We start from the raw sequence: 142,803 nt of genomic DNA on the forward strand, positions 1-142,803 counted from the left end.
TGCATTTAGTTAATCTGCACATTAAATACATGTGAAGACATTTAAAAACAGAAACAAAAATCCTCAACATAACTACAGAGTATACGAAATTTTTAGCAGATGTGTTTACCATTCATGATACACTCTTGCTCTTCTGTCAAGTCTCAGTGCACCCATGGATATCCCATAGTTATAACTACAAAAAAAAAAAAAGGGAAAACTCAGTAATTCTCAACTTGTAGTCTATACTGCCTTCCCTGGCTAAGGAAAGAAAAAGAGGGAAGGAAAAAAAAAAGAGCCCGAAGTGATGGCATTGAAATTATTAACTGTTATTACACGTGAGAATTCTGGTTTTCTCATGCTGCTCAGTTCTTTATTTTGGCTTGTTAGCAGTGAAATCTTTTAATCTAACTGTAATTGCATGTATGTTAGCATGGTACTTCAGCTGTGTAAGGAAACATACTGCCTACCTCAAGCTTCTGATGGTTTGAATTGTGGTGTGACCCATTTATTAAGGTTATGGTAGGATAGGAGAGGTGGCAGATGGCATTGAATGGGCGGTGTTTGTTAGAGGGCCGGGACAAAGAAAGCTGAATGGGGCCTCAGAACGGCAGTCTGTCTGATGTTTATAAAAATCAGGGTGTGATTCAGGGCCTTTGGAAGTAGAGGGAAGAAGGAAGATATAAAATAGCAGATGGGGGAATGGTATAGAGAAGGGGGCTAGGGGCTGAAAACTTTGTTACAAAATGGAATGTAGAAGTAGAACAGGGAAGCGGGGTGGTTAGTGTAATTGAGTGATACATAGATAATTGAAGCTTCAAACTGCAGAGAGAAATGTGACCTGTTAAAGTATTAATAGTTGAGGAGAGAGGGGACATTTTATTTGACTCTCTTTAGGGGTAGGTAGCAACAGAACGTAACTTTTTAGGGGTGTTTTTGGTCATGAAAGAGGAAGAAACAAGTCACTCCTGTCTCACGTACATGTTTATGAGCTTTCTCCCAGTAGCAGTGCATGTTATCTGAATTTACCATATTCATGTTTTTTTTTCTGTGTGTAATTGATAAACTTAAGATGGGTTTTAGTTCCACTGCTTTTAATGAAATGACGTCTGGTTTGCCCAACAGGTTCCTGGGTGGAGTTACAGATGAATGGCAATGGCAATAGCAACGATAACGGCAATGGGAAAAACGGAGGTCTGGAACACGTCCCTTCATCATCCTCCATCCACAACGGAGACATGGAAAAAATTCTCCTGGATGCCCAGCATGAATCAGGACAGAGCAGTTCAAGAGGTAGTTCCCACTGTGACAGGTAAAGAAATGTTTGATGTCCTGCATGTAGTTTATTGCAGTTTTTATCCTGTAGATGTTAATGGAGGGGTAAAGCTTTTTCTCAGGCTTAAGTTTGTCGTGCTCCAGTATTTGGAGTACTTGATGGCTCATGATAATGGGCTATCAAATAAGACATCTGACATGAAAAACACATTGTTGTTACAGAAAGCTAAGGAATCCAGGAGTGGGAAAGTCACATCAACACCACAGTGATATTTCATGTTGTTATAAATCATGTATGGTCTAAAGAATATCTCATTTTACTGGCTTATTACTAATAATGTTACGTACCTGTGCTTGATATTTAATAAAGCATAATAAAAGGTATCACTGGACTTAACAGAAAAAAGTTTCTGAGAATTTGTACTACTTGCTTTCAATAGTCTACTTTTTCCTTGTGAAAGCAAAATATTTCTTACCTAACAATATAATCCTTCAAGGCACTTGTGAGCATTATGATATTCTTACGTGTTCATTACACCTTTTTTCTAGAAAGTTTTGGGGCAGTTTTGGAAATCCTTGAGCAGTCTCATGATATAATTTTAGCTGTCTTTCTGCTCCTGCCTCCTTTGGTTTTGCTGGATGAATGCTAACTCTCATGTCTACTGTGTAGTTTATATGAAGTGGGTGATCAGATATAAAAGCTATTTAAAATTAGTTAGGTCTGATTTAATTACTGAATGTAGTAGACTGTTTTGAAAATAATCCATATGAGTATTTCAAGTAGAATTGTAACATTTATAGAAATTAAAGTTTGTTATGTCTGTGTTCATAAGAAACTAGCTGTAAGTAGTTTAGTGATTCCCAGTCCAACCAGGAATGTTTGCTAGGTGATGGTTGTATAGCTTCTTTTACTAGCATAGGATTTTTTCAGTATTTTCTGTATTTTAAGTGAATGAAGAAAGATTTCTTCTTTTCTTCAAACTTCATTTTCCACTTGTTAACTTTTTGGTAATTCTTTTTCCCTTTTGACAGTTGAAGTAACATACAAGAAAGGGGAGGTACTTTGACATTTAGCATTCTTTTCTAAAAGTTCTAAACAGTAAGTTGCTCTTTAAGTGTGGTGTTTTGGATTCTTTTTGGATATTTCCAAATACACCTTTTCCATGAAAGCTTAAGTTGGGTTAAAAAGATGCCCTTAGTGTTTTAATGAGAGACCTGCATTGGTGCATCAAACAGTATTTTTTATTGTTCCTGACTTAAATTCTCTAGCATTTCCTTGGTTGAGGTGTGATAGGTGACATTTATTGCTCGAGTAGATTACCAAATTATTAATATTCAAAGTGAGGCTAACGAGGGGAATACGTATTCTCACCAAGCATTAAAAAATGTTTTGACGTGTGATGTTTCTGCATGTAATGGTACAAAAAGAGGTATAATTCACAATACTGGCAGTGTTGTTTAAAAGAAGGAAGGGATCTACGTCTTTTGTGCAGCAGGTAAAGCATTGCCCAAAACTTCCTTTGCTTCAGTGGAGGGACAGTCGACCTTGTTGTGAAAGGTAGGTTTATAAATGGGGAAAAAAAGAAAGAAAAGGAGTGGTTTTGGAAGACTTTCTAAATCTGATGTATGTGATCTGAAGGTTAATGTAGTCTGTAACTCACCTAAATAGTGTGCAGAAGTGCATGTGGAAATGATTCAATTGAGATGCTATTTACACTAATGATTCTTTAGGTGACTGACTGTAGTATGACAAAATGACATAATGAAATCAATTTCTCTTTAGCCCTTCACCTCAAGAAGACGGACAGATAACTTTTGATGTGGAAATGCACACAAGTAAAGACAGTAGTTCTCAGGTATTTCCTTCATTAACTTTTAAAATGCGTTACCTTTTAAAAAAGGTTTTAAAGTTGTGGATATTGTGTATAGATCGTATATTTATATAGATCGGTATTGGAAGTACTTGGGGGGCAGGGCAAGCTCTGTGTCATGTCAAAAGGTCTAAAATGTTCGTGTTTTATGTGTCAATAAAAAAGCACATTAAACTACTGCTTTTCAGGAATTTTTTCTTTCATTCTGAGACCCTAAACTTGGCTGTTATCTGCAGTACAAGCAAATGAATTACAGAAACCTTATTTATTAAAAATTTGGGTAAGGCTGTTTCCTTGTCTCGACCTGTGTTCTTGCAGGTTTTTACTCTTCTTTTTTTTTGTACTGGAACTTCATATAGTACTTTCCTGTAAGTAGGTATAGTAAATACTTTTTGTGCACTCAAGCTTATGTCAGTTTAACTAAATTATCTTTTCTTTTAAGCGTTCGTTTTCAGAATAAAGTTTTATCAAGTTAAAACACATTCCAGAACATTATTTTAACAATGAGGCAGGGTTAGTAAAGTTTATTAGGCTTGCGTTCTGTATTAATTGAAATTTGGCTTGTAGAGTTTAATAGCTTTGGAGCGAGGGGAAGAATGAGGCGCCATCTCTAAAGCTGAGAAGTGCCCTGTTTAGTAGCAGTCATATTGTTTAACACTCTGCTTAAACTGTGTATGTCAAACCTGTTTTGTTTTTGAAATGTTTATATTTCTGCACAAGATTGCAGGGGCTTCAGTTTATTGCTCTACAGATAGTCAGCTCACATGATAGTGAGTAATCTCCATAACGCAAACTGAGAGGAGACTAATGCTGAACTCTTAGTTTGATCATTTAATGGAATTTGCTGTCTTCAGCAGTATAAATAAAAAGCATTCCTGGAAGAGTGAAACCTTGCATTTAATTTTGTCAAAGACCTGGCGGAACAGTAGGACTGTTGCACTTCTGCCCTATACAGCCCGAATGATCCAAATGAGTTTGTTGGTTAGGGCTGCCATCTTACTTCTGAGACTGTTGTATTTGGTTATTTCTGCTTTTGGTATGGTTCCCACTTCAGTGTTGTAAGTGCTTTATCTTATTTTACTAAGTGTCGCTCAGGAAATGGTTTTAATACTAAGGAGGAGTTTGTACCAAAGTCAGTGGTGTTCTCTAGTCTTTCTAATCTATATTTTTCCTATATGGTAACATTTGAATCTAATGATGTAATGTTAAGTGTTTGGATTAAGACAGTTGTATTGAGTGCTTGCCTTTCCTTACTGCATCTGAGCCGCACCCAGTAGGAGCTGCTAGTTTCAAGTAATATAATTTTTAAATGACTAATAGCACCTTAAAAAAAGTCACAATACTGTTTTTGAAATGTGGGTTTTTTTTTTTTTTTGGCAGTTTTTCTGTGCTTTATCTGTGTTCTGTACACTTTAAATCAAATGCCATCAACTTAAAGTTTTTGCCATTTTTTGTTTAATATTTTTTGCATAATATTTTTTGCATAATGCTGGTTTACTATACTTAGGATTAAAATAATCCTTTTTATTTAGTTTAAAAAAAAATCCAAAAAACAACTTGCAATGATGTTGAAGTCCTGGATATAGTAATAAAATTTGTGCTGTACTGACTTCTGCAGGTCTTCCTGTTAGCATAATAAAATCTCTTCTAAATAATCAGTAGTCCAAGAGCACTTGCTCATTTATCGGGTGCCACCATTTGGTGCTTATCATTTTACCACTGTTGTTGCTGCTTTCAATCTAACACCATAAGGAGGAGCTAATTGAGTGTTACAAGGCTTGTCCCCTGTCTATTTTCAGTCTGAAGAAGAAGCAGTAGAAGGAGAGAAGGAGTTGGAAGTTTTGAAGAAAAGTGCTGACTGGGTGTCAGACTGGTCGAGTAGGCCTGAAAACATTCCTCCCAAGTGAGTTAAACTCTTTTTTTAATGGCTATTCTTTTATATGAAGTAGAAAAGAATCATAGGTCACAATTGCGTGGAATTACTCTGGCTCTCCAAAGAAAATCATCTTAGAAAAAGATAGATTTCTCTTTGGGGAGGCTACAAAAAGTCAAAACAATGAAGTATGAAAATCCTAACAGCAACAGAATTATATTTTTATTGAAAGTTTACAAGGTTTCTTGACAAAATTAAAATGATTGGGAGAGCTGGGTACTTGGAGCTGGGATTCATGGGATTTAGTTTTGGCTTATTGAATGGAATAGTGTTGAGCAAGTCTCCTAAATTCTCTGTACTTTTTTTTCTTTCTATGTAAAATATGTAATGTTCATCCACGGAAGGGGAAACGTTGAGATCCTTGAATGCAAAGCATTTCTATTAAAATAGAGGATGCTGTCTAAATCTGGCAGACTTCTGTATCTCTGATTGGAACAAAAAATGAGGCTCTTGCTAAAAAATCACATCCTGAAATTCCCTCTCTCGGACCTACCTCTCTCTTCAGCTACTGCTCCCTTTGTCTCTATACTGTCTGTGTAAGTGGTCTCTCCACAATACCTCCTATTATTCTCTTTGATTCCTTACTCTCTGTAAGGGATCTCTTGCTTTGATCTCTAGCTCTTTTCTTTTTAAAAAAATGTTCCTACAGAGATCTGTGCATTTGTGTGAGGGAAAAAAAAAAAAAAAGAAAAAGAAAAAAAGGAAAGAAACAAAAAAATCTTGTTGAATTTTTCCTCCCTCCCCCTCTTCTTTCAGGGAATTTCATTTCAGACATCCTAAACGTTCAGTGTCTTTAAGTATGAGAAAAAGTGGAGCAATGAAAAAAGGTGGCATTTTCTCTGCAGAATTTCTTAAGGTTTTCATTCCATCTCTGTTCATATCTCATGTTTTGGCTTTGGGACTAGGGTAAGTATTAACCTAATTCTCACTTCAACTTTTGCATCTGGCTTTGCTTTTCCACTTTACTTGTATGTCAGGTGCCTGCTGAAAAGGCCTTTATCTAGAATAACTAGAGTATTGTTGCACCTTGCTCAAGATAGATTTGGTGCATTTTTTTTGAAATATGGGAAAATTTTGCTGCAATTAAAACTTTGCAGCCATTAATATGTTTCATTTCTAGAATAGGTCAAGTTTCTTATATTGAAAATGCATGGATTATCATGAATTTCACAACTAACCTCTATAATCATAACATGTGCCATTTGATTATCCACTCCTACTTAAATGATTCAGGTTACAATGTAAGAATAGAATAGGTGGAAAACTGCTGTAACTTTCACTAACCGTTACAAGACCACAGTGTACAAGTTATGATGCTGAAGTTCTGTGTATGGCACATAATCTGTAATTTTCAACGTCTAATGCTGCTGTTGTGTGATATTACTGAAAGTCGAGGTTTGAATACTTAAATAGACATGAAATACTGGATGTGTCCTGCAAGATCAGCTGTGACTCTGCTCAGCAATGCTTTCATTGCCTGCGTAATCCAACATAATCTCTGAGCTTCCTTAAATCCTTACGTTATGTTTATCCATCTTATGTTCTTTGTGATGGGGGCAAAGACATGTACTCAAAATATGTTTTTATTTAGCGTCATATTTATTTCTGGGGGTGTAGCTCAAGTGTCTCTTTAAATTTTTGTAAACTACCAAATAAATTAGGAGGATGGAATATATGGGAATATATTGTATGATATTTGTGACAGAAAAATTGTATATTTCTGCGACGAATTCTTATTTGTTAGAGGTCAGTGTTTGCGTAAATCCTCACTGCTCAGTGTTTTAAACCTCACCCCCTCCCTTTATAGGCAGTACTTTATTTGTTTTACCATAATAATCTGGGAGTGTGTCTCAGCTGTTCAGGAGCCCCTGTGTCAGATACTCTACAAACAACACAAAAGCCTTTGGACTGGGGTTTTCAAATGAGCTTGACACTGGAAGAAACCGACTTTTACTGAACATTGGTAGCATCGGTCCTTCTAGGCTTGTCTGAAAATCTCGCTCTTTATTTTTATGAGAGAGAAGTGAAGTCCTTGGAAGAATCTCATCAGGCTTAATTGAAAGACAAATTAGTATAGCTGAGTGCGTGAGGGCTGTTTGGAAAACAGGGAGTACTTCTGTGAAATACGATATGCCTTATACTTTTTATTTCAGCATCTACATTGGAAAACGACTGACCACACCTTCAGCCAGCACTTATTGAAAGATGGAGTGCAAAACCTGGAAATCCACGTGACCTGTGAAGGTGTTAATGTCTCATTTAGTACATTTGACTTGAGACCATTTTAAGCATGACCCTGACTTCACCCTTTCCTTACATATCCAGGTTTTTGCTAACTCTGGAATTCAGTATTGTGTTGGAACTCTGTTGAGGTGTTTCGCTATCCACATTCTTTCCCTCTCTCCTCCCATTCCCCTGCCTCTTGGCCTGCAAGACACGTCAGAGTTGCTGAACGGAGTTTACAACTGTCTATATGTTGCAAGGGCTTCTCTCAATGCAAAATGCCACCAGCAAGTTTTAATTTTATCAGTGATGCTGTTGCCTCCTTAGTGCAACCTGACTAAAATTGCAGTTGTGCATGGTATAAATGTTAACTCTATTACGGTGATAAAATTAACAGTCTCTTTGGAAGAAAATTATTGATTGGAGTGAAAATGAATTTTTCTTCTTAAAAACAAGCTTGTTGTTAAATAAACTAAGAAATCACTGGCAATAAAAACCAGTTTAAATCAGCTTTTGGGGGAATTTACATGGCCCCTTGTATTGGCTAACACCATTTGATTTGCAGGAGGCAAAGACTGCATAAATTTTAAAGCAGGATAACTAAATCCATCAGCATATTTTAATATTAGGTAATTGTTGTAATCTTGTCTTTTCTATGAAGTCAGCTCCTTATTCCTTGTAGGAAAACCTGTCTGATGCCTAGAAAATATTAGAAAAATTGCATTGTTTGCATGTGAAGAAGCTTTTCTTTTCCTTACCTGTTTTCTTAAGGGAAAATTTTAAATGTGAAATTTTCCTTTTAAAAGTAGTTTTAAATTAAGGAAAAACCCAACAGCTGTAGGTGCAGTTAGACTCTGTATAAAAGAATATGATTCTGTTTGTTGTGGAACTATTTACAAATATGACAATATGGCAGTTTCAGAAGGTAAAGCGTTTGACCTATCTTTAAAGGGGACAATCTTGCAGGTGCGTAGAGATTCAGAAGTTGTGAAGCTCTGAAATGTCTTCTGCAAATGAGTTTTTAATATTCCTATCTCACTGTTTACTGTACAATCTCCTTTGGGGATACATGGAATCTGAAAGTCACTTGTGATGTCTCATGTTAGATAGACTTCTCACTAATGTTGTTGAACTTTTATCTTAGGGAACATTAAGCCTTGTCCTCCTTTGGTGACACTTCTTTTCAAAATGTGAAGCTTTAGTACCAAATTGTTACAAAGCATTGGGACAGTCGTGTCCTTAAATAGATTTTATTGGATTTCAGAACATGTAGCATGACTCTGAAGGATAGAATACTCTTTTTTTATATATATATATATGAATATATAAAAAAATATGATATAGACTTTAATACTAAGTATTTAGGGAACCAATGCTAATTTTAAGACTAGCAAAAATCTCATTTAAATAAAAACTTTAGTAGGCTGACTTGTAGAAAATGGTAAGAAAATATTGTCAGCCAGTTTGGAGAGAACAGCTACCTATAATTGTTTGCTTGCATCAGACTTTATAAAGGTGATTATTTGATATAGCAGTGATTGCTTGAAACAGTTGATGCATAGAAGCTGAATCCCAATTGAAGTTTGATTTAAAAGAACTTAGCTCCCAGGAAGTAAAAAAAGTTAGGTATAAATCCACTGCTAAACTGTATTTATTTTTATTCTCTACTTCTGGATGCTGTTAGAGAATGCTTTCAGGGTGAAGGGGCAATCTAACAAAAAATTCTGAAGATGTCTGCTTTGTTTTCTTTTAGTTGTGAATACTGGTGGCACTTGAGTTGCCTACAACTGCGTATTTGTTTTGAGCGTGGATATTGGGTTTCACCCAAAGATGGGGGAGGGAATGGGGAAGTGGTGAAGGGTGCTTTAGATAGTATCAAGTACATCATTTTACAGTCCTAAAAACTGAGGGCACAGGGGAAAGGCTGAAACACTTTAAGTTCTAATTACAGCACCTTGTTTTGTATGGAAATTGGAATAGTGGAAAAATAGATTTTTCCTAAGTAGGGAGTACTTTTTTTTCCAAGAAGAAATTACCGCTTTCTAAATTAAAAGTTAATTATTCTTCAGAATATCTGATAAATAATACTCTAGCCACAAGCTTGCAACATCAACACAGCTTAAAATATCTGAAGGAGCCGTGAAGTAAAAATTAGATGAGGAATGGATAACGTGATCACTGTACCACCTGCTATGATACAATGCAGTATTTATTGATACCCTGCTATAAGCTTTGGATGAAAGTCTACAACTTCTTGTTTTACGATGAACAGAAGCAGATTGTTGTATAATTTGAAAAGGGGTTTCAGCTATTGATAGTTGAAGTTTTGTTAAGATAAATGTTGTTTAAAAAGCTTTATACCTGTTTACAGTTTTGGAAAAAAAAACGCAGGCTTCTTTTTTCTTACATTCAGTGAAAACTGGCCTAGAATATTTGTAAATAGGATCAAGAAAAAAAAAATGCATAAACTCGCACATTAAAAATGCAGCAGGCTAACGTAACTGCAGCAAATGCATATTTACTTACTGTTTTAAAAGTGAAATCTGAAGATTTAGAAATTCAAATTTTTTAATTGACATTTGTTGAAATATTGGAGTTAACTGAGCCAAAGTGATTATGCATTATTCATAAATTAGTTAGCACTTTGTAACATTATATACAGTTTACAGTACATGTATAAGTTGTAGCTTATAAACATTTTGTGCCATTAAAGCTCTCACAAAACTGGTTGTCTGAAATTACTTCATGATGCGCCTTTAATCTTTCTTTTTTCTTTATTTTTACAGGACTGTTTTGTATAATGTTTTATGAAACTATTGTGTTCTGGGTTACATGAACATTGAAGCTGCTGTTTATAGACTGGAATAATTTTTTGAAAGATTGCATGGGTTGTTTTGTGTTTTTGTTTTTGGTTTTGGGTTTTTTTTTAAGTGACTTGGGATCATCTGCTTCTTTTCCTGAAGCACTTAATAAACATACTTCCATTGCCAGCAATGTATACCTGTGCCAAGTCCTCCAGCACCTTGTTAAGGAAAACTTTTAAAGCAAAATAATATAGCGGCATATGAAATGTAAAGTAGAATTGATGAGTTTTTGTATAATTGGTCAACTCTATTGTACTCCTTGTATTTCTCTTCTGTTTCCTAATTCTGTTAAATTTGCAGATTAAAGAATAAGGGATATAGACCCTAGTTGTTAATCTGCCTCCATATTCTTGGTTCAAGAGCACTGGTGGTTTCTAGGAGTATCATGTGAAGTTACTCATTCTAAATGTGAAATGTCATTGTTCTGATACTGCTACTGCCCATTTTAGTTACCTAGTGATTCTTTTACATGTTTTTAATGTAAAAAACCCCAGAACTTTGGGATTTATTTGTTTTTTGTCTGAGGAATAAGATAGATAAAACTATAAAACCTGCTTTCAGAAAGTTTAGGTGTCTGGGACTTACAGTGAAACTTGGGCTTGAAGTTTTGAATTACTACTACTTTGAAACCGCTTTGGAGACCAGAGCTGTGGGGGTTTTGAGCAGATTGTTTCTCTACAGCCAACTGAGATAAACACATTGATTTAGTAGGTGTTGCAGGGAAAACAATTTCATTGTGTGCTTCAAAACCTTTTTAGTTGTAATGCAATGTTTTGCAAAGGAATAAAACCAAGATAATATTGCAAAAAGCAGCAGTATCTTTGAAGTGAGATTATTCTGGTATAAATCAAATTTTGATGGAGTTTGAGGACTGTCTTCTTTTAATTCTTATACAAGAGTGTTAAAGTAAAAACTGAAGAGAAGGGATTTATTTGCATACTTAATTTAGAGCAGCACAGCAACATTACTTACCTGTTCAACTGAATGCAGTGTAGCTGGACAAATGAGCTGCATAGTGTCTTGCTTTCCTCTGTAATCAGCACAAAGTGTGTTTCATATTACGTTCTGGGAAAGTTACCTTCTACCTTTACTTAATGAATCTAGAGATTTAGATAGGTTAGCTAGTCATGTGAGACCAACAGGGGATGTTAAGTCCTACTCAGACTGTTTTCAAAGTTAACTGTATACATATGAAAATATGAGATCTTACTCTGAATTCTGTTTTATGAAGAACTATATAAAAATGTTATTTATACATTTGTGTGTGTGTGTGCACATACATTTAAAAATTCTATCTAATAATGAAATGCTGATTCTGTGCAAGTGTCTGTAGGATCTTTGCCCAGTAATTAGTTATATTGGGAGAGGACTCCTTTGTGTTTTGGGTCTTGAAAACCAAGTAAAATGCTAGGACTCTGGAACTATGCGGTATAGTTCAATCATCACTTTAAAATCAGAACTAAAACCTTAAGATACTTCTGAAAAACTCTTGTGCTGCATACAGCATCCACGTGAAAAAGAAAAAGCTAAATTAATTTCTGTTTCATTAAATCACTCTTTGTGTCCTGCACTGTATTGTCAGCTTGGTGGAGCGCGGCTGACTCAGCCAAACTTGTGCTTGCAGTACTTAAAGCATGATTAGTCTTGACAGGGGAAGAGCGAGTGGTGGGTTTCCATTAAGGAAAGTAAACATGACTTAACTTTTTGAGCTGCTGCCAGAAAATTGAGAGGATGGAAACTAGCGTTTTCTATTTTGAACTGTTTCCTAACACTTTTCTGATAAGATTGTGGTGTTTGTTTAGAGAAACTTTTTTTTTTCCACCCATTGGTACATTTTGTTTAACTTAGCTTGTTGTTTAAAGACAAATTAATGAATTTTAAGTGTTTATTCTGGTGTATATAATGAAAGGGAGGAATAGTGAGTCCTACCACTGTTTATGAGTTGTTACGGTTAAGGTGTATAATTTAGGTCACAGAAGGACACATATCCTTGCAAAGATTTCGGTGTATGGAGTTGTGTTGGACCTCCCACTTGATTCAGCTGTTACAGCCTTTAACGTACGTCTTTCTTTGGACCGAAGTTAAAATTTCAGCCACTGGATCCCGGAACGCCTTTCTGTGGTAGCTGAAGGAGCCTTTGACTCTCAGATGCATACTCCCTATAGACTGTGTCTCCCAAAGAAATGTTTTAATGAAAATCTCTATTTTAAACAAATCTTCTCTGGGAACTTTCACAACCTTTTATTACTGATGCGTAATGTATCTAAATATGTGGTGGGAGACAGTTGTTTATCTGTAATCAATAGAAAAATTATGTGTGTAACATCTTCAGTGAAAGATGCTTCTTACCCTTCCTTTCCTAAAAAAAAAGAAAATATAATAATAGTCCTCATTTACTTCAAAAATGTTACATGAGCTTTTGACCAAACAAAATATAGAAGGTGCGTGTGAGGCATTTCAAATGGAAACTACACACGTTGTTCTTCCAGACTGTTTTGTGACCAGGGGCAAGCAATTTGATTGTCCTTCAGGTAATGTAGAGCACTTTTGCGGGTCCATTCTGACAGATGTGCAGCTGGAACAATGTGCCTCCTCTGCAGCGTTCTATGGATTGAAAACCTCTTGCTTTTGCTTTTCCATTATGCACCGTAAAGTTCGTTGTTTGGATGCGTCTGTTCTCATCTTGCTTCATTGCACTCCTCTTTCCTGTGGTTTGCCTAGTCTTCTCCATTGAGTGCTCCTTCTGGTTCCTTCATTTGCTTGTATTTTCATTCTGCTGCTTGTTTCTGCTCAAATAACATGAGCAAGCGAAGCCTCTCTGAGGACCCACCTATTTGATGAAGATTTTCAGTTATTGAGACAAAATATTGCCTAGTTTTGTTGTGTATTTCCTGGTTCCATGAGATCTGCACTTTCTTCAGGTGGGTATGCGGTCACTTACACAGCTTCAGATCTCGCACTTGTTAGTCTGGGGTTGGTCTGTCTAATTGGATCTGGTAAAGCCCAGGAGGGTGTGTGTTCAAGAGGCACTGTTTTGCTTCCACCTCAAAGGAAGTAGGTTATAAAGTAGTCTGTCATGTTTCTAGGTAAGAGGGTGATGCAGGTTTAATAAGTAAGCTAAGTTGGGATTTGGCTAGAAACTTGAAATCACCTTCTGGACTTCTCTGTCTGAGAAGTCTTCCTGAAAGTGTGGAGGATGCTCTGTGATCAGTGTTCACTTCCAGTGGTGCTGGATAAAACATAATTGCTTACAGCTTTGAATTTCATACAGAAGGGAACTTGCAGAAATTAGTTGCTATTTCTGCCAGTTTTGCTTGAGATGAAGAAGAAGCTATAGCTGCCAATATTTGAGTTTCAGAAAGACTAGTTAGGTGCTGGTGAGAGGGTAGTGAATCAGGCAGGCACTGAAAAAAGTCCTGATGGTCTGCCCAGTGCTCTGCAGTCTGGCTCAGATGGGCAGAGGTCCGTAATAATGCCTACCCACACCTAGCAGCGTAGCGGCACAGCCGAGGTCTGCAGGCACTGGGGAAGCTGGCCTGGGAGAGCGGGGCAGGTTTGGGGTGGCTGTGCTGCCCCAGCGCTGGGAAAGAACAGAGCGCTCCTTTTCCTGGCGTTATCTAGTCAGCTCTAGTTGCAGGATTCTGCTTTTTAAAAATACAGATATTTTTTCAAGTACTTATAAGGTAGGAACAAACATTCATAACAGCCAGTAAGAGCAAGATGGATACTGGAGTTGGGTTTTTCAGCCTGATCTTTGCAAACCCGGGAGTAAAGCATTGTAGTGTGTGTGACTGTGCTAGTGGGAATTGGAGTGGCGCTCAAATAATTTTGCGATGAGTGTGACATAAAAATCTATTTGTATTCATAGTCTTTTTAGGTGCCGCTGAGTTAGTTGGGTTTAAAGCTGTGTGCCTAGAGTACAACCTATGGTCTCCCTTTGAATTCTCAGAGAGGGCCTGGGTTTTTTCCCCTCGCATCAGTAGGCTGTACCAGTACCAGAAGACTATACAGACTTGCTTGCTTGATGTACCAGTTGTCACTTAATTTCAGAGTGAGAAGCAATTGACAATTACAGATGCTTCTTTAAGAGCACTGTCTGACAGACAGAAGAGATCTCTGGTGTTACTACCAATTATTTTAATAGCTTGCTTCATCCTGTGACGTTATTATGTGCCCGTTTCTATTTCTCCTCCTAGATGGCAGTTGCCGTGAAGTATCTGGGGTAAACGCAGCGTGCGCTTGCAAGCCTCAGTTTGCAGCACTGCAGCTTACCCTGATCTGATGTTGGGCTTTGCTTCTGTGTGCGAAGAATTAGGTCGTGCCTAGTTGAAATTAACAGATATCTGGGGAAAGTCAGAACAGAGTCCTAGCTTTAAATTCTCTGTTGTCTTTTCACAGGGTTACAGGCATGGTTGGGTGATGAATTCCTTTAAGTATATTTGGGATAGAAATACAAAGACTGTTAGCTGCACAGTGTCATAACAGTGAGTGAAAATGATCAGTGACAGAGGAAGCTTCTTCCTCCCACTGAAATTGCTGAACAAAAATATCAATCTCCAGACCTGGCAGGAAGTTCTTATGTGGATCACTGCCAAAAGCTTAATACTCAGAAATGGATTTTTGCTATGCATGGTGGTTTTGTTTCTCGGCTGTGTTCTCTGTGTGTGTGTAAGTGCATGTGTGTGCGTATGCATGTTGGAGTGGGAAAGGAGAAAGAGAGGAGGAGTGGCAAGATAAGCATCAACAGTAAAAGAGTAAGTCCTTCCCCAGCGCTGTAACATTTTCCTATAGGCTTCCCTGCTAGGTGAGAAATAACGGCTGCCTGAGAAACCTCCCCAATTGGCTGGTAGCACAGTGGTATGATAAGTGATGTCACCCCGGCAGGCCTATTCACAAGACTGTGTTCTGGCACTTCTCAGGCTTGGGCTTTTATTTCTCAGCAGAAATGTGTATGTGAGAGAGAGAGAGAGAATGGTGCTGGAAGGTGCTGTGTTCCATTTCCTTCTGCAAAAGTGAGAGTTGCTTCTAAATCATTACTCTTCCACTTAGGAGTGCAGTCAGAGCAACGTTAATATAAAATTAGTTGGGGGGGAGATTAGATTTCAGTACTTCTGCACAAGAGTTATGGGTTTCCAAAGAGTAGGCAAAGAGCTGCCGGAAATACTTAATGCTGATGAACACATGAGGAAGACACTTTCAGTGCCACTGCATTTATTAACGTTAGTCGTGAGCATTTATGAATAGGTAATTGGATGAGTGTAACAAAAAAGAAGGATAAAAGGCACAATGGAAGAGATTTTCTTCCCGCCTGTGTGTCTCTCAGCCCTCTCACTCAGGTTTTGTGATACTGAATTCTACAACCATGGTAAAATGTCTTTTTTGCCCCAAAGCGCTTGTTTGTTGCTTGATGTACACACCTAGTGGAGCAGGCAAATTTGCATGCATAATTGACACGCCCACTGAAAGCCAAACCACCACAAGCTATACAACTTCACTGTTTACACCTTTTTCTTACCATTTTATTCTATTATTTACTCCTTCTGGTGAATTTGACCATTTTTTTTAATATGTGGTTTACTTTGAATTTGTTCTCCAAGAGTTAAGGACTTTTTTTTTCTTTTGGGGGCTAGAAATATGAATTGTTTTGTTTTCCAGGATGAGTACTTGAAGGAGCAGCCTTCTTTATGCCGCTGACTTAATATTGGCTTTAGGAAAGTCCCTGGGAGTTGGTCCTCATCTGTAAAATGGAAAGATTAACCTACCGTAGAAAGGTGTTAATGACGTCATTTAAAAGCAAAGGATTTCTATAATCCTTCTGTGTAACGATCTCAAACACCAATGATGTTTTTTCCAGATTCTCAGCTAGTGTAGATAATTTTAGTGTCAGCAAATTGTATGCTGATGTGTGCTCTTCTGATCTGTTCTGGTTTGATTCGTTTTTGAAGTTGATTATATGATATGTCTGTCTTTGCTTATAAGGCCAGATTTGGTGACCCATGAAGCAATTACTAAATTTATATTCCTATAGAAGAATATTCCTATGAGACTCAAATTTGTGTGGAATTAGATGATTTTTGGTGAACAGTTTTTGTGCACCACATCTTAGTCAAATAATGAGATGATGGTCTTTAAATTACTGAACTGGACTCGCCTGTTAGCATGCTGAGTCAGTAACAGTGTTTTTAATCTCTATTTTTGATAGATAAAGTGTAATGTGAATATTTCACCTTCATGTACAGTACAACACTGTATTTGTTCAGCGTGATCAGGCAATGTGATTTCTGTATGAACTGTACCGTGAGGGTCAGGATCTGAAAATCTATTGCCTTGTTTCTGCAATTAATACATGTGGAGCCTCACTGGAGAGCAGTGGGTCTGTGTTCGGTGTCTGTGGTTATCAATTTATTTGTCTGAACCAAACTCTGGGATTATGGCAAATTCTGTCATGCACCATAGCTGAAGCTTATAGACGTACTTGTGCGTAAGAATGTAGATGATACAAAGTGGGATGACTGATGCTGTCATGTTAAGATCCTTTCTATTTCAGTGCATGCACAGAGCCTGCTCTATAATCTATTCCCTACCGTTTCTATCAGCAAGGAAATCTGCATTGTTCTCGAGACAGAATCCAGCGGCCTTCCCAGACCTCCTATGGAGAGTGATGAAAACCTCATTGGTAAGCCTGAAATGCTTTTTATCACATGCAGTGGGGCAGTGAGCCAGAAACCTAATGATGATCTCTAGAGGTTAGGCAGAGCGATTAGAGTATTGGTTGGACAGAATAATTTAAACCTCCTGAAGGCGTTTTTTTCCAATGCACCACTAAATACCTTCTTTTGACTTTCAGAGAGACGAGGCTTGATTAATGTTCAAATGTACTATGCTGGCACCACTGGTTTTTTCCCTAGAACTGTGATTGTATTCAACTATCAGCTGTTTTTTTCCTTTTCCTGAAGTAAGTTTCTATCTCTTTTTGGTCAAGCTTCTAAAAGCTGGCTAAATATATTTGATTTTATCATTTCTGCCTGAATTTGCTAGCAACCTGGAATAACAGCTGTCGAATGGATGAACTGTCCCATGCAGGATTGTGTTGGCTGTAAGACCTTCTCTCTGGAGTCTGAGACATTGTCGTGCTGTCAGAGGGCTTTGCAGGACAGATAGTGTGCTAGAGCTGCTGGGGGAAACGCTGTGGCAGAGAGGGTCAGGGTGGGGAATGCCCCCACAAGGGTCCTGGAGGAGATGCTATCCAGTGTCCTCGCATCTGTGTCAAAAGAGGACTGGTCAGAAGTATCGGGAGGAGATGCCGAAACTTCTTGTCAAGCTGGGCGCTGGATTAGAGTTACAGTAACCTGAGTTTGTGCTATGCCTCATCCTTCACTGGGAGTTGTAGATTTCAGCAGGGTCAAGCAAAAGAATGACTGTATGAAATGCAAGCAGCTCTAATTCATCAACTGTACTGATAAGAGATGTGGGTCAAGTTCCCCATGTACAGGCCTTCTTTTGTGGGATATAAGTGCTGCCTAGGCCTTATGCCAGATCTCTGCTCAGAAGTGAACCTCACTCGGACCTCTTGTGAAGCAAATGCAAAGCTCTCTTCCAGTGTTGTGACCTCCCAAGCGATTCTGGGTTGCCACGGCCACGCAGCATATTAGCGGCAGAGAGCCTGATTCAAAACCAGGGTGAGTCTTCCCACTGGCCTCTGCAGGCTTCAGAGTGAGGGACAGAGCATAGGAGTCTCAACTGACAGCTATTCCTTCCACCTCTTGTTAGGGATCTGCATTGCCCAGCCCGAAGCAGAGATTTAGTAGTGGTCTGGCTCTTGGGAGCCAGCGTGCTAACACGCTTCTTCCCGTGAGCTCTTACGCTGCGTTGAGTTCAGTTCTGTCTCCAGATGCTCCCCGCACAGCCCTCGAACATGCTGTGCTGCAATTAGTCTAGCAGGTGCCCAGCACTACAGTTTATTATTAGCCATCCCTAATACTGTGCTGCAGATGCACATGGTGCTTTACAGAGAGGGGGATGGAGATTCCTTGCCCCAAGCGCCCATTTGCCTTTTGTTCCCGAAACCTCTATCCCTAGCAACTCACGGCCTCACAATGATTTCTTCCCCACCCCATTTGTATTCTGAGAGATAATTAACCTTTCAGCAGCTAGATTAACCAAGAACTACTGCAACCTACCCTTCCTGGTAACGCAACAACTTCCCTACAAAACCACGCTTTTCTCTCATCCCAGCTTGATTTTTAAAAAAATAAATAATTAAATCAATGGACACTGACACTTTGTCATGTGCTTTTTGTGTGTGTTGGTCCTGTTTAAAGTATGATGGAAACCCAACTTCGAGCTTTTGACTTGAAGTTGGTTGTTTTTTTTTTTTAAAAATTACCTATAGCCTAGGTAAAACTGACACTGTATTTTCTCACAACTGTAGAGATATTTTACTCTCGCTATTTTGAATGTTTAAAAGGAAGTCTGCAGTCTTTTGGTTTTTTCCTCTTGAGTGGGGGGGTATACTTCTTTGAGACAAGAGAAAAAGTTTCACTCAATGCATAGATAACATTGTGTTTAGTTTGAGAATAAGTACAAGGAGATTTGGCCCAAGATGAAGGGTAATCAAATGAGTAAAATCTGTATCTGTTTGTATGGTTGTATGAGCAAAGAAGGTGGTGTGATACACATCTGCAGTATTGAGATCAGCCAGGGAAATAAGGAATGAATAGGATTTAGCCTAAAGATGCTTCTGTAAAGTGTTTAATCACAGCAGCCTGGATAGCTTTATGCTTTACTCGTTAGGTTGAATTTTTTGTTATCTGTGCATATTTATCCTCTCTAAACATATCAGTGGCATAACACACATTTTTATAAGGCCCTTTATACATAAGTTGAGTATAAAGCTTGTTAACAGCTCTCTGCTGAGCTGTAGTCTCTGGCAGAGTACTGGTAGAGATGCATAATTTTGGATTAATCTGATGAGAAAAATCAATGGCCGGCCTAATTGCAGGCAAAAGGGACGGTGGACTTTCTTTAGACGTCTAGATTGTCAGATGAATGGGATCCAAGGAGGTTCACAAAGCAGTCTGCAGAGGGAGGGCTAGCTGGCAGCTAGAAAGCGGCTGGTGTCTTGGTGCAGGCAATGGCTGGTAAAACCACAGCACAAATGCAGCCGAGTTTCCGTCCTGCTTGTCAGTCTACTGGGCAGCCTTTGTTTCCTTCCCTTCAGCCAGTTTCTTGGTAACCACTTAAATACGGTGACATGTATTGCCACTGCCCTCCCTTTATTTTTGCTTGGCCAGGTAGCGATCAAGCAATGTGTTTGTATTGCAAAAGAAATCACTGTTGTCTTCCCTGAGTTGCAGCTGTATTTATCTGCACGCCTCCATCACTCCAAGCACCTGCATTGTTCTGTCCCTTCCACCAGGGACGTGGAGCTCCCTAGATTTCAGCAATAAGCAGCTTTTCGTTTATGTGCTTTTACAGATGCTTGCAAACATCTCCAGCCTGAAAGCATCTCATAACTCTTCTGTGTCAATGAACGCCCTGATCTTGCTGTAGGCTGTTCTTTCACTCTCTGGTGGACTCCTAAAATATCTCTGATTCAGAGAGGTAATTTTCCAAGAACTTTGTAGGAAAAATTCATGGATAGGTTCCGATAGATTAGAACCTGTTATGCCCTAGCTAGTAATTGGAGCTCACACTGGGATTACTGAAGAAGCTAAACTCTTGCAGAGGACTGTGCAAAACTAGGCCATGCACATTGCTACCACACATGCTTCTCTCTGCTTGCTGTAATAGCAAGGCGATACAGACGCTCACCACCATTTAAGGTTGTCTCCAGGGCTTTAAAGCTCCCTGCAGCTGAGACCCCTGTTTAGTGGCCTCCTCCTACCTCTTTTCAGGGTCTCTGTCTGACAAATGTAGGGAATGGGGAAATAAATAAATATGAAAAAGCAGTACATTCTTCTCTCCCTGGTTCTCATCTCTGTTTCCTTGCCATGGAACAGAGAGGTGAGAACATTGCTCTGTTCCCGTGTGCTGGGAAATGGGATGCACAGTTTGCTGGAGGTAGGCACACTAATAGTCTAGGCCTCTCTAAGATGTCTCCAGTTGGGAATCTTAATTGCTAAGCACTTTTGAAATCCTTGCTGTAAACACTTTAGGGTTTTTCCTGTCAGGATGGGCGTCTGGCCAGTGTTTTTTCTGTTCTGCACCCTCCCTTTAACATCAAGATCTCAGAAGAGCTATTCATGACAGTGGTGTTGAGTGTTGGGCTGCTCCCAGCTGTTATTTCTAGATCAGCTGCCTGACTTTCCTGGTTCAGAAATCATAAGAAAAACAAACACCATGGGAGGAAGTTGCTGCCCTCCAGCGCTGCAGCCTGGCTGTCAGACCCGATATTTCCAAAGTGTCACAGTAGATCCACCCATTCTGGTATGTGGGTCTGTTTGCACTAGCTTGCTCATTGTGCTGTGCACTCCTTGATCAGACTTGGGTCTAGTGCTCTGTCTGGTACTGCGCTCTTGTTGACTTTATTTGCGTTTACGTGTTAATTCAGGGGTGAGGGATTTTGTTGTTGTTGTTCAGCTCTACACCGAACCCCGTGGAATTATTAAGAACTGCAGGTTTCAGTGCCTCCCCGTCTCATGTGACGGGGATGAGCTGACAGAAGGACTTGTCTAGCTCAGAGCCTCTCCTTTGCCTGTGTCTGAATGAGCAAAGGGAAGGAGGGCATTACAGAATGAGTCACAGACTGGATGAATTGTTCTGGCAGGGCCTAACCCTGGTGGATTCAGATGTATCCAGGCGTAGCTGAATGAAATGAAATGTAATGGTCTGAAGTTCTGTGATGATATTTGCCTAAATTAGGGTGGGTTTTTTTCAGTGGAAGTCTGATATTTAAGGCCTACTGCCCTCCCGCCCCCTGAGCTTTAAGGTTAGATGGCCATGCAGGTGCTGTCTTGTCCTCCTGCAAAAAAAAAAAAAGGCAGCCTGAATGTTTGCAAGTCTTACCACTCTTCTTACATCTTCCTGCTTACATTCAGAAAGGTGCCAGGCAAATCAGATGTACCCCGGAGCTCTTCACTGGGGAGTTCAGTAAAGGAGAGCAACTCCCAGAGTGTTTTGGAAATACATTGAAGGAGTGTAAAGGCCTCAGGTGGTTTCAAAGGGTTGCTTAGGATTTCTTCTTCTTCACAACCCCCCCTGCCCTGTAGTGAAATGTTTGTCACTACAGTGGAAGAAATCCTTTTTTTCCCCTCTCACAGACAGCTTCCTGCAGGAGCACTAGTTCATTTTGTTAGTTCTAAGGTAAAGGAAGACACTTCTTTTTCTCAGTTCTGGGGAGTAAATAGCAAAGTGTGGCCATTTATGGTAGTTCCTCTTTCAGGATGACTTCTAAATGTTTTACTGATGTGATGCCATGGGGGCAACTTGAGTTAAAAGAGGGAATGTGCAAGAAGGTTGAAAGCTTCAATAGGATAAAGTAGGAGAGACTTGGCATCCATCAAGGTCAGCACAGCAGTAGGAGATAGTCTGAAGAAAGAGCCAAGAAGAATCAGCAAAAACCATCTGGAGCTCTGTCAGCAGCAACAATTTTATGTATTGAAGCAAATGATAGTTTTAGGTGATGAGGAGTTTGGAGCAGGCTTGGTCTTACATTAGGGACTGTCTAGCACCCAGTGCAATAGGTTTGCGCTTCAGAACTGGAATACAAACAGTTGCAATGGAAACCTTAATATCAAACTGGTAGTAGCACCGACAGCTCAGCAGAGTTCAGTTTTGGTAAAGAAGATGTAGCCTTGATCACAGAGTGTAGATGTATAACTGCTTTCTCCAGCATGGTCATGGCTGGGGCTTCTGAGCAGCAGTGGTTGCTTGAGAGCAGTGTGGCAAGGCAGAACTGGCAGCATGGTCAAGTGTTTGTCCACACGACAGGAACAAAATGTGGCCAGCAGCCATGTTCTACCACCCGGCCTGCAACTATCTGCGTAAGAGAGGTCCCTCGTTGTGTCTGGGGGCCGCTCATCAAAAGGGTGATTTGTGATGCTGAGGAGAGCGGGAGAAAGGACTCTGGCTAGTGTGATAGCTGCGTAAGAATGATCATAAGCTGGGCCCTTTAGGATAGTTGATTAATTACTGTCATTTTATTAAGCAATGTATTAAGTAGGGTTCAGTGCACTAAAAACTAATTAACTAGGGCAATCAGGGACAAGCACAACGAGTACATGCAATTTGATTTTCACAAGGGTTGCAAAACACCCTCACGTATCCACAAAACCCCTTTGAAGTCCCAGGTCATCACATCCTGCACCCTGGAAGAGCAGCACGGCTAAACTGCTCCACCTAGTACTGCCTGTCTCGCAGAAGGCCTTTGCTGTCGGGACCCTGTCTTTGGAAGTTAGTGGGTCTTTTGCTTTGCCATCTCTGTGGTCAAAACTAAAAGCTTCTTTTAAACTGCTTTAAAACTGCAGTGAAAGGAAGGTGTCTCTGTACGTGAGGAGAGCTGTGGGAAGAGTTCAGAGGTGTCTTAGCAGCTGAGCAATTTAGCCTGCATCCTCCATGTGAAGGAGCAGGTTGGTTGTTGGGGTGAGTGTCGCAAACGGGCATGAGTCTGTAGTCCCTGCCCGGCTTGATATAGTGCTGCGGGACTGAATCAGGCTTGGAGGTTCTGACTGGGTCAGGGTAATGGGTAACACCAGAGTCAAATGACTCCTTAAGAAAGCAACCCCAACACATATCCTCCCAGCAATTTTAGTGTACAGCGGAGCACTGCCTGATGCACCCGCAAGCCGAAATGGGAGCTGGATCTTAAGTCCTCCTGGCAAATCTTTGGCTGTATTGTCAGTAACTGGGTTGGCAGTCTGTTTTCAACCTTGAATATTTTGTGGAGATTGGGACCACTTTTGTTATCATAATGGAACTCATAATGAAAATGTAGTTCGCTTTAGTGTGCGGTATGGCTCAGTGGACCATTTACCATGGCCTCGTAGACATTAGTGCATTGTAGTTGGAGAACCATTGACTTAATGCAGTGCTGAAAGGTAATTTTGCTGTTACGGTGATGGATACAGCACAGTAACAAGGGTAGAAAATAATGTCTATTTATAGGCCTCTCATCGGGATATATGAACTGTAGAATGAAACATTTTCTCAGCGACAATCTGAAGAATTGTGTGAGAACTGCTGACAGCTTAGACTACGGCCTGTGGTGGTGAGGCACAGAGAAGCAGAAAAGATGGATACAGCAATTACGATGAAGGCAAAGTCAGCTGACAAATTGGCCATTTCCTTTTTTCCATTCAGTTGGGAGTGACAAATGATTTAATTTATATTGCTTCCTTACATTAAACTACAGCATGGCCAACTGCCTGGAGATTAATACATTCTATGGATCTTGCAGATCACATTTATTTTAATGTGTTTTCTTTTTAAAGGTTCATAATGAATTTTGCTTTTGGTTCTAGTCTGTTAGGTTCCTGAAATGTAATGTTTGCAGGAAACCTAGCTGAAAGGATTACGGTGCAATTAAAATTCCTTGTCCTTTTTCTTTCTCCTTTCTGGCACTCCTGTGTGTAGAGTGGATTGTTTCTGTCTGGAAGATCTAATTAAGCTTACAACACAGAGACGGTGAAGAGTTAGAGGTGGCCTTTTTGATTCAATATAGGTGGGGCATGAGAGTGGCATGATATCTTATTTATTTCATGTTCTCATATAATTAGCACTTGACGTGACAGTTTGAAATACCATAAATGTCGATGGGATAATTATTTAATGGAGCCACATTGATTTACAGTGCTGAGAATGTGGCCCATACTTTCCAAAAATGGGATTAACCGGATCTAACTTGCTCTCTATGCAGAAGAATGCAGAGACCTTTCTCAGTATGTATTAACATTTTAGTGGGCTCTGAATCAATTCTTGCAGCCGGTGCTAAAAAATAAAATCTGATGTTATTTTTAACTGTGTAATAGTGGATATGGAAAATAGCTAGCTTCCAGGAACAGGAGAATAGTTAACAGAAACAATAAGCATTGTTTTCATTGAATTTGGCTTCATTTTCTTCTTGAGATTTATCCACTGACACATCAAAGTTTTTCTCAATGTATTTGTTTATCAAAAGCTGCCACTGATTAATCTCTCTGTGTAAACGGGTTGATGGGTGTTCAGCACTCTTAATCCAAGCTGGTTTGAGTACATATACCAAATACACCCACCCACCCCTCGCCTATGACCTGTGTGTAGCCTTCCGATCTGATTTATGTGGTTTTTTGAGTAGGTTGAAATAACGCATAGGCCTAAAGTTGTCTCCTCTTGACAGAACAGAAATCACATGTCAGCAGTTCCCTGTTGAGGAAGCGGAGGCTCCTCACCAGGGGGAGGTTGATCTTGTGGATCTGGTGCTGGGTGAGGACTGCGCAGATGTGGTTTCCAGACGGGCTCAGGCTCAGGGTACGGGCTGTGTGAAGTGACCGAGCCTGTGTCCTTGCTGAGGATCTCGAAGTGGTGGCTGTAGCCTTTTCACTTCCCACCTTGGTCCTTTGCTTTGCAGACCCATCTGCTGCGCTCTTTGGAAAGACGTGACTCTGAGCTTCCATCCTTCCTCTGTAAAATGGGTATAATGGGATTTCTTTCCTCCCTTGCCCTTGTTGCGCTATGAAGGTCTGGGCTTTGTGCATCAGGGACTGCTGGGGACTTGAGGCACATGCGGCACCAGTGATGCCCCAGTTTCAGTTCTGTCTCCGCTGCTGTTAAGTGGCAGCAGAGCAAGTGACAGCTCCTCGGGGTGTAGGCTGAGCGTATTTTGCTGTGAAACCCACTTGTATAGTCTTTATGGCTAAACTAATCCAGCAGTGTGTCTTCTGCTGCTGTTTCTGTTGTTTCTTACTGAACTTGTGATTTATACAAGACCTCATGAGTGATGTACATCCAAGGCCATTTCCCTCAGGTTTTTTATTTATTTAGTTTATTCATTTAAGTCCAGCTTTCTGCTGTGCTGAGAGTAGAAATCTCTCCGTAGTATGAAAAACAGGACAAAACCAAGGCGAAGGTAGACCTCGACAGAGCTTGATGATTGGTAACCAAGGCAACGAGGCCTCTTTTGAAATAAGTGCTTGCTGCAGACCCCCATTTTGTGCAGAGAACTGGTCAGCATTAAAAATTAGAGAAGACAAGGTAAGATCTATTAGGCAAACAAAGCCGTCAGACAGGCAATCAGAAGTGCGTGCCATCTCGCTGACTAAATTAAAGCAGGCACCACGTGGGGACGAATGTTCGCTGCTGGTTTGATTGTTGCCTTGTGAATGGTTAAAGAGGCTGTTACTGCTAATCAAGAAATGAAAATATAGGTGGCAAGGAAAAGTTGTATGTAAAAGTGGCCACAGTCTGCTCGTTTCTTACACTGTAAATCTGTGGCAGAACTCAGACTGCGACTGTTGTAATAGAGGGTGCAAATGTAGCCCAAAGCCTTCACGAATGGGAAAATTCCTACAGGTCTGATTTTAATTGCTCGATTTGACATGGGGATAAACGGGAAGGAGACACAAGTGACTGTTTTAAGCCACTTTTGTGCTCCCATCATCTGTTAAAAGACCGGGGGGTTAACAGGTGGTATGGCTGCTTTAATTTACATTTGTAATGTAGTGTTCTTCGGCTGACAGTCTCTTTCTTTTTGCCTAATAAACCTCCAACATGCCCTGTATCCTGGTCAATATATAAGTTGTGATTTTAATCTTTTAGAAGATGATCTGTGGTGTAGGGAGAGGATGTTGTATGGATGCATCTGAACCAGACCTCTGTTGTGGGGTTGCTTGCGATTGCAGGGGGCTGCGCTCTGTCCCGGTCAGTCCTTCTGCTCTGGTGTTCCCCAGGGCTTTTCCATGTTTGTGAATGGACAATTGGATCTGCTAAGAGATGAGCTTAGTTTTGCCTCAGCACATATGGAAACTTTGATCCCTAGAGCCGGACCAACAATATTGTATTCATTTCAGATGAGCCACATCCAGGACTCGTGTGCTGCTTAAGCCTTAGTTGCGTCGAATCCCCTTGTAGGGGTTAAGTCAGTTGCTGAGTCCAGCTCTGCAGGTGATCTTATGGCAAGGTGTGAATCTGACCCTGAGCATCTGTGCTGCAGAATCCTTCGCAGTGCACTTGTCACGGTGCTGGCCAGGGTGATCACATCCATCCACCAGCAAAACTTTAACGTATTGGAAGTGGACAAATGTGTTCCAAAGCTAGATGTGCGATAAACTGTCTGAACAAAGGCGTTAGTGGAGGGGTCTGTATCCACAGATGTTTTTACTGCCCAGTGCTTTTCATCATATAAAGTGAGCCTGCCTTTTTATTGTGCAGCCATGGGTTACTTTTTGGCTGCTTCAGCACCTGGAGAGTAAGGGTGTGGATGGTTGTCTTTTGTCTTCAGCCGGGCCTCATTTCAGTGTTGTTTAAGCTGTTGAAGCTAAAATTCAGTGATCTACAATAAGCATTATATAGAGAGGGGGGTGTCTTGGCGAACTGGAGTTGATCTGTGTTTGGCAGCCCCAAAGGATGAAGAGAAACAGACCCCTGCCTTTCTCTGAGAGCTCTTCCTGCCCTCTGAAGAGCACCCATTCTGCATTCTGCTGCCATTGCTATAGTAACTTTCTGCCTCCTGATTTTGTTATGAATGGCAATGGGAAAAGCCTCCATGCAGGCTCCAGCTGATACCCTGCTGTTTCAAACATCCTCAAGGCTTGCTTTCATTTTTAACCCATGAAAGGATGGTGCTTTTTAGCTGGGGGTTCCTTTGTGAGCCCGTGTTTTCTTCCTTTTGTCTCTGTGCGTTCAACAACACACCATATGTCCGTTGTACACAAAGAGGAGAAATCTGGAGTGGGAAGCTTTATACAGGCAGAAGTCTGGATCTTTGGAGGAGGGAGTGCTAGGCGTTTTGGGGAGGTGGCAGTTCATAGTGGTGTTTTTGTGAGACGAAGGAGAGGCAGTGGGGTTCGGCGGCTACCAGTGCTGGGCTCTGAAGGCTGACTTTGTCTTCCTTTATCACAATCCAGGCATCCCCTCTCCAGACACAATGCAGCTCTTTTCCTCCTGCCAGCATGCTTTCCCTCTGGGACTTGCTGCTACCATGGAAAACAGCATAAAGCACGGGTGAATCTGTTCTTTAACCAGTTGTGAGCAGCAGGTCAATATTATTGCTGCCATGTAACAAATGTGTAGATGGATCCCACAGAAGGGAAGTGGCTTGCTCAAGTCAAAAGAATGAACATCAGAACGGGGGAATGAGCACAGGAATTTGGCACATTAACAATTTTTGTGTAGAAGAATACTGAAATGACGTGACCTTGAGAATGACCTAGTGCTTCAGGCTATACATATACAGGTAGCTACCAAAAAAAAAGGATGGCGGAGGAGACAGTCGCAGGCGAGAGAGAGGCTGAACTGCCAATTCTCCTCCAATGAGGAGACAAGTTTCCAGAGGTGGAGTTGTTCATACAGGAATCAAACCCAGCTTTCCAACTTAATTATTGTTCTTGGAGATAGTGGTAACTGTTTCCTCCCAGCACCCTGTAATTTGTCCTGTTAGAGCATCTTTTCTGCATGACCAAAAAATTTATCCCCCTGATGGTGCCCAAGGTGCTGTTGAAACGTTTTTCAAGAATTGCTTTAACTTGAATTTTGCTGCTGCTGCTTGTTAAAGTTCTAGGGCGTGAATGTATTTTAGGCTTGCAGAATCTGTGCTACCCTGAATTGAAAGAAAGAGATCCTTTGAAAAATGATGTGCTTTAAAATCCTGCTCCTCCAAACTGACTGGACTTTCGTGGATTTTCAGATGATGGGTACACTGTTTGTGCTAAATCCTGCATACGTTCTTATTAGAAAATAACTGCTTACCTTAACACTAACATTTCTCAAACTTGATTTTTGAGATGCTGTTAATTAGTCTATGATGCAGGAGATCCCTTAAGTAATTTCATTTTGTTACTGTGTTTTTTTGTTCTTTATTCCCCACATCTGAAATAATTTTCTACTCAGTGAAGAGTTCATGAATTTATCATCTTTGCAGATAATTAGTATTATTGCCACTTAATAGGCACAGGTGGATGCAGTGACATGCCGAAGGTCACAGAGTGAGTCAGTTGCAGAGCCAGGCAGGGAGCCTGGGCTTTAGTTCCCCCTCCGGTATAGCAGACAGCTGACAACGCTGCTTCTCTTGACAGGTTTTGGTATGCAGTGTAGAACAGAGAAGTAAGCGTGTTAACGTAGGTTGGTTTGCTTGTAAAGACTCACTCAACTATGTGTATTTATTTCACTGCATACCTAGCCAAAGAAGCTTTGCAGATTAGAGTCCTCTGCCTAACTTACATTTGCACACATTAGCAAAGCAAACAGGAAATTGTGGAGCAGCCAGTGCATATTTCCCACTGTAATGCTAATATGTTGGCTTCCGGTTGGGAAAGAAAATGGTGAGTAATTTGAGGGAGATTTGTTGTTTTTCCTCTGTAAGACTGGAAAAACTGATCCAGATTGAAAACTAATTGGGCACTATTGGACCTGGGGAGAATTCTGCCGTATTCTGGGGCTCAGACTTCAGAGCGCGGAGCACTGAATTGTGCAAAACACCTGGATCGTAGCTCAAATCTCAATGCAAGAATTGCTCAACCAATACTGCTGAGGCCATTGCATGTTTTCGAATCTGGGCTAGCTGTTTGCAAAGAAATGTGCTGATCAGCCAGGAGATGCAGCTGCGATCCATTTTCTTTTGCATATCAGTATCGGTATTGAAGCTGCTGAAGAGGAACGTGTGTCTTCTTGGAGCGCTGTTGTCAGAGTTAGATATCGAAGCCATGCTCGTTGTTTGGAAACGTTCTTACACTTGCAGTGGGGCAGTGTTGGCAGTGCTAGGATCCCTGGGGCATTCCCTGACTCTGTCTGTCTTCCAGATGTCAGCTTAGCTAAACTGGCCTGGGCTTGGGCATTGTCCCTGCCAGAGATTTGTAGTGGTTACAATGTGAGGCCTTTGTCAATATTCTTTAGATAAATATGTGAAGTGAATATCAAATCTGTCTATTGAGCCATGTTAAAATGGATTTGAACACTTCATCAAATTGTTTGAGAGAATGTCTTTCCTGTTTTTTTTTCTCTTTAAAGGGTTAAAATACTCATGCTGCTTCTTGAAAAACCGCAGTTCTTCATTTTGAAGTCGGGATATCTTTCTACGCAAACATTTCCTTTGATCCTACAAAAAATAAAACTCAACTTAAAAAAAACCAACCAACCAAACAAACCCCACTGTTTAGCCCCCAAATGAGATGTTTCATATCAGATGGAAGGCAGGTCCGTCTGAAATTTTACATTTTGATTCACTGAAGTTTGTTTAACAAATTGTTTCATGTTGACCTCAGATCATAACAAAATCCCAGCACGTAAGGGGGAGGAAAGGCTGTTTTGCACAGAACGTAACACAGAGCCTGACCTCTTGGTACTGCTTTTCTGGAAGGGTTAGTCAGAACCTGCATTTTCAGTGAATTACAGCAGGCTCTTTGGGTGATTTTAAACAAATATTTCCACCCATATTGGAGGGTATGGAACTTGTAGTCTTTTTGAAACACCAGTACCAAATTTATGTGGATGTTAGAGCAGCATCTTAGATTCTGCCATCCTCCCTTACTGTTTAAAAGAGAGCATGCATTTCACCAGTGGGGGAAACAATCGCTGTGTGTCACTCCTCGTCCTGCCTGGGGAAGGTGGGGTGTGACACTGGCATATGTCTCTGGCTGCGCAGGGACACCCTAGCAGAGGAAGATGAGGGGTCTCCTTGTGCTGGTGACACATTACTGTTCCTTTCAAAAGCGGCAGCTGGCAGCCCTCTGATTAGCATGCTACAGATGGCAGCAAGATGCAAAGGGCCTCTCCCACCCCCTCACCGGAGCACCCTCTGTGCTGACACCTCCCTCCCTAATTCAAGGGAAGCCATTGCTGCTTGCTGGGGTTTCCCATCCTGACAGTCGCAGGTGCAAAGCAACGAGCTGCATGGAGGGCTTTGGCCTGTAATGCACGCACAGCGCACCGAGCCTGCTCTGGTCCTCGCGAGCCATGCAATCGTCAGGAATGATGGTTTTGTCAGGAGTGCCTTCTGCAAGCCAAGGGGAGGAAAGGCATAGTCCACTCAGGAGTTAATTCTCTGGGTGATCTGGGAGGCACACAAATTTATTAAATAAAAGCTTGTAATGCAGTTTAATAAGATTAGATTTATTTAATAAGTGCAACATGAGGACGTTGGTTCGTGTTAGCAGCAACTGCGACGCCCCCAGACTTAATGGGTTCTGCAGAGCAGCACAAAGAGGTCTGGTTTTTGCATTGCTGTTGCTGGTTTTAGTCCTCTTTCTTACTGCTGTTATTCCTGGCTTTTGCCTGCTTCTGCCCCTGCCTAGAAAGTAGGACTGAAAACTATGGAGCAGCGTGAACAGAGCAGTGGTGGTGGCTAGGAGGATCCCCAGACAGGACTGACTGCAGGCAAACAAGAGCCTGAACCAGTCTCTTGCTATTGCTCCATCAGACAGACTGCTTCTGTGGTTTTAGGTGGGTCATTTGAATTTCTATGCCTCGTTTCCCATGTGTACAGTGAGGCTAATAATGCTGCCTTTGTCTGTCCTGTCTATTTAAAATGTAATGAGATGAGATTTTCAAAAATGATAAATGATTTTCGGTGCCTCATATGAGTGCTTAGCTGAAGGCGCCTGCAGAAGTGAGTGAACTCTCTCCTGCTGGGCAGTATGGCCTGGTGAGGTTTTCAAGCTGTGTCAGCAAAATGAAGAAACTGAGCAGTACAGAGACAGCCCAGTGCAGGTTTCTGCTTGAAGCTTTTTCTTCTTAGCTTAACTTTTAAATTCAGCAACACCAATGCATCTTAGCATGAGTTCTCACAGACATCACACTTGGAGAGAAGAGAAATCTTTATAAAAACAAGGAAGAAAAGTGAAGGTTTTCTTTTTCTTGCTTTCCAAATTGTGGGGTTTGACTTGACTTGATTTTTGCTTTGAAATTTCCAGCATGAAATTTTTGTTTAACTCTTTGTACTTCACATTCTTCTTTGTGCCGTTGAATCAAATCCCAGTTCAGAGTGTCCCTTGAAACACTGGTCATCAAGAAAGTCTTTGCTTGATACCTTTGGAAAAGATTGCTTCTTTTGTATATGTTTATAATATTATATAGCACATGACATGGTGTAATAGTAATATGGAGCATATTGGGAAGCTTTAGTTCTATCTGTTTCACTTGAAAGTAGAAATCTGTTTGCTTTAGTAGGGTTATTCCCTGTTTTTGCAGCTGGAAAAGGTATCATCCTGGCACGATGGCCCACCTTAGCCATAATGTTCATTAGCTTTCCAGTGTAGTGATTCTCTCTTCCGTATTATTGTCTCTAGTTGGCATTTTTATTGCAGAATAAAGCATGACAGTCTCTTTATCATTATCAATGGACTCAAGATACTTTCCCTTTCTCTCTCCTTGGGTTCACCAAGTAAGTCGTTGCGTGTGCGTAAACATGATTAGCAGTGTATTCAGAGCTGTTTTCTGAATGCATACCTGTGCAGACTGGTGCAACGTGTTTAAAATAGGCTCTAAAGCCACCACCAAACACAGCGCATGAGGTGAAGCTGCTTAATGCAGCTTAAGGGTAAGATGCTTTTGTGCTATGAGCCGGCAGAGCTTTCCTCCAGTGAAGTTGATAAATAGAACCATCAGCATAAGCAACATCATCTTCTGAACTCACCTGGGCGTTGTCATAATTTTAACTTCTGTAGCTCGGATCTCTGCAGTGAAAAGTCTTGAGTCTCTGATAAGGGATAGGAGAAACATTTCTGTGCTCGTGGGATGTGCGTGTGTGCAGGCACGAGTGACGAATATTCTAAGCACAGTTCTGATCCAAGTTATGAGTATGTCACTGCCTTTGAGTGCAGAAAACTTGTTTCAGTGCCCAAGGAAGTCTTCTGTGAGACCATCATCTTATGTTATGGTCCATCATCCTGTGTTACGAGTGCAACATAGAATATGCTGGGACATCATCTGCTGTAGAGTTAATTATTTCCATTCCAATAAGTGGGGAGGCAGTTCCACTTCTTGGGAAGTGCTGCAGGAATTGCCATGGAATAGCAGGGACAGAAGAGAGCAATTCTAGAACTGTTGAAAGGGGAGGTGAAGCCGGGCTGTGTCTTCGATACGATATCAGTATGTTAAGCCAAGTAGTATTTGTTTATCGTGAGAATGAGATACTTGTCATGTTGAGTTTACTGCTGACTCTTAATTTTAGTGCTATTTTGTCCTGTCTTGAAGGAAACCAGAGAGCCGTGACACTCAAAGTCAAATGAGTGAATCATTCATAGAGCATGATATGCTTTATGACCCTTACTATTGTTGTTGTCACCATTATTTATTAACATAATGCTTAGAAGGTGTGTGAAGCCATGTGGATCACAGCCCTGGCATGCTTGCAATGGAAAGATCTTATCTGCGGAGATAGAGAGCAGTCAAGAGATCCCAGTGACAGGACATAAACAGTAATATTCAGCCATCCTTCTCCTTTGTTTTTTGACGGGAGCTCCCTGACTTGGAAGGTATCTATTTTAAGCCATCTTGCAATAGCAAAGATTGTCATTGTCCACTTTGGGTCCTTTTGGGCAAATGTTGGCAAAATTTTTAATAATTTCCAGTCCACAAATCAATAGCTGTTTCCTGTTGAATCCCAGTTCCATACAGATTTTAATGGTGGTAAGCCAGTAGCCATCATATTTATAGAGAGGTGTTCAGAGGAAATGTTAATAATTAACGATGCCTTTTTGTGGTTAGGCGGGTGAGTTCTCTTAATGACACTGTCTGGAAGAAGCATGTCTCAGTCCTCGGCCATAATCAATCCACACAGCCTATTGCAAGGCTTCAGAATGTCGCAGAACATTTATGGACCTTAATGAAATGAGCAGTTTTGCTGGAACTTTTGTCTTAAACACTGAACATTTCAGAGAGATTCCTATTGCTTCTATCCATGATTATCATCCTAGGAACAGCTGAAAATTGTCAGATTTCAGAGCAAGCTGGTACCTTTCACATGCATTTATTTTATAAAGGCTGAATTAGTAAGGAGGGATTTTGAAGGCAGTGAGGCTCTCCACTCCCTCTGGAAGTCAATGGGAGTTGTGTGCCTAATTTCCATTTGTGCCTTTGGAAAATCCCCTTCTAATTGACTAAATATTTGTACTATTGGCTGTGGGCACAATGTGGCTTTCAAACCATCTGTTTTCATGGACTAAAACCCACTGGCAACAAACCTTGATTGGCAGAAATTCGCCAGGGCTGGTTTACATTAGTTGAGGTTGCTGAGGACAAAACCATAAAGGAAAAGAGAGGCATAGGATAAGCAGAAATAAAAAGGACCATGGAAATAAATGAGCTTTGTTTCAGTATTTGAATGGACTTTACTCATTTATCAAAAGACTTTCTTCTGGTCTTTAATGTTTCTGAAATAATGTGTCTCATCTTTGAGTGCTCAACGCCAAGAAAAGCTGTCAACCACTCCAGCAATTATCATATCCCGAAGGGAAGTTGGTTAATGATTTCTCTGTAGACAACTTGGTCTTTCAGTTTTTGTGCTATGCCAGAACAATTCCAACCCAATGAAGCATTTTAGGATTTGGTTTGATTCTTAATGTTCAAGGAATATTCTGGAAATGCAGTTATTCCCTGCCACCTCTTGATACTGAGCCTGCACCTTAGAAAATGAAAATTACAGGGTCAGATGTAGGGCTCACCCGTAGGTAAGGCAGCAACCAGAGAGAGGAAAAGTGGCTTTTCCAGCTTGCGGTCAGGCAGGGAAATTCACAGGCTGTTGCACTGGCACACACAACAAGTTGGTGTTTTTAAGGGCTGCATAATTTTATAAGCAATGATGGTTGCAGAGGTCAGCAAAGGCTATCCCCAAGCCCTTGAAATTTGGTTGTGGATTTATATTCAAGCTTTGTTCAGCTTCTCTTTGAAAGTCACTTGCTAGTGTATATGAGAGTGGTCACTGGATCTCTGCTCTTAGCCCCATGCTAAGACAGGCATCATGAAGATTTTCCTCTACATACAGTAAAAGGAATTAGCCAACTTCACTATGGAGTCTCCTCTCAGTGGACCCAGCTGAGAACAGAGTGTCAATTTGATTTAATTCTGAGGACAAAACTGTATTCTTAAATTGTGACCCAACGAAACTTAATGGAAGGATTGTCCTTGACTTAGAAATGCCTAGTAGTATTTCACTTGAATTTGCTCCTGAGTGTGAATGTCATTGTAAGCCCATGTTTTGGCACATCCACCTAGTTCATTTGCATGGATAGCTGCAGCTTTCTCTGGTAAGGTTTTGACCTGCGTTCCTTAGGGCTGCTGTCCAGATGTTGGAGGCATTGAGCACGGTACCTCTGCAGCCAGGGTCAGGTACATCTTCCCTGTGCAAAGGGGCCTGTTATGTCCATGATTATCTGCCAGAAATCTGTACGAATATCTGGTGGCCATGAAGACCCCAGCCCTGGTAAGATCTTAGGGGCCCTGTCCTCTGGGGGGATCCAGGCTAGAGTTCTTTAAGCCATGCCTGAAGATGGCATGGTGGCTCATACCAGTCTCTCTTTTTGCTCATTTTCACTGGAGAATGCAGGTTTTGTGGAGTTCTGCTTTTGCAAATATCCAGATTTCAATGGGATCCTGTCTTGCATGATAAATTTTGCACCCACTGGAAGTATTAACAATTAATTATTTGCAATAGGAAGAGCCCCGGATCTGGAAGTAGTTGCTGTCATTTATTTTAATAATGGTATTTTAATGGCAGAATATACGGCTATAATTTCTCACTGGGTTCATAATCTTTAAATAATGAAGAAAATTCTGGATTTTCAGCAATTGTCTCACCTAAGGATGCCAGGCGAATAAAGTAATGTAGAGCTTATGGTGCATTGTTTCTAATTCAAATCGAGTTTGTTCAGCCTTACCCTGCATGTGTAAGTAACTATGGCAATGAAATGTAATAAAGCATCATTTGTCATTTTATGCACGAGAGGTAAGTTGGCATGTCTTGGCCGGACAGAATAGGAGATCAGAAACCACTAGAGCCATTAGTGGAGGAGTCCTATGGTCCTCAGTTTTTCTAGGCAGGCTGCAGGTGCCAGAGCACTGTAGCACGGAGGGAGTATTAGTATGTAAGTGAAGAGACCTAATTTTCCACTTGTTTGACGAGGAGCCTGCCTACTCCATATCTTTGTGCTCACATTTCCCCCTCTGTATCAATGTAATACTTTTTTGCCAAAGGATCCTTGTGAAATCCTCGTGCTCTTCATGCGGTCCTTTCTCTTGTCTGTGCCAGGGCAAATCCCCAGGCAGGGATTGTCTTTTGTCATGTGGTACCGCAGTGCTTAGGGTAGGGAGTACTTATGTCACTTTGGACTTTTGTGCACTAGCATAAAAGAATCTTAAATTAAGCCAGTTCTGCCACCCCTTTCCTCTGCAGTTTCAGGCAGGCTGTGCAAGCTCTCTATTCATCACTTCCCTGGTTTTCAATGTTGAGATAATGCTACTAGAAGTCACTTGCCCAGAAGTGTCCAGAGTGTTTTGATGTTAAGAAAACCCGATACTGTGATTCCCCTCAGTTTCCCTCTTTCATTCCTTTTATTATGTGGTGTGTGGATATCATTAACTGATAAAACTAACTAATTTTTCATGTGTTGCTGAATAGTTAATCTGCAAATGTGTTCAAGTTAGTTATTCTGCTCTGCATACCTGTATCACTGTGATATTTCAAGGACCAGTTAGTACTCATTACAGGATTGGAATATGAAATCTGCTGCATGGAGACTGAGGGCTACCAGTGGGACTCCAACTGGCCGGATTCGTTTCTCGGGTCATGTTTATGTAATTCAGTGTTTCTCCACCTTTGTGGTCAATAGGGCTAAGTATGATCTGTTATCTGAGGAACCTTGCTTATTGATGCTGGATTTATGAAATTCAGATGAGGGTCAGGGTCATTTTCAAAGTAATTTATGTGGTTCACAGTAAAAATGGATGCCCAATGGGACTATTAAGCACACACGGATTATCAGCGTCTGGTGATTTTTCAGCAAAATTTGGTTATTTCCATGCCTAGAGCATGAGCATATCCAGTTGCTGGTTTAATATATTACCACTCAGGAGGTGTGCTGTGCTAATTAGCTGTAAACAGACTCAAACTGACATGGTAGTTGCATCAGCCTATACTCTTTTTATGATAACAAAGTTGGTAAGGAATCTCATACTTGGCTGAGAATTCTGGGATCAACAGGACCTGTGTGTCCGACATTATAGAGGCTCAACTAGACTCATGTAGACAATAAGTTTCTATGGCTGGTCCCAAAGTCAGAGTGATTTGGGGGGTTTAGTTGCCAGTGCACTCGCTGGTTGAGCTTTATTCATGATAGAACTTAACCCGTAGGACAAAGAATATCCTAGGAATAAAGCTGTGGAGTCATGGCTGTGTATCAAAATGTTTTGGTTCGCATATAACAAAAAGAATGAGTAGAATTTGCTGCAGCTGGGCATTTCTCAAGAACCCGAGTCTCGCAGGTGGGAATAAAAACTTTTGAAATTACCCTTTTTTTTTTTTTTTTTCAGTGTCCATAAAAGGACCATAAATACATAGAGTACTATGCAAACACTGCAAATTATCCAAAAAGGAAAATACAGTCAAAGGAGGAGGGTTCCTTTTTAGGAGTTCAGTAATTCTTTTGAAGTACCTGAGTTTCCACATGGGTGGTGGAAATCATCTTTGTGAGGCCAAGCAGAGACAGAGCAGATCAGCCTGGTAGGTGGTTTTGATTGACTTCCCATGAGCACAGCTGGAAATACAAACACAGAATAACTGAAGACACTGCTGAGCATGTCTGCAGGTGTGTGTGGAAAGGGGAAATACTTGGAAATGGCTGTTTAATATGAGATCGATCGTTGTCCATGTTTTGAGGGTTTATTGGAAAAGAGAGTCAGATCTGTATGGTAGGAAACCTCATCTTTTGGGAGTGACCTTTATCAGGTCTGAAACATTTGGAAGATGCAGTCTTGTCTGCAGGATTTCATTCTCGTCTCAATCACTTCACAGCCGCTAGGTGAGCTTACTGGCAGATCCTTCTCTTCCCATCCCTGTGTCTGTAGCCATCTGAGCATCTTCCAAGGATGTGCCAAGTGCTGAATGAGCTTTATTTATGGCTATCCCTGAAAGCCACTGCATACGTTTCAGCAAGCTGCAGAACGTGTCAACACAATCGCTTCAAGGCTTTCAGCTTGCTGGAGCCTCTGTCAGCACTCTCTGCAGCTTCTGTGGACTGCCTGATCAGCAATGCTATGACCATTAATATTTATAAACCTTAAATAATACAGGACTTCAGTGTACCTGAGAGACCATATGTTGGCCTCCAATCCCCAGCAAAGCACCTAAGATCAGTGTGGCTACAACTCTGGCTGATCCACTGTTACGGTCCCAGAAGGGGAAGGAGGTGGAGCTTTTCCTCTGGAGGGCCTCTCTCTTTGGATTTCTCCTTCCTTCATTAGTTACCAGAGCACATAGTCTTCGTCCTTCAGGGCCAAGCTGCAGGCTTATTCCTTTCCTTTTAGTCTGGAGTCTTTTATCACTGTGCCATGCATTTATTACAGGACTTCACTTGGTTGTGACCTTGGGTTTGGGTTTTTTCCACCTTTTAGTAAAAATACATTGATTTGGGTGTGGTTTGCAGTCAGAGAGGGCTCTGAGATTTTTAGCATTACTTATTTAATTTCTGCTTTTGGTGGGTTTTTTTTGGCCTGAATCTTATGAAGGTGCTTGGTACCCATTTGGACACAGATGCCTCTAAATTAACATTTAATGTATGCATGTGCAAAGATGCATATCGATGAATAATGCATATTAATAAACAGCTTGGTGATTGGGTTTGGTTTGCAGTGATATTGCATCTGGATTAGCCTTAAGGACCCAGATCAGCGGTGTTAATGACATGTTATCAGGTGGAGACAGCTAAGCTAAACCTATTGTGTGCTGCACCACTTACCTTTGTGATAAAAATGTCTCTCCTCCCACGTACGCAGCCTCAGCTGGACTTGCAGAGCCATTCCCTGTGCTCTGCTGAAACCAGCCCTTCGGGAATGACTAAGGCAACCCTCCCTCTGCATCGGCAGCTGCTGGAGCCGTTTATTTAGGTACAAACCCGAAAGAATAAGTTAAAAAAAAGAAAGAAAAAAAAAAAAAAAAAAAGAAAAAGGAAGGATCCCTGACACATCCCGTTGTACCAGCCACGGGGAGCAGGAGGGTGTGTTAGAGCCCAGCAGCTCAAGCAAGGCGGAAAGGGGGGCTAGGGGTCGGGTGCGAGTGCCTGAACGTGGCTCTGAGCCTCCCCCTTCAGCGGTTGGAGCTGGCCCTGAGTCCCCCGGACTGGCCCTGAGTCCCTCGTGGCGGCCGCCGGGGCCGGGCGGAAGACGGGTGGTGCTGAAGGGACAGCGCCCGCGGCCCGGCCCGGGGGGGGGGTGGGGGGACGGACAGACTCGTCCGGCCGCGGCCCCCCGGCCCCTCGCTGTCTCGTTCTCTGACGCTGTCCCCCGGCGCAGGGACGCTGTCAGCATGGGCAAGAGCGGGGAGGCGAGGGGCTGCTGCTCTGTCTCCTCCTCTAGAAACCCGCTTTCAGCCGGAGCCGCCTTTGGCTGCTTCCCCTGATCCCCCGCAGGGAGGGACTGGGGGCTTCTGGCATTGCAGAGGCTTAATTGACTAGCAAGGTCACTAATTTCGGCTCCTGGAGGTAAGTCCTGGTTGACGGCTCATTTTCCTCTCTCCCTCGGTTCTCACACCCCTCTCCCATCTGTCTCCCTCTCTCATTCTCTCTTCGGTGCCATCAATCAACCCTTTCCCCCCCCCCCCCCCCCGAAGAGGGTCTACCCGAGTCACGGCACCAGCGATGCCCCAAACCCCAGAAAGATGAGTCAGCACGTTGCCCCCCACTAACCCACCCGCAATCTCATCTGCTCCCCGCCCTCCGGCTCCGCTGCTTTGAGAAAAGTGAGGAACAATAGGATTCCCGGAGCACTCCCCGACTCCACCATTGCGGGGCCAGGGGAGGAAGGGGAGAGGGTGGTGGGAGGAAGGAGGGAAGGGATCCTTTCTCCCCTGCCTTGGGAACACGCCTCCCGAGCAGCCGGGGGCAAGGGGGATGCTCGGTCCCCATCAGTGCCATGTAGCAGCAGCAGCGTTATAGCTGGGAAGGGGTGGGGGCAGAGGGTGTGTGTGGGGGGGCTGTTACTCCAACCTGATCGAGTCCATTTGCCAATTCACCAGTCGCATCACTTCCGGATCGGTCCTCAGTTTCTGCTGCAGAGTGAGGATTTTTTTAATTATTTTTTTTTTCTCCCTTTTCCCTCCCTCCCCATCTGGATTCTGGGAACTTGAAACCTCCTCCCTCGATTGCAGCAGGATCTGCCCCAACCTTCCTTCAACTTTGCACTGCATCAAAGAAAAAGAGCGAGCCACAGGCTATAGTGTACTGATGGGGGCAGGGGATCTGCCAGGCACAGCCCTTTGCAGTTGATGTTGCCGTATCTCTAGGACCCAGAGCGATCTCGCTCTTCTTTTTTTTTTTTTTTTTTTTTTTTTTTTTTCCTCTCTTCTTTTCGTGTGTGTGCGTGTGTGTGAGTGTGTGAAGGATCCTCCTGGTTACCGTTGTTACTATTTTCCCTTAGCAGGGAGACCACACAAGCCATGGCTGAGAGGAAGCAGTCTGGCCGGCAGGGCGAGGAAGAAGAAGTGCCAGCCTTCTTCAAAAACCTGGGCTCAGGCAGTCCCAAGCCCCGGCAGAAATTCTGTGGCATGTTCTGCCCAGTGGAAGGCTCCCTGGAGAACAAGACCATCGACTTTGACTCCCTCTCGGTGGGCCGCGGATCTAACAAAGTCGTGGCAAAGCAGAAGGATGTTGCCCACCTGGGTCCGGATGCTCCGTCCGTCTATTCCAGGCAGAGTGGGAAGGGAGGGGAACCATCTGTTGATTTCGGGAGAAAGGTGGAGATCAGGAGTGCCACTGGGAAGGAGGCGCTGCAGAACCTGAATGACAAGGTGGGTGCATATATATATGTGTGTGTGTGAGAGACAACTCGAACACGCGATAGGCTGCAGAAGGGATGTATCCTTTCCACTCTGCAGCTCCTTGCTTTTATGTCACTTGCATGTATGTGGCAGTTGGTGTCTTCCTCTAAGCAGCATCTGTACTAGACCCTTTTTGCCAGAACTCTAATGTTATCTGTGTGCTCTCTGCAGGTGTGTGTGTATGTGCACGGGGAGGAGGGCGGAAGAAGAAAGGAGCCCCCCGCACCCACAAACACCCTGCCTTTCCCCACCCTGCCTTCCTGTTTGGTGATATTTGGTCCTATTTTTGTTTCTTAGGCGATTCCTCCCAGCACAACGGTAGCAAAATGCCCCACCCAGCTAGTGAATGCAGCTCACGGGAGCAGAAATGCAATTGTTAGCAAAAGAGCATCAATGAGCCTCCACCTACAGGGATCAAATCCCTGCAGGCTTCTTCCAGGGGAAACTCCTACTCCCTCCTCCCAGGGGAGGACAGACCCCAGTGACCCCTGGGAGCTGTATTTCAATAGCAATTTTGATGAAGGCCTCTGGCTACAGTGGGAATTTTTGCCTCAGAAAGATCTGGGACTTTCACAGGAATGTGGTGTTCTCTTAGAAACCCACTGAACTCCTCCCAGTCTTTTAAGACTCCTGAAGCTATTTTCTCGCTCTCTGTATGTGTTGTGGTGTAATACAGCCTATCCTCTTCCTCAGGCAAAACCCATTCAACCCATAGGTATAGCTGACCATGCACATTTGCTTTCCTCAGTAAATAGATTTAAGTAAGCTCTGTTCAGATCTGAGACATGAAATACTCTGTGCATTCCTCTGACAATGCTGGCTCCTGTGCATAGGCTGGAAGAGCAGAAGTGAAAAAGGAAGCACCAACCAGCACTGATAAACTTCTAGCATACTGGGAAAGAGCTTCTGTGAGTTTGTCCTCCAGCGAGTTTACAGAGCAGTTTCTAGGATGTACCTCTAGATTTTTACTAGTGGTATGGAGTCCATATATAGGGCAGAAGTCTGCCTGGAATTTGTAATATGGGCTTGTTCACCACTGTCTCCAACTTTTCAGTGTTATTGGGGGCTCATCCTCCCCAAATCGGACCCTACTCTGCTTCTTCCTACCACAGTAACCTAAGGGCTTCATCCAGCCATATTTACCTGCATGAACAACTGCTGTTTACAGTGAGATCGCAAAGGCAGGCCCCGCTATTCACAAGTACTGTGCACCAACCTTTAATTAGGAGTGAGATGTGCTCCGTGCTGCTTCTAACCTGATTTGCCAAACCCAAACAAAAGTTTGCCACTACAAATGCCTATGGTTTGATTTGACCACGTTGAAGTGCCTACTAATTGAGTAAGTTTCCATGATCAATTAGTCTTGTTGGACTAACTAAAGTGCATCCCAGGAGTAAAGGTATATACCTCTTCAGCTTTGTGAGTCAAAGGTTTTGCAATTCGGGACACTTTCAGAACTAATTTCGGACAATTTGATGTGGTGATGTCCTGCAGGACATAAGTATAAACAGGTGATATATTAATTCTGAAGATTAATTAATTTGTGATGGAAGGGTACTGGTATAATAAAAAACTTTAAGTACAGTATGGTAAAAAATCAGAAGCCCCCCCAAAATATTAATCACATTTTTTTAAAAGTATGTCTTTTGGTTCTATTTTTAAAGATTGTCGTATCGATGTTAACTGAGGGTATGAAATAATGGGATAGTGCGAAACGTTTGAGTTCTTTCTCATTAGCTTTACATAACACTGATGCCAATGGATTGTGTTGTGAGGGGTTGTGAGCATTTGGGTAAGTGCAGTCTTTTATTAGAGATGTCTTGCTATGGATTGGCACTTTATTGCAGGAGTGTTTTAGCTTTGGTTTTCTAGCGGACTGCATCTATAGCTTGAATCGATGGTTAGATCCTCAGCAGGTAAAACTGGCTTTACTTCAGTGTCGCTAATAGAAATGTGTTTATGATGACAATCAAAGCTCAATGTATTAAAAAAAGGTGAAGAAAAATAATGTTGCAGGAAGTGGCAATAAAGGAAACAGTGCATTGAAATAATTTGAGATAGGAGTTAAAAGGCTTCTGAAGTTTTGCAACTGAATTTGGCCTGTTATTTTCAAACCTCTGTCTTCATAACACATCTGAAGTAGGTTCTCCCTGGATAGACTGTACAGTGTTTCCATGTGATAGGAATTTAAATTATAGTGGCAAGGAAAAATATGCTAATTTATAGGATATTGAATTTATAACTTGCATATATTAGTTCATAATAGGCTAGAAATCTTACTGCTTTTTTTTCTTTAGCTTAAGGCTGACAATAGTTGCCATTTTTATCAAGTCATGTAACAATCGATATACGGGATTGTCCATGCTCTGTTTCAGCAACCGAAGGACCATATCGTGAGCTGATGGGAATGGGTGCCCATCCGCTGGAGGCAATGGAGATAGGTGGAAGTGTCTTAGCCAGTGACTGATCCAAAGTGGGTTTAAAACACAGTCATCTTTTCTGTCACTGTATAGAAAGATCTTGTATTAGTGTCTACTGAAATAATTAACAAAGCAAGATGTACAAGCTATTTTTAATTTTTCTGAGGTCTTAAGCATCCAGAGGATAAAAAATGGAAATGTAATTATTCTACATTAAATTGCAATATATTGTTCTGGAGGCAAAGATAAGGGTAATCAAATCTCTTTGTGTCTGTCCTGTCTAGGGTATTCTATAGGCATCTATCACGGCCTCGCTTTATTGCCTCTGGGCCATGCTGCCTCATAATTCAGGGTTAAGATCATCTCCAGAGGCACCAGGAAGGCTCTCTGTCTTAGTTTAAGCAGCTCTGTGTGGTGAGGCCTCTGGAGGCACTGTGACCTATTCAACAGGTCCGCAACTCAGCAGATCTGAGGCAAGCTCTGCTGCTTCCCAGCTGTCAGGCCGTGCAGAATTAACTGTGCTTCTATTTCCCATCTTAAACTTTGTCGTCTTCCCTGTTTAGACTGCTAATGCCTGGTCCTGCAGCTGCTTGTTCAACATCTGAGCGCTGCTTGCTGCTTTGAGGCCCCCACCTCAGCTGGGCCATCGCTGCAATCTGACAAGAATGTCATGTTCAACCCCGGGATTTCTTGAATGAGACACTAAACGCTAAACGTGGCCTGGCTTTCAGGAATTGCTGTGCGCCTGCAAGCCTATTTCCTGCAGTGGGATTTGGTGTCCAGATGGCATCAGGTCGGGGACCCGTGGAACTTACTTATAGCACTGCTTTGTAGTGGTCAGTGCAGAAGCTGCAAACTGCCTTGTCTCAGAGCAGGGGGACTGATGAAATGGCTGTGCAGGGCATTAGTCTTCTGTTCCTTAGATGAACGGTCTTGAGAGACATGCATTCGTCTGGGTTTTGAAAAACCTTGGCCATTGCTTGGCCTGGGTCATTTCTCTGTGTGTATTTCCCAGATTTCGCATGTGTATAATTGGTATTCCTTCTGTCTTGCTCATCTGTTGAGATTCTTCAGGACAGACATGGTCTTTTAGGGAACAAAGAATTGTTTTGGTTGGAAGAGACCTTTCAAATCATCAAGTCCAACCATTAACCTAACACTGCCAAGTTACCACTAAACCACGTCCCTCAGCGCTACATCTACACATCTTTTAAATACTGCCAGGGGTGGCAACTCAACAACTTCCCTGGGCCGCATCTATAGGGAAAAGCAAGGTTTGCTTGCAAGAGGGATCAGCGAGCCTGGGGCTTGCTTTAGTCTCGTTTGCATGGAGAGCCTGAGTAGGTGCTAAGACACTTCAACACAAGTACAAGCCTGGGGATCCCAGATCTTCTCTGAAGTCGCTAGCTAAAGTTCCCATTGCCATCTTGTCATTACTCCAGTGATTCAGGTGGTTCCCCTGTGCAACAAACTGTCACCTTTACATACCTTTTTTTGTGTCCCTTAGAAACAGTTCATGAACATTTGGGAAGTGCAGAGCACTGGGTGTAAACTACTGGTCTAAAACAACAAAGCTATGTCCTATTGTAATAAGATACGGTCCTATTGTAATAAGATAAAGAACAATAATGAATAAACAGAGACCAGGAAAATATTTTTATTTTAGAATTGACAGGAGAGGAATCACTTCCAAAAACACAGTTTCATGAAGCTTTTGACATGACTGGACTTTTTTGCTAAAACCTCAAAGCTCTCAGGATCATGGTTGTATGTTCCTGGAGAAAAATAATGAATAACAGGACGTTGTTGAGAGCTCAAATAATCATAGATTCTGGAACATTAATGGAACTGTTGTGTAAAACAAAGAAGCTGTTCCAGACAGCTGGAAACTCCATTCTGAATTTAATTTGTTATGATGCCTGTAATTTTTCTAGCCTTGTTTCGATAATCATTGCTTGCAAAATAATCATACAGGAGGATGACTTGCATGTTCTTCCAATGGATCATAATAGTTTGTCTGGCTACTGGGAAAAAAAAAAAAAAAAACGACATAGAGAAACTAACAATGATGAACACAAATGCCAAGTTCCTCTTAACTTCCTAGATGCTTCTCAAAGCTATCAGTCTGTGTAGCTGGAACATGCCACACATGCTATGGGTGTCTTGTGGAGTGGTCTGTTAGTGTTATGTCAGGAATTTACCAATAGCACACTCTCTCATGCCGAAATGAGCAAGGGGCTTTGATACAGGGCCAACTTATTATTTCGGCTTAAGACTGGAGGGAAAACTTAAAACACCTGGGGCCAGATCTCCCCACCCAGTTTGGAACTGAGCCATTTCAGAGGTCTGGTCTTTCAGCAGCATCTTGTGATGTAGGCTTTATCTCGGGGAATAGATATGGTACCTGGCACAGTGAGACTGGCAGCTTTGCATGCCACCCTTATGCCAGTGCTATGGCCATGATTTGACACGAGCCATATGTTTTTAGCGGGTGCTCAGCAGTCGTTTAGGTCTGCCGGAAATTTTTTACCTGCAGGACCGTGTTTGACTCCCCATATCGCTTATCTGTTCTGTGGCACATGAAATCTGAGTCTATCTTCCGTGGTGGTGGTATAAAGTTGGGAAATGATGTAGGCAGCAAAGCTCACTTGAAGTTGATGTGTGTGTTCTGCACGAACTCCCTTACCCTAAAAAAGGGCCAGCATCTGGGAGCAGAGCTGTAAGAAATCTGCCTAAACCAAACCTCTTTAGTGTAAGATTCACACAGAAGCACAATGTGCTGTTCTTTGGTCATCTCCCAGAGATCAGGGATGGATCTCAGGATGGGAGAATGGAGGTCAGAATTTCATTTTTTCATTGTCTGGAGCAATGATTTTCCTGTACGTCAGAGGTAAGCAAAGCCGGCTGACGCAAGTAATGACAGCAATTGCTGAGAGCCTGATGCTTTGCCCTGTAGGTTTTTGGGGAACAAGTGATTGCAATGTTAAGAAACAGTGCAAATCACTGTGAAAACAGCCAGTTTGTAGACCCTACCCATGGTTCCCATGATCTTGGAGATGCTGAATTCTCTCCAGTGGATTAAAGGGAGGAGCAATGATGAGCATGCCCAAATGTCCCATGACTTTGTTCCAGAAATGCTGTATTTAACTATAGTGAAGGTCACAGCATGAGTGTAGGCTGTAAGCTGTTTAGAGAGCACATTTTTGCTATGTATTGTACGAGCCATGACAGAGCGATCCCTGTCTAGAACCCTGAAGAAGGCTGTCCCTTTCCCGACAGCATGACGTGATAGTAAATTAACTGTGGAGCGGTGGCTCAGGCTTGTTAAAGGACAATTAAGATTGTAGTGCACCTGAAATGCTCAGGACATTTCCTCTAAGAAACACACTATAGCTGTAACGGTCATCTAAGAAGGTTATTTCTGAACCTTTGCGAGGTTTCCTGGGATTTTAAAGGAAAGAAAATCAATTGGAAGGTTAATTTTAATTTGCAGATCAAATGTACATTTTTATCGACCTGTTTGTGCAGCTGGAAAGTGAATCTCCCCCTCATAACCTAAGACAGTCTGTATTCAAAAAAGATTAGGCTGTTTCTCTGAGAAGTTGTATGATTTTTATTTCCTCATAGGAGCATGTTTGACCTCTATGGCCATTTCCATATAATGACACTTAATTTTAATTTTCTCCTGTAAGACAATAAAACAAATGAAAGATGCCTATAGGCAAGTATAATTCCCCCCTGTAGTTTAATTTATAGTGATTAATAGTGGACAGTTCCTTCATCACCTTTTGGGAAGGACAGATGTATTCCTTCCACCATGTATCAGCCTGTATTTAATCCTCCCAACATCTCATGAGATGCAGGGGGCTCGGGATCCATGGGAAACTCCTTTCAAGTCATTGTGCCTTGGAGCTGGTGCAGCAATTGGCATGGGCATGATCGGGACAGAAAATTAGGACCTGATCGGTGAACTTGTGAAAGCTCTTTTGGCCCAATCCTGCTGCCTCTGATCGCAGTAATGAGAGCCTCGCTGACTTTGGCAGGGGGTGACTCCCCAGTAGGGACTGGGGATTATGAGCATCTAACAAGCTGAAAGGGAAATCTAGAGCTTGTTGATGCCGTCGTGCTTGAATTTCAGATACTTCCAGGAATGCCTTAAATCCATCTCTGATCCCTTGTGTCATTACATTTTAAAATGCATAGTTCTATTTGCAGGTTTTATAATTTCACAGCAAAATATCCTCGTGGATAAACCTTTAAGAATTCAGTAGGAGCAAAAGCAATCGGGTGTTGCAGAAATTCTGTCGGGTTTGTTGCAATTACACTAAAATTCCGCAGAGGAAGAGAGTCTTTTAATAGTTTTTTCCCAACCATCCAGTAACTCCACAGTGGAAATAAAATTCCTTGCTAAGTGCATTATGGTAATCCACAGAATCTGTAAAGTTAAGATTCTGAGCTGATGTAAATTGATTTCCACTGGTGCCTGTGATGATTTATTTTGGCATAGATTATCACTGTTCAGAGATTCTCATATTCTTGTGCCATTTTCCCTCTAGACCTTTCCAGAAGACAAATTTAGACGTAGAGGTTCCTTTAACACAAAACGAGTTTCTGCTGCAAAGAGTCTGCACTGGATGTCTTACACCAGCTGATACCCGCGCAGAACAGGCTGGCAGCAATCGTGTGTACCCACTGGCCAAAACACCCCCCAACTTAGGATGGGCCAGATACACTCGGGGCGCAGAGCTCAGCTCTGCCGGTGGTCGGGTAGAGGCTGGCAGTGCAAATCTGTGCATAATGCTCACTTTTGGGCATTTCCTCCCCTCTTCTGCCATTTGGGGAAGGTTGTCAGGGCCCTCAGAAGTGCTGAGGTGGCGTAACTGAAGATATTTATGTGCTCTTGCTGTTCCTCTGCCGCTGATGTGACTTGGCTGCAGCAGCCTCGCTGGTCCTGTCGTGGTGGCTGCAGTCGGGGAGCAGGGCAGGGCTGCCCAGCCATTCCTTCATCACTTTCCTTCGTTAGTGTCTGGCAAGGAAGATTTGGCAGTGCTCGTTCTCTGTAGCACCTTCTAATTCTAGCCTGCCCAGCCTGCCCTATGCATTAATAGACCTATGCAAGGCAAAGCGCATCAACATTATCCAGAAATCCCACCACTTCCCGCAATACCTCAGCATATATATATATATATACACACACATACACACACAATGGCACCACTGTGCGGAAGCTGGACCAGATTCAAACCTGCAAGGATTTAAGAAGCAGGTTTGACTCTCCTCTTTTAACCTGGGACCTGACTCCTGCCCTGACATTTCCGAAGTAGTTATCTTTCTTCATTTAACTTCCAGGGAGAATTTATACATAAACTACAGCTTTACCAGGGGAATTAAACAGCTTTTATAAAAAAGAAAAAAAAAAAAGTGCAGGTGTACATCTCGGTATGTTCTGACTCTGTTCCCCACTTGTTCTCATCCCAATGTTGTCCTTCAGCTGTAGCTCTTCTTCCTCCTGATCACCGCTCCTCACGTGTGCTTATACAACAGATAATATCCATTCCTTGCCTTTGTTGAGCAGGCAATAAGCCATTTTGCAACTACATTAATAATTTTCAAATTATTTACTTTGACAACCTTTTTAGATCATTGCTAAAAGGAAAGAGAATTGGGCCATACTGGCAGTTTGTATAATGGAGCTGGAAGATACGCCTGGGAGCTCAGTTCTGGTCCTTTGGGTACACACTAAATCACAGGGAAGGTTTTAAAATTTGGTGCTGTGTAGAATATTCAGTTGTCATTGAATATTGAACAACTGTGTTTTTCAGCCCTTTAATCTCTTCATTTATTTTATTCTGTACTACTTAGGTTCTTGCAACATGGTGATGGGAAGGCAAAGCTAAGTGTCACCTGAAGATTCGTTATTGCTTTCTGAACCTAGTCACTACTGGATCCAAGTTATGGAATGTATTCCGAGTTCAAGAACTGCTGTTCTGAATTAGGCCAAATTGCAGTAAGGCTTGCCTTTTAAAACTAAGTATTTTGAATAGCTATCCTTTAGCAGATGAGAACAGTTTTAGAAGTATTAGCGGGCAGATGACATCATCCCCTTAAAGGTGCTTCCGTTTCTTCTGCCAGCGCTGCTGTTCCACAGCTTTTAGCATAAGGTGGAGAAATGGGCTGCCCGAGGTGAGGGCCAGTTGGCGCTGGAGTTTCCCGCACCGCTGTTTGTGGTCGTTCCTCCGTAATGGTGTTGCTGCTGCCAGGGTGGGATCTTGAAGTGGTGGCTGGAGTTGGCCCATCTCAGAGCATCTGCCCAAGGGCCTCGGTGCCATCTCTCAAACCCATAGGCAGCCTTTACTTCCTCCCTGGTAGACGGAGACGCTCTTTTACCTGGCGAGCAAAGGCAAGAAACCACCCAGATACAAAGTTGGGGACGAAAGCTAGCCTTCAAGAGAAAAAAGGAACAGTTGCGCTGTCTAAATTTAGAAATCCGATGTAGACGCTTTCTTCCGTGTTCTGAGCAAAAACATGCTGAGGTTTCAAAGCATCTTCCAGTGCAGATCAGAGAGGGGCAGGATAACTCATTTAGTATTGTCTATTCTAATCATTAAATCAAAATAAAACCCTACAGGCTAACAAATTAATCGTTTTGCTGCTGTCATAATAAGCCACTTTTTCATTTGCTACTAATTGGATATTAACTGATTGGCATATCAGCTACTTAAATGTTGTCTGATGCCCTACCTATGCCCAGGAAAAGCTTTTTTACTCATTTCCTTATAGCCTCTTGTGAACTAACGTACATAAAAGGACCTGATAGTCATCTGTTTGAACAGATGTTGCCTTTATAATGATTTACTGCGGTAATATACTGGAGGTTTTAATTTCTTACGGGCTGTACACCGTGTGTTTGATGGAACTATTTGGGTATGTAAAGACTGCATTTTGTGACAGGAGAAGCTTGCAGTTTGCTTGGTGCAACGTGGAATTCACCCGTGATTGAGGGAAGAAGGTAAGGCTTTGTCGGTCATTAATTGTCTGTTATAACCTTCAAGCAGAGGTGGATTTGTGCTTATTTATGAGTGTTCCAAAAGGTGTCTTGTACCTTCCCCCAGAGCAACTGAGGTAAGAGGAACTGGTGTAAACTGTTGAATGGTCTTCCCACACTCCGGCCACAAATCCTGTGGCTCTTCATGGCACTGGGGCAAGTGCGCTGCAAGTAACGAGGGAATGTTTATGCCGCTTAACGCATTTATTTCCTTGAAGCCGCAGCTTATGGAGTTCAGGGCCTGAGAAATTTATGAGTCCAAGTGTGGCTGAACCGAGCAGGGCGTTTGCAGCAGAGGAGCCGTGACGGTTGACGGGGGTGACCGGGGCGGGGGGGGAACCACCGGGCCCGTGCGGCAGCTGTGCTCCCGTGTCCCCGGGCACTGAAGCTTCAGCTCAGTGACCGCGGGGGCGGGGGGGGAGGCTGCGTGTTCTGGACGAGGAGGTGGGGGCGAAGGCATTTAGAAAGCCTGGCAGAATCAAAGGGCCGCCACTGGCTCCAAACCTTTTTTTTTCTTCCTTCCCCCCCCGCCCGATTCGCTAACGCTTTCCACCGTTGTGCGCCGGTAGCGCCGGGAAGGGCGGGGTGGGACAAAGAAGATGGAGGGCAGCGCCTTTTTCAGCGCCTCCGGGCAGCCTCCTCTGCTCCCGCCGGGCGGGCAGCCCCGCCGGGGGGTGTTTGGGGGGGCTGAACGGGGTCCGCAGCCTGCACCCCTCTTTCCCCATCCGCGGCCGCCGCGTCCCCCCCTCCCACCGCCTCCCAGCGCGGCAGCTCCGTTAGCCCGTCGGCTGCAGCAGCCTGGGCGGGGGAACGGGCGGCGGCTGGGCTGGGGGGAGCGGGGGGGCTTCGGGCGGGGGAACCGGGGGCACCGGGGGCGGCGCCCGGTCCTCCTCCTCCGCCCCACCCCCCCCCTTTCCCGCGCTGCAGGACCCGCCGCACTGACGTCTCCACTGCGCCACTTTGCATATCAGCCCCTTCTCCTCTCCCCCATTGGACGGCGGCCGCCTCTCATTTGCATCTCCCCAGCGGCTCAGCCAATGGCGACCCGAGCTACGCGGCCCCACCCTTCCCGCTCCCCGGCGGGAAGGGAGCGGCCGGGCGGGCGCATGCGCGGTTGCCGCCCTGCTGTTGTCGGTGGCGGCGCTCGCCCCCTCCCTGCGCGGCCGGGCCGGGCTGGGCTGGGCTAGGCTGGGCTGGGCTGGGCTAGTTAGGCTGGGCTGGGCTAGCTAGGTTGGGCTAGGCTGGGCTGTGCGGGGCTGGGCTGGGCTCCGGGCAGAGGGAAGAAAGGGAGACGCGCAGGGGTGGCTGCTTCTGCCCTTCCTGCCATTGCGGAGAGCAGGGATCGCCCTCCCCGGCGGACCCGCCGCTCCCCTCCCGTGTGATCGCGTTGATTTGGGCTCGGGGGATTTATTTTTTATTTTATTTTTTTTTTTTTTTTTCCAGTGGAGGGGAGGTCGGGGAGCCGTTGCTGCACGGGAGACAATAGCGATACCGCAGCCGCCCCGATCCTCCAAAAAAAAAAAAAAAACCAAAACCAAACCCAATTTTTATATATATATTATTAAATAAATAAATTGGGGAGCGGTTTCCCAAGATGTCTTATCAGGGGAAGAAAAATATTCCGCGGATCACGGTGAGTTGGGTGCACGGGGATGGAGGCGGGGGAGGGGCGCGGGGATTAAGCCCTTTGTGTGCGCGGGGGGTTGTGGCAGGATAATGAGATCAGGGGCTAATGGCGCCGGGGGGGTGTGTGGGGGATGTGTGTGTGTATGTGTATGTGTGTGTGCCACCCCGACGGCAGAGCAGCGGGGACAGCGGTCCCTGCGGCCGGGGAGGGGGGGGAGGGCTGGGGACATCCCCCCCCCCGCCCGGCAAAGGGCGGCTCCGGGTCTGGGGGGGGGGGGGACGGGACGGAGGGGGGGCACCGGAGCCCCCTGCCCCGGCGGGATGGAGCTGGGGAGGGAGTAGCATTTGCCTTTTCTTCCCCGAGAAGCTTCTCGCAACGCGCAGGTTCGGGTCGGCTCCCGGGGGGAGGGGGGGTAAAGGGCAGGAGGCGTTATACAACACCCCAACCCCCCCCGAATCTCCCCCCCACATCCCCTCGATCCCCCCCCTCCCTCCGGATCTGCTCGGGGTGGGAGCGATTTGGGGCAGGTATCGCGGATCCGGGGATGCCAACTCCGCGTTCCGCAGGGCGAGGCACCCGCAGCTCACCGGCTGCCAACTGCCAGTGCTCGGATTTTTATTTTTTATTTTGTGTTTTTTTTTTGTGTGTGTGTTTTTTTTTTTTTTTTTGACACCGAGTATCTCGTGGCTGGCGCCAGCTCCGGCTCCAGCCCCCCCCTTCCCCCCGTATGGCCGTTACCTTTTAAACCGTGGTTTGGAAATACGGAGGGGGCACAGAATTGGTGTGTGATAAATGCAGCATCCTCTTTTTTCTTTTTTTTGGGGGGGGTTGGGGGGAATAGTTTACCTCTGCGGGTCCACTGGCAGAGAGTTCAAGAAGATGCCTGCATTTAAATAAGGATGAAGGTTACTGCCGAACCACTGTCATGGGCCAAAAGTAGCGTGACGCATTTTTCTTATGACTGAATGCGCTGATTTGTGTTGCGTGCACCCGATGCCGTTCTCTTGTAAAGATAAGGGATAGAAAAAAAAATAATCAAGATTCTGGGCTTGTTTGCTATTGTATAAACCCAGAGTGATGCTTGAACTAGGAGGATAAGCGATATCGAGCTGCCCTGTTTTGGCGGCATCAGTGGGGTAAATACGTACAGATTTCGTGGCGGGCCCTCGCGGGGCTGCAAACTGCGTGCGCTTTTGTCTCCAAGGTGGTTGAAATGAGCAGAAGGATTCGCACTGATTTCAGAGCCTACGGTTCAGCCGCAGCAGGAGACCTGTTTATTTGCAGAAGCATTCAGAGCATCGTTAAAATGGTCCAGGCTGCATTTTTATTGGTCACTGTGTATATATATATATATATATGTATGTATTTTTCTTCCTTCCTAATTGCTGCCCAGTGCAATAGGAGTTGGGCTGTCAGTGACATGGATGGCCAAACTAACCGATTTCGATGGTAGCCGGCCTTTTTAATAGCACAAGGCGTCTGCAGTAGAGGTGGGCATAAATACTGCAGTGTTTCTGGAAATGGTAAACACATAGGACAGTTGCTGTAGAGGCTGGTATTGAAAGACAAGTGGGTTTTTTCACGCCCCAAGTTAATTCATTCAGGCTTATTGGCATTCACAGCAGATCCTAAATTTAAATCTTGGGGTTTTCTTTCTTTGTTTTTTAAATTGGTGGCGTTATTCAGGGAAACTCTCCATTGCAGCAGTAGGAGGAAGGCGAAGGAAAAAAAGGGAGGAGGAAGGAGAGGCACTTAAGAGCTCATAGATGTTTTAGCAGTTATACAAAAGGTGGATATAATGGTATAAAGCAGTAGCTGATGGAATACATGTAGCCCTTTTGGTGTTAGAAGAGCCGTGTCAACCTGTGTCAGCTGAGTCGGGTGCTCCAACCATTCAGTTTTATTATAAGCTCTTTGGGGAAAATGTCTGATTCTTCTGGTGGACCAGCGGAGTCCCAGCTCAAAATAAGGGCCCCGAGCAACACTGTCACTGTCCTATATGTATTTGCTATAAGGTCAAGGCACCACCAAGTTAAAGTTCTGCTTTCTACTCCTTCTTGAATTCAGCGTGTGACCTCACCAGCCTGGCTGGTGCGGTGTAGCTTTGTTCTCGTACAAAGGCGTTTTTGGGAGGAGAAAAGAGAATCTGAGTTAGTATGACTGCAGATAGAAGGGCCAGGGTGTAGTTCAGACGGAACGCTGCATAACTGTATGTGCTTTGCTGTAAGTACGTGCATCTGTAACGCAGGGAATGAAGGAACCAGAGGAACACAGCAGCACTCAGAGCCCTGCAGGCTGTGTTTCACTCTTGTTTATGACCACTGCAAAAAAAGATAAATTTGGGTTTGACCTACAATCTCGCAAAAGCGAGATGTAGCTCGGGCTGCGATAACAGCACATCGCCTGATCGCTGCCTTCTTATAATTACCTTCCTGTTCCTGCCAAACTGTCTTCTAATTGGAGGGAATTTTAATAACTGTTTTTTAAATCCTTCTCTTCAACTTAATTTGCTAATATGTGCTTGTTTCCATCTTATTATGCAGCAGTGCTCTGGGAAGGCAGTAAAAGTATCCGCTGCATCGAAACATCACTAAGTTGGACAAAATGAGTGTGTTTGTGTTGTGTAACCACTGGCAACAGACTTTTGGTCCATTTCCCTGACAGCAGTTGACTCACAGTTCGCCAAGTGGTGACTCCAGCGGGTGGATGCATAGAGGAAATTCTGCATGCGACCAAGGCAAAAAAAAAAAAAAAAAAAAAAAAAAAGAGATGTGGCTGTTTCGCATCCTTCAAAGTACTGTTTAATGCTTTTGCTGCAGGTGCTGGGGGCAGACTGCAGGTATGAGTGAAGCTGCCAAGTACATAACCGCGCTGGAACCCACCTCCTTCTCCGCTCTGCTTTTTTTGGGGATCATTAGCGTGATGAAAGGACTCGCAGATGAAATAAAATATTTTATCTTTCCAGTTGAAAGTGCGGCGATTGACTTGTGTTTTGACATGCACTTTTGAATTATGCAGAGGTTGTTTCCGTCGCTTTTATCTCTGAAGCGACACTGTGGACTGTCAGCTTTCTCACAGAATAATTATGTACTGTTGTGTGCTTCTTTGTTGCAGAGCGATCGTCTTTTGATCAAAGGTGGTAAAATAGTTAATGACGACCAGTCGTTCTATGCAGACATTTACATGGAAGATGGGTTGATAAAGTAAGTGAAGTCTGATACTGTGTTATGATTGGGAATGTACAGAAGTGTACTGCAGGTTAGCGAGGAATAACTTGGTCTCAGTGAACTGTATTAGATTGCAATGAAAAATGAATATTTCACGTGTGTCCTGGTGTTTCGTGGAGGAACTTTGAAAACCAGGTGTTGAATTAAATAAACAAATGGGCCAAACCGCCACTGTTATTAAAGCATGGGTCAAAGGAGGTACTTACATGGGCTTAATTTTAGCCATGTGAATTGTCCCATGCTGAGATGACACATATGTTTGAAGTTATCTGTGTTGTAACATTTGACTGAGTTATGACTTAAGATAGTTTGAATCCGGAGTTCCGTGTCCTAATACAGTTAATTCTGTTTTAGGGGAGGAAGCTGGACTTAGGTGACCTCTTGAGGTCTCTCACAGCGCTGTCTTCTATGATTCTTTGAAGCAAGGATCAGTCCAGACCCCCTTAAAGTTAGAAATGATCCGGTAGTTTAAGGATTGAGGTTCAGACCTCTTTCTGTGTTTTCAGTCCTGAAACATGCATTTCTGGCATGTCGAATATATTACAGATTTCTTTGGAAAATTACTCTTAGGAAAAAACAGACAAGCCAGAGGTTACAAACAAGGAATTTTCCTGTTCTGGCTAAAAGGTCAGCACATGTGCTTTGTTAATCAAGGGTAAAAGTTAAAGGAGCCAGCCAGAGACAGCTAATGAATTGTGATGTGTCAGCCACTGTCGCACTTTTAGAATTACATCTGTGAAGAGCTAGACTGGAGAGACCTTTCTCATCTGGAATTTGGGAACTGGTATCTGCAGGGACTATGTAATACTCATGCATGAAAGAGAAATAGACAACATAGAGGCAAAAATTCTTCCAGTGCTCCCGAAACAATACTAACATCCAAATTGCTGCTAGATAGCTAGAATCAAGAGCTGAACTGCCACTTGGCGGCCCCAGCCCAGTCCCAGTAAAGCTGCTGGGGAGACTCTTGCTGTGTTTGGTGCAGCGATCGTCTGATTATCCGCACTGTCCCTCCTCCAGCGGCCTGCGAGCGTGGCTCCCTCTTTTCCTTCCTGTTAAGTCTAATATTGCCCCGAGGTCCTGAAGTAATTGCACGCTTTGCTCTCGGTTAGGCAGCTGCTTCAAGGGGAAGAATAAAATATGATCAGCCACGTATGCTCATCCTGTACCTTGCTTTATATGGAAAAAGAAAACGCTAGCCAGGTTAAGTAGCACAAGGGTGTACGTTTACAGGCTGTTTGCCTTGTGTGTGCCTGACTTGCTGTCTGAAACCTCTTTACCCAGGCAAATAGGCGAGAACCTCATTGTGCCAGGGGGAGTGAAAACCATTGAAGCCCATGGCAGGATGGTGATTCCCGGAGGGATTGACGTTCACACCCGCTTCCAGATGCCGGAACAGGGGATGACATCTGCTGATGACTTCTTCCAAGGGACCAAGGCTGCGCTGGCTGGGGGCACCACCATGATCAGTAAGCTGGCTGGTTTTTCTCTTCTGAGAAGGCTTTACTTTTCTCTTTCTGGGATAAATACAGGAACTGTGGGCTGTATACGTTATGGGATATTTTGGACCAGGTACGTACCGGCAGTGGGGGATTTCTGATGTCTGTCAAGGTTGCTGAGGAAAGCCTGTCTTAGGGCTGGGAAAAGGGGTGGAAAACCAAGACCCCGGGCTTTCCACATCTTGAGCTGTCGGTGGTTTCACTCGTCCTTTCCGTTGGCAGGGTTCTAGCTTTCTACTCGTGTGACTTTGCCAGATCCTTGGGTCTGCTCCTACTGAAACCAGTGTCACTTTGACCTCTGGCTCCAGTACGAGTAGCAGATTCTCCATATTCCTGTGCCTCTGTTCCTTTCTCCATGATGTCTATGGGTTGATGTCCATCATGTGGTTCACACCCAGAAGCCTGCTGCCAGCGTGCTATGTGTCTTTGAAAATTGGGCCACTTATTTAAGGATTTGCACATGCCCACTTAAGTATGCAGCTTTAGCACCAGGATTTTTGTTAGCGTCGTTCCTTTTTTTGCTCATATCCTCTTTTGGAGGAAGAGAGAAATCGAGAAACGAAAATATCTCAAAATAAAAGGACAGACAGACTGACTGCTGTGCAGACACCAGGATTAGACACTCATGGTGTTCCCCTCGGGCTCTAAAATGCCTCATGAATGACTTCCAGGCTATCTGTCCCCGCTTGCGTTGGCTACAGATGCTTGGCTTGCCAGAGCCGGGACCTTAAAACTCCATAAGTGAGTCATTGTTGTTAACCTTGTTTGAGCTAGAGAAAAAAATAAAAACCTCTGTTGCAGTGCAGCCGATCACGTGTAAATGGTAACGCGGCGCCCTGGAGTCTGTTGCCGCACATAGGATAAAGGCGTAAAGGGATACAATATCTGAGCATCTTGCCTTCTTTCATGTACTGTGAGGTGCTGCCATTTCACAGGAGGGGTGTTAAGGTACAGAGAAGTAAAAGACTGGTTCGGAACAGGTACTGGTGTCTATTGTCCGATCTGTGGATATAAAGAGATCTTAGGCACAGCCGGGAATCCACCTAACCCTCCTCAGCTCAAACGTCGCTCCTTATGGACTAGAACATCCTCAACTCTTAGAGGATGGTTCTGAGCGATCTTTGATCCCTGGCCTGGTGGGCGGACTCGGATTCATTGACGTGGAGGTTGGGAGTAGGAGCCAGTGGTCCAAGCACATCTAGACTGTATGTGTTTCATAAATCTTTTTCTGGGTCTGGACCTTGCAAAGAGGTTGTGTCTGGCCTATGAACTTGGTCTGATGCTTCATCAGTAACCTTAAAATAACCCGGGAAATTATTTTTCATAATGTTTCCGCTTTAGAGTATGAAGTTTGTGTATGAAGATAACTTCACGCATGCAGAGAACGTAAAGTGGGAGTGCAGCTGTGGATGGTCTCATTGTGCATACTAATGTCCAGTTTTTCTTCAAATCTTTGCTGTCAATTTGAATTAATAACACTGAAATTATATTTTCTTTTCAGCTTCAGTTCATTGACTTTGTTTCATTGGTTGTTCTCTTGTTATTAGTACACCTGGTTCACACTTGAGTTATCATTTTGTTCTTCCTTGTTGAGTTGAATTAGATCAAAATAACATTCTCTGTCATCTGCATCTGAGCTTTTACCAGCACTATTTCCCCCAGTGGCACTTTTTAACACGTTTTAAGCCGAAATTGCTTAAATGAGATTTTCTGAAGTAGCCCTTTACTTTGGTTGCCCAATTTTACCTATGCAAGCTTCAGACTTCAGGAATGTTTGGACCTGTTGGTCCATGCGAAGATGTATATTGCCTTTATGAATGTAGTATCTGAATATCTCACTAATGGTGTTCGTAGCACATCTCTGAGTTAGGGAACTTGGAGGAGAGTCCTCCATTTTATAACTTCTCATTTTACAGCTGTGGAAGAATTAGCACAATGTAGATTATGACTGTGGGCAAGCCATGTAGAGGAGGCGGCTGGTGGCCAACCTTGACCTTACTGCCTTCCTGAGTGTCTGGGATTAGGATACCAAAATACAACAATCGCCTCTGAACAAAAAACTTCTTCCTAAAGCGTAGCATCCAGGACAGTAATTGGACTGCTTAGGATGATGGAGACGTGTCTGATGGGCAGGTATCAGCTGAAGCGTGGAAAGCAGGATAAATAAACCAACCAGGCTTCAAAGCTTTGGAGACTCTGCTCTGTGTCAGCTCAGCTGTTCCCTTCTTTGCAAAATTATACCGTTTGCAAAACTTTTTCCACAAGGAAACATGCGGAACGGCCCTCGTGAACGTGCTCTCGGTGGGTGGCCTCTGGTTTTTCCCAAAGCAGGTGGGAGCTGTGGTTTGATTGCAGCATTTTTTTCTTTTATGATAAATAAGACAACGTTTAGTGAACTGGATTCATAATATCACAAACAAATTGCAGCCTGAAAACGACACGCTAATGTTTATGTCATTGTATATTTTAAATACCATGCCTGGGACTTTTCAAAAGAGAATATGCTCCTCTCATGGGAATGTGTCTAGCTGGGTGCCTCCGTTCTTGGGGCTTTTTCGGAGAAGCTAGCCTCGTGGATGTGAGCTTTGTTGCAAAAAACACCCATGTTTCTTCATTTGTGGTTTAAGCAAACTTTATGTTATTTATTTGCAAATGCCTTTACTCCATCTATTTTCCTCTTTTATACGTAGCCCTCATTTTGTGCAAGAAAACAGGTTAGTCTGCTTCATGCTTCAATTTGTTTCCCATTTTCATGCAGGAGAGCACTGTAAGGATGTTTGCTTTACAATCATTGGAGGGAAATACTTATTTTATGTATGTTTTTCAGTGAAATTAAAACAAGAATCTTGGATAGGTTTCTATTGATTGTTGGTTTTACACAAACTGTGGGTGAAATCCTGGCTTCGGGGAGGTCACGGAGAGTTTTGTCCTTGGCCTCAGCAGTGCCAGGAATTCACCCTCTACGCCTGGTTTGGTTTCAGTGAACTTCATTTCCAGCTCAGATCAAATTCAATGTCGTTCCTTTAATTCTCTTGGCAAACGCATCCCAGGGTAGCGCACAGGAGTTCAAGAATGCAACCTATTGTTTCCAAGCCCTGTTCTCATTGACTTCCGATCCCCTTTGAAGTAAATTCGGTAAATTCCCTACTGCAGCGTGGGAGATAGGAGAATCCCACTCTCACTGGTGTCAAATGGAGCAGCCCCATTTTCTGTGTGGGTCCAGTGGAGATTTATCTTGGTGGGAAGCAGGTCGGGCTCCAGCCTGGCGCTTCCCAGCTCATCCCCTGGTCAACTGGCATGGGGAGCGTGGCTGGTGGCCATGGTCTGAACGAGCCCTTTTCTACTCCTGTCACCTTGTGTTCCCTGAGGGCTGCCCGGTCCTCCTCAGCCCTCCTCCACGTCGCTTCACTCGGGAGTTAGGGCTGATTTTCTTTTTCTAGCCACTCGTTCCACGGAGGCCATCTGAACAGGAATTCCAGCTATGATCCTTCTGTCTCTGCCCTCTCCCGTGCCAAAGGCAAGGCTCCAGCTGACTTTGCTAACGTGTGAAAAAACAGAGTTGGTTTTGCTGTGCAGAGCCGCTGAGAGGTGAAATGACGTGTTGTGATATGATGGATTGTTTTTCTGGAAGGGCAATTCGCACCATCCTTTCTCTGTCTCTACCTTAAAACAGTATTAGCGTGGGTACGTCAGCCGAGGGCGAACAGCGCTGCGCATGTGTGAGGATAACATTACTCTGGATAAAACTTGGATTATCGCCCTTTTAAAATGTCAGAATGCAGTGTTTGGGCACTAAGTTGAAGGGAGGATTCCAGGATGATGCGTGGAAGACTTGGTCGGAGAGAAGAGCATTAGAAAGGCTCCGGCTCGTTCAGGGTAGCTTCCCTGAGCCCCACCGTATTCCATGGAAGGAGAAGAGTCCTTCTGGAGTTTTGGGAAAGGACTCTCTCTGAAGTTGCCCTTTGCAAGAGGCTCACTCGTCCGTGCAGCCTATGGAGCCACAGTTTTGTTGAGATGGTGGTTTTGAGCCACTGTTGCCCCGAAGTGAGATGGGCTGATGCCCCGGGATACAAAACAGTCCCTGGAGCTATTAGGGAAGGAAGATATCATTGCTAAGAACAGGGTGGCCTCTCCAAGTCTTGTGATGGTTTGGTGGCTTATTAACTGTGATGGGTGAAATCCCCATCAAAATCATTGGTAACTTCCCCCCTCCCCCCCCGATTCAATAGAGGCAGGATTGCCTTTCTCTGCGCCTAACCCTTCAGAAAGGATGAGGCTAAGCTGTGTGTATTTACTGGCTCTCTGATCCTCTAGCCTGTTTTATGTCCTAATGAGAACTGCGTCTATCCAGGGCAGCTTCCACACACATTTCAGACCATGTCGTGTCCGTCCGTCTGTCCCCTCCCCCCCCTCCCCCCCGAAGACTGTGCTTCTTCCTGGGTATCTGCTGTCCTTGAGTGAAATCGTGTGCTGACATTGCCTGTGTTGACTCAGTCAACCACTGAGAAATTACAGTGAGAGAAATTATAGCTCTTTCTGCCTTGGTGACTTGGAAGCCAGCTGCCTTTTGAACTTGACTAGCAGTTATCCTAATAACACGGAGAACGTTCGCTAGGGATATGAGCCTTTGTATCTTGGGAGATTCAGAAAATGAAGGGGAACTTCCCATGGGCTGCAGTCTGCTTCCTAATGCTTTACCCTGCTATTAAAGAGAGCCCTCGTGTGCAGGATGGCAGAGGTTTTCAGGAGTGAGTTGGCTGCTGAGCTACAATCAAATTAGTTGTGGGTTGACACCAGGTCTCCTAGGTCGTCCTGAAGATCACCACCTTGCTAGAAGGAGATGTTTTCAGTTCAGCATACCTCCTCACCTCTTGGTTTTTGAACTGAGCATGACTTTAGAGGATGGAGCTGCCCCAAAGGTGATTAGAGTCTAAACCTCAACAGCGTGAGCTTAGAGTATGGTTTAGTGTTCTGAGGGGAGGGCAACTTGGCATAGGGTGGGATGTAGACCCGCCAGTGAAGACCCCATTACATTCTATCCTGCTGTGTGCTGCTGGTTTATATTATCGGGGTTAGTCTTATCCTGGAAGAGAGCAAGAGTCTAAATGGTGGGCAAAGAAGGATGGAAACGGAGAAGCAGAAGGAGGTGGCACGGCAGTGGCTGTGCGGTAACTCGTGGCTGAGCTGGAAGTACAAACCCAAGCATTTTGAGTCCGAGGGCAGTGACCGCAGAGCTGCAGTGTCTCACCAAGTCTCTGTGGCTGTGTGTGCACAGCACTGCATTGTTCCGCAGGCACCAGCCTGAATTTGGTTTCTCTTTGCACCCAGTGGCAGAGATAAAAGGGGAACTGTGCGGCGGGGGACCAGCGCTGGAGGGGCTGCCTTGGGCTGTGTGGCACGTTTCGCTTTCTAGCAGCTCTTCTGCAGCAGAGAAATGTTTAATTCTCAAGAAATGTACTGAAAGTGTCCACTTGTGTAAAAAATTATTGGTGATTTTTATGGGTGGAGGCTTCCTTGAACTCTGCTATTAAGATAACGAGAGTACCCCACAGGAGCGCAGAGTCCCTCCAGCCCTTTCTCTCCTCTCCCCGGCTCCCCTCTGTGCTTTTTACACCCTGACGCTCTCCGGCCCCCGCACCGATTCACACTGAACCTTGTTGGCTTCGCTGGCTCCCAGCTTCCTGCTGCTGCGTGTGTGTCGCTTTCATTCAGAGCGGGCTTAAAATCGTTAATGAGAAAGTCGGTCTGTACAGAGATGGGCACTCCCCTGTTGTGAGCTACTCTTCTCAAGCTTTTAAACCCCTCTAAGTCCATTAGGCGTCTCTGCCTGCGGCGGTGCGTGTGGCTGCGGTGGTGGCCGGGGCTCGCCGACTTCTGCTGGATGGCGTCGCCTCTGTGGTCCTGGTGGGGCTTCCAGGGAGGGTCTCGCTGGAAGGGAACCTGCCAAGCCCTTGATGTCTCTTGCCAGTGAGCACAGAAGCAAACGGCTGTCCCATCCGCAGCATGCATTGTGTGTTATTGTGCGCGTTTTATTTTTTTTTTTTTCCCCCCTTTGGGCTGCAGCTATTGTTTGTCCTTCGCTGCTGAGAGAATGGGCTCCCGTGAGGAGCAGATGAGGGCTTCAGGAGCTGCGCGGCTTTGCCTGAGGCTGTGCAGGAGGCCCGTGGTGCGAGGGTGTCCTTAGCCCTGGCTGTCAGCTCTTCGGGCTGAGGACACTGCCTGCCAGCCGGGCCGGTGCCCCTCCGGGCTGAAAGGTGGGATCAGTGTCACGTTTTGGGCTGGCATCCTGTGGAACCACTGCGGTCCAGCATGGCTCGTGTGTAAGTCAATCAGTAGATTATTTTTTTTTTCCCCTACATTTTCCCCATCTTCTGCCTCCTGCAGAGCTGCTCTGGTTCCTGGCCCTCGCTCCTCTCCCTTCTGCCTCTTTGGCAACACTGATTTTGTTGCGTTTTTTGTTTATTTCAAAGCGCAGGTGAGCGGGGCCCTCGCTCCGCTTCTGTTTTGCCCTGTTCTGCTCTGGACCTGCTCCACGCCGTCCCTGCGGAGGAAGGAGCGGATGGAGGCCATCCCGCACGTGCTGGAACCTGGAGACTCTTGATTTAGTTCCCAACAAATGAATGTTGAACTGGCAACAGTGCTGTCGGTGCGGCCGTCTTCCTGCAGATGTGACTGACCTAGATTTTTCCATGCATCCAAACAGAGGGATTTGGCGCTCGCTCGGGAGAAATAACCAGTGTTGTCTGTTTATGCAATAGCACTTAATCCCTCTTATTCCATATAATGGTTGGGATCAGTAGTGCTGCTTTCCCGCTGCATGGAGGAGAGTTCGTGTTCTTTTGTCTGAAGTGCTGCTTCTAAATGCTTTTCTTGCTTTCCCCTGTCCAGTGCTGTCATCCCCAAGTCCCGTGCCTTACGGATGACATGCAGGAGAAATTAAGAGCTGACGGCTGTCACCACTGTATTGTCTCTCACGTAGCCCCTCACATTGATGGAGAATGCATGTGGGACCTTGAAGGGTGCAGGTGTCAAAGTTGGGTCCTCCAGCCAGAACCTGCCGACGGTAGATGGAAAAGCAATCTTAAAGAAAAATAATGTACAATTATCCACCTCGGTTAGTGTAACATCATTAGCTGTCTGTGATAGGTTTTCGAGGCATGTGTGTTCAATCTTCCTAGATAACCTGTGTTAATCACCTTCAAATTGAGACAAGGTCTTGAAAGAAACAGCAGGAAATGGCGCCTCCAGCTCTTTCCTTGGCGTGTTTTTCTGGGCACGGATTTTTGCCTTCCTACCAATGTTCAATCCCTTGGCTGCTTTTACCTTCCCATGAGCTTTACTCAGCAGAAACCGTCCTTGTCAGACAGGAACTTTTTAACTTTCCGCATTGGGGATTAGCTTTGCGTGTCAGGGGAAGGAAGCAAGTGATGCCTGAAAGAAGCGATGGCTAAAACTGAACGCGGTATTTCTCACTTGTGCTGGATTCGGACGAGTGCTGTCTGTAGAGTGGAGTTTGACGTCTTGGGTCAGCAGAGTCTTTTTCCATCTTTCCTTCAGCCACTATGCCTTCCGTTCATAGATCCCATCTGTTCCTTAGAAACTGGATTTTTTTTTTTTTTAATCCTTCTGGCGAGAGGGAGAAATGTTTAAGGAATACAAATTAGCTCCTCCTGTCTAGCATACTTTAATCATGCTCATAAATTGCCAGTTGTTACGAGCTCGGTGCTGTGCCTGCATCTTGGCACAACCCTAACTCCCATGGAAGCCATGTGCATTTTAAAAAGAATGCAGCAATGGGCATTTAAGAGTTATGGTTTCTGGGAAGACTCTTTTCTTCCCTGGATACACTACGGTTGGTATTAGGACTACCTCTGTGACAATGGGTACGTCATTTAATCATAGAATCATAGAATGGTTTGGGTTGGAAGGGACCCCTTAAAGACCACCCAGTGCCACCCCCTGCCCTGGGCAGGGCCACTTCCCCCCAGCCCAGGTTGCCCCAAGCCCCGTCCAACCCGGCCTTGAACACCTCCAGGGATGGGGCAGCCACAGCTCCTTGGGGCACCCTGCAGCAGGGTCACCGCACAGGCGACAATTTCTTCATCATACCTCATCTAAATCTCACCTCTTCCAGTTTGAACCCGTTCCCACTCATCCTATCACTACTTGTAAAAAGTCCCTCTCCAGCTCTCCTGGAGCCCCTTTAGGCACTGGAAGGGGCTCTGAGGTCTCCCCGGAGCCTTCTCTTCTCCAGGCTGAACCCCCCCACCTCTCCCAGCCTGTCCTCCCAGCAGAGGGGCTCCAGACCCTCCCAGCAGCTCCGGGGCCTCCTCTGGCCCCGCTCCAATGGCTCCATGTCTTTCCTATGTGGGGGGCTGCAGAGCTGGAGGCAGTACTCTAGGTAGGGTCTCACCAGAAAATTTAATTTCTCCATGCTAGTTGTTAGCTGTCCATAATGGGAGGTTTCTTTGTCGTAGAGGACTTGTAAGCTCTAATTCAAATTAGTTAAGTTCACCTAGACCCTCATATTATGAGAACAAAGTGATTATTTTTACTGTAGAGCTGCCTGAGAGCCTGGCACGTCAAACACTGGATGCCACCTGGCAATGAGGTAGTCCCTGTCCCTCCCAGCCGGGACCGTGCGGATGCAGAGACCCGGTCCCCGCAGCTGGTGATGCACAGCTCTGGTTACTGTCGGCACGTCAACCAAAGGAAAAGCCCCGAGAGAGGGAGAGAGGAGGTGAGCCCCGCGTGCGTAAAGTGCTTTTGGCTTCCTGGATCCTGAAAGCTTATTTTAAGTAATAGGAGGAACTGTTAGACTTTAACATGCAAACGTTAACTGGGAAATCTCTCGGTGGATTCTCAAAGCCCATCAGAAAGGGCCGTGCTTGTGGAAGTTCCTCTTCCTGGCCGCTTCTCGGGCATATTTTCACCAGATTGCTTTGTTCCTGAAAGCAGTTACATATGTGCAGTGTGTATATTTTTGGAATCTGGGGGATTCTGTGGTGTTTTACATCTGAATGAAATTCCCTGGCACAGCCTACAGGCAACGTGAGCTGGTAAAGGAGTTCTTGAGAACGATCCCGTATTATTACACAGCGCTGCTTTTGTGCAAAGGAGAAGAAGGGGGAAAGTTCCCAAAGCACAGCACAGCAAGAGATAGCGTAACCTGATATCGCCTCAAAAATCTCATTCCAGAAATGCGTGTCGGTTACTGATACTTCCCGACAGACTTTTCTTTATTTCAGGTAAGAATTCTCAGGATTTGTATCAGCGTCAGAAGAGTTCAGCTACTGGTGGGGCACAAAGTACTTTTCAGACTGATGTGTGGAGACTCTTTATCCACTGTGAATTGAAAAAGTTTTGTAAAGTCTTTGTAGCGCGACGGTAGCTGGAGGAAAACGTAGATGTGCAGGATGTCCTTATGTGAAGGAGAACTAGGCTGTGGTACCAAGACCAGAGTTTGCTTCTGCTGCTTTGTGAAGCCGTCAGTCCTTTTGCCATGCAGCCACTCTGTAAAAGGGGGAACTGGCAACTGGACAGAAACGGCTCCCACCAGCATGGACCCAGCGGAATTCAGGCTATTGCTCAGTCCGGCTCCCGTGTTTGAGACAGGAGCTGAAGCTGAGGTCTACAATGTGAGAGTTTGCGTGTACAAGCTTAGCGCACAGAAAAAAACCAAAAGGCAGCGTCTTGTACGTGTGAGTTTTCCTGCCCAGTTTGCTGTCGGGGTCCTGGGTTGGAAGAGCCACAGGGTTCGTGTCCGTCTTGGGGTTGGCCAGGTCAGGTGATGCCCAGGAGCGCATCCTCTTCTACCTCAGACGTGGTGTTTTGTGCTCCTAAACCTGGGTGGTCTCCACGGACCTGGGGAGATACCAGCGTGCCTCAGAGGCTGGCCGGGGCTATTTCAGACCCGGAGGAAGGAAATGCGGCAGTTGGGGACCATGTCACGGAATTCCTGTTTAAACTAAGGATGATCTAGTTAGGGCTTCCTACAGGTTGTTGTTACAGCAATCTCAATAGCCGTTTTTGCAGGCAATATTAGCCTTACAGAGTTGATGGAAAACTAAGCAGATGGCCAGGCGTGTTCAGAGAATCGATGTGTGCAGCGTGGATGTGCTGCTTGATCTCCGTCCTACAATAGGATTGTTAGAAAACAGGTTCTGCTGCACCTCACCCCGCATCAGATCCCACCACAGTTTTCTCTGTGGAGACATGGATGTTTGGGTCTGAATCAGCCCTCGCTTCCTTGTCTATAGTTTGACAGTCATCAAAGTCAGTGGTTTAACTGAGAATGGAATGGGGACTTTTAGTGTCTTACCAGAAGTGGAATTGGTATGATGGTGGTTGATGAAAACCTCTTCCTCAAAGTGCGATGTCACTTCATCGCAGCCATGAGAAGTGTCTGCTCCTTCTCCAGAGAGGGGAGATGTTAATCTGGCAAACACGCAGAGGGAAAGGACAGGTTCACCAAGCAGATCTTTTTTTGTCCATTTCGCTCACACGCTGTTTAAAACAACAACAATAAAAAAAGTGAATCTGTAGAATCAGAACTCAAATGTAAAGCTCCCTCAAAACCATCACCAGTTTCCATTGTGAAAATTGCCGTTCTGCAGTTGTGTTCCTCTTCATCTCCAACGCCCTCCCCTCTGAGACAACCACCGGCAACGAAATGAAGCTGAGAAGCCAAAATCTGGTCTTGGCGACAATGATGCAAATCCAGAATTGTTCCAGCTTCCCAGTGGAAAAAGCCTGAGGGGCAGGGTAGATCTCCACTGACCTGAGAGGGACAGGGCTGGCTGACGGCACTTGATCTTTTGTCCTCTTGTTTCTGATCAAACTTTTCCCCCTTGGATGTGGTGTTACAGTTGTGTTGCCTTGAAATCCGTGGTTTTCTCCATCCCGCTCCCTCAAAGTTTACCGACCAATTTATATGGAAGTCTTTGAAGTCCTGCGTTGCTCTTTTCATGGGCTTCAAGTGTGGGGTATGCCTAAAAGAAAGAATAAATCTTGGAATCACTTAAATATCTCTTTTGAACTTGGATCCCCACCTCCTCTGTCATGGTGACCTCCTGAGATACGAGCACAGCTTGGATGTGCCATAAACCTGTACTCTAAAGAAATGGAGCATTTTTGATCTGATCTAAATATGTAGTCGTTCCAGCTGTTGAAGAGGGTTATTAATTATTGTTTGGACACACTGACCCCTATTCTTTACATTTGTGTCCAGCTGGCATTAAATTATTGATCGTATTTTGGATCTAATCAGCTAAAAAGACAAGTGAAATATCTGTATGACATCAGTGAGGGAATAACAGAACATTGCAGTCTGAAAATGTAATCAGTGTAGCACGGATATGTCTAATTCTTCTGAGTCTGGTCCAGCTTCTGATTTCTCTGCGTGGAGTCTAAGAAACGGGATCTAAACTGACAGAAAACAACATGCGATGTCATTTAGCCTGCCTTTTCTCCCGTTCGTTTGGCGGACACACGCAAGCGAACAGTCCTGCTGTAGCTGTATTAGCACAATCAATGCTTTTCTGTGCAGAGCGTTGTTGCTTTTCAGAACGATCACTTTACTTCAGTATCTCTTCTTGGGGGAAAAAAACCCGAGGATAAAATCACATGGGAATAAACCTCCACAAATACGCAAAGCTGAAGTCTGATCGCCGGATCCAAGACATTAAGAAGATTCTTCGTTTGAATTCTCATTGCCTTTCGGTGGTCAACTGTGTCCGCTTAGGATACAGAGAACGCTAACCTTCAAAGCCATCTTGTCGCTCTCCTTTCTTGTCCCAGATCAAAAATGTGACCCGGAGTGTGGTTTAGAGGAAGAATTGGGTATGAAATCAGAACAGAGGAGATGTGAGGCTCTTTTAGGTTACTTGATTTGGGATTTTTGAGCTCGGAAGAAATGCTGAGGTCTCTTTCTAGGCTAAATGGATGCAGAGCCGGTGAGCCGGCGGTCGTTTCCGTACTTCAAGCAGAAGCTTTGCTGCCGGGGGGCCTGACTTGGGAACAGCTTTGTTACTGGACAAGGCGGCGCTTGGTAGCTCTGCTTCTTGACACGTAAAAGGGTCGTAATGATCCATAACTAATAGTAGAAGGGATTGTGGTATTTCACCAGCTGAGAGTTTGAAGTCTCTGGATGAAATAAGGTCTGTGATTATGGGATAATCTTCAGGGAAGCTTCTTGGGTCAGACGAGGGCCTGACTTTCGGTTCACATGTATTGATTTTATTCCACTCACTTTCGTAGCATTACTCCCAGTTCACACCAGTGCCAGGAGGATAATAGTGCAGCCATAGACCAGCAACAACTCCAGACTTCTAAGTAGGAAGCTGTGCAATTACCAGGGCTGAATTTAATTACAACCTCTCAATAAAATGGCTTGTGACAGAAAGTACAACTCAATAAATTCACCAGATTTCATCACATGCAGTTGCTCTGAAGATTAAGTAGTATTAAAAAGGCAGATGTGTTTATAGTGATCAAGCTGCTATTTAAAGTTTTGGGTTGGGGAAATCTGCCTGCTAACAGTTAGGCTTAAATGTTAAGGATTTTCACCTTATAAACTCCTCTTAAACAATAGGCACATTTAATGCTCGTAGGAGCAGGAAATAATGTGTAAAACTGCAGTTTATAATAGCAACTGGAACCCTGCGTACATGGTTTTATTACATACACAATTTTTGTCACATCTGACCCTAATTCACGTTTATATTGTCCGTATCAGATAGTTTTTCTCTTTCCTGGTAGTGGTGTTCATTAGCGGAAGACTGAGAAAAATTTCATGTGCGCTTTAGATGACACATAATTAAACCAGCTGAAAAAAAACCTTTACAGGGGAAAGCTGGAGCCGGGGGCTATTAATAGAAACTCCAGGAAGGGGTTGTTAGCAAGCCAAGGCCTGCTCAAATGAGGCAGGATGCAAAAAAGAAAAAAATGGAACATGCCACAATAGCAGGAAGCTATAAACCCCATTAATCCCCACCCATGAGGACATCCATCCAAAAAGTGAAGTTCTGTTTTCAAGGCAAGGCTGATCGCTGAATTCAGCTCTCCCACCGAAGCAGTAATTTCTCTTGAGCTTAGCGAGGGGTCAAAAATATAAAGGCATGGCTCTTAAACTGCCTTTTTTTTTTGTTTTGTTTTGGTTTTTTGGGGGGGTAGGGGGGGAGCTTCAAAGTGCCAGAGAGAGATTATATGGGATTTTTTCTGGCTTCAGTCTCAAAGCATCCTGCAGGCTGTTGGTTGTGTTCCCCAGTCTTTGGCGTGTGATCCCTCGTGCCCGTGCAGAACGGCGTGAGAAATCCCTTCTCAGAGCGGGCACTTGTTCAGGGCCGGAGCGAGCGCTGCAGAGATCCCCCTGCCTCAGAAAGGACCAGAAAGCCACAGCCTACCGCGTTGGTAAGGGGATGCCAAGATGTGATGCAGCCCTTTCTCAAGCCACTGTTTAAAGCTGAGATCGGCACCATTTTAAGCGTGCTGAGCGTGCTAGTGGGTCGGTATGGTTTTAAAGTGAGCGAGAAGATGCAGCAGCCGAATGAAGAACGAAGGTACGCTTAACGCCAGCTCTTACTTAATATGCGCGCTGACCAGCGATGTGGTTAGTAAATGCTTGTGCTTTATAAACTGATGCCGTCACTTCTCCTACCCTACTTTAGGTTTTCTTTTTCATACTTAAGTTAAAATGATACTACTTTATCCTCCCCCATACTTGGAAAGTTCCCTTTAAATCAATTCCTCTGAGTTTTTGCCTTCCCCTTTCATTTAACGCCGAGCGCCTGATGCACTGGTGTTTGTCTCTCCCCCGCAGCATTCAACCATTTCAGCTCACGGGGCGCGTAACATCTCAGTGCGGCTGGACGCCAGCTCTGGTGTATTAACGCCGCACAGATAAGCTGACAGTGGTTAGTGGTGTTGTCTCACTTCAGCTTATTGTCTGCCTTTAATCTTGAGCCGATTAATCTGTCCAAGGAGGAGCGAAGAAGGATCACGAGCGAGACAGGGGGAAAACCAGCCATGGACGATGAGTGGGTGGGAGCTGAAATAGGCAGAAATAAAAGCAGATGCACCTTGTAAGCAATGTGAAACTGTATGTAATGACGGGAGAGCAAAACCAGGCACATCGGGGAGGTAATTAAGAGTCTTAGTGATTGCGGCTGGAACGATCGCGGCATGTGGGTACGCAGGTGCTCAAATCCCACTGCCTTCCGAAGGGAGGTGAACACTCGGTTAGTCTGGGAAAAAGATAAACAGCCTATCCAGTAATTTTAGAATCTCGTCAGAATTTTACCAAGGGAAAAATCAGATGATTTGTAAAATACAAAATCCTTTTTTAATGTTGGTTTGTGTTTTTTTTTTAAAAAGCGGTTACTTTGCTGATGGAAAGCAGCTTGCTTGCTTCTAAGCCACAGGCTGTTGCCATTTTGGATTCTGCATCTCAGAAGGTTAAAAGACAAATCTACAGAACATTTTCTGTTCATAGCTGAGAAACCACTGTAATCCTAACCTTGGCTTTGCCATTTAACTTGCTGAGAGTGTATGTTAAATACAGAGAAATATTAGGATTAGGTCTGAAATTCACTCTGATTCAGGGAGCCACTGGAAGAACCGCAAGCTATTTAATTCCTCCTTTGAAGGTTCAGTACTGATGAAGTGATACTTAAATGATCTTTTCCTTTTCTCTTTTTTTTTCTTTTTTTTTTTTTTTCTTCCTTTTGTTTCTGTTTTTGGAGCAAGCTTTGAGCTTAAATTGAGCTGGCAACTTCCTTTTCAGACCTCAGCAGCTGACATCATTTGTACAGCAATAATCAACAACAGGAAGAAAACATCTGGGCTTGGAAGCACCGAGAGATCAAGGCTGTAGTGGCCTAAAGAATAAAGGGGTGACAACAGTCTTGTTGCCACAGCTTGGCTTGAGCGCGTCCTGCAGACGTGAGGCCACTCCAGCGGCTGCAGGAATTGAACATTCCTGGTTTCCGAGATGAAGGAATGAAAGATGGGGCAGTAAGCTGTCGGGTTCCCTGGAGAGGAGCCGTTCAGTGGGGTCAGGACAGCACACTGCTTTTCGCATGGGAAGCCTCCAGGGTAATCTCCACGGCTGGGGCGGAAGGCCTTGGGTCCGTGGTCCTGTGGCGGATCGTACCCAAGGGTCATCTTGGGGAACCTAGGGCTGTGGGAACGCGGTGGATGGAGCTTTCATCAGCTGCTTTGTACCGCTCGGAAGCACAGAGGCCTTAAAGAAAAAGCTTTTTGTTTTACTCTGAGCTCTTGAGCTCTGCCTGAGGGTTGGATGGAGAACTTCCTCTGAGCTGCGTGTGGGCGATTCCTGTCCGTACCAATAGGCAAAGCAGCTGCAATACTCCGTTCTTCTAACAGCAGGCAAAGAATCAATCTTGACACTTATTTAAAGGATCTAGGCTCATTCTTACATGTTTGGGCTCTAGCTATTATGTTTTTACTTAAAAAAAAAAACAATAACAACAAAAACCTCCAAAAAACCCCAACCCTTTCATAAGCCTTAGCATGTAGCGATGTAGGCCATGATTGTGCAGTGTGGTTGGCCCCTTCCGTTGTAACAAGGGATGGTAAAATTGATGAGACAGTTGCATTTGTGTCTGAATTACCTGGAGACTAGCGCACGTGTCTCGACCTGGTGCATCTACTGCTCCCGCTGCCTCACCTGCGGCAGCGCAGCTTCCTACCTGCCCCGGGATGGGCTGTGTCAGGCAGCCCATGGTATGCTCTACCACACTGTTTCTTTGGCTCCTTCGGCTCCTTGTTTGCCGATGACACAAAACTGGGAGGGATGGCTGACACGTGGAAGGCTGTGCCACCGTACAGAGTGACCTGGACAGGCTGGAGAGTTGAGTGGAGAGGAACCTCATGACGTTCAACAAAGGGAAGGGTAGGGTGCTGCATCTGAGGAGGAATAACCCCATGCATCAGCACAGGTCGGGGGCTGACCTGCTGGAGAGCAGCTCTGTGGAAAGGGACCTGGGAGTCCTGAGGGCCAACAGGACGCCCATGAGCCAGCAATGTGCCCTGGTGGCCAAGAAGGCCAATGGCATCCTGGAGGGCATCAAGAAGAGCGTGGCCAGCAGGTCGAGGGAGGTCATTCTCCCCCTCTGCTCTGCCGCGGGGAAGCCACATCTGGAGCGCTGTGTCCAGTTCGGGGCTCCCCGGGTCAAGAAGGACAGGGAATTGCTGGAGAGGGTCCAGCAAAGGACTACGGAGATAGGGAGGGCACTGGAGCATCTCTCTGATGAGGAAAGGCTGAGGGACGTGGGGCTTTTCAGTCTGGAGAAGAGAAGATCGAGGGGGATCTTATTAATGCTTATCAATCCTTAAAGGGAGGGTGCCGGGGGATGGGAGCAGTCTTTTTCCAGTGGTGCCCAGTGACAGGACAAGAGGGAACAGGCACAAACGTGACTGTAGGAAGTTCCATCTCAACCTGAGGAGGGACTTCTCTCCTGTGCGGGCGGCAGAGCACTGGCACAGCTGCCCAGAGAGGGGGGGAGTCTCCCCCTCTGGAGCCATCCCAAACCCGCCTGGAGGTGTCCTGTGCCACTGCTGGAGGTGCCCCTGCTCTGGCGGGGGGTGGCACTGGGGGAGCTCCAGAGGGCCCTTCCCACCCCCACCAGTCTGGGATTCTGTGATTCGCCAAGTCACTGTGGACTAGTTAAATCCCAGGTTTTTGGAGGCTATTGGCTAACCTTGCACATTCAGGCCGTCTTCTTGCTGACTTCTTCCACGTGACTATAACAAAGTTGTTGATCAGTAAGGTTTGCCTGGCAGAGAGCTGCTGTGGAAACACCGTGTTCTGTCGTGGTGGGGATGATGGGTGATTTGGCTATCGGGGAGCCCAAGGGAGCTGCTATGAGATGTGTCGGCAGCGCAGCTTCTATATGAGATATCCCTAATCCCCAGAGCCGGCTTTCATGCACATATGCACCACCACCTCCATCCCTTATCCTTATTGCAACCAGCTGTGGTCTGACTTTGTCAAAGATCTGATAGAGCTCCTTTACCCCCTCTCCCAACTCCTCCACACACTCCCATTAGTCATAGTTGGGCAGCGCATGAAATAAGGTGGTGATAAAGCTCTGACCCTAGACACCAGAGTCATTCCTGGGGGCTCCCTGCTGGGCTGTGAAAACTCCGCTGTGTTAACCCCTTGGTGCCTCCGGGCAGAATTTCCTCATGCCCATAAGCCGTGTATCATCTCAGGATTGACGGACCGCTTAGGGCACCTCTTGTCTCAGCAGAGATGGGTTTAGTACTGTGGTGTGTTAGAGATTAAATAGGCTTTTTTGGCTTTTTAGTTAGTCTAGTGGGCTGAGGAAGAGAGCTCTCGTGTCAAGGCACTGGCCGTTTGTGAAAACTTGGGTTTTCTTTGTATCCCATTGGTAACGCAGAGAGAATGTTATTTTTCTCCTTGTTGTTCATACTACTTAAGCTAAAGATTAACTTTGGCAGTGTGACAAGGGGCTACGTACTGTCCAAGAAACAATTCCGTCTGGAAATTAGTGGAAGGTTTCTGACCACTGGGGAGGAGGAGCTCATGGAAGAGAAATTGGATTTTTTTTTTTTTTCTTTTTTTTTCTTTAAAACGGGACAGTTTTATCGGCTGGTTAAATGTGGGTTGCGTTTCCCCAGGGTGGTGAAAAGCACATCCTTGATCTGATGCCAGCCACCAGGCAAATTTCAGAGCTTTCACTCATAGCAGAGATTTCTCTAATGGGCAGGACACTGCTATCTGCTCAGGCGACGGCCACCAACCACCGCTGATCAAAGCCACAGCTGTGCTGCCCATGGGTCAACCAAGAACCGTGCAGCGCATCCTTCCCTGTGCAGGCTACCACAGTGCTTCCGGGGCAAACACAGCCTTTTGGAAAAGCACAAACATTTTCCCTGCCGTTCTGCTAGCTGTCACGTAGCTGCCTTTGCAGAAGGGAAAGAGGGTGGGCAGAGCTTTGTTTTTGGGTAGTTCTCTCGGCTTTCTACAGTCTTTGCACATCTCGGACAGCGGAGACGTCCTTATGAACCGGGTGGCTGAAGCTCCTGGGTCGTTCAGGAGGGCAGCACTGCTTCTGCCGCCCGTCGAGAGCTCCTGGTGTAAATCCAGTTCTTAAGGCAGTGCAAAACCAGTAAATGGAGGCTGACCTGTCTGCGTGGGGGAGAAGCAAAGCTTTGTAGGGCCCAAGGACTTTGTCTCTTTGTCTCTTAGCCCGGTTGTGATTTAGAGCTAACTGCGGAGCTGATGGCAGCCCAGATACTCACCAGTAAAGTTAAAAATAAATTGCTTGAAGTTCTCTGCTGATAATTGAAACAACTTTTTTTTTCTTTTTTTTTTTCCTTTTTTTGTGTGTGTGATTTGTTGTAAAATCAAGCCAGGGCTCTCTCCTCCCCCCTAATGGTGCCTTGCCCAGTTTGTGACCCCTGCAGTCCCGCTGGCTTTTCCTGCTCTCTCAGCAGCGGTGCAGTTTCTGAGAAGCTGGCTTGCTTTTTCGATTTCACTGTGTCCAGTGAAGATCTTGGACATCCCATGAATGCTGCTCACATCACCGGGAGTAACACTAAACCTTCAGATCCAAATGTCTTTTGTTACCCTTTGAGGCCGCTCTGCATCTGTAGCGTGGGTGGAGCGTCCTGTAGCTGCCAGTGAACCCAGTTGCGGCTGGACCTGATGTGTTGGGCCAGAAGGAGGATCCAATTGAGCAGATGCCAGAGGCAAGCAGGACCATCTCGCTGTCAGGAGGTGTCTCTCCAGCCACGACAGACTGGTGGTCCTGCTTCTTCCAGTCCTCACTTGTACGCCGTCTCTGGAAAGTGCTCTGATTTGGGGATGTGTGGCACAAAGCAACGCTGATCCGTGCGTGGAGTCCTTGGTTGTCACTGCGTGCGTGCCAACAGTAATGTGTCTTTGCGCTCTTCGGGTGCCTTTTCTAGCACGTTCAGAGGCACAAAGTCACTGCTCGAACATGAGGTGCCGAGTGCTGAAAGCTGCTGACTGATGCTCACAGGGGATCTTGCCTGTGTCATTGTTTATTTGTCACCAAATAGAAGCGGTGTTCGTAGAGCTCTCTGGAGTGGTTTGTGTTTGCTGCCCTAGGAATTTCAAAATTACAAAAAAAACCCTACTGCAGCAGGCTGTAGTAATTGAGCTGTTTCCTTCAGCTTTGGCTCTGTAATCAGCTTCCTGGCTGCATTCTCAGATGCTTTAGAAACCAGTTCTTTCAAATACTTTAAGGGGAAGGGGATGTCTTGTTTTTGCAGCAGGCTCTGCAAAGCATGCTTTCTCTCTTGGACATCCAGGCAAGCTATTGCAACAGGCGTTTACCAATGCTTCTGTTGTCTTTCCCAGTTGATCATGTGGTTCCTGAGCCCGGGACCAGTTTGCTGACGGCCTTCGACCAGTGGCGAGAATGGGCAGACAGCAAATCCTGCTGCGACTACTCTCTGCACGTGGATATCACCGAGTGGCATAAAGGTGTCCAGGAGGAGATGGAAGCTCTGGTTAAAGATCACGGTAAGTTCAGTTGCTGAAAGCTCGAAGAAGTCTTTCCCCTCTTCACTTTTTAGGACTGGCTTCCCTGGTTTTTAGGACTGGCTCTTGTGAAATTGTATACTCATACAACTCAATGAAGCTGTTCTGGGCCCTGATGTTAACTTGGTCCATTCTGGCTTCTTCTGGAGGTTGGGACGGTCACTGTTGTAGAGGGGCATTGAGTTTGAAGAGGTGAATCTCTTGCTGCTGCCATGCAGAGGAGCACCTTTGCTCAGTGAAGGTCCTTTGATTTTTGTCAGTGTAGGTAGGTGATGGGTTCGGCCATTGAACTGTTGTAAACAAGGGACAAATCGGGCCCGGAAGGAACAATCCAGCACTGCTTGCTAAAAGTGGAGAAGAGCTGCATAAAATGGCCTCGTAGTTTTTTCCCCTCTTTAATTTCTGTGACGTTTCATCCTTTGGCTAGAGTAACTTTCCATCCTGTTTGTCGTTTAAAAAAACCAGCCTTTTACCTCCTAATGAGTGCTTTCCCACACGTGCTGGGTGTAAGAGCTTTTCCTGGTTCGGAAGGCAGGAGAAGGAAAGCCGACGTAGGAGCGCTCCGTGTCTCAGTCAGCACGAACGCGGTGGAGGAGGGCACGCTTGCGGATGCAGGTTTCCCATGGCTCTCGCCGGAGGGAGCGTGGAATTGGGCAGCCAGGCTCGGTCTCTGCTTTTGTGCGCGACGCGTTTTGCTTATTTTCTTACTCAACCTCCTACAGTGCTGAATCCACAGAATTATTCTTATTTCCATGTTAAGTGGAAGCCTAAGGGTTTAGCTGTCCCCACGGCTGGAGCGCGGGCTCCTCCGTTCTCATCAGTTGTGTTAATAGATGCCACATGGCTGCGGAGACGCTGTCTTTACCCTGTGACGGCTCGAGAGTGCGTGTGCCTGTGTGCACGCACATGTCTGTACGCATTAAAGTAATTTATTTGTCTACCCATTGTTACTGCTTGCTTGGGGGGGGGGATTGATGGGGACAATATCTCTCTACGAGGAACAGTGTGTTTCCTCGCTTTGTCTGTGCCTGCAGTTTGTGTGTCAGAGATAATTCCTGTGCTCTCTTTCTACCAGGTGTGAACTCCTTCTTGGTTTATATGGCTTTCAAAGATCGCTTTCAGCTAACTGACTCTCAGGTAAGAATCCCGGAATCCCAGACTGGTCAGGGTTGGAAGGGCCCTCTGGAGCTCCCCCAGTGCCACCCCCCGCCAGAGCAGGGGCACCTCCAGCAGTGGCACAGGACACCTCCAGGCGGGTTTGGGATGGCTCCAGAGGGGGAGACTCCCCCCCTCTCTGGGCAGCTGTGCCAGTGCTCTGCCGCCCGCACGGGAGAGAAGTCCCTCCTCAGGTTGAGATGGAACTTCCTACAGTCACGTTTGTGCCCGTTCCCTCTTGTCCTGTCACTGGGCACCACTGGAAAAAGACTGCTCCCACCCCCTGACACCCTCCCTTGAAGGATTTATATTGGTAAGATCCCCCCTCAGCCTTCTCTTCTCCAGACTGAACAGCCCCACGGCCCTCAGCCTTTCCTCATCAGAGAGATGCTCCAGTGCCCTCATCATCTCCGTAGCCCTTTGCTGGACCCTCTCCAGCAGTTCCCTGTCCTTCTTGAAGGCGTAATATTCACCTGCTTTTGTCACTGCATGTTATGCATTAGTTTCTTATAAAGGTTTAATTTCAATACACTCGGATCTGACATTCTCTTTTGGTTACAGTCTTCGTATGAGTAACAGTCCCTAAGATTTGCAACACTACCCAGAGCTCTGGTTTGAAGATATTTTTTTTTTTTTTTTTTTTAAATAATAAAAAACCCACAAGGAACAACAAACCCTGAAAGGCTTGGCTGGGGAAAGCAGTGGCAAAACCCTCATTTCGAGCGATTTAAGGTTCTGTGCCAGCTGCTTTGGTGTGGAAGCAGTGGCAGTTTTATAAATTGCTGCTTTGTGCCTGGGCACAGGGCAGGGCAGTGGGAGCTTCGGCATAACTATTCCGCCTGTTCAGAAGCTGAAACTGATCCCGGTCCAGAAGTGGGTTTCTGGCTTTCGCGTTAGAATCGCTGGGGCATGAAAAGGAATTGCCCTCCTGTTTGCTACTCTAGTGGGTACGTTTGGGTACGTTTAATTGTTGAGATGGGCAGTTTTTGTTTCTAAATGTGGTGGGAAGAGAGGAACGCCTGGGAGCCATCTGGAACGGTGTGGGAGGCAGTGGCGTATGATAGTTGGCTCTAATGTCTCTGGTAAGCGTTTTAATGAGTGACCAGTGATGGAGCCGGCGTCAGTTGTGGGTTACTCAACCTGAACCCTCTCAAACTGGTTGCTGGAGTGGGAAATCACACTGTTCCTGTCCCAGGCAGTGAGAGGGCTGGGTGCAGGTTCTCTGTGAAAGTCAAATGTAAGGGTTTTTTTCATGCCAGGCACCAGTAAATGAAGGCATAAAACAGGTACTGTGAGCTTCTTAAAATCACTCCAGATGTAGGGCTGTGCAGTTGCTGTTTGTTTCTCCAAAGTGGTAAATACACCCAAACCTGGCTTTTGAATAGTGCTCCTTTGCCACATCGGTAGCATCTGACCATACAAATTGGGAAATTTACTTGTAGGCAGGAAAATGGATCATATCTATCCAGCAAACCACATCTTATATTTCTTAATGCTTCTCTTCCTCTTCTCCATTCTGCAAAATTCTGTGTACTGAGCGAGTCTGGACCGTATACTATATAATAGATGTGTACCTGAGTGTACATTTGGGGTATATTGTACCGTATGTTTTCTGTCTTCCAGATATATGAGGTCCTGAGTGTAATCCGGGATATCGGTGCGACAGCTCAAGTGCATGCTGAGAATGGTGACATCATTGCGGAGGTATGTTGTGTTTGTTCTGTGGATTGTTAACTTCAAAATGCTGGGAGGGATTTAAATTCTGAATCCTTCTTTGCAAACAGAAAATCACCAAGACTTTCCAGAGCATGGCATAGCAGCGTCAAGGATGCCAGCAGAGCTGTGCATCGAACCTCATCCCCTTCGTTGTCACTGATAAAGCAGGTTTTCATGGCAGCTTTCGGTTTGTGGTGGATATCGGCCATCTCTGCCTTTTTCCCCATAAGTGAAAGACTGTGTCTGGGTGTGACCGTCGCTGTGTACAATAAGATGTTCTGCGGTAACTCAGACCAGGGGAGTGGGAAGGCAAATAACTCTGTGCAGTACCTGGGATGCTGATGTTTGGAATACATTCACCCTTGAAACAGCAGCAAAGCAGAAATGTTAATAATGTATTTGGATTTAATCCTTTCTCCAGCTCATTTTATACATTGTGTCTCAAGCACGCAGACCGTGGTGTTGCGGAGGATTTCCGCATTGTCTGACCGGGGAAGGACCCACCTGAGTCTCTGAGCCCAGCCAGCTGCAGTCGCAGGATGATTTTTCTCATGAGATACTGTTTTGCCACATCTTGGAGATTATTTTATAGAGGCAAATGAGTAGTGGAAGTTGAGGGGCAATGAACCCAGTGTGAAGCAAATCAAAAATAAAAGGTTTCCCTGACCTCCTGTGAACAAATCAGCAAGGGGTTTGTGAGCTCTGGTTATTCTCAGCAAGGGAAGTTGGACACGACTCTGGTTGTAAGGCCCTTATGTAAAGCCTCATGTGATTATTAGTTAGCACAGATGCCTGGGATCTTACTTACACCTCTTTCGAACAGCTGTGTTTGCTGCAAGCAAAAAATATGTGGGGCTTTAACTCTTTTTCCTGCTCTTTTTTCTCTCTGCTTTAGGAGCAGCAAAGGATCCTGGAACTGGGGATCACAGGCCCTGAAGGACATGTGTTGAGCAGACCTGAAGAGGTGAGGATTTCACCACTTTGCATTTACTCCCAAGCTTATAACTTTTCTGCATTGCTATCGAGTGCTTCATATTGGGGTGGAAGTGTCTGGAAGCACAATTTCATGCTGGCTGTAAACGTTATTGCTGCGTGGGGTAAGGGAAGAGGCTAAGACACTTCTAGGGACTAACTAGTAACTAGTCCCTTCTAGAGACTAACTGCTACGGGTACTTATGAGGAATTGAGGGGCCTTCTCCTGTACTGGAGAAGGGGACATCTCCAGGGAGTAACTCATCCAGCCTAAGATTTGATTCACCCTCAGGAAAAGCTCATCTCTTTCTGTTGATTATCGGAGATGATCCGTAAAGGCTCTGCCCACTCATGAGCTGTCTAAAGTGAGGTGAGATCTGTTTGAACCACAGAGCCTGTGATGAGCACTGAAGACACAGGGAGCTTTTGGTACTTAGCACACCTCCAGTTCAGCCCTTTGATAGCCCAAATTGGAATCTCGCATTAGGAGGTGTAGAAAATGTTGAACCTGAAGCACAGGTGGTGCACAGTCTACTTGAATCACCAAGTCCTCGATTCAGCTGCTGCACAGGAACACTTTACGATGGAGTCCCTGAAGAATTGCATGTTCTGATGGTGTTGGTCTTTGCGGGGCTAGACCCTGGAGTTCTTGTAGTTTCTCAGTCAAGTTTTGCTTGAGTAAAGAGTTCAGAGTTTGGGTTTATGTAGGCAGGATTCTGCCACTGACTTTTCTAGATCCCATTTCTTGTGCCCCTCTCTCGGTCCTTGATTTATCAAGACTTCCTCTGAATAAGCAGAAATTTTTAATATATACCCAAATCCTGACATTCTGTCTTAGGCACGTGCATAGCTTCCATTACCAAAATATTTGATGAACGTTTGACCGGTGGTGGATTTTTTACCCCAAGGGACGAAGTGGTTTGCTGAAGGCACAGGAAGTATGTACCAGAGAGAGGAGCTAATTCTCAGATCCCAGCCCAGCGCTTTAATATCATTAACCTTCATACTTCCCCGTTGATTTCTCTAGGGTCAGGCACCCCAGTCTCTCTCACTCCCTCTAAATAAATCTCAAGAGTAAGAAAGAACCTTAAAACTTTGCTTTTCAGGTTGCATTCTTCATTTCCAGTCCTTCAGTATCTCTAAGCTAGACATCTCGCCATGGTGTTCTGGGTTTGTGAAGTCCGTCCGTTGCGTACAAGCACTTCTTTTTGTTCCTCCAAGATTTTGGGGCTTTGCTGACTGCCAGATGTGGCAGCTGGACGCTGGGTGTGTGAGATCATCCACACGTGCCCCTCATGCTCCCTCTCTGTTTCCTCCCCTTGCTTCAGACAAGCAGCGTCCAGAGACATTTCAGTAGGAATATAAATCGTTCAGTTGATTCATGCAGAAGGGGAAGAAAAACTGCTTGACTTGGGCAGTATGTGAATGCTCACAGAGTTAGTGTTTAGCTCCAGGAGCTGGGACTTTTTGCTTCCTGAAAGTTGTGAGCAAACACTTGCACTGAGCCTTCCACCCACCCACCCACTCCTGCATTTTCTTTACTTTTTTTACATATTTTTCGGCTTGAATCAGAAGAGTGGGAACAGATGCTGACGTGACGCTTGGGGCTCATCTGCCGAGCACCCCTAAACTTCTGTTGACTTCAAAGGAAGGCTGCTCCTTACCTTAAGGGATCTGGCCGTCAAACTAGCCAAGTTTTGTCTGGCTGCTTCAAAGCTCATCCTTAGTGGAGCGGGAGCAGCAGGAGCTTTAAAGTGTGAACCGTGTGGCTCCCTGGCTTGCTTGGTTTGTTCCGTCTGTCTCCTGCACTTTGCAGAAATGTGTTCTTTCTCAGGATAGCAAGGAGGGCTGCCTGAGGACACGTGGCTGCCTCCAATGAGGGTCAGTAAAGCCTCTTCCCGGTGTCACTGGGCAGCCTCTGTGCAGCTGGAATCAGCTGTGCTGGCTGCTCGGAGTGGAAACGCTCGGGCCAAAATTCTCCTCCGTGAAAGTCATAGGAAACAGAGCAGGAAACGATGTCATCTGGTTCCCTCCCCTCCTTTTCTCCAACGCGGGAGTAACTTCGTGTTTTTAAAAACATACAGCTCCCTTTAAGCTGGCTGATGACAAAGGCCTGATTCCGAGGGTGGCAGCAGATCCGTAATTCCTGTTGACTTCAGCAGGAGCGGATGTTTCTTGGTATCCCGCTGGGGTGCTGTTAACGCTAGAATTGGCTTTTCGCGCTGCCCCGTCCGGAGTGAGCCTGCCCTAAGGCAGGGGGCTTGGAACTTGATGATCTTCAAGGTCCCTTCCAACCTAAACCATTCTGTGATTCTAAGGACTTCATGTTGGTTGTCATCTTACCCAAGAGCTGCTTAATTCAGACCTCCGTCTACAGCAAACTAGCAGGAGTTGTTGAACAAGTCTGAAATATTTGTTAAGTCAAAACTCCCGCTCAGTTCAGTGAGACGTAGGTCAGAGTGAAGCACTCAGGGTCTGGCCACGCGCATCTGTGTCTGTCTTGGAGCATACACATCTGAACTCCCAAATTGAGTAGAAGGCATGAATTAAGGCTTAAGTTTCGCTGCTGACTCATGGGCTTAGCTTGCTCACCTCAGTAACCTGAGTTGGGCCAAGGTGACGGTATTCAGCATGTTGTTCCAGCCGGCAAAGGGAGCCTTAATTAAGACATCACCATCCCAAGTCAGCATCGCCCATCACTTTCTGGAAAAACTCTCCCCCTCATAGCTCAGATCATTCTGTGATGACTTTTCGGAGCGATCCATCATTTTTTGTTTTGATTTTAGCCACAAAAACGCTGAAAGCACAAGCAGTCCAAGCACTCCAGGAAATGTCTGTCTTTTTTTTTTTCCAAGAGAACTGCTGTGCTAGGGCTTCTAATGCATACTGGTAATTGCAAACATTCCCCTTTGGGCTAGTCGTTGGGTTATTGTTATGTGCCTGTCACCATAGCATCTGGGCACAAGGCATGAATTCAGCAGCCGTGTTCTCTTCTGTGCAGAAGACATTCTCCTCCTGTTTAGCAGTCGGTCAAAAGTCCAGAGATGCGTGGTGTTTCATCCCTGCTTTGCAAGTGGGGAAACTAAGGCACAGAGTGAAAACGTGACGTCCGGTGCCGCAGGGGCAGAGCTGCGCGCAGGCAGTTTGCAAACTGATGCCATTGCCTGGAAGTATTGGCTCATCCGAGTTCTCTCCTTGTCTCTCAGGAGGGACGAGTATGCTTTTCTTGGCTCTTCCGTTCAGCCTCCCTCTTCCCTGCGAGTGCTGCTAGCTGTGGCGTACTCCAGTCAAACGTCCTGGAATAAACACCCTTCCTTGCAGCCTTTTCCATTTGCCTGGGGCAGCTGGGCCAGGAAATGTCCCCTTGTGTCCATCAGGCTGCCTGGGGAGGGTTGGTGATGGTTGACAGGTTAGGGCTTTAACCCTTTTGGCACCAGAGCCCAAGCTGCTGGCGCTGGGGCGATGGCTTTCTTTCAAAAACTGCCGGCTGTCGTCGTGTGGTTTTTCTTGAGCGGTCCCGCTGCAGCAGAGCAGGGTTGGGGTGGTGGCTCTGTCAGTGCGAGCAGAGCTGCTCTGGGCACTCGGATATCCATGTGGTGAATACACCGTTCCCTAAACCGATGGGTCCTTAGTTTCAGATGCTTCTTCCAGTGGATGAAGCACGGTGCTAGGAGCCAGCAGTCAACGCGTTCTGGTTCTGGGACTGATGGCAGTTTATGCTGTAGAGCAGATTTTCAGAAGTGCTGAGCATGGCTGGATTAATTAAGGGAGGGTGCCAGGTAGATGAGAACAGTCTTTTTTCAATGGTGCCCAGTGACAGGACAAGGGGGAACGGGCACAAACTGGAACATGGCAAATTCCTTCTCAACATGGGGAAAAAACTTTCCTGTGCGGGCGGCAGAGCACTGGCAGAGCCTGCTCAGAGAGAGGGGGGAGTCTCCCCCTCTGGAGCCATTCCAAACCCGCCTGGACGTGTCCTGTGCCACTGCTGGAGGTGCCCCTGCTCTGGCGGGGGGTGGCACTGGGGGAGCTCCAGAGGGCCCTTCCGACCCTGACCAGTCTGGGATTCTGTGATTCTGTAATGGTCGGACTTGATGATCTTAAAGGTCCCTTCCAACCTAGACGATTCTATGAACCCCTTCTATGTGTCAGTCCCACTGGAGTCCACGGGAGGTGCTGGTGGCCTCTTGCGTTTGGGATCAGGTGGCTGACTGCTCTGGGTTTCAGTTTCCTCTGTTCGTGCGCTTGGAAAACGTCTGTGGTATTGCAGGCTCAGTTCTCCCTGGTAGTAGGCAGCATGAGCATTACCCTGTTGTTAAATCTGTCATCTGGACCTCTTTGATTAGGATGTGTGATCTGTAAAAGCCTGCAGAGTGATTATGTTCATTCTAAGGCTGTAGTTATAGAGTGACCCTCAGTCTTGCTGAGGTTATCTCTCTACACACGCAAGAAAAAGTAGTTGATTTATGGGGCGGTTCACACTCTGTCAGATCCCGAGCCAGATGCTGTAGTGGAGGGTGCAATTTCGGAGACTTGTTTGCAAACGTGGCTTACCAGAGTATGTGGCTGCAGCATCTCTTCCGCGTGGGCTGGAACATGAATGGTTTTGTTGAGTCAACACTTAGTTGCTTATTTTTGTCTAGGTTAAAGAAGGGGCTTAATCATTCTGACCTTGAGCACCTGAGGTGTTATTTTAGGGCTCAGTCTGCTTGCAGAGAATCTCCGAAGCAGCCTGGGAGAAAAGGTAGTAATGAGAGGGGACTACAGCTTGATGTCATTTTAATTATTGTGGTTACACTGTACTTCTTTCTGGCTCAGAATCGGAGAGGCGGAAAGTCTGTCATCTCAGCCCTCCACACCCAGTTTTCCCGTGAAGGCAGAGGCTGTGGCTCGCTGAAGGTGAAGGGGATATGCTGACATGGGGGGATGCTGCTAACCTGCTGCTGACTTTGGTTCTCAGGTGGAGGCGGAGGCTGTGAACCGGGCAATAACCATCGCCAACCAAACCAACTGCCCCCTTTATATCACCAAGGTGATGAGCAAAAGTGCAGCTGATGTCATTGCTCAAGCCAGGAAAAAGGGTAAGTTATTTCCCTTGGACGGAGGCACCCTGTTAGCTCATGCAGATCAACTCTTTGCCAACAGAAGCTTCATCCCTACAGGAGAGGTTTCTTTTTTCCAGTGTTATTGTCCAGGCTCTTTTTTAAAAGGTCCCAAGCAACTGCTGCTGTCGCATCTCCCACAGACAAGTATTCAGTGCTCCTATCGGCGCCAGGAGTAGTTTCTTCTGTTCAGCCTAGAGCCCCTTTCTCGCCACGCTCATCCTGCCACGTTGAGCCATGTGCCTTCATGTTATTGCAGGGTAATTCCTGCCGCCTCCATTTAATGAATCCCCCTGGAGATGGCAAGCTGTGTCCTCCTTCCAGCTGCTGTGGTCTTTCCTTGGTGCTTCCTGCTGAGCTGATTCCTGGGGTCAGAAGTGATTCCAGGAGTCCTGACGGAGGTCTCTGACTCACGAGCCCTGTTGGATTTAGTTGGAGTAGCCAAAGAAGTCTCCGGTTCCAGCTATCCACTCTGCTCCTTGCTTGTGGGATCGATACTCCTCATGGACTGTAGCTCACAGCCTGGCATCCGAGCAGGATTTGGGATCAGTGGTCTGGGTTAGGCTGGGAATTGCAGTCACCTCTGATAACTCTGCCTGAGGATGCAGCAAGAAGCAAGGCTCAGACCTGCCGTGGATGTTGCTGCCTTGCGTCTCCTCTCTTTAACCGAGGTCTGTGAGGGAGCTGAGCTGCTCCGAGTGATGCCGTAGCTTCTCCTGAGTCCTGACCCCGCTGTCGTGCCCTCGAGGAGCAAGGGTTACAAAGCACAGCGAGTGCCTGTCTCCCTGCTTTATTCTGTGACTAAACCCTTCATGTCTATTTAAAGTGGCTCTGGGTGGGTGAGTAAGCACGAGGGATGATTTTCCCCCTTTTTTCCTCCGAAGGGTTGGATTTAATTTTATGCAGTCTAAATAAGCCCGAATGGATATACAAATGACATCACTTTCCATCTGGGTGTTTGGTGCGAAAAGAGCTAATTTCCTACCGCAGCAAACAGATTTGTGTTTGTGTATTGGCTCAGAAGTATTTTGGTCCCATGATTCCTGTTAAATGAGTTCAGAGTTGGTGAGGAGGACTGAGTCCCGAGGCATCTCTTTCTGTTCGTGGCGTGGAAGCAGCACAAGCTGTTTGGGATAAACCTTCCTGCCCTGGCTCCGTTAGTGGAGATCATGCTGACATGCGAAGAAGGTGTGTTGACATGCAACAGTGGCTGCATGTTGCATTACCCCAGAAAACAACTTGGATGTCATCGTGCAACTCAATCCTGTAAGCCAGGGAAGCATCCCTTCCTTTTTCTAAGTAAAATACTGGAGACATGTACATCACAGCGGTGGAGCATCAACAAAAACACGGTCTTGCTACGCTCGCTGTCCCCAGTGGCCGCTAGCTGGCGGGTAGAGAGGGGCACTGGGATGAGGGACCATACGCTTATACTGCAGAAGCCGTAATACACAACCTGACTCGGCTGGATGTTGCCCTGCCCGTGAAAGGTGCTGGGATTGTCCCAGATGAATGGTCCATGGAACTCACTTTACTGAGCCTCCTGAGTGAACTGGGATACAGTTTTCATTCAGATTGCGTTTTCTCCTTATAAGGAGAATCTGGGGTATAAATGGCACGCCATTCTCTGTTCCTTTATTTAAATAATTCAATTTAAATGCTGTGCAGTTACCCAACTGGGTAACCCAGGAGGGCCACACACACTAGCCTTGCCCTCCCAAGCAACAGGAAACATAACTGAAGACAATCCAAGGCGAAAACAAAACAGAATTGATTTGCTAAATGGAAAAGAACGAATGTTATTTAAAGCCAGATGTTCCCAGTGGCATTTGTATGGAGGAGATTCCCTGCAGACTCTGTCGTTGGCAGATCGGGGAGCTCAAAACTGCTCCCTGCAGAACAATCCTCCCAATGTATTGGCCCACAACAGGCCTCCCATTAATAGCCAGCGTGTGCTTTGCCTTGTTTTGATTTTGTAACCCTATTTGTGGCAAGTGATGTCAGACGGCCTCTTCCTCTGCTGGTGGATCCCCTCTGACAGCGGCTGTTCCTACACCTCCTGTCTCAGTGTGGTCCGGCAAGCCGCGCGAAGGCCGTTGATGCAGCCTTCTAACGCGCTCTTTCCCAGGCGTGTGGGACCCTGCTGACCACTTCTGCGGTTGCCTTTGCCAGTCTTTTTCTCATTGAAGTATTTAGGGTTAGTATTTTAACTACCCTCGTCTTTTGCCGGCAGATGCGGACACACGAAGTGTCTGGGCTCAGAAGCCAGATGGGTAGGCGCTTCACGGAGATTTCGGGAAGGCCGCGTTTGGTGAGCAGATCCGTGGGGTTACCAGCCTGCAGCGCTTTTGAAGTTGCAGCATCTTTTATCGGCTTGGCGGGCAGATGTGACTGCTGCATTCCAGCTTGCAAAGCATCGCGGCCTTAAGGATCCGCCGTCCCTTCATGTGGTTCCAAAAATGTTAATGAAGAGGAAGGATGCAACGGTGGTTAGTGCACTGGACAGAGAGTCAGAAGATCCAACTTAATTTCCGAGTTCTGCCACAGATTTACCGTGTAACCTTGGTTTCCCCGAGCTGCGTTTGTGAACCAGAAGCCCCGATGTGATGGGCTTTCTTGAAACTTTCCTGACAGGAGTTTTCTCTTATCTGATCTACGCACAGAGCCTGCTGCAATAAACCCAGCCTTGTTAGGTCTTTAATACCTAGGCATTTATCAATCGCAGGCACTAATTTTTTCATTCTTTTTCTTCCACATCCCGTCTGGATCAGACTGGATCTCCTCGCGCTTTTACAGTTCCCCTCAGCCTTTTTCATAAGGTTATTGGCCCAGGATATAATCCCATGAAACTTTACAGTAACCCTTTCAAGCACAATTGTGTAAGGGCATTGTGCACATTTTGCTGCTGTCAGTAACAGTATCTTTATTATTAACTCCGATATGTGGATGTTTGGATACTTTGGAGAATGCTCAGTGTTTCTTTAGAGATCTCGAGATAGGCATATAAAATTAAGAGCCTGCTTGGGAAAACGGGGCCTTAGTAACACCGCGTAGTTTCAGAGGAGCATTGAACAGGCCAGGAGTTTAACGATGTCTGATCATTTGGTGGTGCAGTCCGGTGAATTGAATCCAATGCTGTGTCTCTGTGATCCCGTACTGAAGAGGAAGTCCCCAGAAGCCCTGCAGCGTGCGATGCTGGCATAACTTACCCAACTCGTCCCGTTTCAGAAGGATGCTTTGTGCCTGGAAGCCAGGCTGGAGGTGTACGTTGCTTGGTGCTTACAGTGGATTTGCCTGTATTCCTGTCCCGTAGGCACTGTGGTGTATGGAGAGCCCATCACAGCCAGCTTGGGTACCGACGGATCTCATTATTGGAGCAAGAATTGGGCTAAGGCGGCAGCTTTCGTTACTTCCCCGCCACTGAGTCCTGACCCGACCACTCCGGATTTTCTCAACTCGCTACTGTCCTGGTGAGTAGGGCTCTTTGTGTTCATACAGCGTGTGCTCCGTCATGAGATAAGTGGGTGGTAAAAACCAGAGCTGTTGTTGCCAGCGAGCAAAAGGCTGTCCTACCTTTAGGAGTAATCCCCTGACAATAAAACATCTTCAATACCTATCATTGTCTTTTCCAGTGGAGACCTCCAAGTTACTGGCAGTGCCCACTGCACCTTCAACACTGCTCAGAAAGCTGTTGGGAAGGACAACTTTACCCTGATCCCTGAAGGAACCAACGGGACTGAAGAGAGGATGTCCATCATCTGGGATAAGGCTGTGGTATGTCACATGTGTCATAGACTTTGGCTACAGCTAGACATCCCGAGGGGAAAGAGCTGCAGCAGTGCGTTGTTATCTCCCCCCCAGACGCTTGTTACGGTTCTTCCACTTGAGGTTTTTGCCCCTATAGAGATCGTGGGGAACCTGCTGTGCTTTTCGGAGCGGTCCCCACCTGGCTAATGCAGTGACTCCTTTTGTCTTTCTCTAGGTGACTGGCAAGATGGATGAGAACCAGTTTGTTGCCGTGACCAGCACAAATGCAGCTAAAATCTTTAACCTGTACCCGCGGAAGGGCCGCATTGCAGTGGGCTCGGATGCAGACCTGGTTATCTGGGATCCTGACAGCGTCAAGACAATCTCCGCCAAGACTCATAACATAGTAAGGATATTTTCTACGGTGTGAGCTCTGCTGCTCGTTTCCTCCTCTCTTCCTTGAGTGCCAGGCTCTGCTGCCGAGAACTAGAGCTCCTGACAACTCAGGGCCTTGTTTTCTCGATGCCCCAAACCCTCTCCGGTCTTACACCCAGTGCAGCTCAGCTGTGTGAGCAGAAGGGAAGATGATTGAATCCAAATCTGAAATTACATGAATACCTATTGATTCCCCTCGGAGCAAAGAGATGGTCTGCTCTTTCCGAGCCTTGGATGCTTGGCTCTGAGCGCACAGAAAGCTCTTTAAATCTGCTAAAATATCAAAGGGCCTCTTAGCACAATGTGTCATTTATGACCTCCGGACTCACTAGCAGTGGGAATGTGAACTGCCCTTTTCCTAGTCGGGGTCGGCGAAGGTTGTCAGCTCATGGACACCTTCGCTGGAGATCTGATCCAGACCAATGGGTCTGAGTGGATTCACACCATGTACTGATCTGGCGTGTGTGTGTGTGTGTGTGTGTGTGGAGTCGTACTTAGACATGATTTTACTGGTGATCATCCCAGTGTTAGTTGGCACCGGGAGGCAGAAGGCAGCACCCAGGCTGACCAGACCTTCCCCTTGTTTCTTCTGCAGCTTTGTGGTGGCACTGTTAAGAGGCAATGTTTGCTCGTGGCCCACAGCTGCGTCCCACATCTTATACCTGCTTCCTGCAGTGAAAAGGCTCTCCCACCCTGTGGGAAACTGTGCAGAGTGGTCCCAGTGCAGAGGGCTGGTTGGAGTCTCCCTGTGACATTCGAGCACTGTCTCAGAGAAAGCAACCACTGTTTGCGTTTGTTGACGACTTGTTTCACTGCTGGCGATGAACCTATGGAATGTTTCCCTGGAAAAAAAACCTCCTTGTTCTTTTTTCCGTGAATGCTTTCATTCACTCTGGAGCTGAAGGAGCAAAATTTTCTTCCACACTTGGATCCCTGGGCATATTCACAAAGAAACTTTTTTTTAAAGGTTTGGTTCGCTTCCCTGTGACTTAACGCTGTGTCAGAATTGGTCACAGATGGCTGGACTCATCCTGCCTCTGCTTAGACTTCCAACAGAGGCGCCCAGACCCAGAAGTCTGGTCACTTCAATCGCCTTAGAGGTGCTTCCAGACTCATCACACCTTCAGCCTGGAGAGGAACGACTTAGAGGAGGGAGCCCAGGGACGTACCGCTGTTAGGTGCCCAGTGTGGTGGTCTGAAGCTGGGGTTGTGCTTAGGACTGGCTCAGAGAGCTGGAAGTAGCTTGCTGGAGAGAGTATTGAAAGTCATTGCCATTTAATGGCTGTGCTCCTTAGGAAATGAACTGGACTCTTTCAATTTCCTAACGCAAAACTCGGAGACTTTTATCTTTTGTGGATCTGGTCCAGTACAGTCAGGACCGACTCCACGATTTTGCCATAGATCTGGGCTGGGCTGAAGGAGACCCAGAGCCGCCGTGACGGTTAGGAAAAGCTTTGTAGGCTAAGGAGTGTCGATCCCCCCGAAACTCCTGCACCGTGTCAGAGCCGCGGCACTCCATGACCAGCTGGTGCTAAAGGCTGCGGCTCCACGTTCAAACTGGTGCCGAGACTATGGAGGATGAAGGGCTCTCCTTTTTAAGCTGTCTGTTCAGAGCTTGAAGGGCTGTCTAAGAAATAGCTTTTTTTTTTTTTTTCTTACAAGCCCCGCTCTAAGCTCTTCCCTTCTCTTGTTCCATCCCCTGCTATATCTGGCATTACACCTCTTGGGGTTTTTTGTGTCTCACGCTGCATGTGTGCCTTGTGTTAGAGGAGAAATGGATAGGAGCGATGCCTTTAGAGGCAAGGCGTCCCGGGTTGGTCAAGTATAAAACAAAAGCCCCTTTGAAAGTCAGGCAGCAACACAAGGAGACGTAGTGATTATGTGGCATCAGATGATTGTTGCTTTTTTAAATGCTAGAGCAACATACGGATATTTTCCAAGCATTCACACTGCTCTTGCCACTGTCTGGCAAGGAAACATTAGGAGCTAGAGAGGGGAGATAGTGTTGTTCTTGGAACCAGCCTAATTCATAAGCTTCTAACCAAGCCTCCTCCTTTGCCACCACAACTTTTTTTCAGCCTGGACCCGGGTCAGTGTCGGTTTAACCGCCATTCTAGCTAATTGCAAATCTGCAGTCAAGCCTGCCCATGCTTACAACACGCTTCAAGAGCAAACCCCATTATTAACTCGGTAAAAAAGACCTGGATTTGTCTCAGAGATGGTCACTACAGTACCAGTCCCCAAATAACATGGTTGTGGTGCATCTCGTTCCAGGGTACTTCATGGGTGGGACATTTACCAGCGATTCCTTCAAAACTTGTCTTTTTTTCCGTGGTGCGATGTTTCCAATCCTGTTAATTGAGGATGAGGAATCCCATTAGAGTAAAACAAGATTGTCCTGGTCCCTGACCCATCAACCCAAACTACTGGTTTGAAATACAGCTTTTCAAAACTGTCGTTATTTTTAGTATGAAACTCAGATAAAACTTTATTTGGCTCCTAAACCCCCCGCAGTTCAGAAGAAGAAATAGGCGCCTAGAGGCATTTAGACAGGTAGGCCTTGAGATATTCTCATTTGGAACTCTATTTCCTCTTTGAGTCCCGTTTCGGTTGAAATTTTGCACGAGTAAATCCTTATTAAATTGAGACTGATAATAAAGACCAGCCTTTCTGTTAAATGTAGGTAAATGCTGTTTTCTTCCATCTGTCCTTAGAATTTTGGCAATTAGCATGACTGGTGATGTCTAATTAAAGCACGGCAGGCTTTGCTGGCACGAATATGTTTGCCTCATGCTGTCTTTTTGTTTTTTCTAGTCTCTGGAGTACAATATCTTCGAAGGCATGGAGTGCCGTGGGTCTCCCCTGGTGGTTATCAGCCAGGGAAAGATCGTGCTGGAGGATGGGAATCTCCACGTCACCGAGGGATCTGGCCGGTATATCCCCAGGAAACCGTTCCCTGACTTCGTTTACAAGCGCATCAAAGCGAGGAGCAGGGTGAGCGTAAACGGTTGGATGCACAGTTGTTCTCTTCATCGAAACTCCTGAGTTCAAGTGGGTGGAAAACAGATGCTGTCCCCTGGCTCGCAGACACACGCTTCTGCAACAGAAAACGTTCCCTGGACAGGAGCCATATTTATCTCATCCCTCTTTCATTTTTGCTATTCACTTGAGTCATTACAGGAATATGCTTCGGCCTGAGCTTGGATTTTCTGCGAATTTTATTTTTCCGCTCTTTAATTCTCCTCTGTCTTGGGACACGTAGGCATGTGTCCAGGAACTGTCCCTTTTGGACATGGGTCAATCTGCAAATGACCCATCCGGCTTCTCCCGTCTCAGAAGTACCAAGAGAAGTTATTGATTGTATTTATATATCAAGCACAATTTAGAATTCTAATTCTAACACGCCAATTTAGAATTCTGATTTATTTTTATACATACATTATGCTGCTTTCCCATCTGTCAGAGACGATCAGGTGCTCTTGTCTGGTGACTGGTGAGTCACAGGCACAGCCTACTGACTGTTTAAAAGTGAGATTATTCTATTTTGAAGAGGCTAAAATTCTTGGAAAAGTGGTTTTTGTAAAATACACCCATTCAGAACAGAAACTGCTTTTTGATATGCCTTTAGTTAGTGAAAACCGACAGAGAAGATGACACTGCACTCAGCTGCAGCCTAGCTGCTGGGACTTGGAGGAGTTTATTTCTAGATGAAATCAGACTTCTGAGGAGGAAAGTGTTTTGACAGTTGAAGTGTTGCCCTCTCCTGGACAAAACTAGAGCTGTGTTAGTTCTGCCGACCTTGGGTAATCTTCACATTCCTTGCAAATGATCTTTCCTTAATTGTTCTTTTGAAGCAATTGCAAGTTATCAAAATTACAACCTCTAATAATTTAGCACCGCAGAAAACAGACGGGTGGTTTCTGGTGTGTCTCCCACAGAAATACGTGTCTGACCTATAAATCCAATTGGGCAGCATCTCAACTGGAATAATTGCATTTAACCCCATCTGAAGCTGGCCTGGCTCCTCCTTGGGCAGAGCTGCCTCTGTCTCGGCATTGGTTTGCGTTTTGGGGATGAGTAATAGGTTTTTCATTTGAGAGTCGTCGGGAGCCTTTAATACACCAGCAGGTGGGTCGAGATCGTTAAGGGGCAGAGCTTGGGGTGCAGGGCAGAGGCTGCACACACCAGCGGTCCTCAGCACGCTGCGCTTTACCCGCGCTGCTGCCGAGGACCAGTGCGGAGGAGATTTCGTATGATTGCAGATCCTCTTTACTAGAGGCAAATCTTGAAAGGCGTGTCTTTGGCTTAGCCACATCTGGCCAGCTGTTCGGTGCCGTTTTGAAGGCTGTTTTGACCCTGAAGGCTGCCTGCGTCTGTGTCTTGCAGCTGGCGGAGCTGCGGGGTGTGCCGCGAGGTCTCTACGACGGACCCGTCTGCGAAGTGTCGGTGACGCCGAAGACCGTCACACCAGCGTCTTCAGCCAAGACATCTCCTGCCAAACAGCAGGCCCCACCCGTGAGGAACCTGCACCAGTCCGGATTCAGCTTGTCTGGTACTTACTTTCACCGGGCTAAACCGCTTTGAAATCACGGCTTGTTTATACTGCCGTACTCTGAATTAATTCTGCTGAAATTGGAAGGCAACGAGAGAGGCTGTGACGTGTTTTTAGCTTGGAGGTTATGCCTCCAAGCTAAAGGAGGAGGTTATGCTTCCTTTAGGAAGGAAGAGGAGCAATATAGGAGCTATCACGAAGTCCTGCTTATTATTATAAGCATTATATATTATATTACTATAAGCGGGAGCTATTACAAAATCCTCAATACCATAATCATTATTATTCTTCGTGCCGTGGCGTGAATGCCGAGTGCCCCGTTGCGCTCTGGGCTCGGTCCTCAGCGGGTGTCTGAAGGGGGCAGATGGCACCAACTTCAGCGGAGCTTTGCCAGCTGCGACCCGCTGTGGGTCTGGCCTGTGGCAGATGGGATTTCTCAGGGTGCAGTTTCAGTGCAGTAAGGGAAAACGATGAAAAGACTCGCTGAGGGAATAGCATTTACCCAACTTTTGTCTGTGCAGGGCTGTGGGCGGCTCAGGTGTTGGGTGCGGAGGTACTGGTGCAGAACAGGTTCCAGCAGAATTAAGGCACTGGAGGCCAGTAAGGGATTTTCCTCCGAGGATTTTGGTGCCCGCCGTTGGAGCTCGGCCTAAGAGGGCTCGATGGGTTCAGTGCAGCCGTGCTCTCCCCACTCCCGTGTCCTGCGGCTCCCTCCTCTCCCGCTCCCGCTGGCCCCGGGGTGGGGGGGGGACACACGGGGACACCTGACGCTTCTTCTCTCTCCCGCAGGGGCACAGATCGACGACAACATCCCACGCCGCACGACTCAGCGCATCGTGGCACCGCCCGGCGGACGTGCCAACATCACCAGCTTGGGCTAAGGACCGACCCCTTCTGTGCCCGCCTAGCGGACCGGGGGACGGGGGCACCTGGAGACCCTTTTTGATTCTTTTAGAGCCTGTGACAGTTACTGCGGGCAACCAGTGAGGGGGGGGCTGAAGTAAGGCGCCTCTTTCAGTCCCCTCAGATTCCCTCCTCATCTTCACCAACCCCTCTCACTTCCCCCCCCTCACCCCCTCAGCTCGTACACATTTAAAGAAATAAACCCTGTTTTGACACCTCTGACATGCAAAAGTAAATGTAAAGAGGATGTTTGAGATATGTGGCCTCTGTCCCATTCAGCATCTTTCTTTTAATAAAGGAAGGATAAAGTGAATTTCCCGGGAGCTGCCTTTAAGACACACACAAAAAAAAGGAATAAATAAATAATAAATGTAAAAAAATAGCTTTTTTTTTTTTTTTTTTTTTTTTTTTTTTTTAAATGTCAAGCAGAAGAGTAGTTCAAGGGTTTTAAACTGGATATTCTGTAGGGTTCTGTGTTCCAGCAGCATAGCTAGGCAAGCACGGAGGGACGCGGATCCCTGTCTGTAACCATTCCCCACCACCGCCTTTGAGGTCACCGAATAGCTGTCTGCTGCCAAGGGAGAGAAACAGGACCCAGCACTAGGAATTGACAAAGCGCAGCGCACCCAGCCAGCGGGTGAGCTACAATCGTTGGGGACTTTGGTTCTGTCAGTTTGTTTTTTCATATTTTTTTTTTTTTTTCCTTCTGGATTTTGCTGCAAATTAGGTCCTTGAGGAAACTTTTTGGTTTGTTTTTTTTTTTTTTTTCAATATTTGTGTGTGTGTTTTTAATATGTTTGTATCATTGTGTTTACGAAGCCTTATCTGAGAACTGGGGTTCTCCCTGTTCTTCCCGCTCCTTCCTGAACCTCATGCGAGTTACAGACTCCCGCCAGCGTCACTGCCACTGCCACCCTGGTACTTCAGGTGTTCCTAGGTTGCATCATTCCAGCCAACGCTTGCCACTTCGCCGCGATAGGAGGTCGCAGAGCAGGTTCATAAGCTATGATCTTCACTTCAGTGTACTCGGTCTTGAGCTGGTGCAAAGAAAGGGGCTGAGGAGCTCCGACGGAGTCTCTTGAGAAGCTGTTAGCAGTTAGTTTGTCTTCTCTTCCTGGAGGTGGGAATGGATAAGCCATGGGCAAAGAGCAGCACATTGCTTGAAAGGTTTCTGTAGCAGCCACGGTCCCCCTTCCTGGGCATCGATGAGTGGTTATTTAAAACTTTACGAGAGCTTATCTTTAGCTCTCCTGGAAAGGCCGGTCAGTTGAGTGTGTGCCTGAGCATCTGCGGCAATTCCAGTTGGAGTCCAGATGCCCAGCTGTTGTAACTGGGAGCCTCAGAGCAGCTCGATGGGTCAACAGCAGCTGAGAATCTCTCACAGAGGGTGCGAATTTCACAGTCCCTCGTTGCTTCAGGAATCTGCCTTTGTGCAAATATTCACGAGAAAGCCCGCTGGTTCCCCGCCCGTCCTCAGCCGCCTGCTGCCTCCCATTTGGGAAACCGGAGGCCACGAGTTGGATTGAGTCGAGGAGCCCCAGCTTGTGTGGCTGGCGGCGGGATCTGGGCGTTTAACCGTCTTCTGGGATTGAGGGTCTTTTAGCCCTGGTATTGGCGGCTTAGTATTTTCAGGACACGGAGCATAAATCTGCACCATTAGATTCCCACTTAAACCGGAGGGTCGCGAGGACTGGGCCCGTCTCTTTGCTCAGAGAGCTTTTCTGCCCGCAGTTAACTCGGCGTTACCGCCACTGTCCGCATGCCCTGGCACTTGGCTGCATCTTCTGCTTTCTCTTCTGTTTGTACTCCGCCACCTACATCGACCTTGTTTTTCCATGTTTGTATTTTCTTAAGTGGTGTTTACAGGTTCTTTTAGGGAAAAAAAACTATATATATGAAGGCTTTTACGAAACCAAATTTGCTGTTACTAAGTATCAATGCTGGGATTTGCAAAGGATCTGGAAGCTGTGTAGGTACCCCAACCCTCCCAGCGTCAGCACCTGATTCCTTTAGGCCCCTTTGGACACAAAAGTTAAGAAAAACATTGCCGTTTTCATCCATGCATTTTGGATTTAGGTTTAACTCTCGGGTCTCTTAGTTTTGCATAAAAGAGTTTGCACTTTGTTTGTTAAGTAATCCGTGAACTTAATATATATTGCAGCTATTTTCATTTTTTTTTTTTCACCTGTATGTTAAAATCAATTTGAACGAGTTGGGGAGAAAAAAAAAAAAGAATTGTAGATCCGTTTCAATTCTACGAAACACTTGCGGCTCTTCAGTATTCACTTAAGTCTTCCTTTTTTTTTTTTTCCTTCACTGACTCATGATGACTTTTTAGTTTTAATTCGTTCTTCAAAAGGAAAAAAAAAAATCACAAAAAAAGATTTTTGCAGGCTATGTAAGCATGTTTTTTCCTGTGAGAGCTCGTCCGCTTTGTGTCTGTTTAATGAATGTCATATGTAAATGCTTAAAGAAAAAAAAAAAGACGATGACTTTAATTAATTAACCGCAGTGACTTGAAGCTCTAAAAATAAAATAAAAAAAAAGTAGGATTTAATACTAGCTGGATTTAACCCTTGGATTTGTGATTGTGAACCATGAGTGGAGGAGCTGTAAGTGCTAAAGCTGATCATGTGTGTAGACAAAAAGAAGTACTGATATTTGACCATTGTCTCAATGGCAAAAAAAAAAAAAAACAACCCACCCCAACCCCAAGTCTTGTGTTTTATTCCTTAAGAACTCTGTGTTATATTACCATGGGAACTCCTAATAAAGACAAAATGTTGTTGTTTCACTAGGTGCATCTGTGTCTCAAGGCGATAACGTGTTCTGTGCAACGGCGTAACTTCAACAGGTTAAAAAAACTGATTGGGCCCCAAAATCAGGGCTCATGTGGGCTGATGGGAGTCCTGCGTAGGAGCGAGATGTACAGTAGCAGAGCTGAAGATAAGGTCCCGTGGTTCCTGGGAAGATGGTGATGGTAAAGAGGAATCAGTGGTCCACAGCGTAATCTCCGTTAGGGAAAAGCGAGGCTCTTCTCGGGGCAGTTGTCTGTTTAAAGCAGTATTTGGCCAAAGCAGAGACGTTTGCCTGAAAACTGGCTCTGCATTGCAGAGGTCGCTGCCGAAGCGCGAGCGGGAAGAAGCTAAAACTATTGGCGTAGCCCTCAGCCCTCCACTGTGTTTCTGCTCGGACCCCCCCCAACAGTGGTGGAGGAGGGGAGAGAAAGTACAGCCGTAAATAGATGCCACACACAGATAACGGAATGGGGAGTGTTAGAGCCGGCTGGAAAAGTGCCAGCGGCGCTTTCGGTGGTGGTGGTGGTGGTGGTGGTTGGGATTTACTGTCGCAGAGATGCTGTGAGTGGGATCGCGCCGGATCGTGGGAAGGGCTGAGAAAGAGCCGGCGTCGCTCTCAGCCGCTCAGACCCGCGGCTGCTGCATCCCTGCATCCCTCAGAACGACCCTCTCGGGGGTCTGCCCCCAAATCCGAGCACAGCTGGAGTTTGCAGCTGGCTTTGCAATGATGTTTAGCTCTTGTTCCTCATCTGAACGAAACCAAATGGTGAAGCAGTCTGTGAAATGCGGCTAGCTCTCTGCGCCGCGTTAAACCTGGCAGCCCTCTCCAGGGGGGAGTTTTAAGAGGGTTTCCTTTTCATCCGTTGAGAAGGGGCAATGGTCATCCACTAAGTAAAAAGGTTTCTGGTTAGTGTGGGGATCCCGACTCTGTCACCAACATGCAGTTATTGGCTACTGGCAGCTTAAATTAGATATTAGCATATATGCAATCAGATCCCCTAGAAGAGAGTTGGTGAGTAGCTGTGTATAAGATTTATCAGCTTGTCCCAATGATAGGACAAGAGGAAATGGGTTCAAGTTACGTCAGGGCAGGTTTAGATTGGATATTAGGAAGCATTTTTTCACTGAAAGGGTTATTAAACATTGGAATAAGCTGCCCAGAGAGGTGGTGGATTCACCATCCCTGGAGGTGTTTAAGAAAAGGGTAGATGAGGTGCTTAGGGACATGGTTTAGGAGTGGTGGTGTTTTTATCAGGGTAGGTTAATGGTTGGACTTGATGATCTTAAAGGTCCCTTCCAACCTCACTGATTCTATGATTCTATGATTCTATAATATCCCCGTGGAAGATACACTCAGCCTGAAGCACTGGTGGTTGGTTAACACACATCTGCAGAGCCTCCCTTTGTTTTGATTCTATCATTATTTCTTCCTCCAGTGCCTAAATTGGAAAGAAAGAAACCTCTTCCTCAGGAAATCAATTCCAGGCATGCAGTGAACCCGGTCCGTGTTGGAACAGGCCAAAAGATACCAACTGAAGCGTATAGAAGTGTTTGAGGTCAGGGAGAAGTCATCCACAGCCAGATCTAAACCTAACGCACACGAGGAACGGAGCCAGGGAGAAATCTGAGGAAGATACTCAGGTCAGTGGTGCGGTGCTGCGTTGCTGCTACAGAAGAGCACAAGAGTAGTCATATTTTGTCAACCCGTTAATCCAGGTAATTCCTTACACTGGCAGCAATGAGGCCCCGCTCACGGCTCGTTACGTGTGCGCTGATTGGGTTCTGGCCTCCAATTGACTGGTCTGCGGGCACAGGTGTGAGACCCAATTATAGATCTAATCTGATCTTAACATTGATACAGAATTAGTGGCTGAAAGGAGGAGAAAGAAAGTAGAGGATGAATTTGACTCAGTGACCTGGAACGTGAGCTGTCAGCTCGTGAGGAGAGGTGGGTTATCAGAGCTGAGGACAATGTGGCTTGATTTATTCCTTAGTGGTAGGTGTTGGGACCAGCAACTGTCACTGGCCCTTGGTTCTCAGCTGTCCTGCTTCAGTGTGGGCTGAGACCGAGCACGTGATTTTCAAAGCCAAGGTTTCAGTGACCTAGGACTTATTTATATCATAGAGTCACAGAATGGTCCGGGTTGGAAGGGACCTTGAAGACCATCTCTTTCCACCCCCTCTTCCCTGGGCAGGGACACCTTCCGCTAGACCAGGTTGCTCAAAGCCCCATCCAGCCTGGCCGTGATATATCTATATCTACAGCTATACATATATTCTATATACATAGAATCACTGAATGGTTTAGGTTGGAAGGGACCTTGAAGATCATCTGGTTCCCACCCCCCTGCCCTGGGCAGGGCCACCTCCCCCCAGCCCAGGTTGCTCCAAGCCCCGTCCAACCCAGCCTTGAACCCCTCCAGGGATGGGGCAGCCACAGCTCCTCGGGGCACCCCGCGCCGGGGGCTCACCGCCCCCACAGCCAACAATTTCTTCCCAATATCTCATCTCAATCTCCCCTCTTTCGGTGTCAAACCATTCCCCCTCATCCCATGGCTCCCCTCCCTGATCCAGAGTCCCTCCCCAGCTCTCCCGGAGCCCCTTTAGGCACTGGAAGGGGCTCTGAGGTCTCCCCGGCAGCCTTTTCCAGGCTGACCCCCCCACCTCTCCCAGCCTGTCCTCCCAGCAGAGGGGCTCCAGCCCTCCCAGCAGCTCCGGGGCCTCCTCTGGCCCCGCTCCGACAGCTCCGTGTCCTTCTGCTGTGGGGACCCCCCGAGCCGGAGGCAGCACCGCGGGGGGGTCTCCCCAGAGCAGAGTAGAGGGGGAGAATCACCTCCCTATACATACATAGAAGCACATATATGTACCTCTCTCCAACCACACCAGTTTAGCGGCAAAGTTGTTTATTTTGCACTTCCTGCCGGCCAAACCCAGTGTCTCTGCAGCTCCGTCCCTCCCCCCAGCAGCTGGGGGGGGTCTGGGTGCACGGCCCCCCCAGAGCTCCTCGGCCTCACGGGCCCTCTGCCTTTGCACGTCAAATAAATAAACCCCACCGGCGGGTAACCCTCCGGCTGGGAAGGCGGTATCCCCCCCCCTAACTCAGGTACTATGCATGACTCTAGATAGCTTATGCAGGAAAAAAATCCTATTAATTAATACTACGTTGAATGAAATTAAATTTCCCGAGATTTTTAGGACTCTAAAAAGTAAAGAATTTAGTACTCTACAGAGCTTCTGGAAGGTTCAGAAGCAGGTTTCTCCCCCTTTTTAGCCCAAGAGGTGCAGGCTGAGCTCGCTGCCATTAGGTGGCAGCAGGACATGCAAAAACGAAGATGACAAACTCCCCCGAGGCCCATGAATCAGCTTAAGAATGATATAGGATGTAATAAATGTAAAATATGCAGAGGACTTATGATTACTGTGACAGAGGGATGACATACACATATATCCTCTCTTTTATATTAATATATTGGATAGTATTTCAATGTTAAAAAGATATGAATCATCTGAGTGTATTCTGCTATGGTTTAAGCCTAACAAGACATCCTCCTATAATAAAATACAGAGAAAGCCATAAACTTTATCTATCAATGTAGTTACGGGGGGGGGGACGACACGCAACCTTTTTTTTTTTTAAAAAAAACAGGTTATGGCTTTTCTCCACAAAAGCATGATGCCCCAAACCAGAGGTAAGGTAGATTTGAAGAAATGGCAGGGTTTTAATTCCTCCAATCTGGTTCTGTTTCTTCCCTGCCTTTTCCTGCCCTTATTCTGTGGTTAACAATTTTTTTGGCACTGCCTTTGTGTGTAAGAAGCTACTGGTGGCAGGGGAGTAAGAGTTTAGTTTATCAACAGTTTATCAATGTTTAGTTTATCGTATTAGTTGTTCCATTCATTTCTCCTTAAGAAAATAGTGAAAAATTGAAGTGCAAACCCCCCTAATGATCCTTTCCATCTAACCTGGGAAACATACAGATTTTTTTTGTTGTTTTTACCAGTAGTGTAAAAGTTTTCCCTTAAAAAACAAAACAAACTCAGAGAAAACCGAATCACTTTTTTTCTCGAAAAGAATAAAACCTGATTCCCTTCAGCACTAAGCTGTGCCGCCGTCTCTTTCCAGGAGCTAGCTGCCGGCTACGAGCTGCAGGAGAACCATTTCCTTCTTTGCTCCTGCTCCTCCTGTTCCTCTGTCTTCTTGTAAGGCTGCGAACTTTGCCAGCTGACCACTCCACAATTAGAGGAGCTTAGCCATTTTTTTCTCCCATATAACACAGGCCAGAGAAGTTGCCCTCTGCTACCTCGGGTACGTTGCGATTGCCTTACAGCCTCGGCTCTCTCCCTGCGGATTTACCACTAAGCACTCCAGCGTGGTGTTCTTTCCGCAAGCATTTTCTCCAGCCATTAACCAGTAAAGCTTGGCAGATGCCTCACAGTGAGTCTTTCCGTGCTGACTTGCGAAGCCTCAAATGGCAGAAAAATCCCTTGGTTATTTATTCCATGGATTAATCATCTTCATGGTTAATTCCCCCACCCCCCACCCCCCCGATTTGAATTGGCCATGCCTTTCATTTGTTGTGCCTCCCCGCAGGAGAGGAAAGATCCCCCTGAGCCCACCATGGGGCTGTTCTCCGGGGTGGTAGCGCTCTCTGGAAGGGGGGGGGGGGGCTCAGCCGCCGAGCCGACCGCGCGGCTCTGGCCGTCTTCCACCACCTCCTGCTGCAGGGCTGCAGCGTGTCCCACGGGTCGATGAGAGCAACAGATCCACAACCAGCGTCGCACTCGATATTTATGAGCTTGTACAGCTAATGTGCGGTGATGAAGGCTGCGACGCCTTCCCCTCGCTGACCCTTTGCTGCTTTATTCATCTGAGTTACAGCCCGGCTACCCCGAAGTGATGAAAGAGCGTGTTATTCGTAACGCCATCTAAAAGCATGGGAAGATCCGACCCGACGAGCCTGCGTTCTTCAGGTTCTGGCTGTGGATGCGGATTCCTGTTGCTGGTATATGTAAGCGCGTATGGAAAACGCAGAGCGTCTTTTGGCAGCAGTCCTTTTTTAAAGTTGCAAATAAGGCCAATATTCGCTCTCCCTGAGTGCAGTTTAAAAAGTAGTAATGCTTATTGGTCAAAAAAAAAAAAAAAAAGTTTTAAATTGCTCATTTTCCCCATGTAAACTGTGAGTATGAGAGTGATCACATTGAACCCACAGTGTTGAGTTGTTAGGGTTGGAAAGGAGAGGCTGACAAGAGATTCATGGTTTGGTGGGCAAGCCAGACCCCACTCACTCAGCAATTGAGGGCATTTATATTTAATGTCTGACATGCAAAACATTCCTACGATATATAGTAGTGCATACGCCAGAATAAATAAGGTAGATCACAAATCAGTGTTACCTGCACAGCTTTGTCTGAGGATAACTCGTTCTGCTCTCTGAATTGCAATTCCAAACCACGATGATTACTACCCTTTTTTTCTGCTTTGGTTCATTCAGATTTCGGAGAGGAGTGTTCAGAAACTTCACTTAAGCTCACACCCAGAAATTTCAATTCCATTTGTGCAACAGCCACATCTGCCAGTCCCTAAAATAGGAGCGAGCAGAGCGCGGCGTGCCAGTACAGACTGTTGTTTACTGACGGTTGGGTGATCCGGGACTGGGCTGGGATTATTACAGCTACTCAAAGAATATGTAAATCTTTCTCAGTTGTTAGCCCAGAAAATCACACGTTTTTTTTAAACAAACGATTAGTTAAATTGCTAACTGAGCTCTAGTTCCTATCGTTCTTAGTCTTATTCGAAGTCCAAAAAGTAATCCCTACCCCGGAAACCTTTCTGCTCCTTAAAACCAGTGGGTAATTGCTCCGGTGGCTCCGAAGTGGCTCATTTCCACAGGAGGGCACCAGATACTCATGTTTAAACTGCATTACTCAGTTTCTTGAGGCTGTTTCTCACTCCAGTTCCCATTGCTTCCTCCACAAACAGATATGGACCTCCTTAAACACAAAGCGCGCAGGCCTTGGCATTTGTATATCTATTAAACTTTTCAACACCCAAACCTGCCATATTTTCCTTTGTCCTAGATTAGATAGATGGTGGTTCATACACAACTGAAATAATCTCTGGGTTGCTTTTTTTTTTTTTTTTTTCCCAAAGCAAAATTGGCTGTAAGTGTAATAGGGAATCATCTGGGTTTTTTCACTGCATTTTTTAATTCACACACAAAATTCTGCAGCAAATGACACTAGTGATTTTCTAAGATTCCCATCAGAGTCACCCCATAGGCTTTTTTTTCTACAGATTCTTGCAAGATTTTTGTTAGAAAGCAGTCAAAGCATGATGAAAACTGCTGCGTCTCTCTCCTTTAATGACATCAACTAAGCAGGAAAATGTCCTATTTTATTTATGCGTCTCTCCGTAGCTTTTTCCTCCTATAGGACAAAGACAAACATTGCATGGGAGAAGTAGAGAGGTCTGGAGGTGGATGTCACCTTGGTGGAGCATTACATTTCTGGGACAGGGAAGGGAAGCCAGTTGCCAAGTCAAACAGCAACTGGGGGTTGGACTGGGACTAGATGACATTCAAATGTCACAGCTCATCAGCTGCACTCTGGCTTCTGGCTCCAAACGCTAGACAGTTCCCGGGAATGGCTTGCTTTGTGTGATACTTTAAAGAGCAGGCACATCATGAGGTTTCAATGCGGCCTTCCTTTCTGGGCCTTTTCGTATTACCTCTTGGTCCGAAAGAAACGTGAAGTCCCGGCGGACTCAGCCCAGCTGGACATTTCAAGGCTGAGACACAAATTCTCTGTGGATTGACCAAAGCTCTACAGAAAACCCGGTGGTTTGCTCCCCTCTGCTCTCCTACCCTCTCGAAAGCTTGTCTGGTGAGAGGACCAAGCTTTCCCAGGCTCTGGGCCAATTCTGTAATGAACCACCATCCCACATTTTTTGCTTTAAGCCGGTTGTATTTTGTCCTTTCCTCTGACAAACTTGCCGCGGCCACGTTGCTGAGCGCGGGAGAGACCCTACAGAGGCTACGGGGGCTCCCCTGTGACCAGGGCTTAGCGGGCGGAGCGAAGTCTCCTGAGATTTTATATTTTAAGAAACACAGTGGAAAAACCCTCTCCCTCTCACAGGATGTGAGGGTAGGCATGGAAATGAGCCCTTCCCAGCTCCGCTAGCATGGAGGCTCGGAGGAATCGGCATTAATTTTCCAGCCTCCTGCGAACCTCACTCCTATAATTAGATCCACGTATTTGTGCCCACGTCGAGACATAAGTGGGGCTGGGAGGTTTCTTCTGCTCATCTCCAGATGTGTCTCCTGCCTCAGCCGAGGTAAATGCTAGGATTAACGGCTCCTAAACAGCCAAGGTCATTCCAGACATCCGCTGCCCCAAACAGCCACAGCGACGGTGCAACTGCTTTGCCTCGTTGGTGGGTACCACTGAGGCTGTGTCGGTGCACATGACATTCTTTATCCTTCCAGTATGCTAAGGAGGAAGTTGTTTGTTTGCGGTAAACTATTTTTACTGCACCTGAATTCATTAATCTCTCCAAAAATAACGTTGAAGGCACATGCATAAAAAAGCATGCTTTCAGCTTGCCGTGGACAGGACTAAGCACCCCCAGTGAGCGCTTTGCTGATGGCATTGATTTAGTATTTTTGCATGCATGCAAAATCAAATGCCAGAAAAGCACGAGCGAGTAAACTTTATCTGAAAAGGGGGGAGGGAAAGGACCTCTTTTCCCTGAGCCACCATTGATTTACTGTGATGAGAGTTTTAATCAAGCCCTTGTACCTTTAAGCCATAAGTTATTAGAGGAGAGCAGGGACAGTCTTCCTGAGGACTTGCTGACACTCTGAGCTTTCAAGATTATTAATCAAAAATGTGGTTGGTTTTTCTTGAGTTTGGGGTATTTTTTTTTTTTTTTTTTTGCAAGCACCACTAAACTGCCAAATAATGTCAGATGGCAGAGAACAATGTGAATCCCCCATAGAGAACTATAAATAACAGCTATAAACGTGCCTCATAAATTACTCAAAGGGTTATTTTCTCCTACCCGCATTCCCTCCCTCACGTTCAAATTCCATTTTATTCATCCGGTTCCTCACCCTGCGTTGCTGCGTGGGAAGCTTGGGGAGAAATCTCCAAATCTCCAAACGGACAAGGCTGGAGCTCTGCAGGGGAGATTTCACCGTAACGGGCACCAGCCAGCGCTGCAGAGAGACTCCCAACCTAATGCCAGAGCCGGTCCCCCTGTAGCGTGTCCCCCAAAGATGCCACGCAGCCTCTCGGCTCACCCGCTGACTGGGTTTTGTACCTGAAATGAAACACAAACCATAACGGGCCCGAGTCACCCCCCGTGAAGAAACCCCATGGCATTACAAGGTAGGTTTTCTTTTTTCCCCCTGAACGATGTATTGGTTTTGGGACGATCCTGGAGGGAGGGAATATTTCTGGTTTAGGCTGTTGAGAAGGACGGACAGAAGGTTTAAGACAAGCAAAACAACAAGCTAAACAGTGACAATGGAGGGGAAGGTCCTATCCAGCATCCCAAAATAACTCAGTGGGACAGCCAGAAATGCCGGGAGACTGTCTTTGTTAAGCAGTGTTGTTTCAAGAGGCATAACCCAGTCCCGTGGGAGGAGCGAGACACAGATGGTAGATGCTGCGTACGTCTGCGTGCGTGCGTGTGTGTATGCATAAAACCTCAGAAAGGGCAATTCTTGTCCACCCGTGCCTAAGCCAAGGTAACCGCCGGTGTAGCCGTACGTGGTTTAAAGTGGTCTCTGCTTATATGTAAACATGGCCACGTATAAAAATGATTAATTGGCAGATTAGAGATGTGACCCCAAAAGGTATTGTTCTCTGTGATGAAAGACAAGCCTGGCCAAGGATTTACAGTCCGAGCCTCTTATTGCCATAGTAGGGCTGTGCTTGCAGGCGAGGTTATTATGGTGAATGTTAATGATGACTGCATCTGGGTAAAAGCCTCTCCATCACCTCTCGCTGTCGATGCCTCTTCCGTAGCTATGGAAATGGCACCTTCTGTTCAGCTGCCGCTTCTGATTAAAATTCAAGTGGAGAGGGACGGGGAAAGAAAAGCCAGGGGACAAGCACAGCTGATGAGCCAAGCGCCACGGAGAAGAGGGAGGCTGCGATGTACCTGTTCCGCTTCTCAGAGAGAGAGAGAGGGTGCTGGGCTTAGTTACTGTGGTGGCAGCAATTTCGGATGAGAGCCGCAGTCCCATTTGCCCAGCATGAAGTCTAGATGAAGGAAGAGTCCCTGCCACGAGGAACTTGCACTTGGAGTAGCCGTAGGAATGGCAAACACCGAGGCAAGGTGCACCCCAGACACCACCAACCCCCTCCCTTGCAGGGCCAGGTGAAGAGAGGAGGTTTCCCGGCTGCTGTGTTGCTTCCCGTGGTTTTGGCCGTTGATTAAAACCCGTCAGTAGTTTTTGTCTCTTTAAATCTGTAAACAGATTTGCAAGAACAATAGCAGCTTCATGGCGGATTTCAAAGGTCCGTCATACATCACCTTCTAACGCAGATTTTGTGTAACTGCCTCTGGCTTCAAAAATAGGAGTAAAGAATGGGGCTCCTGCAGCGCGTGTAGGAAAAGAACCACAACTTGGTTGTTATAAATTCATGCTATCATGACCATGACGCAGTGGCGGTAGAGGAGCATCCAGCCAAACCCGGGGCTCTGCATTGTCTGAGGCAAACGCGACCGTGCGGAGCGTTGCTATGAAAGATGGATAAAGGAGGTATGTTATTGCTCTCCATTTTAAAGCTGGAGAACGGGGGCCCAGAGAGACGAAGAGAGTCATCCCAGGTTATGCCGGAATCCCACGGCAGAACCAGGAGATGAGTCAATCTGCTGAGCCCAGCCCATCGCCGGGTGAGGTGGCTGCTACAGCGTTTCGGGCTGACTCCTCAGCCTGACCCTGGCGCCTCAGCCTCGTCCTCTGGAGCCGTCCTGAACCACAAGGTCAAAGGCACACGCGGCAGCCTGAGGTTGGAGGGCTACTGGGAGCTTTGGCCTTGGGAATGGGGCAACATCTGCTCGCCGAGCGATTGACAGAGTCAACACCTCATTTTGACAAATTCACCGCAAAGAAATAGGATTTGGAGCTGTTCCATGGCCCTGCTGTGCCATCTTGGATCTCATCCTCCAAAAGCTTTTAAGGCATAACAACATTCTTTTACTGTTGAAATCCCGTGTAAATATTGAATTATCTGCCTAGTCTCGGCACACGCCGGTTCGCTGCGTTTGAAAGCGGCATATGCTGTCAGCCCTGTGCTGTCGCTGCCATCCTCGAGCGCTGCACAGCCCCCTGGGGTCAGGAGTCCCCTCCCTGGAGGACCGCCTTGCTGGCGTCCTTGTCATCTTATTGCTCGGGCACAGGTCTGGAGCAGGGTTTGAGCTCCGAGACACCTGGATCGACACACGAATTAAAGGTCCAACCCTATTAATTTGCAGATAATGGGATACGCCATGTCTTAGCCGCTACAGGGCAACCGTGGCTCCCAGTGGACTAATTCAGCTTGGCATGAATGATACTGCAGAAGTGCTGGGTCCCTCTACCTTTCGGTGAAGGAAGTAGGTAGAGATGACAGAGCATCAGTGTTCTCCAGGAGACGCCCTGCTGAAGCTGCATACTGGGACTATGAAAGCATCTGTGCAGGAAACTGTCCTTTAAAACTAATGACAAGCATAACCTTTGTCCCGACCCGCCCCTCTGACACTTGTGGCTTGGTAACGTTGACCCTGTGCTCAGGGTTCGGCCCCGGGGGGGGGTGACCCTTACTGGAGAAGCCTCACCCACCTCCATCAGGCGTCTTCAGAGAAAGCGCAGGTTTGACTCCAGATGGATTCTTACGTTTGCAAGACGTGACGTGTCACTTCACTGCTCCCCAAAGTCCTATAATCAATATTTCAGGAAACACCCTTGCTGGCAACCCCAAAGCAGGCTTAGCTTCCCCTTTGTAAATGTGAATGCAGTGCTGGTCATGGTTACTGGTATCAGATTCTCCAGTCCTTGGGATGTCCTTAAGGCATTTGCTTACCATCACGAGGTACTGGATTGCACCGGCACAGACTCTGTCATCTATGGATTTCACCAACTGCTTAGACGCGAAAGACTTTGTACTGTAACAAACTTTGGCCCAAAAGGCATATGCTCAGATCTATTTAATCTGTATAAATCTTTCTACTTTATTTTAGCAGGACTACTCTGGATGTGTATCAGATTTTGATCCCAGTTTTACTGCTGTGGCTCTTACTGTTTTCACAACGTTCCTGCATATCCACGATGGGTTTGGATCTGAGGTTCTAAGGTACAAATCATCCGTGGCATGGAAAGAGTTAGAATGAGCTTCGTAGGCTGGTAGTTGAGATCAGATTCTGGCTTATAGCATCTCCTCCCTCCCTCCAGCTCTGGCTAAACAATTGTGCTGGGAACTTCAGCTAGAACAAATCAGCTCAAAATAATTCTGAACAGTTTGTTTTTTCAGTTTGACAGTGCAGACAGAGAGAGAGACATCCCTGTGAATAATTATGGATCTTTTCCCTGCTAAAATCATCACTTTCTCTCCTCCAGATTTCACTCATCTCCACATTGGTGCCCAGAACATTACCTGCTTTACCGGACAGCAGTGACTCACCCAGGCAAGGCAGTACGCCTTCCTCGCAGCCTGGCAGCCCCGCGGGTCGGAAGACGAAGCAGTAGTTGATACAGAGGGAACATTGCGCCTTCCTGAGGACTGGATCCAGATGGGAGGTGAGCTATTGTTAGCATCAGCGTAGGTGCTTTTAGAAACACGCCAGGCTGTGGCTACCAAATCAGGCGGGGAGACAACGTGCCACGGCAGAGGTGCCTCTGGTAGCTCTCGCAGGAGGCACTTTCCAGTTCATCCCACATTGCAGCCGCACATCTGGCTGGGGACCATTCCTCTAATTGTCCAATGCTTGACGTGCCCTGAATAAGGAAAAGAATAAGGAAAACAGCCCCAAAGGTGCTACTCAGAGCTCAAATACAACCCGAGAGCTGACGTGTGATTCTGTGATTTATGATTCTGCACCTTCAAGCATCATTTAAAGCTTTTTTCCCCCAAGACCGGGGGAAAGGCTTCTCTCCTGGGATGAGCTGCAACGTGCCTAAGAGTGCTGCTTGCCCTGTGCTGAGTGCCAAGAGCGTCTACTCATCTAACTCAGTTGGGGATGCCTGCGCTGAAGATGCTTGAAATTGGTGCCATGCTTATGTCCGGTTTGGGGCTGGCTTCGTGCCTCAGTTTACCTTCTGTAAAACAGAAATACAATTCTGGCCACCTGTGTAAGCAGCTTCGGGTTCTCCTCATGAAAGCTGTCGCACAGAAACTATATTATTAAACTAACTATGCTCAGGTTTACTCTTATGCCAGAGCAATAAATCAGATTCTCAGAAGCAAAAAAAAAACCACCCCCTTGGGCTCAAAGGTTTTCAGGTCAGATCCGTTTTCCTCTCTCTTCTCACAGTCCAGTGTTGATTTCAACAGCAAAGACTGTGTCCTTCGCGACCGCACTGCTCTGCCTTTTGCCAACATTACAAAATCACGGAGTGGGGCAGTTCCCTTAACCCTGGCAAGGTCTAGCAAACCCTCAGAGCATCCCTCACCAAACCCCAGGGTGGCGGTGGGAGGAACCCAGCTGCAACTGGGGGCCTTACGCTCTTGTGGGCAACCGTCTTCGTGGTCCACTGGCAACAGCCTCTGTTCAACGCGGGCGCGTGGATGGTGCTGAGTTTTATTGGGCAGCGCCTTCCGATCTGATGAACAACGGAGAACTCATTAGCGCAGCTCTGATAAATCCTCCTCCGGCCCCCCTCGATGCAGCCGAACACATCAAAACCTGGAAACGTCGGAGGGGATAAAGTACAAAAACGGTTTTTCCCCTTTTTGCTCTTGGGGGCTACGCTGGTGTGAACAGACATCCATTCTCTGTTACTGCAGACTTCACCCTTCCCAGCACAGTGACGCTGGATGGTGTTTGTTTTTGTTGTTTTTTTTTTTTTTTTTCTAATTCACCTCTAAAGCAGTTTTTCCTGGCAGTTTATTTCTAGGGTGAGCAACAGCCACCAGAGGGCAAGAGTCGCCCATCCTGGGCTGGAGAAACCGCTCCCCTGCAGCCATCCCAGATTAAAAACAGGCTGATCCCAACTCACTTAAATCAATGAGAATATTTCCATCCACTTCAGTGGTCTTTGGATTGGGTCCTAGAGTTCTTTCAATATTAAAAAAAAAAAAAAAAACAACAAAGCCAGCAAGATGTTTTATATAAACTTAGAAACAAGGTTTTATAAACTGCAAAAAGCCCCTGGCATTTATACACTCTGAGTTTCGCTGTAACTTGTCACTTGGATGTTAAATGGTCCTTTTTATTTATAATAAGTTTATTTTTTAAATACCCATGTTATGAACAAGCCACAGCAACAGAGGGGATGTAATCCAAAGCTCTGCAACTTTTGTTTTAAATCTTTGAAAAGCTGTGTCTGCCGGGTGTTGTAATGGGGCTAGCGGTGCTCGTTAACACGGGCTTCCAAAGGCAAGTGCCTATAAGATAGTTTTAGGCCATAATTTAGCAGAGTATGTTGGCACGTGCTTGGCTATAGGCACGGTACCGGCTCGTCGACTGCAATGGGAATCGAGGAAGCCTGAGGTTTGGAATCCTACTTCGCCTCCCAGAGGAAAATCCCCAGTCCCGATCCCAGACCCAGATGCTCTCTGCAGAGCGCCCGGAACCACTCGCAAAGACGTGCAGAAGGGAGCGATGGATGTAACCCCCTCCAAATATTTGCAGCTGGGGAGGAGCACGATGGAGAACTGGATTAAATTTGCTTTCTTCTGTCGGAGTACAGCTGAACCTATATTTTCCAGAATTGTGAATATAAAGAGCTCCTGGGTACAACACACTAAATCCCTCGCCGACCCATCGTGTGATTCTGGGCAAAGCCACATTGTCTAATTTTACAGCTGAAGAAATGGACATTAAAAACCTTTAATAAGGCTTAGGCAGCATCTCAAAAGCTGCCCAGCTCCTCGGGCTGCCCCAGGGAAGGACCACAGGAATTGTACATTGCCTTCAGCGGGAGAAGAGCTTTGGCCAATGCAAAATACTTGGAAATAAAAAAATAATGTTTATAAAGCCCTTTCACGTTCTCTGATGAAAGATGCTATTGAAGTGCACAGTGTTTGCTGGAAGTTTTCCCTCCCACTTACTGCACTGTTTCTAGGGAAATATCTCGCCCTTTTGAATAATACGGTGCGGAGTGAAAAGATAAACTCCTGTAATTATCCCTTCCCTCAGCGTGGCTGCGCGGAAAAGACAAACTGCCTCCTTCAGCATTACTGCTCACAGAAAAATAGGACCTGAAGGGTACGTGGGAAGATTAGACTGACTTTAAAATATCTTTCCTCACAGCCTGGTTCCTGAGGATGCTACGGCAGGGTGCAAAAACGGTTCAAAAAAGCCCCGGCGACCACCAAGACCTCATTTCCCCGGGGAAAGCCACCACCTCCAAGCTGTGAGGAGGAGTCCGGGGATGGAGTTCGCCGCCAGTTTATCAGGAAAGCAGGAACGAGGAATGTGCCCAAACTGTACCATGAAGAAGATTTGTGTCGAAGCCATTGCTTGAACGAGGCTCTCCTGAGAGCCCAGACGGCCTCCCCGCTGCCCGGTCCGCCGGGCCAACATACCTATGGTGGTCACCAAAGGGAAAGGGCTGGAAACATGCTGGTTCCCCTGGCCACCCTCTGCTTTGAGTTGAGATTATTTCAGCCTTCAGGGCTGCCAAAACTTACACTAGCGCTAAAACCGCTTCATTTGAGCACCAAAAGAGCTTAGGAGAAAGCTCAGGAACATCTGAGAAGATAATATTAGCACGTCTCCCAGTTTGGAAGTGCAGTTTGCTGCCCCATATCAGGGGAGAGTGGAAACTCCTATTTTGAGAAAAACCTCTTGGCATCAGGCCTGCCCTATGAGTTCGATTTAGAAATAAGGCGAACTGCAGATGCCATAGTCATAGATCTGTGTTTGCTCTGGGCCAGAAATTATTCACCCACTGGCTTTGTGTTGCATGAAAGCATTCCCAGTGACAAGCAGTCACGATGGAAGGATGCAAGAACGATTTCAGCCTGACATCCAAAGGGAAGAGAAAATAAAGCCCAGAGAGAGGAAGGCAAGTGCTTCCTTTCTGGCTTGAACATGAGAGTTAATGAGCTAACGTGATATAGACCAAGGGCGTTTCACTGGAGAACCTTCAATAGAGACAGCCAGGACAGAAGTGTCAGTGTGAAAGCATAAGGAGATCCTACCAGGAGAGTGCCCTTCTTGTGCTGCCTTCCTTCCCCAAAGAGGTTTAATTCATTAGGTACAAGTAATGAGTTGTCAGGCTCCGTCCAGTCCCATTTCTGGCTGCTGCAGTTCTCTCTGTAACAATCTGCGGTTTAAGAATAAAGAGAAAAATAAAACGCTGCTTCTCATTAGAAGAGAAAGTCTGAAATAATGAAATGTCTGCCAGAGAAATGATCTGTGCTTTTGTGCACTTAGAAAGAAGACAAGCATTTGCAGTTTTGTAGCTGTCAAAGACGCTTAGATTCCTAAATATTAAGTCATTTTTTAAACTACAATTCTTTGGTTAATTCCCTGATTTGTTCCAAGATCAGGCCCAAGAGTTTGAGGCTCAACTATCATGTGCTTTAGACACTCATTTAGACTTATTAAAAGTCTTTCAGAGATGAAGAATTTGTCATACTGCTTAGTAATGTCTTGACGGAGATTTGTTCTCGCCAATAAAAAAAAATGCAACCAATTTCTAATTTTACTCCCAGACACCATCTTTTCTAAATGAAGCAAAAAGAGGAAAATAGTCTCAGTTTCTTCAAAGAGACCTTAGTCGTCCCAAAGAGAACGGAAACCCCATTGCTGTATCATGCTGCTCATACTGAGCTGTTCTCAGGCTGCAGGGTTGGAAGCTGCTGGATAATATTACCAATACAGACCCGAAAGAGGCAGATTCCTTTTTCTTTGGTTGTCTTAAAAATGACTTCTGATTTTTTTCAAAATTTTTATTTTTTTTTTTTTTCTGTGGCTCGGTTCTTTTGTCTTTGAATAATTCCAGCCTTGCCATTTACTGAGAAGTTCTCTCTTCCAAATTTAGATTAGAGTGTTATTCACTTTCATAAGTGCTAATATCCCTTAGGTTAAGAATAATTAGATGTTAATTTTCAAAACCTGAAAGGAAATTATACCTCTAATTCATCATTTAGAGTAAAATAGCTGGTTTAAAAGGCATACATAGATACATTAAACAAAGGTCTAGCCATTTTTTTCCTAAACAAAAATTAATCCCAGTACAAGTTAAGATGATACGATTCTACTCCGATTAATGACACCAATTAGGCGAACACATTTCTAAAGCTCCCACAGTTCATGGGAGAAGAAGGCAGAAGATCAGCAACTGCAAAGCAGCGTAACTCCTCCGGCGGCGTTCTGCTTTGCCGTCTCCCGCGTCTGCGGCATTAACGCAGCTGAAGCTGAACCCCACCGGCAAGTTGCTTTGCCCCAAAAACCTTTAGGAGCCGGGTTTGCTCTGCTGGAGTAAAGAAAATTTATCCCAGAGGAACCGGGGAACCTTGGCTTTATAAAACAAGGGTAAGAAGGCTACATTTTTAGCTCACTGCAGTGCTCAAAAAGTTTCATGTGGAGGGTTAATTTTGCCACATCACTCTTAACGTTTCCTTGGCTTGCTCAGTTATTTGCAGGTGTTTTCTCCCGGTGTTTCTGAGGCTGAAGTTCTCCCAACCCGCATCCCTGCTGACGCCTGCCTGGCTTGCTCCGGCGTCTCCCCAGCTCGCTGCGACACCGTTGCGGAGTCGCCCGTCGCTTGTGCCTACTTGGGATGAGCCTATAGATGCCTAGATTAGCCTGCACGTGCCCCAAGCAGTAGGAATTGCTTCAACAAGAGCAAGTGCAAGGTCCTGCACCTGGGGAGGAAGAATGCTGGGCACCAGTACAGGTTAGGGGAGGACCTGCTGGGCAGCAGTTCTGAGGAGAAGGATCTGGGGGTCCTGGTAGATAGTAAATTATCCATGAGCCAGCAACGTGCCCTTGTCGCCAGGAAGGCCAATGCCATCCTGGGCTGCATAGGGACGAGTGTGGCCAGGAGGTCGGGGGAGGTCATTCTCCCCCTCTACTCTGCACCGGTGAGGCCACAACTGGAATACTGTGTCCCGTTCTGGGCTCCCCAGTTCAAGAGGGACAGGGAACTGCTGGAGAGGGTCCAGCGTAGGGCAGCTAAGATGATGGAGGGATTGGAGCATCTCCCTTAAGAGGAAAGGCTGAGAGAGCTGGGACTCTTTAGCCTGGAGAAGAGAAGGCTGAGGGGAGACCTTATTATGGTGTACAGGTATCTAGAGGGTGGGTTGAAGGAGGATGGAGCCAGGCTCTTTTCAGTGGCTCTCAGTGACAGGACGAGGGGCAATGGGCACAAGTTGGAACATAGGAAGTTCCATTCAAATACACGGAAACACTTCTTTACGGTTCGGGTGGCAGAGCACGGGCACAGGCTGCCCAGGGAGGTGGTGGAGTCCCCTTCTCTGGAGATTTTCAAGACCCGCCTGGATCTGGATGCAGTCCTGAGTAATGTGCTCTGGGCAGTCCTGCTTTGGCAGGGGAGTGGGGCTGGATGGTCTCTAGAGGTCCCTTCCAACTCTGAAAATTCCGTGATTCTGTGAAGGTGGATTTTCCTCCCTGTGTGTTGCCATTACTGCTAGTGGGATGAGAAATAAAACCTGGCAGCAAAGTTCATGGCTCTGAACCACCAGAGTAAATCAGTTGTCCCAGTGCAGACATACATACATACATATATATATATACATGTACTGGTGTAAAACGGGTGGGCAAACAGACTGGGGGCAATCCCCTATCTCCCCTGACCTTTTTCCCATCTTCGCGGGTGACTGTAGCATTGCCTTCTCTTCCCAACTGTGCGGGCAGGTCCTCTTCTTACCCCAACTTTGCTGTCGAACTTGCAGCCCCGCGTAGACCGCAAGATGGCAAGGCTGCACAGAACATGCCCACTGGAGCTCCTGCGGATGCAGCAGGTGGTTATTGGCCAATTTGCTCTTTGCCACCTGCTTCCATAGACGCTGAATTGGATTTTTATACATAGCTTCCAGCGAAACAAATGTCCCCAGCGATGCGAACGCTGAGTTCTGGAGTGTTTAGGCAGGATCCCTTTGCAGCACCGGGAAGGGGCATATGATTCTTTTGAGTCCTCTGGAGCCTTTCAATATGGCCAGATCCATATGTAAATATAGCTTGAGCTGAGATTTATGTTCAGATATTTCCCGGTGAAGCCAGCAGACACTCCAGGCATGTTACAAATGAAACAACAACCCAACCAAGCCTTGTAATTTAATTTAACTGCCTCTTTTTGGGTATGTGTCATGCATTCAGAATTAGACAACTGAATTCCCAATCAAATGTTCTTTGGATGTAACAACATAGTGAAAGGCATAAAAGTGCCTTAAAATAGCTCGCTAACAACCACATGGAACCTATTCTTTTGGCAAAAGGAGGAGGCAATTTATGGGGCTGGACTCAGTGCTCACAAATAAGTACATGTCCCTTTTTCTTTGCATTGGCACGTTTTTGGCTTTTTATATTCGCCATGCACTTTATGAATCCTCATATAACTATTCAGACAGTAGATGGGGATATAGACGCTTTTGGGGGGGGACATGAATTTGTCCCATTTGAACTGTCTGACACGAGTTCTCTGTTAACCTTGGAGGGAAATTCCTCCTGGGCTGCTTATTCGAAGTTTTCCTGCAAATCCTATTCTGCTTTAACACCCTGGGACCAGACAAGCTGCTTGTTTCGCTGAACCTGTTTGAAATATTATTTTCCTTAATGGCAGCAGCAGCAGCAGCAGCAGCAAGTGAGTTAAAGCAAACGGTAATTTTGGTTTGTTGCCTCCCCATTTTGTGATATTTGGTAGCAGCAAACCGCCTTCCTTGAAGCGGGTGGGTAATAGCATTGAGTCTGGAGCGGAGGAAAGGCAGAACAGCGGGAACGCACCGTAACTGGTGAGGAAATGCAACTGTCTCAGCACAGGCCACGGTGCACTTGTGCCTGAACTAAGTACTAAAAAAATACCAGACCGAAGACATCTTTTTCCCTGTCATTATGCTGTGATGGCATTCTGAATGAGGGCTATTGAAACTGGAAGGGAGAGCCTGTTTTCTAGAAGTGTGGAGAAATGTAAGGCAAATGGAGTAGGAATTAATAATCATCATCATCATCACCGTCATCATCATCCTCCCCAAACTTAAACCCCATCCACCTCTGAAATGGATCTCAGGATTTTTGAGAAAGCCTTATTTCTACGGTTGACACACTGGATAACATCCCATGTGACGAAAGGGCTGGTTTCTGCGAAAAATCCACAATGCGTTTAAAAATACACAATGTGTGTGAGGACCTAAAAGCTTGAATACAAACAGAAAGCTGTAGGTTTTACGTGTGGTTTAGGAAAAACGTTGCTCTTTATAGCGGTGGTTGTCTCCTCCCTGCATGCCAGAACATCGCTTTGGGAAATACCACTTCTCAGAAGGGGAAGCAGCTCGCCACGGGATCACCTCTACGTTATCCCTCTGGGGTTCAGGTGTGGGATATTGCTGCTTCAGGTGTCCCCTAACTGTAAAAGCCACTGAAAGAGGTTCTTCCCTTTTCCAAAATAGCTGATTTTCTCTAACTCTGAGGATTAAAGCTAAATAAATAAAATGTTAGAAGGGGGTTGTTGTCTATAACTGTTGGGGGGGGTAATTAGTGACCCCCGGGTTTAACAATACTGTCTGTAGCCAACAGATTTGGTTTGTCCTCCCTTTTACAAGTGCTCAAGGAATGAAATGCTTTGAAAACCTAAACCTCCCCGGTAATACTCTTCCTGCGTGCCCCCTCCTCCACTACATCTCCGGATATAGCACCATTAGTTGGAGCTTTTTATGACTCTCGAGGGAAACGCAGAACATTCCTGAAACTGAAGTAGCGTTTTGGAGTCCCTGAGCTGGAGTTCGGATAGCACGGTCTCTCTCAAGGATAAATCACGGGAGCTGCCAGCATAGGGGATATTTGCTTTAAGAGGCACGGGGCCAATAAACATCGATACTGTTACTTGATTCACTAATAAATAGTAAATGTTTCATCTCGAAGTAGCTCAGTGTGATTTCCAGCAGCAGCTTGATGATAAAGAAGCATCGCAGCTGAAGGTAGGTAGTGTCAGCAAAAAGCCAACTTGTCATGAAGGCTTCATTAGCTGCCAGCTGCCTCCGTCTCCGCAGCTATAAGGGGAAGAAAAAAGTCCAGTCAAGGAACAGGCAGCAGCTTCAGCTTTATGTCAGCACCCGATGACACAATGTGATTGTGAATGTTAATAAAAAAGGCTCTTTAACGGTAAAGAAACCCAACCAGTGAAACAAAAAACTGCAGTGCAACAGAGCTGTGGATTTCATCGAGTGCAAGAGGGGTTGCTCCAGTTTCCCCCCCCCCCGAGGAGCTGGTCTGGTACAGGTAAAAATTCAGGAGTGTTTGATATCTTTGAGGGGAGGGAGATACTGTGCTAGGCAGAGAATGCGTTGCTCTGTTCGTATACACTTCACTCCTCTAAACTGTTGTTCCCGGGTAGGTTAACATGAAAACCGGGCAGGAGCTGGCTTCAGCATCCATCAACGCGTGTTTTCACTTCCCAGTTGCCAACTCCCCTTTCCACCCCATCGGTTGGGACCAATACTGTACATGTTATACAGTAGAACTAAGCCTGCCGAGCCCGAGATGCTCCCCCGGCACACCTTGCTTCCTCTGAGCTGACGCGTGTGTAACTGATGAAGAAAAACGAAACGGGTAAATGCTGACTCCTCAACATGAGTCAGCAGAAGACTTGTCACTCAGTAAAGAAGCTGCAAAAAGCCCCATGGCCAAGTTTTCCATAGCCTTGGCCAGCTCCGTCGGTAGCGATCAGCTGCTGAAAGGAAAATCAGGTGTGTGTTTGGGGGGAGGGAGGGAAAAATGTGCAAGTGGGAGCGCATGGCTGCCCACAGTGAGGAAACAAGCAACAAATGAGCTATTTAGTGAAGGCCTCTAATGTTTTCTTCCCTTTGTTTCGCAATAGGGATGTGAAGGAGTGAAGAAACAAGTTAGGAATCTGCAGAATGGGGTACGTGCTCTTCCTCTTGGTCAACAAATTCAGAGCAGGTTTTTCTGTATGAAAATAAATCTCATACGGAGCTGAAGTTTCTAAAATAAATCTTTAGATCAGCGGGGAGATTTTTTTCCTCCTTGCAGACTGTATTTCTTCCCCCCAGTATTTTCAATCAGGCTCAACTGTGAAAATGCCTGCAGACACTGAATAAGGCTAAGGTTAGGCAGGACCTGCCTGTGTGTATATATACGCACAAACACGTATGTGCACACAATGACAATGTGATACTGAGTTGGTTTCATTCTGTCCACTACGCCACCGAAATGGTATAGTTTTCTTCTCTCTGGAGGTGCAAAGCAACCCCTGTGGTTTGGAAATCCAGGCTGGAAAGGAGGCGTGCTCCCTTTAGTCAGCGTATCTATGGATGGGAACTTAACTGGTATCCCAAAATATTACCATGCGAAGGGAACTTAAATGCTGTCTTGCCACTACCAGTAACATCACAGGCCTTTACTTCTGCGTTGCACATAAGCCAAGGGGGGAATAAATCATGTAGGTCTGGAGAATCACTTGCTTGTGCTAATTTCATTACTTGTTGAGTCCAATTGGGCACAGTTTTACACCCAGTGGAGTCCCAGTGAAGTTAAGTTGTTGCCAAGAGCTCAGGGCTTTTTCTAGAAGGTGATGTTATGCCCCATGTGAAGGAAGGGGTGAGTTTATACTGATAAATAACAGATGATTAGTCCTCAAAGTATTATGCAAACGAGCTTTTTCCCCTTATATTTCTGGGAGGACATGTGAAGACTCTCTCGCTGCTCTTGGATGAGCGTTTCTTGCTCATCCTTCTACCAACCAGTATTGCCACTCCTTTACCTCCAGGGAGTGCTTATGAGATGAACGAACGACTTTCAGCCTGTGATCCTGACCCGCTGGGAATGGACACTGTGAGGTTTGGGTTGGGTTGACCGGCGAGGTGTCCCACCGGAGATGCTGGGCTTCCATGGTGACTGACTGCTCGATATGGGTAAGGAATGCTGGATCTGCTTCAATATATATTTTTAATTGGGTTGAAGGGGAATATTCAGTTTTGGGGGGCAAGGGAGGCATTAATTATTTTTTTTCTTCCCCCCCCTCTTTTCTGCCAAAATACATTAGGAAGAAAATGCAAAAGAAAAAGAAAACATACCCAGAAAGCTTCTATCCATCATGTGCTGTTTTTTCTTGAAAACAGAGCACTTCAATTATAACAAACTATAAAAGCTAAAAGATGTGCTTTGGTGTGGAAGTGTGTGTGTGAGTACGATCCCCAACTGAAATTCAATCCCATTCCTTGTTAAGTCTCTTCTGTTGTGTACAAGCCCAAGCCGTGATTTCAGTTAAACTCTTTGAAATTATTGTGCGGAATTTCTTACCCATCTCTCTGATGCATTTTGTGCGGGTTCTCTGTGCTTTGGGAGATAGACTATTACATTAACAGGGCCACTTCTAATTATATCTGGGAATCTGTCCCTTATGGAGCTAATCATTACAGTGATAAACCAAGCCAGCAGCCGCAGATCACTGACAGCCTCTCTGTATAGCTGCTCCGAACCCATTTGCTTCATACAAAAGATAATGTCTACCGCACGCCCAGGCCAGCTCTGGAGCAAGGCGTTAAGCTTGATATCGGGGAGAAAAAAGCCATTTCCCCAAAGCCGTTCAGTCAATTCTGCAGCTTTCTGATAAAGATCAGCGGTTGGTAATTGCATTACGTGAACGAGTGGATTTAAGCAAATACCTGTTTGGCTCACTTACCGCTTTAATGAACAGCAGAAGTTTACTGTAAGAACTACGATAGCGTTAGGCCAATAACAAGCTCAAAGAAACACTGGATGTTTTCTGGCTCTCGCTGCTCCTGTAATTGCCAGCACGGTGTCACTTACCCTTGTGAAAGCGTTTGAACCTCAATAAAGCTCCTGACTGCTTTGACCTTTGCCTGCAGCTAGATTGCCGAAGCAAAAGCCGCCGCGCTAAGATTTTTATCCTGTAGGGGACTGTGATTAAAACTGTCATAAAATTTCTTGCGGGGCCTCAATCTTTATGAAAAAAAAAAAAAAAAAAGACCAACCCAATAATTCTTGAGAGCATTAGCGGAATTTCTCTGGGAGATGAAGCTGCCCCATCAGCATCGCCTGTCCGTGGGTTATTAAATATTGCATTCAGACAGAAAAATGCAGTTGTGTTGAGTGTGTTGCTTTGGCCAAAGCCGTGTTTAGGCAGTAATATTCTGCCACTTGCATTTCCCTTGAAGTTCTCCCTGGTGAAGGAAATGGCTCTTTCTTTATCAAAGCTGTAGTACGATGTTAATGTAGACTCTAAACCAGACGCTGCCTTTCACACCGGAACAGAGGATGACTTTGCCTTTTCACCGAGTTAGTTTGAAGTTATGTTAAGTTTATGAAGCATATTGGGAACCTTTAAGGGGATATGTGTAATGCAGTTTCTATATTGGAAAGGCTTAATTAAGGAAGGTTTCTAACAGCCCCTGACTGCATGAATAGGATTTAGGGTATTTTAACTACTGTGACATCTATAACGCTGTATCTTGTAATGGTAAGAAAATCCAAAGCAACTCTGGGATTTGTTGGTGGATTACATATAAAACTCAGAATTGTTTTAAGTTATTTGTTTAAACCTTATTTGTAGTGCTGAGCACAGACATTGTCGAAATTTACGTGTGGAACAGAGGTAGGAAAAATGGAAATGTTGCTTTTTCCTCTTGGTGATGTAATTTTGGAGGAAATCGAAGACCTCCTGGAGCCTCCTGCGTGTGTTATTTCACTCTGATGGCTCAAGACAGAGAAATATTCTCTAGTAGCCCAAAGTGGCCCAAAACGTCTTGGCAGTGAGGTATTTAGCTACAGTGGCCCATGGTGAGGGCATGAGTGAAAGCTGTACCTTTTCCCTTCGCGGTTAAGACCGGCAGAAGCAGTGACCGTGTGGCTCTTCTTCACCGTGCCATTAGCAGAGCAGCAGGAGCTCCATCCTGCCTCGGCCATCACAAAAAAGGATGCAATGAGGACAGTTTATTGATGGCCCTGAGCGGACAGAAGCTGCTGAGAAACTAGCAAAGATGTCTGAGGACCTGGGAAGGGGTGGGAAGTTTATCCCAGAAAAAGCACCGGCAGAATTTGCTGAATCCATGTACCTGTAATGAAATGAAACAAATGCACAAAAAGGTTTGGTGGATTGTTGGTTTTTTTTCTCCTGTCATACGTCAGCTTTTCAAAATCATTGACGGTATTTTATGAGGCTCAGCATTCCTGGGACAGTTGGGATATATCACAGCCATTGCGCAGAGGGGAGTTTAGACACAGTGTAGATGCACTGACTTGTCTAAGGACAGAAAATCATGACCCGGGTAGGAAAATGAAATTCTCATCCAATATGTCAGAAAATGTAACCCCTTCCTCACCTCAGCTGGCAGGTTCACCGCAAGGGAACGTGCCCTGTAACAGAGGAAGGACCTATAGCCGCGTCACTAAGTCAGTCTGATGTAGCCCTATGGAATCTTAACAGGATTTATTTCATAAAGCCAAGGGCAAATACACATTTCCTGCACGTTTTCCCTACCATTGATTAAAAATAACTCTACTTCTTTCACCTGGCAGTAAATGTAGTGATCACAAAGGCATTCTGAGGCTCTAAGTTATTACTTACAGTTGCAACGTTTGTCATGTCCATCGGTAATTTAGAAGGGTATTCTTTAGAGGAAGGTCTGTATCAGTTAGGGACCAAATCTTGGTCCTTAGCTGAAGCTCACAGGCTCTACTGCAGTACAAAGTAATCCAGCACGTTGTAAGCCAGAGGAAGAACAGACTTGTAAAAGAAGCAGGAGGGCCACTGTTTTTTGGTTGTTTGTTGTTGTTGTGGTTTTTTTTTTTTTTTTATTATTATTACAGTTATTCTCCAGAGTTTCCCTGAGACCTAGGATGAAACCTTCAAGGGTTGCACCAGTGACAGCTACAGCCAGGGCGTTCTAGGTTCCTAGCGCATCAGCTGTTTTGGAAATCTGTCTTTCCTTCTCTCTGTCTCTTCTCTCCCTTTATAAATCACGGAAAATAATAATTCAGCACTCTCTTTCCCAAAGAGGATTTACATTCTTGGGTTGACAGGGAATTGTTCTCTTAGTGTTTGTTTATAAGGAATATAGCAAAATGGGCTGGATTTCGTCTGGGACATGATGTTTTACTGTAAGCAAACTGAATACGCTTGGTAAGGATCTGAGGCCCAAATGAACTTTTCAATCTCCTTTCAAAATTTTTAAAGAACTTAACTGTAACTTACTGCAGTAGAAATACAAGTTTGATTCCTTTATTGTCTGATATATTCCCACTGAGATCAGCATGATTGGTAGGAATCGGAATCTCCACCCAATCCTCTGCCTGAAATGTTTGTGGAAAGGGAGGAGTCACGTTTTTAGAAATACTTTTTTGGGGGAGGAAAAAAAAAACAAACAAGCAAACAGACTTGTAGCTCACACGTCACCAAGTGCACATTCCCCCCAATAATTTATTTGTTCACCTAGCAATATTTCATATACATTCAGTTTTGTTCAAGAAAATGACCAGCAGGACTGCTCGGACATGTCGCATGATAAACAATGGGCCTTTAAAAACAGCACGTAGAAAATTCAATGACATCAGAATGACGTGTTCAGAAAACGCAGTGCCCAGTTCAAGAAACATCTTTAAAAACCACTGGCAGCCAAACTCGTACAACATGCAGGCAAAATGCTGCAGCAGACAGAGGGGAAAAATAAAACATTTTTGCAACCAAAGACTGGCAAAGCAAAAAAAAAAAGCCTAAACCAGCTTACATCCAATTCCCGCACTCGTAATGTCAGTAAGTGGAACTGAGCGTTCAGCGGTATCCAGCAAAGGTTTTGTATCACAAAACAATGATGCTGTGATCATTGGCTGAACGGAATTGCTTTTTGAGGGGAAAACTGCGGAAACGCTGGCTAGATTTGTGTTTTCTTACTTCCGAAAATGGTCTACAGGGACCGAGATATTGCGGATCATAGAAGAAATTTGGATCAATGCAAGAAGGTCTCGTCATTCAGTCCGAGACGATCAGTACTAGAAAATCATTTTTGCTTTCAGTATCCACACTTGGACATTTTTGAATCTGAGGAAGATCTTAATGTTATCCTGATGATAAAGGAGAGGATATTTCTCAGCCTGGGTTTGAGCTCAGTATAAGCGACTGATCCTCATTAACCAGACCTTTGCGTGTGTTGTGGAACTAAAAGATGCCTTATTTCTTATGTGATAGTTGCTTGCAATACATAGCTCTCCTCTTTAGCAATTCATTTCCCCTTAGCTCACGCTTGCTATTTTTCTCCTTCTCTGTCAGTATGAGAAATATGCAGCATGCTCCGCGTAGAAGGCATGACATTTTACTCGAATCCCTAATACAAATGCTTAATCTCCTCCTGGGAAATAAGCGATTCAATTACGTTTATCAAGCCGGGTGGGAGATCTTTATTTTAATGCACCACAAGCTATCTCTGTAGCGCCTCGGATTTTCATAATATTGTCATATGTTAAACAATCTGCTTGGGAATACCTTCAAAAAGTAGTTGATTATGCTTATGGATTAGCTCCTTTTACAGACAGAGAAGGTTTGGTTTACTTATGTGCACTGATAGGAAAAGACAGGATTAGTCTGGCCAGACGGTCTAACCTTCTACCTGTGAGTCTCATTACGACCGGGCAAGAAACAGAATAAATATTGGACAGATTCATTTGTAGAAAGTGCTGGTTGACTCTTGGGCTTCTTGGGAAACGACTCAAAGGCTGATACGCTGGTGAGGCTTCAAGGCTCTGGGCAGAAGGGCGACTGGAAGCATGTATGGGGAACGCACAAGCAGGTCGAGAGCAGGCACGCGAAGCTGCCTCCTTACACCATCTCTCTCCTGAGCTAGTAGATACCTTTTCCTGCTGGGAAACGATGACTCTGCGCGGTGCAGGTCCCAAGTGTGCCTCGAGCTTAGGGCAACATCTGGAAGACTGACCGGCTTTTCTCTGTGGCGCTGCTGTCGGAAGCAATCATCCAGAAATAACTGGTGTCAGCAGCATGTCCTATCGAGTTGGTTTTCAGCATTGCCTTGCTTATCCGAACAATATTAAGACAGGAAAGAGGATAAAGGTTATCTCTGAGTGGGAGACAGAGTTAATTACCACGCATGGATTCAACGTGGGACAGCTGAAATCCTCCTTGAGCGAATCACTCGGTGCCTCAGTAGCTTTACCTTAAAACAGAGTTCCTAACGAGAACCCATTCAAACGTGAGCATTAGTTAACATAAGGCCAACAGGCGTACCTAGAACTCGGCAGTTTCCGCTTCTGTAAAGCAATAAGATCTTTTTTTAACTGACTTCAATTGGTATATGATACTCCAGTCTGTAACTGTTACCTTTCAGAAAATTGAAAAGGTCAGGCAGGGAAATTTTGCGAGTAAGAGTGAAGAAGCTTTGTGAGATCCGTTTGCTGACTCTGATGGCTAGAAAACAAGAAATACTCCTACGTTAATCTTTCCCCTTTTCAATGCCATGGATTTTTCAAGACATTAAAGCCTGGCAAAGGAAAATACCCTTTTACACAATATATAATTTATCCTCGGGTTTGGCAGCACAATATTCCAAAAAAAAAATAAGAGGAGACATTTATTTGGATAATGGGCAGATCTTAAGTATTTTGGATTTGAATAATCTTACAGAGTACGTGAAGCCTCAAAACCATAAGACTGTAAATCTGAATGAACATTAACTGTGGAAGCTGGAACACTGAACTTTCCCTGCCCTATGAGGAAGAGGGATTGGAGATCTGCTCAGCCTCAACCTGTGTAAATTAAAAGTCATCTATACGATGCTGGCAGCTCTCAACTCTTTGCAGCAAAGACTGTCTGCTCCACTTAAGATGGAAATGTTGGCTGTCGCTCTCAATGGAAAATAGAACAGAGAGGACGGTGGGATGTCATACGCGTCCCTCAAAGGTTTCAGTCAGGACGCATCAATTGGCAGGGCAGCGTGGTCCACTGGATGTGGCTTTGAGGGGAAAATCATGGCACTCCACTGCGTTCTGACTTCCCATATGACCACCTTCTGCTCTCTCTTCTCAGCTCCTATGGTATTTCACATGACAGAGTCCTGATTGTAGAAAGATTTTACATGTGATGATAGATGGCAAGCCACTGGGATGTCTCTTTTACCGCTAGTGCTTTTTGGATAGATACATTCAGCCTCTGAGGCTGCGGTTCACTTTAAATAACAGAAATATATGGGCTGCATAAATCTGCACTTTTTTTTCTTTTTTTCCTTCCCCTAGAGCTCCTTCTATGGTTTTGAGAGTTGTCAGTCCGAATGTCCATCAAGATGACAAGTGCCTCTGACCCTGCTTGCAACAAGGGAACAGGGCAGTTTTCATGCAGAAATTCTCTGAGTGAGCCAAACAGATTTTGGGTTTGTTTTTGCTGGCAAACGTGGCAGCAGCAGAGGTGTGGCTGGGACCAGGCTCGCCTGATGCTGAGGTCTGAGTGCTTTTCAGAGCCACGGGACAGAGAGGTCCTTTAGCATCTGTTTGACGACAGGAAAAAAAAAAAAAAAAAGGATGAAGATGAGACCGAGACTGCATTATTTTAACCTCTGTCTCTCACAAGCAGGAGTGCTGTGCCACAGAGGTGACTGCCTGTGCCTTGCAGATCCGGACATTGCCACCAGCGTGCTGACTTCTTTATCTTCATTTTACAGATTCGGATTATATTGCTACTTCAGAATTGCTCTGGAATTAAATGACTAATCCGTTTGTGTCAGCCGATGTGTACCTCCACAACAGCCCTTTGCCTGACACCGTGAAACCTCAGCAAATCTAAAACTGCTGGAGAGACCCTTTGTAAAAGTCCCAGCTCCAAAGGGGAGATGCACAAATGGCCTTATTGCTTCAAGTTATAACGTGAGTATACGGATAGGGCTGGCCAGCAAGTGAGTGCAGTGAAGATTTTAAATCTTGCTGGTTTTGCTCAATTTGATGGCTCTTTCTCAAAATGTTTCAGAGTTCAGGTTTGTTTGTGTGTTGGTTTTTTTTTTGTTTTTTTTTTCAAATAAACGTCCCACGTATTTGAACCCCGTGAGACTGAAAACCTCAGCCACGAGTCTCACGTGACTTTCTTATGAGATTTCCAGCTTTACTGCTTCTGGTCTTGGCTTGAAGTACCATGAGAATATTTTTTTTTCATGGTATTTCGACACTTTTAGTTTCAAATTCTAGACTTTATTGAAAAACTCTAAGAAAGGCTTTAAGGGTGGGGTGGATTTCTTATTTAAAATAAAAATGGGATAATGCTACAGATTTGCTGTCCGTGAGTGTATGCTTTCGGAAATAAATAAAGGTTTGGGTCCAGGGATTTGATTTGAATTCTTCTCTAATTTTAACCTGTTTGGGACATTCTGTATCTTTCTTATGCAGCGTTCGTGTGGGAGAACAAAAAGCTATTTGCTTCAGGTAATCAGCTGCCCTAGATTATAAGAGGTAGACAGTGCCATTCACTGGCCCACCAAACACAAAAAAAGCTTAATGGTCTGAAAAGCGCCGTGCTTCCAAACTCAAGTGTCTTCTCAACATTTTCGGGACCACTGCAGGTGGAGTTGAGAACTGTTAACTTCGTTTTCCCTATCACTGCATACGCATTTATTTGAAGGCTGGGAGAAGCAAGTCCTCTGCTTGATGTGACATATTGGTGGCTGAAAACACATATAGGACGTATATATCTGAGGCAGCGGGTGTTGCAAGGAAAATTTACTGTCGCATACGGGACCTGAAGCACTCGTGGTTATTACACCAGAGAAAAGATGCCAACTTTACCAGGTCTTTTCCACCTTTCTTGTTCTCTGACACAGCTCCATCAGGTTGGCGTTGTCTGAGTGAACACCAGTGAATCTGCCCAAAGACGTGATTGTTACTTTTAAAGATTTTGCTTTTGGTCCTGCAAGATTAACAAGCTCTGTAAATGGGCACTTCGTAATAGTTTTCCCGGGCGTACTGGTACTGCGCAATAATTTCAGTGCATTGAGAACAGGGCCAAACGTAGGGGGAAACTTAGCTGCTTTCTTCTGCCTCTGTGAATTGTCGACTCAAAACACAGGTTTAGGTCCATCTACTCTCTTCTTTCACTTTGAGCACAGTGTTTATTTAGAGTGGCAGTGCTTGATTAGCATCCTGGCCATGTATCGATGTGGAGCACATTTACACTCCGAGGTCGCTTTCTCGTTCCAGGACTGCGCAAAGCAATAGTACTGCAGGAACTCCAAGGATCAGATTTTACTTTTGCAAATTGTCTGATAACGTTCTAGCAGCAAATATGTCTTTGCAGGAGGAAAGAAATCTCATTCGTGCATAAATAAAAGACACAGAAGACTGCTATTCTCTTGATATTGGGGACTTAATACTGAATAAGAGATGAATAAACAATGATTCCTCATCGATAATATCAAGGTGTCCTTTCAAGGCCCTATCCTGTAAAAGCTAACCTTAATTTAAACCCTTTCCCTTTTCAAGCCAGTAGATATTCAGCACAGGAGCTGACATTGAGACATGAGTAAAGGCTTATGTGTTGTTTCAAGAAGCCGCATTCTTACTTGGCAGGAGGAGTTATGTCAAGAGCCGCTTATTTCTAATATTGTACAGAGAATTCCTCCCGCTATTTCTTCCAGATGCTGAACAGCTCATTTATTTATTTATTTGGATTAGCTATATTAAAATATAACATGCTTCCAAATGCTTTTCTCCCAAATTCCCAAAGGACGGCCCTTTCTCATCAGGATGTATGTCCTTAAGTCGTTTAACGTGCTTAACTCCCACTGCTCAGAACGAGGGCAAAGTTCCTAACTCCAGGGTACCCAGCATCTCACAGAAAGCACTTGGTATTGAAGGAGTCGGAAAAGGAATGTGGCATAGCACTGGGCAGGGAGACAGCAAAATGCAGCTTTTCCAGTGACTGTGGCACCGATCGGACTAGCAAGCACCTGAGCAAGGAAGTATTGAGTCTTTAAGTAGGTCCCTGCTGGACTCAGAACAAGGAAAACAAATGGATGTGTGAAAGTGACCTCTTTGAGCCTTATTTGATGATGACTTACCTAGTTTTGAATTTTATTAGACCTGCGTCAAAGGGCAGAGACCTTCCCAACAAGCCTAGGATGCATGCAAATTTTCATTTGGTTTTGTTTTGGAGATCTGGGAGGTTGGTTGTACAAAAAAGAAAAGTTCTGGTCGGTCTCTGAAGCTAGGTGGAGCGCAGCCACTTGGACTGAGTTTCCCTTGGCAATGGAGTTCACTTGAAATCCACAGCACAAAGGGAAACTTCGAGCGACTCCAAGCAGGGCAAGAGCCAAGATCGTGTTTTTGCTATGCCCCGTGAGCTGAAGCGACTGCTTTTCCAGACGGGTTGAGGACAAGCAGCCTTGCGGGCATTGCAGAAGACCGAATCCCCACCCAGCGCAGCCCAGGACTGAGGACCAATGTGGCTGCCCAGCTGAAGATGCACATCCGAAGAGCTGCCTGATCTCTTCAACAAGGTATGCAGGACCTCACCGTGGCAGGACCTCACCATGGCAGGACCTGGGCGTGAACAAAAGAGGCAAAACATGGTAGGAAAACATTCTCGTCCAGAGTCCTGTAATGAAAAGCAAGCAGAGATGTGTAAACACCGTCCCAAGACCTGAGCCTCCCAACCTCAGCTCTCCTGGCTGTTGAATCAAGGTTTAGCTTTTTTTTTTGGCGGGGGGCAGAATCACAAAAAGGGTCTAAATGTGGTGCTGTCTGAAAGTATCCAAGCTGCTATCAGCCTGGGGTCTTTGTAGTTTGCTCTTTCTCCTCCATTGCGCCTAAATCAGAGCAGTAGGAACTTTGAAACAGGGGAATACAGTGAAAAATGAAGCCTTTAAAGGTCAGGCAAATGACTTGCAGAGGTCAGTCGCTCGGAAGACCATAGGGTGTTCACCATCCACTGAAGCCATTCACTGTCTTTCAGGGGCTTCCTTCGGGCTACCAGCACTCAAAGACATCCCGTCTCAAAAGCTTTCACCCTGTTTTTACAGTATGCTATTCGTTTCACCCAGATCCCTTTGACTCTTGGAGCATCTACTTCTACTTCCCAATAAAACGAGCAACGTCCCGCCGGCAGAGCCGCGCGCTTGCCAGCCTGTGCTGCTAGGGGCCTGCCGTCCTTTACACGTCCTCCCCGTTGTCGCTGAGGGAGATGGTGTGTATTTTAATGGTTGGCACTTTACAGTTTTCATGAACGAGGTTCCGTGAAGTGCCTGCACAGCAGCATTCCTGGAGGAAACCTTTGCTTTTCACTTTGGCGGCGGTACAGTCTTTAGAAACCGCGGTTTTTGCAGGCATGCTTTGCACAGCGGAGAATATCTTCCATTCGCAGACCCCATCCGACTTGGAAATCTTATAGAAGGTTTCTCCCGAGCCGACGGGGATACGGACCACACCTTTGCCGCTCTCCATGCTTTGGCTAGTGGGATGGTTGAGGTTGAAACTTGGGGATTGCTTCTTTGCTGCTTGCTTCCTTGGGAGGCACTGCGCTCTCAGGACGTTTTGGAACGCTTTCTTAAACTCTTGACTTGAGCACGGATAGATTATGGGGTTGATGCAGCTGTTTAAATATCCAAGCCAAAATGTTATTTTAAAAAGTGTGTCCGGGGGTTTGATTGCAGGAAAGAAAGAACCTAAAATGGAAAAATACACAGACTGTTAAGGCAGAGGCAGTGAGAAATTGCAGGTAACCAAAGAAACTTAAACACTGGAAAAAATAAATAAGATTCTGTTCTTTCTTGGAAAATCTATGACTCAAAGCCCAATTCCTGCAGGAACAAGTGTTTCAGAAGGTATGGCATTGTACAATTACATGGATGTTCTGTCAGAGATCAATTCAAGACATCTACTTTATTATACAAGCATTGTGTTCCCATTTACAGCCAGACGGGCAAGAAGGAGGACTGGTATCAAGTGATAGAGGAAAATGGCTTCCTCGGGGACTTCTAATTCAAGGTTAGTTGGCCAAATGACAGCCATATCTACGAGGTCATCAGAAGGGGTTTCAAATGGCAAGAAAATCACACCATTTCAGGAGTCAGAGTAAGTGAAAAGTAGGATTACGGAGTTGACTGCATTCCAGCAAAAAGTCTTAAAAATGTTAAGTATTGGGTGCTCATTTTCCCTTGAAACCTTTAGAAAACCTAACTATCCATGTTTTCCTGTCCCATAAAATGCATTTAAAATTCAGAGCCGTTAAAGGAAAGGTTCCTTCTTACGTCAGTGAACACAGGAGAGGATCTCACGGGCAACCACGATATATATACTGATAGAGACTTGCAAGGTTACTCCCAGAGACGATTGAAAGAACATGAACTTAGATGGCTCCTTAGCAAGGAAAGTACTATGGGAGATTTTATTCTATAGAAGGCAGGACAACATTACAAAAATTTGAAATCTTTTGATGAAGCTTATTCAGCATATCTGTGAGCCATAAACTGTGCGTTCATTAGTCCTCATTGTCTTGGCACAACAACAGTCAACTACAAGAGACCATGCGAATTGAAAATCAAACAGCGTTACTACTCTCCTTTTTGAAAAACAGATGATGGTAAATGGTAACGCAGGATTTAACTACGAGTTATCTGCTGATTTAAAATCTCGGGAACATTTTTCCTAATGCCAAGCCTTTGCCTTTTTGTTTAACTACAACTTGAGCTCCTTACCAACTTGTATAAGCAACTTTTTAAATGTAGACGATTTGAATAGGATGTCAGTAAATGCTTAAGAGATTTGCTCATGGAAAGGTGTTATTATAAAGCTACGGAGACATCTTTAAGATATCAAAGAGTCAATGCTGCTGCTTATGGACAATTGTTTAGAAATTTGTTGCTTTTCTTGAATGACACTGGAAAGTGGCCATTGTAACAAGATCCCGTAATTCTCTTATTTGGTACTTCTCTTTGCTTAGAAATAAAAACAATATCGTCTGAATGTAAATGAACCAGAAAACTAAACACAGTGTGATGCTGGGGTGGGAATAAGGGATAACAGCTCTTCTAAAACCAGTTTTGCAAAACGAATCTAGAACCAGAGAAAGAGAAAAATATTTGCGATATGTTGTCAAGGGGAAAGGCTGTTTCTTGCCTGCCGCCTTTAAAAGAAAGAAAAGAAAAAAAAAAATAGTTCTATCATATAAGTGTCAGTAATTAGTTTGGGCACAGGAAGAAAAATAGTTTCTGAGAAAACATAATTGGCTTGTTTTGGACTTTATAGTCAAGTTTATAATAAACAGAACTTCCAGCACTGACAAATGCTTGTCTTCCTGCTTGCCCCTGGAAAAATTGTAAGCGTGCGCATGTTGAAGGAAATACCGCGGATTATTTAGGCATCGATACATGTGTCATCCTCCACAGTTTAACTACGTCTGTAAGCAGCTCCTAAGCTTTACAGGGATTGATCTGTTCGTCGGTCCTCCCCTCACTTAGGGAAAGCTAATAATGCAATCAGAGGGTGTTCTAATTGAATGCTGAGAGCTGCTGAACTTCAGTTTCAATCTTTTTCTCCCCATCTTTGTCAAACAAAGCTACAGCAAGTGCAGCGAACGCTTTCAAGCAGCAAAAGCCCGAGAGGAATTCTCAGGGTGTTTTTGCCTGTGTGAGAACGTATCAAAATATTGCCTGAACCAGAGACACAAATAGTGCAGCGTGATTAATGACTTGCTCACGCTGCTGAACGCGGCCTCCGCTGTGAAACGCCAGGCAATGCCGTCTTGCCGTGGCACCGGCTCCCACCCTCTGCGCGGGGCTGATGGGCTCCGAGGACGCGCCGGTGCCGGGGGAGCAGCGGGAGGTGTGCCATGGTGAGACGCCCTCCGGTTCTCTCCCACCTGGGAGAGGTCCCCGACGACCCGGCCCCTCTGGCGCGCGGCGGAGCAGCAGAGAAGCGAGACCCGGTCGGAATACCCGAAGGCGGTGCAGAACACGCCGCAGGAGCTCATCCTCTGTACCGGAGGAGCTGAACCTCTGATTCCAACCCCGGTTACAACCAGGGCGTCACGCACGGGTCTCGCTGCCTCCGTGATTGCGCCCGGGTTGCTCCGAGCCAGATCGGTAGAGCAGTCTCACTATCCATTTCAACACCGGGCAGTTTTTAAGACCGAAAATGTTGTGCTAAAGAAAGCAAACGCTGTTGTGCAGTTAAGCGTGAGTGAGCAGGCACATCCACAGCCCCCAATTTTTCTCAGGAAATTAATGCTGCTTTCCTGTAGTGGAAAACAACTAAATAACGTTCTCAAAGAACGTTCTGGCTGAAGTCATTGGCAGATGAAAAATAACGAAAGGCTTCTAAATGCTCAAATCATGCTCAATTTTTTCTTTATTTCCTCATTTAATTGCAGCATATCTACCGCTTTCCCGTTTTGCGTTAAGACAAAAGGTGAAACAAACCCCGGCTGAGGAAATCAGCTGTGTGAGGCTGAGTGTAAAAATGGGTAAACAATAACAATTCCTGTTTGCTGCAACTTCTGGCTCACTCTAAATGGAATGCTAGTGCCTTGCCAAAGTCTGTTAAAAATAGAAAATAGCCAGTGTCAGAGTCTGTCTCTTGCTCTTTTTTTTGGGGGTGGGGATCTGCATGCTAATTTATTAATGTAACCTTTTTTGGTTCATCAGTGTAGAGACTTGTTGCCTTGAAACAACACACAGTGAAAAGAAAGCGAAGTAGCTTTAACAGCACACAAACTTTGCTGTCTGTAGACCCCATCACACACTGTCTTTAACTTTTTCTTTCCAGTGGTGGGTACAACTTGGGCTTTAGGACAGCAGCTTTGCTCTGCTGTGTGTTTGCTTAGGCTAGCCAGCGTTGTTTCGGAAGTTTAGACCAGCGAAAGCTCTGCCCACAGGGTTCTTTATAACCCTGTGTTGTCCTGTGAATGAAACAGAACAAATGCCAATAGGAAGAAACGTTGCTAGTAGCATCTTCAAAGGGCTGAGGCTGGAATTGGTAGGCAACGGACCCAACATGTCACAGAGCGAGATGTAAAGTCAAAGTAGAAATACTTTGGACCCTCTTCTTACTTATACTGACAGCTTTTTCAGCTTCCAGAGCAACGTAAGTCAAGATCAGCATGTCTAAACCTTGAGCCGCTGAATTACTGTGTAGGGTGCAAAAAAAGATTTCACCTCCTGTATCTTCTCTGTGTAATAAGCAAAATCCTTCTCTATGTCGCAGACTGCTGTGAGGAACTATTGATGATGCTGGCGTTTGCTTAAGGCCTCTATAAAAGCGTGATGTCCTATTCAAAGGGTCACAGAAAGCAATGCCCTTCTCTTGCAGAGACCTGGTTACCTCTGTAGTTCAGAAACTTGCCCTAATCTTTTCTGTTGGCTACCTGAGTATCTGGCAAAAGGGGAAAAATATCATATTCTCCAAGCCCTGGGGAACCATGTCCCTCACCACAGCATACTAAGAACGTATTCTTTTGTAGAATCATAGAATCACAGAATGGGTTGGGTTGGAAGGGACCTTGAAGACCACTCAGTGCCACCCCCTGCCCTGTGCAGAGACACCTCCCCCCAGCCCAGGTTGCTCCCAGCCCCGTCCAACCCGGCCTTGAACACCTCCAGGGATGGGGCAGCCACAGCTCCTCGGGGCACCCTGCGCCGGGGGCTCACCGCCCCCACAGCCAACAATTTCTTCCTCATATCTCATCTCAATCTCCCCTCTTCCAGTTTGAAGCCATTACCCCTCGTCCTATCGCTACATGCCCTTTTAAGAAATCCCTCCCCAGCTTTCCTGGAGCCCCTTTAGGCACTGGAAGGAGCTCTGAGGTCTCCCCGGAGCCTTCTCTTCTCCAGGCTGACCCCCCCCACCTCTCCCAGCCTGTCCTCATAGGAGAGGTGCTCCAGCCCTTGGATCGTCTTTTCTTCCAGGCCTTCAGTATTCAATGACGTTGCCGTCATGATTCGTATCAGTGGTTGATGTATCTGGTAGCAAACGGGAGTCATTTCCGAACAGTGCCGCTAAGCCCGGTGATAAAGTGTTCGGTGTGCTGAAACAGGGAACTGGGCAGTGCCCGGCAGCTCGAGGCAGCTGAGTTCAAAGCAGAAATAAACCCTAGGCTTTGTGGTTTGGGTTTTTTTTTTAAACAATGACCGTAATTAACCATGAGATTAAACAACGAAGTGGAGTGGTGAATTCTCTCTTCTTTAAGGTATACGGTATAAGACTGTGTGTTTCCCCTGGAGCGGTACGGACAAACCAGGTGGAACTGGGGGGAGCAGTTCAGGGTCCACGTCCAGTCGATCCTTGAGCACTTGGGGACTGCCAATTAGTGTCAGCTTGGGTTTGGACACTTGCCTACTAGCAGCCAGGACTGAGAAAACAGAATTATTGTTATTATAGCACCTAATTCTCCAGAGCAAGCTTTTCCAATTCTCTCACTCCAGACGAGGTGTAATCATAGATGAATAAAGTGCTGCCATCCAGGTATCCTCCAAGAGAGCTGGAGAGCGAGCAGCAGTTGAGAAGTGAAAAGTTTTCTTTCTTGAAACTAATTCTCTGTCCTTTTTACAGGCCTTAATGTCTTCCCTGGTATGCTGTCAGGAATAAAATGGTAAATAGTGGCAAAACTGATTACAGTTTAGAGGCTTCATCTTCCATTGTCTCCCTGCAGTCTGTGCTGGAAGAACAGTAAAGAAAACTTCAACCGATCTTTTACTGCCTTTGAATTGTAGATTGATTAAATGATGCTTGAATTCCTGCTTTGTTTTCCAAAGGTTGAGGACTCTCAAGTGTCAGTAGCACAATTCAATTGCTTGTTGTATGAAAATTAAATAAAATAAAATGTACTATTAGCCTCCTGAGATCCTTTGCCATTAAGTATTTCATCACTCACCCCTGAAAATGTCAGGATTACATTCCCTTCCCTCATGATTTATTTTCCTGTTTGTCAACTTGAACTTTCTTCAGATCTGAGAGATAAGTTTTCCGTGTACCTCCTGGTGAGTAAGTGCCAATTCAGTCGCAAAGATGTAATTTGACTTTGTCATTCGTCAGAAGTTACAGAGCTGCTTGATTATAGGTTGTTTAAAAACCAGGACTGATGTCGTGCGTCGTTTCACTGATGGACAGCACCGGGGGATTTAGAAGCTGCCAGACTACAGAAACTTGTGGTATCTGTTTAATCTTTCTGTCAGCACAATGGGCGTAAAATCCCTTGTGGGTTTTTTTGACCCGTGGACCCGTAGCGGTGTTAAAATCCATCTCCGCTACTAAATCTTGCAGCTCTCATTAGGTTTTCACTACTTTTTTCCCCCTTTTATGTCACATGTTACAGATTCCACTCAGAAGATGACCGCAGTGCCAGTGCACCTTGTGAGCAGAGAACCAAACAGAGTTTGTTAGCGTTACGCTATCAGAGCTCGAAGTGTCGTAGGGAATCGGGAGAAGTACCTCTGGTAAACCTTGCACAGAAGTCAAACCAAAACCCGACCATCTCTTGCCTCTGGCATATAGGAAATACGCCTCTGGAATCACAACGGACTGGAAACAGGGAGAGTGGTCTGGGTTTCAGGGAGGTCCTGGGATCTGCCCTAGAGGGGTCAAGCTAGAGGGCAGCAGTTATTCCAGAGCAATTGCCCTAAAGACCTGGAGGATGGAGCACAGAGGAGTGCTCATGTGCCCTGCACAGATTAAGTCTGCACCAGGGCCACCCTCGCTCTCTCGTGGGGCCGTCTGCTCTACAAACATTGATAAATGCGTTGCATCTTCTGTTCCCAAGCTCCGTGTTAGCGCTCAACTTTATTCCATAAGACTGGCATTCTATGCGGCATCTCGGGCCAGAACACAAACCACGCTCCGGAAAGTATATATTTTTATATATATATGTACTGCCACAGACACGCAACATCTGGGCTCTGTACATACGTGCTCTCCCAGCACGTCTCACCCCGCAGCTCCCATACGGAAAGTATTTTCTGTGGGAACAAGAAATGGGATCGAAGAACCCTTGAGCAGTAGGAAACGCTTCTGGGTTTTGTACAATCAAATTAATGTCACAACAAATGCAGAAGAGCGGTTTGTAGGCGTGAGGAAGGGTAGGAGCCCGCGTGGGGCAAGTGTCGCACCTTTACAGCTGTGCCTATCCCAGGACCTGGAATATTGCGGCTGATTCAGGTGGAATATGAGAGGCACTGTGCCTAGACATCCCTGACCCATAATAAACAGATGTAGGAGGAGCGAGAGATTGTTTCTCTTCACAAGGGCCTGAATTCAGATCTCTGGGGCGTCAGGAGGGTGCGGGGGTTCGGAGCCAGGTGAGGGGTGGAAAGGACACGCAGCAGGAATGGGTCAGTCTGGGAAGGGTGCTCTGATTATTTGGATTTTTTCAGACCTGATTTATGCTCTGTTTCATATTGTACCCACTTACGATGGATGATATTTCTGGCAAAGAGCAAACATCTCAGCAAGCAACTATTTCCAGATTCGCTGTGGGCTGTTGCAGATTTAGAAAGCTGATAAAAAAACCATGGGAAGGTAAACTGAGGTTTTGTTACCCGTGTAAACCCAAATAATCACATTGTTTTACAAATCAATTTAATTGTCATTGAAATTCCAGCTCCCATGCTGTTACCGCAGTGGAATGATGCCGGATCTTGTTGCTCACATTTTTAAGATGTTTGATATTTGTCCCGAAGCCCTCGCTCTCGGAGCTATGCACTTACGACAAGATCTTAGCTTTCCTTTGAAAATGAAAAAAAAAAAACCAAGCGAGTGGTTCAGAGAATAGTCTGAGAAGATGAGTCTGTCTCACCCTGTCGCACGAGTTTGTCACTCTGCGGCTGTCGGTCGTGATTTCGGAACGCTTTGGGGTTGGCCATACAGGAATTATCTTCTTCAGCAAAAGCTGAGTCTCTCTCCTTTATGTATCCAAATTGAAAACAAATCCTGACATTTGCTGGGTGGGGGAATCACTCATCGCCTTTCAATAACGAACAACTCCTAAATTGCACCGTGACGTTTGAGAACCAGGGAAAAATTACATTCTCGGTTCATTGACTTCAGGGGCTTGAAAGTGGTGAGTACACAAAGCAGGAAGGTTTGGAAGACGAGGACAAGCCTTCTCTGAGAGGTGGTGCGTGCAGGAGGGCCACGGATGTGAATCGCGAAGCATAGCGCAACTGACTCCGCTTTGTCTCTCTCGTTTTCAGCGTAAATGGCTATTTATATCACCAATGCCTTCCGCTGCTTCGTCGCGTTATGAGTCAGTGGGACACAACGTTTCAGGACTCGGTAACGGTGGAGAAACGTTGGCCACGGGGATGTTAGTGGGACCTTTGCCATTGGCTTCAGAGTAGCTGAGTTATCAACCTAGCCCAACAAAGCCTTTCCAGTCTGTGTTTGTGAAAAATACACCTTGTGATTAGCAAAAAAAGAAAACAACAAAAACCAACCACAACCAAACAACACTTGCCAAGGAAATATCTTGGCTGTTTAGCTTCATGACGTATTTTCTCCCCATTCAATGGCTTAACAGACACACATACGTGTGCCCCATGACTCAGGAACTGTGAACACCTTTCTTCCCCCTGATCTGTGCTACAGAGAATGAGTTGGGGATTTATTCTTGGGGTGTTTTTTTCCCCTTCATTTCTTTTTTTCTTTTTGTCACTGAGGGAACACACTGAAATTCTAATGCAGGGAATCTCGCTCTGAGTATTTCCTCCATGGCTGGAGGTCAGCGGTTTCTGATATGAAAACTGTATTGATGGTTAGGTTGTCACAGCTCTTATTCATTTTATTTTATTATATTATCAGCTGAACAATGAAATGAAAGGCGGTTCAGGTCCTTGTTTCTCCGAATATCTGCACAACCCAGCCATGGCGATGCCGAGGGAGTGCATGGGCTGCTTGCCTTACTCTCTGCCCTCCGAGTAAAGCGGTAGGAGAGACAGGAGGATCCCGTGCTTATATTTACTGCTGTGAGACCATCTATCCAATTCTAAGGAAGAAAAGAGGTGATTAATGAAAAGGAGTTAAGCTATTTACCTTCTGTATGGGGAAATGCCAGGACAGTGATTCCCGGGAAGGCTGGTGCAATTCTACACAGTTCTGCTTCCCAGCAAAACTTTTGCTTTCTCTTCCTTATTTTCCTCATCAGCAAACTTATTTACCCTCCCATCATGTAAACACCTTCACAGGATAAAACAACGCTACCCGTTGCTCCGGCATCATCCATGGAAATGGGTGACTTTCTCTTCGTCGCCTGCAGCTAACCCGTTACCCAGGGATCCCAGAGCGCTGCTGCCTCGCACACCCTGGCGGTTCCCACTGTACCGCTGCCTAAACTAGGGGGGACGGATGAATCACAGACACTGCCTTTTTGCGCCCCCAAAAGACCCTAGAAACCGTCTTTAAACTGCCCTTGGTATCTCACGCTGGTGGATCCTGTGCCTTACTCTGAGATTTCGCTCATTAAAACGCCGCTGTCTGCAGGAGTAGGGAATAGAGTGAATCGCAGAGTATAAACTTCAAGACAGCAGCAGGTATTTGACCTCCTGCTGTGATAAGATACGGGTGAAGCAGAGACCGTGGCTTTAGTGCCCTGAGGCGACTCTGTCATATTCTGGTTCACACTGACAAAGGAACATGGTCCGCAGCCCGGTTCCTTTGACAGTCAGTGGGCAGAGCGCAGGGCGGCTCATCCAAAAACTGTGGGAGTTGATCTGAACATGTTCCGGCAGGAGAACACATTGAATCGAGACTCAGATGATCTTGAAAAGAGCAAGAGGCCATAAAGCTATACCTGATATGTTTTTCGCTGGTACCAAAAATCAGATGGGTCCTTCAAGCACAGCCTTTGGGAAATACTCTGCCCTAATAGACCAAAAATCCCTTTGTCTTGTCCCAGCGCTGCAACACAGAGACCAGGTCAATCATGCCGTAGTGGCGTGATTAAGGTAAATGAATTTCTGTATCTAACAACATACAAACAACTGCAGCTTTTCTGTCACGTCTGGCCACCTTTGACTTCCAAAAATAAGTCTCCCATTTACAGCTGAGTGGACTGGGTATGAACTCACGCCTCTGGAGCTCGAGCAAGGTGTCATAGTTAGATCTGCCACCTTAGTAAAACATATAAGAAGTGATGATATATACAACAAACGCAAACCTCACAGGAAAACGCAGGGATAAATCCACCTATCTGCAGCTGTTGGTGCATGTTCCTACTCCTCGCCTTGTGACGCCCCGAGACATCGCATTAATGGCAGAGATGGAAAAATGCATTTTATTTTTCCGGTTTACCTCTAGTGAAAGCAGAGAGTCATTCTCTTTGGCTCCATTTAAAAAACAACCACAAAAGAGTAATTAGAAACCAGCTGCAGACAGGCACGTAGACAGGATTAGGGGATTCCCTTGACAGTGTTTGTGTCAGCTCACAAGACTAATTTACTACTCTACTACAAATATAAATACCCTCCAGCATATCCTCTTTTCTGCTCTCTTCATCATGAGAATGATTGACAAATGCTAAAAGCTTTCCTCTCCCTTGCCCAGTTTAGCAGTCTGGATTGTTTTTTCCCCTGTGACATCCTGGCTCAGACTTTCCCTTTTTTCTCCTTTCTGCTTCTGAGCTCGACATCTACAACCAGATAGGTTTAAGCTAGTGTGCCACAGCAAGCGGACAACAAACAAAGCTCTGTGAGTTTATTTGCTTCTAAGGTTTTGTTAAGATGAACCATAAATCCCAACTTAGGACCATTTTTGTTATATCTCAGTTTTTTATATCTCATTTTTGTTATATCTTTTTATATCTTTTTATTTTTTCCGTCACTTCCGTGTGTGTTTCACTTCAAAACAACCTCCAAGCGCTGCCATCTATGTTGTTGAAAATGAAAAATTCCCAGAGCAGTCGGTAAGTGTCTCCCACTAGAGGGAAAGGTCTGATCTCTCCGCTGACACCACTTTGCAAGGCGATGTTGAGGTTGAGGTTACATCACTATGGGCACGCACTGGATTTCTGGACTCTTCTGTCTCTGAGTATTTCGTTCTATATTTGTCTATATCCCTTTCTAGAAATTGCAAGAAGAAGACAAAAACCAGAAATGGAATAAGACATGCGGTATGGCAGGCTGTTACTGCAGAGCACCAGGGCCCAACAAGCCTTAATTGCCCAGATGAGCCTCATCTGTAGCCTCTACCCCCAGCCTCTGCCCATTGGCCTACGGGCTGCATATAAGGTCAGGCCCTTCTTCTTAACCTTCTTTGAGTGATGTAGACAAGCTCGGGCTTGTTCTCTCCTGGCTGTTTTGTTGTTTTGTGCTTGTTGGGTGATTGCTGGACTGTCAGCTGAACCTGTTACAGGTGCCGCCTCTGCCCGCGTCCGCCCAGGTACGGCGAGCGCGTGCTTTTGGGGAGGGCATGGCTCCTGCCTATGCTGTTGTCACCCTCTGTTCCTGGGTTGTCCTCCCTCGTGGAGCAGCCCTGCTCTTACTGCTCCTTGATGCTCAAGTTCCTCTAGGAGCCTGTGCTCAGGTTTCTAGCTCAGCTTCGAGTAGTCCCTATTTGCTGGTACCTGAGAATGGGGTTGCTCTAATTTGAAAAGCGACGTTGCTTACTTCAGGGCATTTGTTTGGCCCCAAGATCTTAAAGAACCTTGGCTATGTCTCAAACAAGATCTTTAAGAACTTTGGGAAGAGAAGTAGGGTTTCACTTTATAGCTCCCTTGGAAAAAAAAAAGAAACTTGGTGATAAGAAGACTTTGACTTATGTAGGAAACGAAAATGCAGCCCTGTCACCTGCTAGTCCTCCTAGCTAGGTCGTAGAACTTAACTCCTTTCAGCAAAGCAGTGTATCCTTCTTGTGTAAAGGAGTGCAATGGCCGTAGTCTGTGGCTGTAACCAAAGTGTGAAGGTCTGCACTGAAAAGCTTTTAAAGCTATTCTTGCCATGTGAATTAATATGAGGACGTGTTAAATGGGGAAGCTCAAGTCACTCATAAGTGGCTAGCAGCTGGGAATATGGTGATTAAGTGTTTCAGAAGAGAAAGAGAGATTAAGAAAATGATGCAACAGGAGTAGATGACTATGTGAGAGCAATAGCCCTAGAGTGGATGGGGAAAGTTCCTTTCCAGCCACCGTCTCTGAAGGCCTGAATAATAGACTATGTGGTTGCTCTCATAGTCTGCTTGGAGCAAACATCAGCCTGTACTAAAGAACTGGCAGTCAGTGAAAGCATTTAGAGCTCCTAAACAGGCAAGAAATCTATTCAGAAGATAAATGTTCCCTTCTGTTGAATATATCCCTTGTATACTTACCCTTATAGAAAAGTGGATGCTTAGTGTAGAATGAGGAAAGTTTGGAGAACGTATCTGAAAATCTTCTGCTTGGGAAGCAATTGCAGAGAGCTGTAGGTGTACATGGACATCAGCCTTTCTCTACAACCTATTACTAGGGCTAAAGTGTTGGACTTGCTTGCTCTTGGGCAGTGACATTTATAGGAAGAGTCTGTGCAGATCTCCCCCAATAAGTTAATTCAGCAATGGGTTTACAGTTTACTTTGCATGATAGCAGTTCAAAGGAAGGTCTGCAGAATAAAAATCACTTTACCCTGTCAGACTTCCACTGCTGTGGAGCAGAGACAGAATTTGAGCTCACTATGAACTGTTGTGTGTAGAGGCGAACGGACGCAGACGAAGGACCTCGCAGCTCCTGCTGGCTTTGTTTAAGCTCCTGTTTAGATGCTGATTGCTGGCTCTTACCCTGCATTTCTAAGGTCTGAGCCTTCCCTAAGATATCATGGAAAAGGGCTTCTCGTTGCACTAGGAAAGCTACTTGCCTATGGAAGGACTGAGATTTAATTAGGGGAATACACAGACTGCGGATCTAATTGGGGCACCTTTGAGTGTTGACTTGGAAGGTTTTGTTAAACAATGTGAAGATAGGTTGAGTTGAATGAAGATTTTACAGGAAAGCTTTGATATGATCCACTTGTCACCTCTAAAGAGGGGGGGGGAAGTGCATTCAGGAAAGAAAACCTGACTTCTTCAGGGGAAATCAGCTGTTTTGACACTCTCATCTTACAGAGGTTTTGTGAAGGGTGGGTTTGCGCTCCAGCATGCTGAGAAAAAACAAATTGTAACCTCAGTATTTTTCACACAACAGGATCATGATCTCCTGGCTTACTCCACAAACAAAGCCAAGTGAGAGGAAGGTGCATTGGACTATTGGGCTCAAAGCCTTTGCACACCCCCTTTGCCTGGAATGAAACTCCATCCGTCTAAGAAGGTAAGAAGGACGTTACTTGCGCAGATTGCGACTGACAATTTTACATGCTGATTTCAATTAAGACTTTGTCTCGTGGCACGGATATTCAAGTTGTTTCTCCAGTTATTTTCAGCAGCATCTGCCAATATGGATATCATGCCTCTATT

At 45.5% G+C, this 142,803-nt stretch overlaps 3 protein-coding genes across 4 annotated transcripts in view; 2 read left to right on the forward strand and 1 right to left on the reverse strand.

Annotated features, from left to right (window-relative positions):
- BNIP3L (BCL2 interacting protein 3 like) overlaps positions 1–10,666 on the forward strand; it is a 15,086-nt gene extending 4,420 nt beyond the window's left edge. The window contains exons 2-6 of the mRNA XM_082495686.1: positions 1,105–1,291; positions 3,038–3,110; positions 4,925–5,028; positions 5,815–5,964; positions 7,212–10,666. Of these exons, the coding sequence (XP_082351812.1) occupies positions 1,105–1,291; positions 3,038–3,110; positions 4,925–5,028; positions 5,815–5,964; positions 7,212–7,260 (563 nt within the window). The 3' untranslated portion in view covers positions 7,261–10,666. The remainder of the gene's footprint in view (positions 1–1,104; positions 1,292–3,037; positions 3,111–4,924; positions 5,029–5,814; positions 5,965–7,211) is intronic.
- Positions 10,667–39,835: 29,169 nt separating this feature from the next.
- On the forward strand, positions 39,836–97,037 carry DPYSL2 (dihydropyrimidinase like 2). Of its 2 annotated transcripts, none has more exons than XM_082495793.1 (14): positions 39,836–40,266; positions 54,503–54,591; positions 55,900–56,084; positions 75,487–75,651; positions 76,745–76,806; positions 78,448–78,528; positions 79,436–79,504; positions 84,473–84,593; positions 87,928–88,084; positions 88,247–88,388; positions 88,597–88,767; positions 91,611–91,790; positions 93,183–93,348; positions 94,138–97,037. In XM_082495793.1, exons 1-14 carry the CDS (start codon positions 39,916–39,918, stop codon positions 94,227–94,229), a joined length of 2,031 nt encoding a protein of 676 aa, XP_082351919.1. In that variant the 5' UTR covers positions 39,836–39,915; the 3' UTR covers positions 94,230–97,037. The 2 variants fall into 2 exon arrangements, with proteins under 2 accessions (XP_082351919.1, XP_082351918.1); XM_082495792.1 differs by lacking the exon at positions 39,836–40,266 and adding an exon at positions 51,045–51,394.
- Positions 97,038–129,552: 32,515 nt separating this feature from the next.
- ADRA1A (adrenoceptor alpha 1A) overlaps positions 129,553–142,803 on the reverse strand; it is a gene marked incomplete at both ends in the record, with an annotated part of 16,543 nt that continues 3,292 nt past the window's right edge. Inside the window, one exon of the mRNA XM_082495812.1 lies at positions 129,553–130,064. Within this exon, the coding sequence (XP_082351938.1) occupies positions 129,553–130,064 (512 nt within the window). The remainder of the gene's footprint in view (positions 130,065–142,803) is intronic.

The sequence above is a fragment of the Vanellus vanellus genome, assembly GCF_965231255.1.
Source record: "Vanellus vanellus genome assembly, chromosome: 26".
NCBI classification, from domain to species: Eukaryota; Metazoa; Chordata; class Aves; order Charadriiformes; family Charadriidae; genus Vanellus; species Vanellus vanellus.

Excerpts from the sequence above, each read along its gene's own strand:
- DPYSL2 (XM_082495793.1), top strand. The coding sequence starts at position 39,916 with ATGGCTGAGAGGAAGCAGTCTGGCCGGCAGGGCGAGGAAGAAGAAGTG. Across the intron at positions 88,768-91,610 it reads CCGCCAAGACTCATAACATA|TCTCTGGAGTACAATATCTT; the intron begins GTAAGGATATTT and ends TGTTTTTTCTAG. Across the intron at positions 93,349-94,137 it reads GTCCGGATTCAGCTTGTCTG|GGGCACAGATCGACGACAAC; the intron begins GTACTTACTTTC and ends TCTCTCCCGCAG.